At 34.8% G+C, this 113890-nt stretch overlaps 2 protein-coding genes across 10 annotated transcripts; one reads left to right on the forward strand and one right to left on the reverse strand.

The window, feature by feature from the left end:
- The first annotated feature begins 542 nt into the window (after positions 1–542).
- Positions 543–110283, forward strand: LOC106143531 (four and a half LIM domains protein 2). Of its 9 annotated transcripts, none has more exons than XM_013345645.2 (11): positions 543–859; positions 32467–32552; positions 60714–60861; positions 61048–61261; positions 61374–61477; positions 62214–62357; positions 82327–82527; positions 85905–86079; positions 106487–106656; positions 108342–108528; positions 109514–110283. In XM_013345645.2, the coding sequence occupies exons 1-11, from the start codon at positions 812–814 to the stop codon at positions 109669–109671; spliced, it is 1635 nt and encodes a 544-aa protein (XP_013201099.1). In that variant the 5' UTR covers positions 543–811; the 3' UTR covers positions 109672–110283. The 9 variants fall into 9 exon arrangements, with proteins under 9 accessions (XP_013201099.1, XP_060801292.1, XP_060801293.1 ...); XM_060945309.1 differs by lacking the exons at positions 543–859; positions 32467–32552 and adding exons at positions 37262–37564; positions 48983–49380; XM_060945310.1 differs by lacking the exons at positions 543–859; positions 32467–32552 and adding exons at positions 37262–37532; positions 48983–49380.
- A 1180-nt stretch (positions 110284–111463) lies between these two features.
- Positions 111464–113571, reverse strand: LOC106143534 (uracil phosphoribosyltransferase homolog). Its single transcript, XM_013345651.2, has 4 exons — positions 113377–113571; positions 112829–113021; positions 112443–112610; positions 111464–112183 (listed from the first exon to the last, which is right to left on the reverse strand). The coding sequence occupies exons 1-4, from the start codon at positions 113502–113504 to the stop codon at positions 112001–112003; spliced, it is 672 nt and encodes a 223-aa protein (XP_013201105.1). The 5' UTR covers positions 113505–113571; the 3' UTR covers positions 111464–112000.
- Between the last annotated feature and the right edge of the window lie 319 nt (positions 113572–113890).

Here is a 113890-nt window from a genome sequence, read left to right on the forward strand (position 1 = left end):
TGATAAAGAATATAACAAATGTATCCAAAAAGAAGACAATTATAGACAATGCTTCAGCATTAATTAACAAGATATTTAAATTAACCGTTGTTTAATTAAAGAAGAATATTGATACTAATACAGATATTATGTTTACAGAAGATAAATCCGAAATATCAACACGGTTACCGCGCGATGACGTCATCACACAGGAGTCACTCAAGATCCATATCCATCCATACTAAATATAGAAAGTAAATAACTTCAAATGAATCATGTGCGCCTCAGCTGTAATATGTAAACAGATGAATGGCAATGAAGACTTCATTCAACACTTAATTTGTGTAAGTAAAACTCGAGATGATTTTTATGGAGCAAGCTTTACAAAAAAAAAGGAGCAGAACAAATCGAGTACCAGTTTGAGCATTCCGCGTGCATTCAAAACATAACCTCCAAAATGTTAGGCTATTGTCCAGCGTGTAAAAAATGCAAGCGCGCTGCGTGTTGTCGGGCTCCGCTAACGGCCGCGGGAGCGAGTTTGAGCCAGTCTCAGTCCTACCGCGGGGCAGACTCCTCGCCTCGCCGTCCCCACTCGAGTTCACAAATACTCGATAACTTATCAGCAAAATAATTGCATGAAGTCATCGATTAAATTAAGTGGCCCGGCGAAACTCGCGTTGCGCACTGCAACGATTTACCTCCAAAATCTTGCAGCTTTGCTTATTTCGGATAAAAAGTTAACTTGTGTCAAAGTTTGACAGTGAACTCTACAAGTGTGTGAAAAGTTTGGTGCGATCCAATTGGTGGATTTTGTTTTGTTTAAGTGGTCAAGATGAACGGCACGCCGGCTAGGAGGCCGAAGAATGCGTTTTCTGAGACGGTGAGTGATTTCTATTACAGTCAAGTTCTAAACTTAAGTTGGGGGAAAAGAGACGGACTGAACGAAATGGGCGAGGAAACGAGAGGCAGTGGATTCCTGAGATAGCCGTTAAGTCCGTTTTGCGAGTGTTTTGATGTGTGCGTTGTAAATTGACCAATCATTACATCGTCAAATTGACTATTGTTGTTGATTGTTATTTATTTATCACTGTAGCCGAACTGTTTAAAAGTTTCTTACGTTCTATTTTCAAATTGGATCCATTTATTTTTTATTGGTCTAACACTTATTATTACCTGACTCTAGAAGTTAGTAACATTTTCTATGTAATAATTGGCGAACTTTAGTTCAACGAAAGTCCTTTTCCATTCTTGTGTAGCTTAAGCACTAGTAACTAGTTATTTTAACTTTGAAACAAATTTTATAGTAGAGACAAATTATTGTAAATTATATGGGCTTCGTATATAAAAACATTCGTCATGAATCACTGTCGCAAACTGGGTATAAAACTTTTTTAGTTTTTGACTTCATTTCAAACAAACTGACAGGCAACTAGACTTTACTAGGTACTCAACTTTACTTTATCATAAATGATAAGAGATTTCGGTATTGGTGCGAAGAAAAGGTCTTATTTAGTTTGACCCTGCAGATTTGACCCAGTTTAACCGGTTATAAAGTTTCTATGAGTTAAATGTGTAATTCTTATTCTTATTATAATTAAACGTACCTACGTAGGTATAAGGTTAACTTGAGTACCTATAGGAACTTTAGTAAAATATTCATACTAACGTAATTTTAAAACTAATTTTAAAAATGAAAAGGCTTTATAGTGGCATAGATATAGTTCTTTTGAGTAATGGGCAACCTTAAGACACATCTCGAAGACGTGCTAAACGTATCATAGAAGACAGATATGGGCTTAACTGACCTGACTGAAAATTTATCCGACGATGTTGACTTATCCTCAGGTTTTTTAGTTGAAGCGGTAAAAATGGTGTTTGCCATTTTTACCGCTTCAACTAAAAAACTAAAAAATCTGCTGATGTCGTTCTAACAGCCAAACACCAGATGAAACAATAATTCCAGTGATCGTTTTAGGTTCCCAGTACTTTAGAATATGACTCCATCTCCTTCCCATTGATATCGTAAAAGGCGACTAAGGGATATGCTTCCCGTGCAGACAGACAAATCAATATTTATCTACCCCGTACTATATTACCCGTATTTTTACGTATTGGGATTATCTTACGGGGTAGATAGAGCCGACAGTCTTTTAAAAGTCTTTTATAACCATGTTCAGCTGTAAGCTTTATGGTGGAAATTAGCATCAAATAGTAAAGGTTGCCAACCGGTCACCTAAGAGAAAAATCCCAAGTTTATTTGCCTTTGATTTTCCTGACCTCGACCTCACTTGATTTTTCATTCAGAACTATGAAATACTTTTTAAAGTAAGTATTACAATAAAGTATGTATGTATATGTTATTAAATACTCATATATTTCACTTAAAAAAAAAATTAAGAACGTTACCTATGATTCACTGCACGGTAACTTTTGTGACATATTTGAGTTTTGTACTTTCCGGCAGTCGAATGTCTTTATTTCTTTTCTCACACAGTGAACAGCAATTTTCCTTGCCCCTGTAAACGGAAGAAGAAGATAAACATATTTCCCATGTTCTTATTCAAAGTGATTTCAATTTAACTACAGAAAATGTCCAGGAAATGTTTTCAAATAGTGCAAAAATCTAATAAGAAATTGCAAATAAGTTCCAAGCTGGGTCAGGAAAATAGACAAAAGATAGGATAAAAGTATGACATAGTGAAAAAATTAAATAGTGAAACGCTTTAAAAATATATATATCAAAGAAAATTTTAGGCATTTAGTAGTAAATACAAGAAATACATATATAGCACACGACATTAAAATAAAGATATAATATAATAAATAAGTTTTCACACATCTAACAAACAAACACCCCATACGGAAGTTTGGCAACTTTCCCTAAGTGTGAAACCGGGGAAAATTTAAATAAAGTTGGGTCAGGTCTCAGGTCAAGTTAAAGATCCAGAGACTCTAGGATCGTGGACATAGGCAGAACCTTTACAGAGAGAGAACGCAACCGGGACTATCGCCCAGAATATAATGAACTGGGAATTATAAAACAAATAACTAATTACTGAAGTCATTTTGCTAAGTGTCGTATAAAGGGGCATTATTAAACAACTCCACTGTCTGTACTACCTATAATAAATCAATACATACATACATATCTTCACGTCTATACCCCTTGCGGGGTAGACAGAGCCAACAATCTTGAAAAGACTGAATGGCCACGTTCAGCTATATGGCTTAATGATAGAATTGAGAATCAAATAGTGACAGGTTGCTAGCTAGCCTAAAAAAGAATCCCAAGTTTGTAAGCCTATCCCTAAATCGCCTTTTACGACATCCATGAGACATTTATATAATAAAGTATTAAGCAAAAAACTTACGGAAAATCTCAACGACCTGACAAATAGACGTACAACAAACATAATTATGAGTGTCCTATTAAAATGTACCGATTTTTCTGCGTATGGAACCCTTAATTTACAAGTACGCACCCCAAATGGCGCTATTATAAAATTCACAATAAAAAAAATACTATGTTCATAGTGAATAGTATTTGTCCTGTTATTTATTACTGCAGTAACTTCATCCGACACAATTTGTGGCCGGACGCCATTTCCCAAAAACAATTTTGGATGCCCAGAGGCATATGTTTTTTTTACTTAGTAAGAAAGGTCAAGTTACCTGTTTTAAAACTATAAGTCAATGAACATTATCTTGCAATGTAAGTGTCATAAATAACAAAATAAAATTATGGGACTTATTTGGGAAATTTAATTATAAATATGGAACTTTTTTTTAACTCATTCGTATGAGTTAAAAAAATGCCCGTTTTAGTGCTTTTCCCCAGGAGGAAATAAATGTTCTTTTTTTGCATATAAGACTACAAAATTACTACCATTTAATACGTATTATCCATAATTATTACAATAACAACAGTTTAATTCTGTAACAATTGTAAACATTAACTTTTGTCCTGTGGTTTAACTTAATAATTAACTTAGTTACTTAGTTTTTGCGTACAAAATCCAGCTAAATTCAATGCAAAAACTGACTTCTATTTTACTAATTTTTACGTGGGTTCATAAAGATACATACAAATACATACATAAAATCACGCCTCTTTCATAAAGATCTTTATAAATAAGGGTCTATAACAAGTTATGATATTTTAAAACCTGTTTTAGGGCTTTGAAAACCGTTCATGTAGAATAAATAGTCAACGAAGCAACATGTCACGCTTACCTGACCTGACCGATAGGCTTTTTTTATTTATTTATTTTTCTTCGTAACCCATACGCCTAGGTTGATTCCTCTATATAAAGATGACTCGTTTTTTGTCGAAATTGATGAAGTGTGAATTGGAACGTTTGGCAGAGGTGTTAAGTGATGATAGAGTGCTCACATGATAAGTTCGCTAATTTAATTGACGATTTTTATACTATTCAGCTACTGAATAGGCGCCTATAATAGATCTTTGTATAGAAAGTGGTTACCGTATCCTATGGTACAAGAGTTTGTATGGTACCGAAGTAAAAATATTTGACAGTTTTGCTTTCTCAAAATGTGCCAGCTTCTTTTCTGCCAACCCTGTGAACCAAAACCTGTCACTATGTATTAACCTCAATTCCATCATACAGCTTAACGCAGCCGTCGAGTCTTGTGTCTACCGGCGCTGTCTAACCCGCAATTGATCTATATGTATGTAGTCCTTACAATTCGGGAATATCACGCGACTAGTGTCAAATGCACTGTTGTTTTTGCTTCTGACAATCGGGGGGCGTTCAATCGTTTCATTCTATATGTGAAGTGACCTTTAGTCCTTATTTATAGATCTGGTGACTAGGAGGCATTAAGGTATACGTGTATAAATAAATCTACCTTTATTGAGCATCCCTCCGTGAGCTGAGGCTTGAAGGACTATTTTATGCAGGGATGAAATTTATATCTGTCCACACTGATAAGGTTAAAGTGTTCGTTTGAACTGTCTGTTCTTTAAAACTCGCCATTTTAATTTGTAAAAGGTATTGTTCTTCCAATTCAAATACAGAAAAATGAATAAGATTTTTTTTAAAGCATTTAGAAAATAAATACTTAATATATTTTCTGTGAATGATAATTAAATTAAGTATTGCATAATTTTTGTTGCTAGCCCATCGCCTAAAAAAAGAATCACAAGTATGTAAGCCTATCCCTTAGTCGTCTTTTACGACATCCATGGGAAAGAAATGGAGTGGTCCTATTCTTTTTTGTATTGGTGCTGGGAACCACACGGCTATGCTGGGAATGGGAATGTCTTCCTGACAGCAGTCCACTTAGAAAACTAAGTTAATCTGCCAATCACAATTCACCTAACATACAATTAATCCAGATATGGAAATGAACTCCAAGCTAATAAACCAAGCAGGTCAATTTATAATAACAAACAATGCGAAATAATTAGTATGCAAGTCGCAAATGCCAAGTTGCCGACCAATTTGGAAGAAAATGTGTCACGCACTATGTTGAGATATGCTCAATGTAACCTTATGTATTTCTATTACACATTCTATACATTACTTAAAAAAATAATCGTTAGAAAAAGTATAACAGACGAACATATAGACTTTCGCATTTTTTAAATCATCTCACATTCTCTTTTTCTTTATCAGGGAGATTGATAGAACAGTGGCAATTTTAATTTGATGTTTTAATTTCTTTATATTAAGATCTACTTACTCATATACCGTTAGCAGCACCAAAAAAAAGCAAAATCATTGATCATTTTCATTTGAAAATCACGATGATAATGATAATTTTCAGGTGAAATTTCAAAGCATTCATCCCTTTCGCTTTGTAACTTAGACCCAAGTTTAAGATACCTTTAGAAAATGGCACTACAAATAAGTTAGATACTGTTTTGATTCGATTCGACGGCCTCTGTGGCACAGCGGTACGCTTGTCTGTGACACCGGTGGTCCCGGGTTCGAATCCCGGCCAGGGCATGATGAGAAAAGAACTTTTTCTGATTGGCCTGGGTCTTGGATGTTTAACTATACAAGTATTTATTATAAAAAATAGTATCGTTGAGTAAGTATCTCGTAACACAAGTCTCGAACTTACTTCGCGGCTAACTCAATCAGTGTAATTTATCTCATATATACATATTTATTTATTTATTTTGATCTGTTAACGTTTACTGAAATGCTAGTGAGCATACAAATAACTGTACTCCTGCACCCAAGGCTCGGTGCAACCATACGGAATGCAGTCAAAGGTCGCTGATTCACTTCCAGTGGCATTTACATAGAACGCTCTCCACGGCCACTTCATCGACACTCTCAAAATAGTTACATTAGCATAATACATGGTGATGCGACAAACTTATTAGATACACTCCTATTTATGGTTAAAAGTTTTTTTTTTCAAAAATACTTATTAATTAGAGTAGGTATGTAGGTACATATTGTATGGAAACGATAATTCTATCGAGTCGACGAATATCAAATCGCCTAGACTAGAAAGCCACCTTCAAGCTGGTAAATGATGGAATTGGGGTTCAGATATTGAAATAAAAATAAATACTTAACTACACAAGTAAGTATATGATACAATGAAAGAAAAATAGTTAAAACTAAGATTTTAACAGGAATATTACGGAAATTGTGTGCCGTGTGGTTTCCGGCACCATTAAAAAATAAATAATAGGACCACTCCATCTCTTTCCCATGGATTTCGTAAAAGGCGACTAAGGTATAGGTTTATAAACTTGGGATTCTTTTTTGAGGCGACAGACTAGCAACCTGTCACTATTTGAATCACAATTGTATCATTAAGCCAAACAGCTAAACGTGGCCTATTAGTCTTTTTAAGACTGTTGGCTCTGTCTACCCCGCAAGGGATAAAGGCGTGATTATATGTATGTATGTCCATCATACAGCTTATTATTATACAATTCTATCATTAAGCCAAATAGCTAAACGTGGCCAATCAGTCTTTTTAAGACTGTTGGCTCTCTCTACCCCGCAAGGGATATCCCACGCATATGGACGTGATTATATGTATGTATGTATATTAGGGAAAACAGACAAATCCGCGGGCACAAAGTGGTAACTAGTTGCATAATACTCCGTTCAATTTCATAATAAGTGATTCAACAAGGACCTTGCAATAAATCTGTATAGAGATTACAAAGCGGTCACATGCTGCGTAATGCATTTCATTATGCTTTTGATGGATACAAGGTCTGATGCGTTGGGATGTGATGTGAAATGAAATGTCAACACACATATTTACGGGTGCCGTGTGGTTCCCGGCATCAGTAGAAAAAAGAATGGGACCACTCCATCTCTTTCCCATGGATGTAGTAAAAAGCGACTAAGGGATAAAATATTAACATTTTTAAGATTAACGGAAAAATATTAAAATTTTTACCTTACTAAGCGTCCACTGTGTGTTTGTCCGTCTGTGTGTCAACAGGCTGTATTTCATACACCGTGATAGATAGAAAGCTGAATTTTTTACAAATTTTCTTCACTAATATTAAAAAATAATAATATTAGGGTGTTATTCCCAATTTTTTGCTCACTCTTTATGACGATAACAGGTAAACGCTTAAAATTTAGACAGAATATATACATACATGTATATCACCTTTTAAAAAAAATAATTAAAAAACAAAAAAGTAATTATTAAAGGTTCCCATACAACAAACAGAAACGTGAATATAAAAAAAATATTTAGTAACAAACGTGATGATGGTACGGAACCCTTCGTGCGTGAGTCCGACTCGCACTTAGCCGGTTTTTTGATATGTAGGCCCTGTTATCTGTTATATTCATTGGAAATCCGTACATCATGTCTAAAACTCCGCAAAAGTCTCTCTAACCACGGATCGAACCTAGAAATTAATACGAGGAGTTGCAGACACGAAGAATGTAGTAGTTATAATTAGATTTAAGTTATGTGACGTCAATAAGTGATACCTTGTATCCAATTTTGAAAATAAATCTATTCTATTCTAATGAAGACGTCATACAATCAGTTACATTACAGGCACTTCGATTGTGGTGATTGTGGTTGAGAATTGGTTAACTTGATATCTAGAAGGTGCCAACTGATCTTGTGGGACCACAAAATTACCGACTTGCTATAAAATAAATTGAGAAACACTTTATGCGATGTTTTAAAGGAAATCTAGCCTGCCTCTTCTCTCTTTTTGTCTGGAAACTCGATTCTAGGGATGCCTATCTATCTGTTCATGAAAGATAAAAGCATAAAATCTTCATGGGGGATCTATATAAGATCAACCAATATACAAGTAGCCAAATATGTAATTTTAAGAATTTCTGTGTATGTCTGTAGTCGCAACACGCTTAATGAAACTAAACAACTGGTATACAAAAATTTCTCCTCAACTCCTCTATGCGAGATGGACCGATAATCTAGTAAAGCCCGTGGTGAAACGTTGGATGCAGGACACCTTCAACAGAGCGACCTTGAAGTCATCGGGGGACGCCTATGTTCAGCAGTAGACGTCCTACGGCTGATATGATGATGTTACGAAGGGGCAATACAGGGGGTCAGCTTTTTTTTTTTTTGACAAATTACACCGATTGAGTTAGCCTCGAAGTAAGTTCGAAACTTGTGTTACGAGATACTAACTCAACGATACTGTATTTTATAACAAATACTTATATAGATAAACATCCAAGACCAAGGCCAATCAGAAAAAGTTCTTTTCTCATCATGCCCTGACCGGGATTCGAACCCGGGACCTCTGCTTTCAGTGAACTTTTAAGGCGAACATAGTCACCAGTTTTTTTTTTAAATAAAAAAAATCTAGTTCTCTTCAACAAGTTTCGGCAGTGACTGCTGGGCGTTTTTCATATTTATCTGTTATTAAAAATTAAATTTGAAATTTTAATTCGAAATGCATGCTTGATAATCTGTTATTATTGATAGTCTGTAATACCTTTTTAAGTGGAACAGTCAATAAGTAGACTGATATCGGCATAATAGCAGGCCGATACGAACTCTTATCGGTGGGTACAGCACCTACAAGTACTTTATGTAGGGTAATTGCAACGAGTAATCCATTACTTGCAGTATGTATAATGTGTAATTACGAGTATTATCAATCACAATTTCTAATATGGAATTAAAAATAACAAAGTGTTTTATCTGAACTAAAAATTGTAGAAAATTCGTCAGTTTCCCTTTCAGGTAAGAAGGGTATGTAAATGTAAAGGTCAGAAGGAAGTCGCTTCACCGTTTATCTCCTATCTCCCCACTAAGAGATTTAAGATGGTACTCGTAATGACATGAATTTCGTAGTGAAAGTATACAGCCAATCTACGTTATAGAAAAGCACGTACTGAGAGATTCTATTCGATATGAGATAAAGTTTTAACAGCGATTCATCTTCCAACCATGGCACAAATTCAACGGTGGCTGATTCATTATGCAAAATGCATTTCTTCACGTAACAGTACCCTCGCATCCATCAGCGTAATCGAGCAAAAGCGCATATGTATGAAGTATGGAGTGCTGCGATTTGTCGTAGGCACGCAGCGCCGACCGATAGCGTGACGTCAGCGCAGGGCTGCCTCGAGATATTACCGAGTTGCTGACGATTTCGATTCGGACTCAAATTATTTAAAACCAGTGTCCGAATTGGCGATTTTTAATTTTTTAACGAAATTTCAAGAGTTTTAGGCAGGCAGAAAAAATATAATATTCATTTCTCATTTCACGTGTTTTCTGAAAGACATTTCTATTTAAAAGTACTATAATTTTGTGTCAATGCTCCAATATGTTTCTTTTTGTGTCCTATTCAAAAAGTTAATCGTCACTAAAAAATGTGCGCCAAAGTAAACTGAGGCTACGTCAAAATGGAGAGGAAAATCTAGATAAGCTAGCCGCGAGCATTAAAACATTCTTGTAATAAATATTATAGTTTTCAGGAACAAATTGCAAAGTGAGCAGGGTGAAGCCCTTTATACCGGGGAGCTATAGGTGTCAGTGTAGATTTTTCCACCTGAATTAACATTCTCACCTTAGAGTCACAGCACAGATGAAAGAGTTGTACTAAGTTAAGACAGAAGGTCGTTTAAGTAGAGACTAAATAGATTAACCGACTTGGTATTACATGAATCTCACAACTTTTTACGGTAGAAAGAATGAGCTGCGAGACTTGGGTTTTTTTACAGGATGTTTTTGATGGCATATTAATTTCTCGTGTTAGCAGCCCTATGTTACAATCACATCAATCAACACACCGTGTGCGCGTTATGTTTACAGATTTGTTACGGTGCAAGCAAACTCTCATTCTAAACAATGCTGTGTCTCTTTCATCGCATTACTGAAAGACAGAGATGGATGCGGTTACATCGATAATGAAATCTGTTTGCTATACCTTCGTGTTTATTTCATCTTTTAACTCTACAAACAAAAAGATGGGTGTCAAAACTATAAACTGTCTTTGTGTGATTTGACTGTCTACAGAAATGCCATTATTGCATATCATTTAATCAGAAATTCCCTATAAAAAGGGAAATGAAATTTTACCGAATTTTTTTTTTCGAAGGTTTGCGATTCACGCACTTTTACGAGGATAAGTTTAACCTTCTCTCTTTCTTTCTCTTCTTCAGTTTCCATTTGAAACCCATGGAGCCCTGATAAGGCATATGCCTAATCAAAGTTTGTGAATAGCCCTTAGAACATTCTCAAAAGTTAATCAAAGATAAGAAATTTGTTTTGTCTTTAACAATGCTATAGGTACCTACACACAATGCAATATCACAGCAGGCAAAGAAACAAAAGCTTTTATTAAAAAGCATCTTATTTATACAAAGCAAAATATTTTCAGTACATTTTCCTCAATGTTTTAATTAGTATTTTAGTTACTATATGAATCACAACATAATTTATTATAGCACAATTCATAGAAATGACCGGAGATTCGTGTCGTGTATTACCTACAGGTCATAGGATGATATAATAGGGAAAATTCCTAATAATAACTGGATTTTGTGCCTTACAAAGAAGCCAGAATATCTTGATTGCGGAGTTTTATATCTAGATTAGAATTTATTATTATTATTATATCTAGATGCTACTAAGACACTAGCTCTAGAACACTAATTTCCAAATGCATTTTCAGCTAAGCTTAAATTATAAATGCAAGTCTGTATGTCTCTTCTGCTCTCTCTATCTCTCTCTTCCTGGCTTTTATTTAATTTATTAATTAAAACTTTTATTACTTAAAACTAGACTGCAGTCTGCAGTGGAACATACATACATACATATGGTCACATCTATATCCCTTGCGGGGTAAACAGAGCCAACAGTCTTGAAAAGACTGAATGGCCACGTTCAGCTATTTGGCTTAATGATAGAATTGAGATTCAAATAGTGACAGGTTGCTAGCCCATCGCCTAAAAGAGGAATCCCAAGTTTAAAAGCCTATACCTTAGTCGCCTTTTACGACATCCATGGGAAAGAGATGGAGTGGTCCTATTCTTTTTTGTAATGGTGCCGGGAGCCAAACGGCACCTTTGGACCAAACCTTTAGTTCTGGTTGCATCTTCCTCATTCTGGAGAGAAGCCCGGGGTTGACCGAAGATCTTGGATTGGATAAGTTAGGTTTTTACATGAAGCCGATCTGACCTCCGAAATATTTTGCAGGGCAACCTTACCCGTATAGTTTCGGTTTCCTCACGATAATTTCCCTCATCGTAAGAGCATCAGTTAGTATTCAAACTAATGCACATAACTTCGAAAATTACGTGGCCAAAGTGGGATTTGAACCTGTGCTTTTATACATCTACTATCGACGCTAATGTTTGTTACGCATTTACCGCTAAAACTGTGGACCGAAGTGAAACATCTTTATCTACATCTTTCCACTTGCCACGATACCTAAGCTAGCTTTGCTTTAAGTAAGTATTCAAATATTCAAAGTAATAAATAACACCTTTACTAGTGAAATGTAAAGTATAACAGTGTAACTTGCCTTTATTATAGCGAGTTCTTCAACACCTGCTCCTATTATATAAATACTGTCAAGGGAAGATTATAATGATATAAGTACTTACATTGTCGTCTAAGATATTTTCTATAAGTATTAGTCGTACGTCTGATAAATTATGATACCGGATAACTTGAGAATCACTGTTATTGAAATTCATACGAGTACAAACATTTAATATGAATCTTTATAATCGACTAAATGAGGTAAAGCAAAAAAATTACACTTTTTATAACTCCTAGAAGCAAAGAACGCTCGGTATTCTTAAACCTATAACGATTAAAATATAGGCAACAAAATTAACCTAATTCAGTAAAATAAAAAATTCAATATAAATTAAGCTCCGGCTACACCAGTATATTGCATACAATGTACATATAATTTCATAATTTTTCAACTTGCTTTATGGAGTACAGGTGGTTCTAATCTTAGAAATATGCCTATCCAAACAGCCGAATAGTCACCAATGTGGCCTTGACCATAGCCTACAAAAGCATACTAATAAGGTAAAGATAAATCAATATTGGACACCGGCCTTGTCGCCTACGCTTGTTTTTGTCACCGTGAAGTCATCCACACCAACACATGCTCATCAGGATCAACACTAAAATATTATAATTCTTTATATTCGTCATTAATAATATCGCGCGAGGCGAATTACAGTAGACCGCTTTCCAGTATGTAGTCTCTGCATACCCCTCCCGGAAAGAGGCGCGATTTTATGTACATACATACATACATATGGTCACGTCTATATCCCTTGCGGCGTAAACAGAGCCTACAGTCTTGAAAATACTGAATGACCACGTTCAGCTATTTGGCTTAATGATAGAATTGAGATTCAAATAGTGACAGGTTGCTAACCCATCGCCTAAAAAGGAATCCCAAGTTTGTAAGCATATTCCTTAGTCGCCTTTTACGACATCCATGGGAAAGAGATAGAGTGGTCCTATTCTTTTTGGTATTGGTGCCGGGAACCACACGGCACTGCCGGCGATTTTATGTATGTATACAAAATCTTTATAAGTATCATTACCGTCTTAAATCTCAAATCATATATCCTGGCGAAAGGTGAAGATTACCCTAAACCGAAGAGCCTGCGCGGAGAGAGTTATGAATTTGGATAAAGTGAAAAAGTATGCAGGGATCGTGGCAAGTGGAAAGTTGTATTTTCTGCATTACACTTCGTGAAAGAAGCATGAAGCGTGGCAGGTTTTTATACAAAGCTACGTCCTTCTGATGGCAAAGAAGCAGCTAAAAATCAGCTTGCACGAGATTTTATACCTCAGTTTATATCATTGGCTTCCCTTTGCACGGTTTTAAATTAAACGGCAAAGTATTTTCAATTGAAATTGCATTTTTCATTTACAATTTCATACAATTATATATTTCAAATCATTAAATACTTCAAGTGCTTGAAGCCTCGTGAAATAGTTAATTAAAGAATTGTCGACATCACATAAAAAGTTGTAAACTTTAAGTGGTGGTTTAAAAAAAAAAGAAGAAAATATGACCAAAATCTTATCTTACTTTAAATAATCGTAGCACGATAGAATTGATATAAAGAGATGTGACAGTAAGCTTAATTCCATGGAACATGAGCTTAAAAGCAAATAACTGAAAATGCAATACGTTGTCTCATACACAAACCAAAATCGTCTGAGTATGTATATTTTACAAAATGCAGATGCATTGATGACGTCATGTGTAAAGCTCTTCGCCGAATTATCTTTTGAGTTTTGATAACAATAAGCGTGGAACAAGGCATAAGCGATCTAAACGCAAAATATTAAAATGGGATAGAATTTAACACAAAAGAACAGCGTAGATCACGATTTTATATATTTCCCTCTCTTTTTAATAAAAAATTAAACATAATAATAATTCTGTTATATTATGTCTTTGATTTAGACTGAAATAAGAGATGCTAATACAACCCGAGTCGCTATTTATATCTACCGGGGAAGTCTCTGCCCATATAAAACTTCGTTGTTGGAAAAGACTTCCTACGCTCGTGTTGTTATGAATGAATATATACGAAATATGCATACACATATACATTATACAGGTGCAAAAAGATTAAATATTATAGAGGTACCAATAAAATTTTTTTTTGCGTGGCATTTAGAGCTTATAACTTGAGCCAGAATTCAATAAATCAGCCGTCGCTATTGAAAGTTTCAACTCGATTCAACACCAACCGACACTTGTTTGCAAATTAGTCTTTGTGTGTAAACACAAGTGATGTGATTACGTAATCCATTATAAGGTACGAACACCTCATGAAAAGTGTAAAATGTGTTATAATGTGTACCTTTTATAAATATGACAAAATCTACTCGTACGCAGTAATCTTTCACTAATTCACTCACTAAAAAAATAACCAAGATTTATTGGTTTGTATTATTTTCTGTAAATACAAACAACTTGACTACAACTCTTTCACTACTATTCTTTGATTTCTGTAAAGCTAAAAAGCTCTGTAGAGAGAAGTTAAACTGGTGACAAGATCCGAATTTTTAAAGACTTGTCTTTGCCAAATTACATGACGCACAAAGTATAGACGTCTTGTCATTGCAACTATATTAAATCGGCGGATGCATTTTATGTGTGTCCGACATAAACAGGCCAATAAAATGTTTTATGTGATATATTATTTATTATATAATTCCCATACAATATGCGCGCGCCTACGTCAATAACCTTTATGCGGCTAGATCATAAATAAATTATAGTTGTAGCTAATGTCTTATATTATATCACCGTTATAAGCAAGAGTAGTAATTGCTTTGGACAATACTTCATATAAAATTGACGTAGTTCTACAGTGCCTTTACAAAACCTTTTTAAAGACGTGAATTGCAAAGACTTCGAAAGCTCGCGGGCAAAGCCACAAAGAGGCGCGTGTATTGTTAAAGGACAATTCAGCAAGAAGCTGCTCGAGACTATTATATAGTTTTCAACCAATTAGCTCTGAAATTTAAAGTAACCAGTTTGCCTATAATTTCCTATACTGGTTCTTTATTGCGCTATGTATTGACTTTACTTTTTAGGATTCTGAACAAAAGAGTAATTATCGAACAATTAGTAATTAGTTTATCAGTAATACCCAAACGAATATCAAAGGTACCTATTAACAGTGGTCGTTAATTAAAGAAATATTGGCAAATCTTAAAATATTATTTAAAGTATGTGATGTAGCTAGTATTGATGACAAAAATAAAATTCATCAATTCTTAGGATTGATGTTCTTTAAAATAAGAAGAAATAACAAGTTACCCTAAAAATACGGTCTATTAAATTTTATTAAAATACTATATGTAACTAACCTTTTTTTAATGTTACTACCTCCCTTTTACCGATGCACTGTCGTATGCACCAACAAATTGAATAATATTCAAATTACCTATCACAAAATTTAATTTTTGATTGCTAGTATGTTCTTTCTTGAAACATACGATCTTATATTTTTCAAACGAAATGTCCAATCTAACTAGATAAACAATTTGTGATGAATGAAAAACTTAAAAATATTTTATTCTTCAAAATATTTCGTTGAGTTTACAGTAAAATAATTTATTTAAAGAGTTCTTTACCTACTTTCATCATAATGAAATAAATTTATATTCCCGTCAACTTTAGATCAAATTTCTTTTAGAATTTATCAAGCACCAACTAGATCTAAGTGCTTTAAGAAGTACTTGGCTATATCTACTTCCGCGCCAAAATCACGCACGTCAATATCAATCAGCTGTATTGATATTGATGATGAAGTGAGGAGACGGAGACAAAGACAATGCATTAGTTGAAGGAATCATTTGAAGTCGTCTAAGAATAAGTTGGGACCCTCTTTGTAGTTGAAACTAGCAGGAGTTCCCGAAAGTTGATAAGGCAAGGCAAGTTGGTAAGGTTGATAAGACATTGTCTTAACTACCCTATTCCTCTATTTATAAAGTAAATCCAAGACCTGAAACCAAGAGATGATGAGACATATGCCTTGTCAATGCCTTGCTCACTGGACTACTAACTAAACCACTACTAATTAGTAATTATTAAGTGACTAGAGGCCGCCCGCGACTTCGTCCGCGTGGAATCATTCCCGCGCGAACTCCGGGATAAAAAGCAAGATAAAAAAAGAATAGGACCATTCCATCTCTTTCCCATTGATGTCGTAGAAGGCGACTAAGGGATAGGCTTATAAACTTGGGATTCCTTTTTTGGCCATGGGCTAGCAACCTGTCACTATTTGAATCTCAATTCTATCATTGAGTTAAACAGCTGGGTGTGGCCTATTGATCTTTTCGGGACTGTTGGCTCTGTCTACTCCGCAAGGGATATGGACGTAATTAAATGTACATATGTATGTATTTTTACACAGATAATTAGAAAAAGTATATTTCAGTATTTTTAGCAATGCACGAGAAGTAAACATTTTTATGACACGAATAGATTAAAACAACAATTATAAACATAATTATTTACTAGGAAAAGAAGTCGGGTAATAACAATGGCGAAAAATCTATTCGTGTGTTTCCTTGGAGAAGACTTAAAAATACAAACGCTTAAAACAACTTCCCATCAATAAGCTGCGCTCAATGAAGCGCGTGATTCCTGAAGCAAACTGCAATTTATCATAACTTCTTATTTATTTATTATGAATAACAAACGACTATGTTATCAGAACATATTATAATTATTTCCATGCTTTAATAATGATAACCTAGCCCACAGCTTTATTTACACACAGAGATTACGCGGCAATAAAGACCAGGTAAGAAAAAAAACAATAAGAATATGTAGGCGGAGCCCTGCATTTTTGAATGCCGTCAGTCTTGGGTACACTTGATTCTTAATCTATCACCAAAAATTTCCCGATTTGATCAAGGAAAATAATGACAAATAAATTAAAACATTAGATATGTACGTAACGCTAGCACGCGACTTTATAATGGCCGTATAAATCGAAATAATTTAAGACTTCTTCAGAGTAGACTACTTGTTCGATTTATATGAAGAGGACTTATAGTACAAAGAATCTAATACGAATACGAGTAACTAAGTACTTGAAAAAGAGAATATAGCAAGGATTGAAGAAAATACGAGTCAGCACAGTTAACAACTGCATAAACAATGCATTTTAATTTCAGTATAGAAGAATTCCTAGGAAATCGGAGCATTATTCCATTGTGAGTCTGATATTTTAGCTTTAAATTACAAAGCTTTTGTTTCCTTTGTTGGAGTTGCTTTCTAATAAGTTATAATGAAAAAGCATTACATTGCCCCGAACATAAGAGTGAATTGATTTTAAATGTAAATATGTAAAAGTAAAGTGTATGGACTATATCTATAAATGAAATACTAGTATTTTGGTACTAGCAATATTTGGTACTGTAAAGTTACTCCAAATATACTCAGTAATTTTTTTTTAATGTTACAATTCTTCGCTACAATTGAATTTGAATCATCAAATTTAACTCATGAAAATAATTTATTCAGTTTTAAACAAATATGTACTTGCTTATATGGGTCTCACATTCAGAGTCACATCAGTCAAACACTGCCACCCTGGACCGCTTCCGACCCAAACATTTCCATCGCAGTAGCCGCGTTTTGGATTATTTCCTGCTTGGATGTCAAGTTTGAAAATTATGAAATATTTATAACTTCACTTTCTGTTTTAGTCGCGTAAAAAATAACATACATACATATATATGGTCACGTCTGTATCCCTTACGGGGAAGACAGAGCCAACAGACTTGAAAAGACTGAATGGCCACGTTCAGCTATTTGGCTTAATGATAGAATTAAGATTGAAATAGTGACAGGTTGCTAACCCATCGCCTAAAAAAGAATCCCAAGTTTGTAAGCCTATCCCTTAGTCACCTTTTACGACATCCATGGGAAAGAGATGGAGTGGTCCTATTCTTCGTAAAAATTAAATATAATAAAATATGAGCTTGCACTTTATAAATCAGGTCGCGGATTACCACTTAGTTGCGTTTTACTGCTAATTACCACCATTCCCTGGAAATCGAGGTCTGAACTCGCTGCACTGTTAATTTTGACGTCACTCACTAACAGAATTTGTGAATGCAAAATTAATGTTGAAAAATAACTTGTACAGTGACGGTGGTAGTTCTATATCCTTGTATAGTCTGCAGAAAATATAACAATCCTGAATGTGTGATATTTACGTGCTGCGTTAATTTCTGGAAATGTTCTAAATTCCGCCGCGTTCATATGATGGAAGTAGCTTGAGATTCAGATGATGGAAGTAAGCTTCCGATAGTGACAATTGCTAACTTCTTACTTATTAAATAAGAATACCTTTGACAACCCGTACGAGACGACAAGTAGCTGCCTGCTACAAATTTTACTTCGCTATCATACCAACATGGAAGCTAGCGCTTGATGAATGTACCTATTCCCTTAGTGGCCTTTTACGACATCAGTGAGAAAGAGATAGAGGGGTACTATTCTAAAGAAAAGTGCTGGGAACAATACACCGGAACAGTTCTTAGATTCATACATACATTCAGTCATGTCTTTATCCTTTACTGTGAAAACTTCAGGGGTAGACAAAACCTTGTCTCAAAAAGAGTAAAGGCCACGTTCGGCTCTACGGCTTAATGATGGAACAGACATATTTGTTTCGATGTATACAAAATAACCATAGGATTTTTATGTAGTTCTAAGCTCTCTAAACTCATCATTGGAAACAAATGATCCTATTCTATTAACTGGGAACCACATGACCGTGACATTTACTGTATGTCAACCTGTGTATTGGAAATAGCTTATCTCGGAAACCTCTGCGCTGGCCAGATTTTGACGGCGCGCTGCTAACGCAATTACCGCTCGTCGCAATACAATTATAACGGAACAGTGATTACGTATTACCCTTCCACAAATCTGTGATACTGATACGAAGCGATACTGTGATACTATGATAAACATACAATAAAATATATAATATAGAGCAATTTTCTTTCCCGGAGGGGTAGGCAGAGACTACCTCTTTCCACTTGCCACGATCTCTGCATACTTCCTTCGCTTCATCCACATTCATTACTCTGTTCTTGCAAGCTCGGCGGTTTCAGGGACTTTTGACCTGACCCTTTACCAAGACTTATTATTATGATCATCTTTATTTCGGAAAGTACTAAACTGATTAACTTGAAGCTTTCACAAGTAGCTTTGTTTTAACTCACCAAATATAAATAAATAATTATATAAGGGACAAATTACACTGATTGAGTTAGCCTCGAAGTAAGTTCGAGACTTGTGTGACGAGATACTAACTCAACGATACTATATTTTATAATAAATACTTATATAAAAAAATCCAAGACCCAGACCAATCAGACATAGTTCGTTCCTCATCATGTCCTGACCGGGATTCGAACCCGGGACCTCCGGTGCCACAGACAAGCGCACTACCGTTGCGCCACAGAGGCCGTCAATCAATCAAAGCAAAAAATTATTAAAGCTTTTTTCATTAAAATCATTTGTTATCAGGTATCAAGTATCATTTGAACGAACTCAAGGCATGAGAAAGCATATCCATTCATACTAATATATTATAAATGGAAAACCGTTTTTGTATGTTCGTTATTCATAACATAAAACCGATCGCTAAAAAAGTCTGCATAGGTACGTATAAAGTGAAGTATGGAGAAGAACATAGGTAAGATATAATCAGAGATCGGATATTCGGATGCATATTAACCTAAAGTTGAGGTGTTGGGTTAGTATGCACTTAATGTTCTAATTATGTGAAAGTTGTTCAGATTGATGGTATAAATAACCTCATAAGTTTTTGTACAGACTAAAAAATCACGCGGTATTATTCTGGAATCCCGGTAGGTAGGTAATTTTTTAATAAATATGATCATCCATCACTTATGTTTATAAAGGTGTTTATTATACCTAATATACTATAAGTTTCAATTTCTTGTTTAATAAAATTTCCAAAGATAGCAAGAAGCCGCCTCCATACTTTCTTAGCCAAAATATTAGTTTAGGTAAATATGCATCCGATTATCCGATCTCTAGTTATATGTAATACACTCCAAAGATACCGCAGGCGTCTTCTATTGATGTCTCTCTAGTAGCTCCCTCATTACTGAAGATGGTGGTCACTTTCTTCACCTTTTTTCTTTCTTCATCGATTCTGCCAGATGTAACCCTCACCACCTCGTTGAACCTAGACAGGGATGTAGCCCACTTAGTCAATACTCGTTTGCGAACTGGTATTGGAATGTGGTCTCCGGCACTGACTTTCCGCGTGCCGTATTTGGTAGCTCTGCGGTCGATTGACTAGACCACTTTTTATGTGTCAGTATACTAACTGCTGCACGAGGGTTTGCTAGCGCGAAATTTCTCTCATACATAAATACATACTATTATGTATGAGTATCACGTCTATATCCCTTGCAGGGTAGACAGAGCCAACAGTTTTGAAAAGACTGATAGGTCGGCTATTCGTTATATTTATGTATATTTCTCCCATACATTTTATAAAACATAATAAATAAAATTGGAACAGACTGATGTCTGTACTATACTACAAAAAAATCGAAACAAACTTGAACAATATTACAAAAAAAATCGATTGAGTGAATCTAAATTTGATCAATGGACGTTAAAAGTGTGATTTAGAAGTCTGCATGTATGTTTATATATGTTTGTTTGTAATCTTTATTGCATAGAAATTTACACAGTAACAAGAAAATAGTACATAGTTATAAAATAAAACAAATCACTTGCAATGGCGGACTTATCCCATGAAGGGATCTCTCCCAGATTATGAATTTTATTATGCGTTTTTCTGAGATGTGTTCAGCTTGAACCAGCTCTCTTGGTCAAAAACTCATACATACATACTAAAATCACGCCTCTTACCCGGAGGGGTAGGCAAAGACTACATCTTTCCACTTGCCACGATCCCTGCATACTTCTTTCGCTTCATCCACGTTCATAACTCTCATCAAGCAGGCTCGTCGGTTTCGGGTACTCGTGACCTGATCTTTTGCCAGAACGTCTCCAATAAAACTTAAAAACTCGTATAAATACAAATTTCTACCTCCACCCATCTGAGGAGGTAATAAAGGTGGGACCAGCTTTTTCGTTCTATGGCGGACGAAGTCGCGGGCACAAGTTAGTTGGTAAAGCTTGGTGACTCAGAGCCGTTGCTAAATTAAACTATTAAAAAAAATGTGCTTGTCTAGATAATCTCATACATTTTATATGTTCGCATGAAATTTTAAATCTTGCTCCACTGTTACAACGACATCTTTGTTCCAGATGGTTTCAGTATTCATGAAGATAGGTCACAATTTCCATTCGCGCGGTTAAATTGAAACTAGTGTTTTTTTACCGACGGGGATAGTGTATGAGTTTTGTTTATCAGCATCCTGTAAGTGCTGAAAAATAGCCGTTACAATTTTTCATGTGAAATATAAGCTAGAAATTTTAGGGTAATCTGGCAATCACACCTTTGTTACGCTAATTTAGTTATACTTTTTTTAAAAGTGAAATTGCCGCAAATATTTCTTTTCTAAATATTTTAGTTTTTCTGGCTTATTGATATATCTTTAAAATAATCTCATCAAAAAAATTTTACATTTATAAATTGTAAATATATTGTGATATAGTCATCTTCATGAAGTACCTATCTTCATGAAGATGACCAAACACAATGTGTAGATAGATAGATAGATAAAACTCTTTATTGCATCATAAGAGTATAGAAATACAAAATAGAGACAAAGATAGACAGAGAATAAGAGAAGTACTTTTAGACCGATGTAAGTTAAAAAACTCAGTATAATTATTATGTGAAATATCATCAAGTCTTTAGAATAACTTCTTACTGATTTTATTAAGGTACATAAAAGATTACATCGGCTTGTTTTTGACAAGCTTTATATTTAGTTACAAATTAATTTGTACAAAATTGACTATACAACAAGGGTGGCATCGACTCACCGAATCGCACCCCATTTGCCAGGGTACCATTAACATAGTCCAATCCATTAAGGGGTTAATGACCCGGCCTTGATTTAACAGGCGTGAAGGTAACTGTGGTTTCCGAAAGGTTACCAGTTTAGCACTGATCAATGAAGTTGCAATCGTCGTGCCGTGTGGTTCCCGGCCCTTTAGTTAAATCACTCCATCTCTTTCCCGCAGAAGTCGTACAAGTTCAGTTAGTGCAGCTTTTACCATGATCTTATTTGGGTTATGGTCTCCTGCATAAGTTGCGGAGGTCAGACGGAAGTCGCTTCCTGTAAAAACCTGACGAATCCAGGCTCATGGTCAAATAGCGCACCCCGGGACTTGTCTCCTGAGGGATAGGTCGTAATGCCCGGAAGAAGAAGATTGAAGATGCAATCATTGGACTCTGGCCTATCTCATCTTTGCGTGTTCTCACTAGCACCCTCCGCTGCTGAGCTGTGGGGACAGCTTCCCATTTCTTCCTCCACTTTGTCCGGGCTTTTTAACCTACAGTTTTAATTCCGTTAGCTCGCATAACACATTCAGCAACGTCAAGACGAGAATTCTTTGTCCTTCTTTCTAAGTCAGATACGCTACAGCCAGTACGGCTTTTTTTTTCAAATATAAAAAAGAAAAACAGTATTTACATAGCTATGATGACCGGATATATTCTAAGTTCAATTTCCACATGTATTAAAGCTAGTTTACTTAACATATCCCATTTTATTCTTCAGAAACATACGAATATTTTTAAAAGATATTATGTAAAAAATAATTGAATTTGATATTGATTAAAAATAATACGTATTTAAGTGTCAAAGGGCGAAGCTCGGGAACTTAGGACTCTGAAAAGGGCGCGCTTAGTTAAAAGTTGAGAGTCCATGAAGTTTGCCATTTGCCTGGCCTGGCTCTAATTGCAACAAATATAATATTACATCATTAAAACTCGGGAACCTGATTGATCTACTAGAAATTGAGTCACCTTTATATTTGTCCAAACCTTAGTGCTAAAGATAAAGACTTTGGTTTCACGATCACCCTTTCTAAAGTTTACCCCTTAAGCGGTATGACAAAGCCAGTAGGTATTCAAAAGACTCGAAGGTTAGGTTTTTAACGTTTGAATTAGAGGCTGATCTAATATGACCTCCCTTAATTGATTTTGGAATCTGCGCGGGAAGAGAAGATTTTCTTTACTGCCTGACACACACGGTAGCATACCTAATGTTACATGCTTGCTATGATTACAGAAGGTGCCTCTTAGACCATACAAACTGGTTAATGCTACTCAATGTCGTTGCATCATAATATTGCAATAACAAGCATAGCACAAATTAAACATCAATAACGCTTCAAGGGCTACCTGGAATATTTTATATTTTGCTTTTACAATTTTAAAGCGGATTACACGTGAAGCGAAGCGAGGTTAATTTATTTATGATTTAAAACGTAAAACTAATATTTTTCACTTTTTCAATAAATCGAGGTGATTTTACATACATACATATGTTCACGTCTATATCCCTTGCGGGGTAGACAGAGCCAACAGTCTTGAAAGGACTGAATGGCCACGTTCAGCTATTTGGCTTAATGATAGAATTGAGATTCAAATAGTGACAGGTTGCTAGCTCATCGCCTAAAAAAGAATCCCAAGTTTGTAAGCCTATCCCTTAGTCCCCTTTTACGACATCCATGGGAAAGAGATGGAGTGGTCCTATTCTTTTTTGTATTGGTGCCGGGAATCACACAGGTGATTTTATGTATGTATATATACCTAGGTCAAAGCAGGCGATAAACTGTTGTCCGCGGAATCACTCACCGTTTGCTGTCTTACGAATCTAGGATTATTATATCTCATAGGATTTTTTAAATTGTTTATTTAACTTTGTTTGCCTTATATTTTTCATAAATTACGTATTACGACATCCACACGGATATATTGGAGTGGTTTTTTTATTCTATGAGTTTATAATGTAACGTTATTAATATCTACATTTCATACAAGTTACCAAATTTAATAACACATGATGATTGTGATAATTAAACTCACATCGGGTTTGTTATAATTAAACGTTTTCATAATTGGTTAATTTATCCATAAATTGTGTTCGTAATTGCCAATTTTTGGTACGTACCTACATACATACAAAAATTTGTGTTATGTTTGTCGCAAATATTTGTACAAAGGTATTCAATCAAACGTACACGCACATGTTTCGTAAACAAATTAATTTCTATGAAATGTAACCTGAGCCACCCACCACCTTTAATACCCATATACTCTTCGTTTATCACGACGATGAGGACGTCGTGATCTCTCTGAACTGAAGTGGAGCCCAGGGTTGTCATGTGATCACATTCTTAGAGTGGGTAAGGCATCATTTCACACAAGGATTCTTCTGAAACACAAAGCGAAGGTTTAACTCCAATCACTTGGAAAAAATGCACTTTTTCTGATTTACGGTAATTTCTGACATTGTTCTTTTTGTGGGCGGCGCTCACGACGACGGTCGAAATATATAATTGTTTGTTTGTTTGTTTGTAAACACCTTACTGCACATAATAAAGAATATAACAAAATACAAAACAGTCGTTGGATTAGTAAGAATATGTATAATGGCGGCCTCTTCCCAATTGTGATATCTTCCTATCTATATATGTATTGACTTAACCCACCATAAACCATGGTTACACATGCAGTTGCGTAAATGTGGTAATCTCCATAACGTTCAGGAATAGTTCCAAAAGATTCCGTCACATATGCAGTGTTGACCGAGTATTACAGTCGGGGGCTAATTAAGCCGACTTCTTGTCCAACTGTCTATATAAATTAACCCTATATGTCAGATTTATTTGCCCCACACTGTACATACCTGTTCAACATGCCATTCGTCTGTGCGTGGCGAAAATCGCATCCAATTAGTTAATTAATGTTGGGCCCGGCCAGCTTACATGCCATTGAATATTCAAGTTCCATTTATTAACTATTTTCACGCGACTACCCAAAAAGAGTAGTGTTTTGTTTTCAAGGTTCAGTATGCTCACGATTTCTTTGTATCATTATTTACTTAACACATACATACATACATAAAATCATGCCTCTTTTCCGGAGGGGTAGGCAGAGACTACCTCTTTCCACTTGCCACGATCTCTGCATACTTCCTTCGCTTCATCCACATTCATAACTCTCTTCATGCAAGCTCGGCGGTTTCGGGTACTTAACACGTATTAATTAAATGAAGCAATACATTTGCATTCCTATTCGATTTATGATTTGGTAATATTTATTGATACATAATATTATATGTTTCGCCAACTCTGTCAGAAACACACCATTCTTTAAAAAAATACAATAATCATCGACCGAGGGATTTCCTTCGTTCTAAATTATACATCTCATATATTATGCCGTGTGGTTCCCGGCACTAATACAAAACAGAATAGGACCACTCCATCTCTTTCCCATGGATGTCGTAAAAGGCGACTAAGGGATAGGCTTACAAACTTGGGGTTCTTTTTTAGGCGATGGGCTAGCAACCTGTCACTATTTGAATTTCAATTCTATCATTAAGCCAAATAGCTGAACGTGGCCATTCAGTCTTTTCAAGACTGTTGGCTCTGTCTACCCCGCAAGGGATTTAGACGTGACCATATATGTATAATATGTATATATTATGCCAAGAACAATTATTGCTAACCCAGTGTACACTGCAATTACCGAGAAGCGCCGGGCGCCAGCGTATAGCCTAATGGTTGTGGTCAATGATATAAAGAACAGGAAATGCCATATATTGAGGATCTGTGGACTTTAAGCATCTTATTACGAGTAGAACTCTCCATAAAAACCAAAGAGATAGCAAGAGACAGAAGCTTACTTAAAACTCGTATTTATATGACTTGAACATCGATGTGCGAATGTTTGAGATATCCAAATAAGTACAAAACATTAATAACAATACATTTATGTAATTTTTATTTAATGTGTGTGTAGTGCCGTGTGGTTTCCGGCACCAATACAAAAAAGAATAGGACCACTCCATCTCTTTCCCATGGATGTCGTGAAAGGCGACTAAGGGAAAGGCTTACAAACTTGGGATTCTCTTTTAGGCGATGGGCTAGCAACCTGTCACTATTAGAATCTCAATTCTATCATTAAGCCAAATAGCTGAACGTGGCTATTCAGTCTTTTCAAGACTGTTGGCTTTGTCTACCCCACAAGGGATATAGACGTGACCATATGTATGTATGTTTATTTTCTTATATGTTTTGACTCATCCAGATTCTGTACATCATTGATATTGACCGTTGTAACAACACGTGCGCATACTGGATGTTTGTTTGTACCGTTAGCAAAATCCGCGATAGTCATGCAATGTGTACACCGGTTTATGTGCTGACCCTGCCGACGCTACTGTTTGACTTGATAATTTGACATTCCGATGCAAGTTTTATTATGTTGTTGTAGTTTATATAATACTAGCGACCCGCCCCGGCTTCGCACGGGTGCAAAATTATAAATGTTAATTATACATAAAAACCTGTTACAAAAAACCGCATCAAATCCGTTGCGTAATTTTAAAGATTTAAGCATACAGACAAACAGACTAAAATAGCGACTTTGTTTTATACTATGTAGTGAAGCTGAACGTGCCCTATCAGTCTACCCCGCAAGGGATATAGACGTAATTATATGTATGTATGCATGTCAGGAACCATATCAGGAAGTTAATTCCATAAACTCTTATTTGGAAAAAGCCATCGCATGTATAAGTATTAAAGGTTACAAGGGTAATAGCCCTGACCTTGTCTTATGGTCTTAACAGTGCGTGTCCCAATATAAAGAATGGAGCGTATATAAATAAAAAGTATGTTTATTATAACCCACACAAAGGTTCTCTGCTTAACCCAATGGTAGGTTGTTAGATAATGCTATTAGCATAAAGTCCGCTTATTGTGCTTTACAAATTGTAATTGTTACAATAAAGAATTAATAAATATATACATACACGTCTTTATTCTTTGCGGGGTCTGTTGTTAGTTAATGTTTCAAATTTTTTGTACTCGAATTACATATTTAATACACGAATCAAAAATAGTATTCCAAATTTTTCAGAAAGGAACACAATCTTAACTAGATATTTTAATTAATGTAATGGACTTCGTTGTGAGAAACGAACGAGATAGAAAGAGAGAGAGAGCTATATTCTTGTTTCGGAACGTGATTTATATATATATTTAATTTTTTATCTTACTTAAGTCTGTGGCTAAAGATAACAGCATTAAAATGGTCATGCGGTACCTACTTACTTATAAATAAAATAAAACAAATAAAATAAGCTTCGGGGTCAAAATCTGCCAGAAACCGTATGACTCATCGGTTCTGTAAACCGTCTCGGGCGGAGGTCGTGAAATTAAGAGTAAACAGAAAACATATGTTTTAATCCATGATAGTGATGACATCAAATAAAGAGTCATTCATTAGTGTGTAACTTTACAATGCGGCGTAAGTCACAAATACTCAATATTTAAAAAATATGTTTTTTTAAATAGATTGATAATAAAAATTAAATGTAAAGTTACATATACAAAATCTATTAAAACTAAACTAAATAATAAAACACATTTACCTAAATTAAACAAATTGGGCTCCAGTAGCATGATGCCAAGAATTCTTGCATTAACTAAAGACGTATATGCATTAATTGATTTAGGTATCAAACTACTATTACATATTGATGTAGTCTCTGTCTACCCCTCCGGAAAAGATGCGTGATTTTATGTATGTATGTATCAAACTCTTCTGAGTTATGTGATATTATTATGTAAAAATATCGGTATCATTACGGTAAGACAGGCGAAAACCTAACGCAAGAAGGATGAAGAAAACAAAAGAAACCCCATTCTAAAAATTTTTTATGTGCTGCAGTGCAGTTTGTTACCGCTTCTTCTGCATTGACGCTTTAGAAGCGGCAGTAAATTTAGTTTAAAGCAATTTATTTTAGAACTAGCTTCCCCCCGCGACTCCGTCCGCGCAGATGTCGGTCATCGCGTGGATGGTTTATTTCTCCATTTTGAGTAACTCTGACAATGACATCTTATAAATATCTATTGGACCCAATTACGGCTAGGCCTATAATAATTAAGGAGATCCCTCTATTGAGCTACTGCTGTTGAGTTCGCGTTCTGTAGTAAGTAGTCCGGTCAATTTAGATCAAAAAATAAGAATGAAGCTACATTAATTCCCATCAAGCTGAAAATGAGTATAATTGTTTAAAACACAATCAAAAGCATTATTTCAAAATTCCCTATGATTCTGGTTTAAGGAAAAAAATTACCCAAGGTCAAAGGTAAAAAAATGGGTTTTTCACGATTTTCTTCAAAACGGTAAGTTTTATCGGAAAATTACCTCAGACATAGATTGTAGATCATGTCAGTAATTTTAGCTTGAATTCAAAATATAAAATATACATAAGTATAATGAAACTCAGTCCCTTCATTTATACTGTAGTGAAACCTTGAGACAACATCTATCTCTCTGTTTAATTGTGAACGTGGCTAGGAGCGTATACCTGCTTAATCTCAGAATGCTCAACACATGAATTACCGTTAGTCTTTAATAATAGTAGTCCTTGCGGGATACCGTTGACGGCTATGGACACCACGGCCTCTCATGCCCTAGGAGTGCCGGCCGTTTAGGGCGCCATGCCGCCCTAAATAACATAATCCTCCGTGCTCTTGCCACCATCCATGTTCCAGCCGTTCTATCCAGCCAAGAGACCGGATATGACTGGTACCCTGTAGATTGGGGCGGCCTTTGGTGTGGGATGCTACTTGTGTCGACACACTTGCACCGTCTCATCTTCAGGTTACTAAATCTAAGGCCGGTTTTGCTTCAAATGAGGCAAAAAACCTCAAAAGGCGCAAATATGTAGGTATCGGTAATACCTATACTTTTGAACATTTTGGGGTAGAAACTCTGGGACCGGGGGGCCTATCCGCCCATCAGCTTTTCTGACAATTGTCGAAAAAGCTGATTGAGGTATCTCTTGACCGGAGGGCTGGAAATTATCTGGCTCAGAGAATCAGCATTGCCATTCAAATTGGCAATGCTGCCATCCTTCTGGGCACACTCCCGCATGTTGATACTATGCAGGAACTGTACAATTTATAAATTAAATTTTAGTTTGTAGTCATCTTTTTTCTTTCTTTTTATAAGTAGTTTTAGTTTTAATTTGATTTAATTGTAATCTCTATTATTGTCCTAAGATGATTTTCTTCACTTAGGGTTATTCTAATTTAAAAAAAAATACATGCGAATGTTAGTCTTGAATGCCACTGCGCAGTGAAAACATGTGTTTATTCTAACCTATCTCAGACTTTTTCAAGTTTAATAATAAAAATGTTAAAAAAACGCGCTAATAGTACACTACCTCAGAGGTGGCGTGGAAACGTGTGCATATTATGACGCTTGTAACTTTTTGCATCGTTATATCTAGGAAACGGTAGCTTTATTGAAAAAAAAATATTGATACCTTTTTTATAGATAACTTTATGATCTACAATTTATGTCTGAGGTAATTTTCCGATTTGAAAAATTTACCGTTTTGAAGAAAATCGCGAAACGCCCATTTTTTACCTTTGACCTTGGGTATTTTTTTTTCCTTAAGCCGAAATCACGGGGAATTTTGAAAAAATGCTTTTGATTGTGTTTTAAACAATTAAATTCATTTTCAGCTTGATGGGAATTAATGTAGCTTCGAATGTCTAGATTGACCGGACTAAAGTATTTTTTTCATAGTAATTAGTAGCGGCCCGTGTGTGCCGCAAACGGTTCAAGCTAATTCCGACTTTGGGCGCTATAAGTTACGGCGCTGAATCCACTGCGGGTAACGCAACGTGTGTTCGCGGTTCTACAGAACAACGTCTATGACTAAACTGAAAAATTAAGATTTTTTTTCTTCGTATTTTTTCAGGATAAAAAGTATCCTATTTTATGCCCAGGATAATCAGGTATAATTATACCAAGTTTCATCAAAATCGAACCGTTAGTTTTCACGTGATGCCTGAACATACAGACAGACAGACAAAAATTTTTTTAATCACATATTTGTGTTTGGTATCGATCCAGTAACACCCCCTGCTATTTATTTTTTCAATATTTTCAATGTACAGAATTGACCTTTCTACAGATTTATTATATGTATAGATAGATTTATTTTAAAATAAAATCGCTTTTCACTTGTACCACTCGACATAAGTCTATGCCCTATTTGGTGTTCAAGGCTTCTAAAATTGCGTAATATAATATTTCGAGAAATGATCTAGATGCGGATCATCGTCCACGACAACCTAATATACGCGAAATATGTTGTTATATACTTTCATACATATAATCACGTCTTTATCCCTTGCGGGGTAGACTGAGCCAACAGTCTTGAAAACACTGAAAGGCCACGTTCTGTCGTTTGGCTTAATGTTAGAATTGAGATTTAAATAGTGACAGGTTGCTAGCCCATCGCCTTAAAGAAGAATCTAACGTACCTTACCTTAGTCGCCTTTGGTGTTGTTATTTTAACAGCACATTTGACGAATAGATTTTGTCCGAGCTTCGGTAAAATCTATTCAAAACACAATAAATACTAAAACTCTTGGTTTACTGATTGGCTGACAGATATACATATGTACTTAAAGCGGAAATTCGGATGCTGAAATTATCATATGTATGAAATTACCATAGGTCGGTAAGTTTCTTAAGAAGTCTAGGAGTTAACTTTAAAGACATCTAGAAATTCATCACAAGTCATCAAGAACTAAAAAACTAAAATGCAACCTATTTTAGTAGCTTTCAGTCAGACCTTTCAGTCAATAGCAACAGGTACGCCATCTATTTTTTATTGAGACTATTCGTTACTTCTACTCGATAACAGATGGCAGGAGTGGTAGCACCAGCACAAAATGTTCAGCGCCATCTAGAGTACCGAATCAAACTAGAAGTTATGAATATTTATAGATGGCGTACTTGTGCCAAAAATAAAAGCAATTTCATGTCATTCGTCATTTTAGAACGTAAGAATATTATGTTAATTAAAAATGCTGTTTATTTTTCTGATAAGCGTTAAGTCCCAATTATATCGTGGTTAATCTAAAATCGAATTAGGTAATAACAACAGAACAATTCTTTAATTCTATTTTTGGAGTTTCTAAGAGCACTGGCCTCATAACAATGCGTATATTTGTAAAAAGGGCCAAAACGACCAATCTCGAACAAGGGTGTAACAATTTGCCAAGCCATTTACTCAGAGAACATTTTAGCTTTGTTTGCATGTCCATCCGTAAAACTCCACACCCTTATGGCAGCCCATAACCACCCACCATCCAAACCAATGTATCTTGACCCCTAGCTCTTTTGCCATCCACTGATTTAACTATTCAATACTTTTATAGTGAAGGCTCTATTTAATGTGGTTTTTAGAACTTGCTCAGCCATTGGCAGGTGACCACGATCGCGTCACCTTCGCAATTGAATCGTAATCGTAAATTCTGGCTAGTTGTGTCTAGCGACCCCAGCTGGGTACTACCCTACCCCCGTTTATAGGAACCGATTAATTTAGTTTCTACAAAACCGTTCCCTATCTCGCCCCGCTGTGTACAATTGAACTCCTTACTTGCAAGATGTGTTCTTTTTGAAATGAACTGTAAGCCTGACAAAGTTTCTGACACAATAAAACATTTCTTTGCAACCTGTTTGTCTTCAAAAATAGACGCTATGAAAACAAGACGAGAGTCAGTTGCTTCAGTTTACCGAAAAACAACCAAATTTCTCACATCGAATACATCTAATTTGTTAAAAAAGATGCCCAACACAAACAGGAAATATCATTTGCTCGCGAAAGTTATGGACGAGTACAAAAGGGATTCAAATACCAATAGTGATAATGAAGTTAAAACAAAGAGAGACGACGAATACGAAGAAGAAGATGATTTAGGCGAGAGAGAATTGGATTACTACTTAGGAATTAGAAAAAGAGAGAATTATTGGAGAGACCCATCAGGAAAAGAACAAATAATAAAAGATTATCTTATTAACCATTGTGGAGTTACTGAAAAAGATTATAATAGTAGATACAAAACTAAAAATGAGCTAAAGAACACCGATATTACGCAACGAAAATTGAAACAAGTGCCTTTTAAAATCCACAAGAAAAGAAAAAGCAATAATTTTAAAGATAACGAATCATGGCGTGAAAAAAGAGGAATATTTAAATTGTTTACTAAAAGGGATAGTGACTATTCTACATCGGACAGCTACAGCGAATGTGATTCTGACGATGGCAAAGATTCTCTGAATACTGTAGAAGCAAATACTGCGCGTTTCAATTACCTTAATATATGTGACGGTTTAGATGATATGTTGTTCATTGAGGTTCGTGTTACATCCACTTATAACCATAATGCTATTTTTATCATTGACTCACATTATTTTCTTTTGTCAACAGGGTGTTCGAATAAAGGAGGTCTCAGAAGGAAGACCTTGCGATAACTGCCCGGAACTGTGCCCAGGGTTTATTCCACATGCATGGAGGTAAGATCCGTTCCATATTTCATTGCTTTTTATTTTAATTTTGAAATGTTTAGGAAGCAGTTTGTCAATGCACCTTGATTACAGATCGACCTAGACATAGAAATATATTAAATAAAAGACACCTCACTCACACCACATTACATCTTTTTACCTTGTTGCATTCTCGTCGTCTAAATGCTAATGGGTAAGTAATTAGAGTCGCAAATAGCAAGAAAAGTGCTTAAAAACACATTACGATATGAAAGAAAATGCTGGCCTGGTTAAAATGTTACTTGTAAGTACATAAATATTTGTTAATAATCACATAACTCGTTTGTTATCGCTGAGACGGACGTGCCCCGCTTCGGGTCACCGATAACTTATTTATCAATTGCACTTTCATTCTCTTCACAAACATCGAAGTGATCAAACGTGATTAAAATTGCCGAACGAGAGGATAACACGATAGCCTTGTATGCTTGAAGCATAAGGTCATCGTCGTAAGCGCTTAAAGGCAAAACATTTTGTTTGCCACTGTCATTCGAGTGTTAACTCTGATCAGACGTTTGTTCAGCTACGGCGCAACCCATCACAACTATGTGTCTCTCATTGAAGCAATTAGAGTGGGAGGAAGTGTATCGTCGGGTGACGGGACATGAGATGGAACCAGTGATCACAGAGAGGAAAATCCAAAAATTCCCTTCTAGGGAGAGGAACTATGCAGTTCGGAGGCGTAGAACTAATAACAACAACATACGTTCGCACGTCAATTGTCCCAGTTGTGCCAGGATAGCTCAGGAAGAAAACAGATGACAGTGAAGTGAGAAGTGTCCCGGCTGAAATGAATGTGGACTTATACAATTAAAATAAGTGCTTGTATATAGTATTGGAATCATATTATTCTGCAATAATGTCGCTGTTTGGATTTGTATTAAAATATCGGCGAATAATGCATCACTGTGTCATTTATACGTGTCATCTTCAGTAATGTTATTGAATATCGTGTCGTGACCGTGACGCGACACTTGCGACAGCCATTTATATTGGCGTTAATTTTTTTTTTTTTTTATACAATATGATTTTCTTGGTTATATTTGTTTGTTGTATCAATGTTTTTAAATCGATATGTAAATTATTTCGAGGAGGATTGAGTGACAGTTCCATTCTATGTCTGTCATATGAATAATTCAAAAGAACTGAAGAACATGAAGAACTAAGCTTCAATTAATTTTATTTTCCTTCTATTGTACGAAGAGGTCATAGGTCGATGATGAGATACTTTGATGAATATGACGCAAGAAATATAAAAGGTACCTACCAAATAATTGTAATGTAGGCTATGATTATGATTATGACTTATTATGTATTTTTCCTGTCAAGCAATAAAGTATTCATTATGTAATGTAAGTATTCAGTATTTACATGTAAAACTTGTAAGTTTGACATGTTTTTACGCTAACATCTTTAGAAATTAAAAAGCTAATAAAAGGTTAAGTTTCTATAAAAAAATATAATTATTGTTTCATTGTCAAGGCAAAAAAAAGTTTCAAAGTATTCTTGCAAAAATACTTTCTAACTCACTAATAAACAGACTACATGTTAGTGATTAAAAGACCATTTATTATTTTTATAGTAACAGTGTTTTTACCAAAATTAAAAACACTATATTTTAATGAGAAACAAGTAAGGATTTTCTTTTCATTATATCTTTTGTGTGGGGCGTCGCTCCCGCCTGTCTTTAGCGGATTGCCAAGATGCTAACATATGTCTGTATTATGTATAGTATTTTTCAAATAATTGGACTATTAACATCTCCGATAAGTTAACTGATTTGGATTCGGTGAAATTTGTTTAAAGATTTATGAAAAACTCATTAAAAGTCTTTTACCATGCTTTTCCCATTGGATTCCCGATGCGAGGCCCTAAATAACAAAATAATTTCTTTAATTGGATGAGTACAGGTAAGTATGGTGAGGGGAAATTTATGGGTTCGTAAAAACGTCGAGGGAATTAGCCCACAAGTCAAAGATTTATTGATGTTGTATTGGTTAGTAATTATCACTTGGAATTGGCTATTTTGTTTGCGTAACACGTTCATTATGTATCTAAGTGAAGTTTATACTCCTGTCTCATAATAATATATTCTTATTATTTTAAATGTTAATTGTACTTTATATTCCCATTATAGTAATCTTTTTCCTGTTTATACAAGTTTTTGTAATTATTTTTATCATTTACCCTGGAATTTATACTCGACTTTTGGTGTTAGTTTCATATTAATGTGCATTTATGTCAATTACTTGTTTCTTAATCATTGAATGTTCCTGTCTTATATACTCAAAACCACATGCATACATGCAACATAATGATTAAGCAATTATTATCGATAAAACCCATTGTGGTCACTTTTCATATTTTGGCAGTTCAAAAGTTTAGAAGAACAAGATAGATACCTTTCATATGATCTGCTTCATACTATGTCTATCTTTATACATAAAAGAAGAGGCTGATTGTTTGACTTAATGATTGACTAACGAAGTCCAAACTGACAGACATTTGAAATTCGTCATGTGGTTTACGGGTACTTATAAGAGAAGAAAAAGAATTTCCTGAAATTTCCACGTTATCGTAAAGTCTAGTAGATGATCGTATTGCATGGATACTATTTAATGAAACCCAATTAGTTAATAGACTATTTTCAACCGTTTGATTAATCCATGGACATACAGCAGACCCAGTTTAATTACCTCTGAGTCTCGTTTACGTTGTATTTGGTCAAATCCTTATGATGACTGAAATATTCTTGGCTTAAATGCAATATTTTCACTCTTTTATGATACCCTTAATAATTGAACCAAAATTTTAAGGTGCCTACTGTAATTTTGATTTATATGTGGATTTATGTTCAGTACAATTTCAACTTTTCTCCGGCTAACATTAAGTAACATCGTCTTTTACACTTAATTTGAATTCAATTCCATAAAATTGTCTGAATCAAGCATCTGTCTCTGGAACAGGTCAAACCCGTATAATAAATATCTATATTATTCTTGACTGATTTCGACACTCTTATCGAGATAATGATATTCTTGTGTTTAAAAAAACTTTATACATATATTTTAAATCTTGCCACCAAATTTAGGTCATAGATGTATGCTAGAGCTAACAGCTACATGAGAATTAGTTTTATCAGCTGTCCGATGTAACTTATTTAGTTGTAAGTTCAAAAGTACAAGAGAAATCCCAAGTTGGGTTTGTGTAAGCAGGTAAGAAATTAACTGCATCAAATTTACAGAATCTAGAATATACCTACTATGTTCTATGATAACACAAATTAAGTAAGTATAGCAACAAATCAGTCGGCCAAACGATAACAACCGGATACAATTGCGTTGTTATCAAAACTACCTTTGCATTGATGTATTTATCATTGTTAGGTAAAGATATAATATGACTCACAAAGCCAATTGTCGTACCAATGCGTAGGTACGATGCTTCGTGCAATGTCCTTCGGTTTGTCAGCTTTGTTATTCTATTAAAGTTGCTAACGTAATTAGCTTTGATGAACAATGTTCTTTCAAACTAACATAAAACAACATACTGGCTCTTTACAATAAGATTATTTCTTTTTGTAGCCCTCGTAGTTGTATTAAAATTAGGTAAAGGTTAGGTTATGTTATGTTGATCTCTTTACTAATAATATTTACTCACAGCTGAGCACTCCAGCGCGTTGAAATGTCAATGAACTCTTACAGCGCCATCTGTCATCAAATAGTTAAACTATTTTTGTAGCGCCATCTAGAGGTGAGTATTAAACAAATATTGACGACACTCAAAAAAGGGATAGTAGATGTCACTATAATATCGGTACACTTTTTTGAAGTCAGTTGTTAAAAACTAGCGTACGGCTTCATATGGATTATTTATGGATATAAACCTACTTCAGAAACCTTTTATCCAACATTACAACCGGAACAAAATCCGTCCACAAATTTCTGAAATTAGCGCATACATTACATAAACAGAGAAAATAGGGTGACTTTATAACATGAATATCCATTTACCTACTACACAGCCGGTATTAGAAATTAGGCTGTCATGTTAGAATTATGATAAAAAAAACTATTTTCGATGTTGATAAGGTGATTATGGTAAGATACTGCAACCTAATTTATTTTGCTGATAATAAAATGAAGGTTATTTTCCTCTTACTTTTTTGTGCATGTTTGTCTAGTCTAGCCTGTTATCTGTGTAACTGTTAAATACAGAGATTGTGGTCAGAAAATTGAAAAAAATATATATATATACATATATCGACAAAAAAACAAAACAGACTCAATCTGGATAGGCGAAGGCTGTAGCTATTTAGTAGGTCTGAAGGTACCTTTATTCTTAGGTACCTACGTACCTACTACCATAACACGGAGAACCTTGTTCAAATGAATTGTTTATCTATGTACGTTTAGATACCTACTAGGTGTACCGTCATAATAGAAGGTAGGTATTGTGTATTTGTGTATGTATGATTATTATGATATCATTCCTCCCTTCCAAGATTACGTACAAAAGAACCATTTTATTAAGATATCACCTAATGAATGGCCAGTTTGAAAATGAAAAGACGAATAGGAACACGGGTGGGTCATTTTTCATTGGTCTCTTGCCGGTGACGGCTCAAATCCCTTGAACTTGATGCGAAACCGCGCGAAGGTAAACAAACCGCGTAACCCGTTGACGCGCATTTGTCATTTGGAAAGCGAACGCGTCGCTCGCTGGAGCGCTGAAGCCGCCGCGCGTGCCGCGATTGTTTTTATAAGAAACATTTAAAAACATTCTTAATTCAAATGTGATTTCAATTTTTCTGTGTGTATGGCCAGTGTTTTTTTTTAGTGTTGTTCATTGTGGTAAAACTTTCGTGATTTTTGTTTACATAAATGGCATTGTTGGTGTTCATGAAGGAAATGACAGCGAAATCAAAGCAGATAACAGCTGATACAAAGAGTACCTAACTAAATTATCTACCTACATACACGGTAGGTACCAGTACCACTTATGACTTTCTCAGGCAAAAAATATAGGTAGGTTAGGTCAAACAAACCTATCTAGATGGCAATACTTACCTTCGCGATTACTTTTTCGTGGTTGCATTCTCGTCTGCTAGTTTGAAATCTTAGATATTTGTTTAAAAAATGCTATAAAAAGATTTGGAAAGCTTTGCCTGGACAAGTGCCCATTTTGCCTGCCTGCTGCCTGACATTTTACGTAAATCTCCTAGATACGTAGGTAGGTTGGATTTATGTTGGTAAGTTGAAGCCGACTGCTAATGATTTCAGAAAATAAGTCAATGCCTACTACAGTCTTGTCGTTTAGTCGCCGAAGGGTACCTAGGTACCTACATCCACAGGAAGAGGTCCAATTTCATTCGAAAAAAAAATTACGTACAGATGTAACTCAACCTAAAAACAATAGTTACCTTCCTTAAAGTAGGTAGGTACCTATCAATTTTACCTAGGTTAACCCACACTTACAGTAATATAACCTTAGTTCTTTAAAAGTTTTTGTTCTAAACTTCATGAGCGCTATTATTGAATTTGGTACGAGGTATCTGATCTCCTAGGTATACCTACCTACCTACCTAACTTGAACTACGAGTATAACCGGATAAGTATCAAGTGATTTTGTTAGTAATCGTTGCTAGGCTAGGCTAGGTAGGTAGGTACAAGGTAGATTTAGTTTCTTCTACCTAGCTACCTTGTTTATAATTGTTAGCTTTGTTTTCAGTCATAAATCCCGAGAACATCGTCAGGCACATTTTTTTCTATCGTTTTTAATATAAAAACAAACAAGACGGCTTTTAGCGGCTACAATATCCGCAGCTGGATACTATCATGCCATCATTGTGCTAGACTAGCATTTGCCTCAGATTTTGTCTACCTATGTAGGTACCTAAATGTGTTTTACAATAAACAAGTGCGAGTCGGACTCGCACACAAATGTTTTTTTATTAACATTTCTACCTGTTTATTAAAATCGACCAATAAATTGCTTAAAAATTACGTTTGTTGTAGGTATGTGAGCTCATTGTAAAAATTATTTCATTGTTATTTAATTATTAATTTTGAAATGTAATATACCAATAATTTTTTTTTAAATTATAACACGTTTACTTCCCTGCAACAGAATAAACGCAGTGAAAATGAGAGCTTTAATTCTACTCATTAGCGCTCTCATTTCTACTGCGTCTATTCTGTTCAGTGCACAATTAAGTGACAGGATATGTGATAAGGGAATGTGCTGCTGTGAAAAAAGATATATAGATATAATCACAGGAATAGAAAAGGGAATGCTTAGTAAGTTTGGTGATGTGGAGAGGTCGAATGCTTTATCACAGCTTTATACAGGTTTATCAAGTAAACTAGCTGTTCCCGCGACTCCTTAACGCATGGAATAGTTATTTTCGGCATTATTAAAGCCCTCGAGGGTGAATAATTTTCCCCGTTTTTTTTTTCACAATTTCCATTATTTCTTCGCTCCTAATAGTTGAAGCGTGATGTTAAAGCTTTAAGCCTTCCTCGGTAAATGGTCTATTTAACACAAATATAATTTTTCAATTCGAACCAGTAGTTCCTGAGATTAGCGCTTCAAACAAACAAACAAACGCTTCGGCTTTATAATATTAGTATAGATATACAAGTGGAGCGGCAAAGGGAACGTTTGTAATGGGAAGGCCTAGACAAAGGCTAAAGATCGGTCAAAGGCATGTATGAAAAGAGTTGTGAATGTGGTTAAAGCGAAAGAAGTACAAGGCAGGGATCGTGGCGAATAGAGGGATCACTCTGTCATGACTGATTTAATAACAAATCTACATACATACATATGGTCACGTCTATATCCCTTGCGGGGTAGACAGAGCCAATAGTCTTGAAAAGCCTGAATGGTCACGTTCAGCTATTTGGCTTAATGATAGAATTGAGATTCAAATAGTGACAGGTTGCTAGACTATCGCCTAAAAAAGAATCCCAAGTTTATAAGCCTATCCCTTAGTCGACTTTGGATCCATGGGAAAGAGATGGACTGGTCCTATTCTTTTTTGTATTGGTGCCGGGAACCACACGGCATAACAAATCAAAATTATGTCATTTCATTGTGAAAAGCTGAGCTTTAGAGGCGTGTCCTGTCATCGTCAGTGTCACAATTTTCATTTTCATTAATTCAGATTAATATGACTATTCTTCGCTAGTATGTAAGGCAAGGGCGACCTCGCCCTGCGGCATAAAAAGGTTTTACGATTATTGTTAATTGTTTTATTTTCGGCATATTTCCTCAGATAAATGAAATATTGCACAATTTGTGTATACGTATGATGATATTAAGACTGCCTCTTGTGAATGATACATATAATGATCACGGCTGTATCTCTTACCAGAAGACAAAACTAACGATCTCGAAAAGACTGGAAAAGATTTAAAAAGTGACATGTCCTTTTTTCTTTTGAATTTTGGCTATAACTAAATGTATTTTTTACTAAAGGATTTGTCTAAATTGCTTATATTTATTTAAGTTACAGACTCATAAAACATACGATGAAAAAAGTACATTACATACTGACATATAAAAAGAAAACTTCACAATTACGTCATTCACAAATTAGGTACTCTTACGTAAGAACTTAGTTTATTGAAAAGCAATGGAGTAGTCTAGACTTAGAAAATGAATGGCGGTACAGATAAGGAAGTTCTATTTTTGTTTTTTAATACCTGTGACGTCATCGTTATATGTATATAATATATGACGATAGTAACCCGCCACTTATCGCTCACGTAGGCCCCTATAAAATGTGGGCTTCTTTCTCCGTTAAAACATTATCGTTAAAACTATGGAGTGCAGAGAAGTATAATTTCTTTAGTTCTTTCCCATCCATTAAATATAATAAAATAACTACTTACACTCAATAAACTTAAAGAAATTTATGACATTAAAACTAATTCAACTTTTTTTTCTGTCATCGCCTTCAATATTAACAGTCTTGATTGTAATAACTTTTATTCATAACATTAATCCTATGGAAACCGCTAGATTTCTTTATATGCATTTTTTATTTTCTTTATTGAAAGCAAAGAGTCGGAACAGGTCATGAGAATAGAATACAATAGATTTATTTTCAAAATTGGATAAAAGGTATCACTTATTGACGTCACATTACTTAAATCTAATTATAACTACTACCGCTTCCAAAGCGCATGTATAGAAGAACAAACTACACTGCAGCATTTTCACCGGACGTCAATTAACAAATATAGATCTCCTAAATCTAAATCGTCAACGAATGTACATTGTCTACATTAAAAAACATGAATGAATGTTTAACTAATGATTTCGATTAACTTGAACATGTGTTTCTGCAACTGAATTTTAAAGCTATAAAATTACAACTAACAAAAATATTTTCATAATATCAAGAAAAGACCAAAGGCACGTTTGTTTTGATTAATTTAGTTATAAAAACGCGAGTGCTAAGCAATCTGCACTGAATTCCAGAATAAATATTTTCATGACGCTCCTCACAGTTCATAATTAAACTCAGGGTTACATATTTAATTTAATTTTCCATACTTTATTATAAACTAGCGACCCGCCCCGGCTTCGCACGGGTGCAAAATTATAAATGTTATTATACATAAAAACCTTCCTCTTGCGTCACTCTACCTGTTACAAAAAACCGCATCAAAATCCGTTGCGTAATTTTAAAGATTTAAGCATACAGACAAACAGACTAAAATAGCGACTTTGTTTTATACTATGTAGTGATGCGAAAGTGTGTTTGCTTGTTCGTGTTTCACGTCAAAACTTGAACCGATCTTCCTTAAATTTGCATTCTTTATAGAGGAGGATACTTATGGGGTTTTTTTTTTTCGTTGCGGAAACGGCACAGAATAAATCCATGTGTGCCACTAAACTTAGTTCCTACTAATTCAGATAAATTTGTGCGTGCAGAACATGTTAACCTCAAAATAGTTTTGACTTTCGTATTTATGATATTTTGATTAAAACATTGATGAATTGAAAATTATAGGATGTAATTTTCTAAATTGATTACCAATTCTGTATCAGTCTTAACAAAAGACTTTATCTCCCCAGGAAGGGAGAAAGACGTATAAATAAATGTATTCCTGTACTTTATTCTTTTTTTTTCAAATTACATAAATTTTATGAAAACGCGCCATGGTTTCATGCTGACTGTACTTGAGCGATCCAATTGCAATTTGCAGTTGAATGGAAATGACTCGATTATTGACTTTACCATACAATTCTCCTATCACTTATACCTACTCATTTAGTCACGTGCACAAAGTTATTCGTAGACGTTGTTACTTAGTTAATTGTTCCATCCAGTGAATCATCTTATTTTGTAACACTATTTATTGTCTTCTTCCCTTTCATGGCGTTATGGTTACCTCCTCATCTCTTTGGCGAGCTTGGGATGCGCCTTCGCATAAATAAAGACTATTATTGTGTGATTGTGTGAAATATGTATAAGTATTTATAAGACGAGATTAACTGTCGTAGTTTTGATGCGATGTCGTTTTTTTTATACCTAGTGAAAATGAAAAAAAAATGAAAATGAACAATTTATTTGTACTTATTTAACTCCTTTACAGTATCTCATTTTGAATGGGATCTCCATTTAAGTATAAATACTTGTGTTTGGAGAACCCGCTCTTTTTATAATTATTGAATTTGATAAATCAAATTAGAACACATCTAAAAATATGAACTTAAAACTTTTTTTAGGTTTATTGTACTTATATATAATTGACCATTTGTTTTACATATGTGGCGCTATTTTATGTAAACGGTTGTTGGTCCTCCAAATAAATAAATAAACATAAAGCTGCTTCGCATTCAGTAGGTGTAGGAAAAAATACAAGTTTTGATCATTTATAGGCTTGTATTATACGCATACTAAAATTATTGATAACTGCGCAGGCTAATCTTCATATTATAATAATTAGTAGATAGTTGTACACTCTGGGTGCAGGATTGATTGATGAGGCAATCTGAAGTTCTGCATTATTATATTTCGTAAAAACAATCCCGATGATTACTTTTTCTGAACTGATCGCATTATAATTTAAACTTAATTAACTTTTTGGTTAAAAAAACAAAATATTCAGGTTGCTTTTTTAATACAATTTGACACTTGTATGATATTTAACTCTATACCTTCTATATTTTGTAGTTTAGTGCAGTTTCAATCTTTTCCAATTAAAATACTGAATACATTTTGCAGGCATTTACGAGTTTATTGACGCACATAATCCTGCGCAAGTCACAATCACAGTCGCTAAGTCGCACCAAAACAACACTGAGTCAGGTGACCACATGTGACTCATTCCTTGTACATGTAAGAAGCCAAAGAAATTGGGATAATAAATCTACATTGTTCTAAATTATATGTATGAAGTTCTAATGATAAAACTCTAGCCCTTTACATGATAGCCCTAGACATACACAATGCTTCTTTCTTGGAGGAGTAAGTAGAACTAACACATAATATGTCCGCTTGCCAGAGTCCGTAATATATAAGTCGAGCGAAAAATTAGGCGCTAATTCGTTTTGATCGGCGCGTATAAATTATTAATATTCTTAATTCCACATATTTTTTTTGTAATGTAGGTATAATTAAAAGTACATATATATTATTATCTACTTGCTATCTGAATTTAGTTAGGTGAGTTACCTTGTTTGTTAGCTTAGCACGAATTTCAAGTACTAAGTAACCTTGGTCTACTCTACGCAAACCGGTTTTAAATTATCTATTGTTACATGTTAATCGTAGTCAGCAATTGAAAAGTCGCCTAAAATACCTTTATTTTGAAGATATTTTTCACACGAGAATGCAAAAAAGACAAGTATGTATGCTTTTTAAGGGCCAATGTCAAATTCAAATCAATCCAATTAAGTTAATATTTCACAGTTGAATTAATAACGTATGAAAACGCGATTATTTTGATAAGCTCTTTTATCAATCATATTAGCTCTGACCGCGTAGTTAAAAAAAATAGTTAAGACACTTTCTCTTGTTGTCTTTTACATAGTATACTTCATTCATGTATGTCATAGTATTGTTGCGACCAACGACCCACTAACACGATGTATTGTAAGATGCCTTACATCACATAACTTGGCATGTCCTGAATTGTCTGAAAACTTAACCAATAACTAACATAGGTATGGATGCATAAAGCATTTGTGTAACTTATTTCGCTCTTATTATGAGTATTTATTGTTTTTTTTTTTTAATTTTTCTCGCATTATACGGCAAATTAATGCAAAATTTTTCGACGGTCTGCCTAATTTTAATTATAAGTTACAACGCAGCCGTCTATCTTGCAAAGAGATTTTTTTTAAAACAATAAACAAGTAGTTTTGTAGCCAGAACTATATTCTCCAATGGGGAGATAGCTGAGCAAATGAATAGTTATTTCTTTAAACTTAATTCTCTTTTCTAGTCTAATTATTTCCATTTCCAAATGACATATGTATATATAGTTATAGGTTAAGACAAAAATCACCATCAAAAAGTCATCATGACGTGTTTATTGTCGCACAAGAATGCATCCCATCGGAACTATTTTGATCCAAAGCGTTTCCTCTAAGTTTCAAGGAATTTCGATCGTTTGAAACACTCTATCAACATTTGCTTCAACTGTTGTAATTTATTTCGTTCGCGGCAAAAATTTCCGAGATGACAAATAGTCGTGTTCACTATCAATCAACTGAGTCGCGTAAGAAAAGAGAATATTTTCAGCCATTACGAAGTTAATGACCCCATTTATTAAAATAAAAGTGTTCGTTATTTAAAAAAAAGTCAAGATCTGTTGACATTTATATGTTACCTTTGTAGTTATTAATTTCCGTTACTATTGTGCTTTTGTTCGACATTTTACGAAAAGAAACTAATAGCAACTATTTACTGTTAAAATCCGTCTTTTTTACTGCATCACAAGGTTTATATTATTAGATGAGGGGTGATAGGTGTGGCCTCAAGGCGACTAAGGGATTGGTTTATATACTAGGGATTCTATAAGACGATGTGCTAGTAACCTGTCACTATTTGAATATCAATTCTATCATTAAGCCAACGTAGCTTTAACGTGGCCTTTTGACGACTGTTGGCTCTGCCTACCCCGCGAGGATAAACTGATTGTAACGGAAAGGGGGTTATCATATCGAGTACACTGTACGTGGTTATTTGTGTGTGTGTTTTTAAAGTAAGCAGAGAGTTCCTTTATCTCTGTCACCTATCACTATCGTTATCTATGTATAATGGCCTTCAAGTATTTTATGACTAATGGCCCTGTCTCCCCTGTAAAAGATAAAGACGTGTGCTATATGTGTATCGATGGCTACTATAAGTAGATGGGTTGCAACACTTGTGTCTAGAACGTGTTAATTTAGGTACAGTCAGGGTCGTAAACACGTCCACAGATTAGCGATTAATTCGCATGTTACGAAATGACGTGAGTGAAAATGAGGCGACGTGTGAAACATCGCGCTGAAAGATGAAGAAGGTGTTCAATATGTTATATTACCACAGAATAATATTAAATAGAATATTTTTGAAAAAAGTGCCTTGTGGTTCCCGGCGCCAAATAGAAAAAAAGAATAGGACCACTCCATCACTCTCCCATGGATGTCGTAAAAGGCGACTAAGGAGTAGGCTTATAAATTTGAAATTCTTCTTTTAGGCGATGGGCTAGCAACCCGTCACTATTAGAATGCCAATTCTATCTTAAAGCCAAATAGCTGAACGTGGCCTATCAGTCTTTACAAGACTGTTAGCTCTGTCTACCCCGCAAGGGATATAGACGTGATAATATGTATGATGTATGTATGTAGAATATTTTTGAAGAATGGAAAAAATATCATGACACGGGGTAACCTGTTACATTAAGGGGAACTGGATTTTGCAACAATGATCCAATTTGAGTAGACGGACGTATCTTGATCAAATTAAGGATGCCTGGCAAAGGGTCAGGTCAAGAGTACCCGAAACCTCCGACCTTGCATGAAAAGAGTTATGAATGTGTATGAAGCGAAGGAAGTGTGCAGAGATCGTGACAAGTGAAAAGATGTAGTCTCTGCGTACCCCTCCGGGAAAGAGGCGTGATTTTATGTATGTATGTGTCCAATTTGAGTCGGTTACCTTGTAAATGTTGTTAAGGACAGACGAGAGTAGCTTCTTGTTAAAATCTGACATGCCCAATGCAGAGAGGGGATAATGTAAACGGGACTTTCACCAAGAGAAATAAAAGAAGAAAATTTATAAATTTCAAAGATTCAGTTAAAAACCGGTGTACAAATTTTATCTAATATAGCTGAGCATTAATACACTCTTAAATTGCAACAAAATCTGACAGACAGGTTTAACTTAGATATCATCACTCATCTTTTTATTTGGAGGTTAATTTATCGATGCTAATTTGTAATATTATTCTAATAAAACTTAGTATCAATACGTACGAAAATAAATTACACATAATCCTGTTTATTGTTCCTTATCAGTGTATCAGTTCCACGGTTTCCTGCAAAGTCCTATACGGCATTTTCTAGTAATAAAATAAATTACTCATACGCCGCGTTATCCTATGCTAGGTTTGGATTTAAGTAAGTGCAAATGCAATTATATAGGTATAATTGCATTTAATATCTACAAAGAAATTTACACTTCAAAAGTAGTTTTGTCCGTACGCATCTAAAATATAATAAAATACTTTACATAGCTTATAAACCTCTATATAACTTTAAATATGTAGTTTATAAACCTCCTCCTTTTATTAAACCTCGTTGTTAATAAAATTAACTAAATATTTTTTAACCACTCACTACGAATAACACAAAAATACTTATTTCGATAAGACTTATGTATGTAGGTAGGTACTAATTAATTACACCTTATTAAGCTCACTTAACTTTATACTGAAACGCAACTATACAGAGATTATAATCTTGATGTTTATCCAAATTCCTAATTTATAATTATAATTGCATTGCAAGTCCATATATGTATTTATAATCAAATATTTATTACATTTCCAACCCGCAATATAAATCGTATATACATGTATACATGTATTCTTGCAACGGCCAGTCCAAATACAGAAGCAGTCTTATCTATACGAGGAATAATTTAGGTTAGTCATGCCCAACTTTGCATAGCATGTGTCTATATTTAGACATTATTAAACGAAGTTAATTATTTCACATAGAAATAAAGTTACATTCTATTTAAGTACGACTTAAATATAATGATACTTTATTTCTAGCGCACTTGTGCAAAAAATTTAAATAGAGTAAATAAAAGTTTATTTCTTTTTTTTATTGAAACATCACCAGGCTTGGGAGTATAAGATATAATTTTTTGTTTTAAAACAGAGACTTCATATTTCCACTTGCCACGATTTATCCACATTCGTCAAAGTTTGACCAATTGTTTCTCCTGAACATCCTCGATTTAATCAAGGATTTACTCACTGACTGTTTCTTACAACAAAGAAAACAAGACAAATTTAAATATCACGATCACGCTTACCTTTTCAACCTGAGCACGTAGGTAATGCATTGAATTAGGAATACTGACATACAAGGCGCCCACGTTCATCTTCTTTGATCTCATTATGTATAACAAGCATAACGAGTTATAACGTAAATAAATATACAAGTTAATATAATATGTCCATGTACGGTACTAATCCTTTTCAGAGTTATGTACAGTGGGCCACAGAAACTTTACCTCCTTCAATAGGTATGTACCTACTTCTACGATTGGACACTTTTCTGTAATGGTCTCTGTACGTTAATTTGAATGAAAATTACAATCAATACTATCATTGTAACGTAAAACTATACGTATTCGAGGAAAATAAATATTTTTTATTTATTTGCTTTTGCCCGCAACTTCGTCCACGTGTTTCTTTATTTAACTTCTTCTTCAGAGTTAAATCTATATGTTTTCCAAATTGCATCAAAATCAAATCAGTAGGTTAGGCGTGAAAACCTAACAGATAGAGTTACTTAGCGCTTTTAAATTAGTACAGATTAAATTTTGCACAAAATCAGTATGACATGTCATCATGTTCTTTGTTTTATTTTTTTGGCATTAAAAAAGTGTCAAATTCTAAAATAAAAACTTATTACATTCTTAAGAAGTTTGAATTGACGCTGACATAATATTTGTAAGTAGTCAAGCCTCAACTATGTATATGGCTGCATGTTGACGCATACTCGAAAATAAAACAAACAAATGATTAGATAAAACAAAAGCAGTCACCACACTCTTTTAAATGCGATAAGCGTTCTACAATCCAATCAGAGCATAACATATCTAGCATACAGAAGAACTCTTCTATAGGTCCAGCTTATCTTACTGGCCGAAAATAATGTGAATACACGAAAACTACCACTTGTTTTTTGTTTTTTTTTTTAGTTTTCTTAGTTCTATTTAATTAACATTATTTTTGTCAATGGATCGATTAGCAAGCAAGCATTGCATATTTAATAAATACTTACTGGCCTTCATACGGCACCATGTAAGTAAGTACATACATGCATATAGTCATGTCTATATCCCTTGCGGGGTAGACAGAGCCAGCAGTCCTGAAAAGACTGATAGGCCACGTTTAGCTACTTGGCTTGATGATAGAAATGAGATTCAAATAGTGACAAGTTGCTAGCACATCGCCTAAGAGAAGAATCTCAGAGCACTTAGAAATACGAGTACCTATTTACTTCTTGGAACAAACATACAGAAAGCAGAAAAAAAGAAATGTAATTTATAATGACATCACGATATATATAAGTAAATAGAATAAGCAAACATAGTTAGCTCCTTTTCCTTGTTTGTATTAGGTACTTTGCGACTATACGTTGCGTTGTCAGTAAGTCACTCGGCTGTTTGTGTAAAAAAGAAAATAAGTAACTGCTTATTATTACTATGTTTGCTCATCATAAAAAAAAGCTGTTTAATCCACATCTTTTTATTTTTGATTTGTGTAAAGACAATGGCCAACTGATTGTTTAAATGAGGACTTCCTATGCAGGACAGGACTGGCCCGTGGCGGCCATGTTTCCTGCATTTGTTGATATTAGGACAGCCACTTGATACTATTAGAAATACAACATTGTGTGATTGTCGATAAATAAGGTATTTTACACAATAACTATTGTCATTCCTAAATATCCTTCACCGTGAATTCATCTGACTTTCTTTTGTTGGCATTTTTTCTGTTCATGTTTTAATTTTAAATTATGTATTTTATTAAAATTCGGGACTGGCTAAAAACCTAAAAGATTTACGTTTTATTAAAATTCCTTCATGAACACTTACTAGCCTTGAATTTGAGATATTATCTTGTCTATACTTAATAACTAAATTAAATTCCATTTAGGGATATAGGTACCTATCTATACAATAACGCCTAAAAGTATTTTTAAATTATTAACAAGTGATTAAAAAATAACATTGACAAAACGAACAATTATTTGAAAAAAAAAGTGTTCACAACATATTATTTGACGTTACGTCCTGGCACCGCGGAGTTTAGCCAAGGCTAGTGATGTGCATTAGTTCAAATATTAGCATAAACAAAAACAGTTAAATGCCGCCGACTGAGACGGAGACACGTGACGGCATGCTGTGCCTGTCACGCCACGAGAACTGCCCCTGGGGCGAAGCCCTGAAAACCGCCAAACTCAATTGGACTGGACTTCAGTACACCTGTCTGAAGATTTTTCACCTTTACTGCAAGGTGTTTGACAAGGAAGATGTTATGGAAATGGTCATTCGGTAAGTTATTAATTAGTTAAATTTCCAAGAAATTCGTGGTGGAACTAATTCTTAAAAGTGACAGGTTCGATTATGAAATTTTGCAAAAAAATTGATTTGCAACTGAATGTAACGCCGCTTTTCTGTAAGCGGCGATAAAATTTACAATAACGTTATCATGCCAAAATTATAGTTGTAGAATCAAAGGTTCTTCAAAGCTCCGGGTCTGCCCAAAAATCATGAAAATGAATTCTATGAATGTCAACGCTTGCCTACCAGCAAACCACTTTGATAATGCTAATCGTTAATCCTATTTTCCCCTTATTCCTATGAGTTTGCAGGAAGAGTAACTGTTTCTTGCTCTATCGGAAACGACACAATCACTTACTATAAGTATATGAGTAGATGTCGTACAGCGGACAAAAATTACATCAATGTTTGCTAGAAGAATGAGATATTTGGTAAACAAACATTAGGTGAGCATTGTCACATGCCTAACATACTTGTATACTTTTGTGATTGAAAATGAACTCTTTTGAATTTATTTATCTTAACAACTTAATTTACAAAGTAAATGCACTAGACCATGGTGCAAAATTTTACACATTTGTGTGTGTCTAATTAAAACATAAATTACGACCTTCTAGGCAAGTCTGGCCGTGGATCATAAAGCTGATGATATTCTTGGCAAGGCGTGCATTCAAGTCATTGGAGATTGACAAATGAGGTCGTCTGGACAATTGACGGTGTATCAATTCCGTCTATCAAAAGATCAAAAGGAGATCCTATTATAACCGAACACCTAAGGCATCACCTTTTGCGTATCAGCTAGTCTAAGTACAGTGTATATATAATAGATTAGTTAGATTGATTAATATCAATAGATTGTTTATTGATTTTTTTCAATTTAATTAAATTTCGTTAATAATTAAGTATCTAACTATAATAGATTTTTATTGATTTCTTTAAGGCCTCAGAATTGCCCAAATCTTGCAGGTTACCTGTCCGCGATCATGAATTATGTCTTCAACAGAGCAATACTTTTGTGTAGTCATATTTTCCGGATAGGTACTTTTCATCTGAATCGAGTGTTCATCCAAACGATGGTTTATGGTTTGAAATAATATTTATTACTCATCGAATGGTTTGGCGAGCAGTCAGCCTTTGAACTGCGTCATTATGAGGTCGCTGTTAACGTAAATCTATATTTTATTGCACTTTTGTGGACTTTGGGAGATTGTGTTTAAAATTTTATGGTTTGTGTAGATCCGAGAAAAGTTTTGCGTGTTGTAAAACAAGCTTGTCTCGTGTCTTGAACGATATCAGCACGCGCTGATTCATTAATTTAGAATCTTAAACCTTAGTTAATTCATTAGACTTTTCTATTTAAAAAGAGTAGAGTAGAGTAAAGTAGTACTTACTTACATGTTTATGCACATAAAGAATTATTATGTTCTAGAGGCCGCCCGCGATTTCGTACGCGTGAAATCAATTCCGCGAGAACTCCGGGATAAAAAGTAGCCTATATATTATTTTGAGTCTTCATCTACCTACATGCCAAATTTCATCGTAATCGGTTCAGTAGTTTTTGCATGAAAGAGTAATAAACATCCATACTGACATCCTGACAAACTCACAACCTTTCGCATTTATAATATTAGTAGGATATAGGAGTTAGAAGAAAACTAGCCTTAACTTTAACCAAGAGTCCTCGAATCTTTTAAATCAATTGAAGGTAAAGGTTTTATGCGTTCATTTGCGTTCTCAGACTAACAATTTTCTTGAAAGTTTTCTCAACCCGTTACCATTTTAATATCATGTTTCTGTCTCCTTGGGCTGACCTTAGTCCGTCCATCGCTAATGGAAGGTGTCCCACCAAGCCCTCAGTCATTTACTTTGTAAACAGGGTCGCCAGATTATAAAAGAAAATCGGGCTATTTCCGTCTGTGTTTATTGTTTTAGGGTGTCTGCTTTTGTTGTCATTTACTTGTTCATGTATGCATAAATTAAATAATTATTAAGGTCATCACACGCACAGATTAAGAAGCTAAGGTCATGAGCATAGATGAAGTAATTACGGGACCTTTCGTAGACTAAGTCAATTCGCTTCTCAAGGCGAATGGTTTTTCGCTTATACAGTGATTACGAGAACGCAATATAATTTATTAGAGCATACGTACATATACGTCACGTCTATATCCCTCGCGGGGTAGACAGAGACAATAGTCTTGAAGAGACTGAAAGGCCACGTTCGGCTGTAGAATTGCGATTCAAATACCTAGTGACAGGTTGCTAACCCATCGCCTAAACGAAGAAACCCAAATTTAAAAGCTTATCCCTTAGTAGCTATTTACGACATTCATGGGAAAGAGATGGAGTGGCCCAATTCTTTTTCTATTCGTGCTGGGAACCATACGGCACTAAGTTAATTCACTTCTCAAGTTGATTTTTTTTTCGCTAATAAAGTGATTACGAGGAGAATACAATATACATATACTTACGGATCAATTTATTTGTAAGGGGTAAAATTTGCATTACTTTTTGTTTAAAAGCTTAATAAAGGTTGGAATAATAATTAATTTTTTTTTTATTTATCCACAGTGTTAACATCTACGTCAGTATAAAATATTTTGTATTAATCACATAATAGTTAATTAAAAAAACCAAAAGTAGGAACCACGTACGTAAACCATTTAAAAAAAAAGGTAGAAGGTTACTATCCATCTATTCCCGTGGATGTCGTAGGAGTTGAAGGCGACATAAAAAAATACTCACTCTTTTAAGCTCAGAAGCTGAAATTTTTTTTTAAATAAGAAAGAGAAAGTTAACATGAATGAGTTGAATACAAACGTTCCAAAACTGGTGGTGATCCACTAAAGCGAAGGGCGGGCGTGGAAAACTGTTTAATGAGGATATTTTTAAACCAACGCAAAATAATGAGTGTATCGTTATGACGTTAACCTAAACAATAAACCACAATGCAAGTCTGATCCAAACATTCTGGAATAATCTTGTAAATGAGCTGACATACACTGCTGTTTCTCCAGTGCTAAATGTGAATGCTGACTAACGTTATGCTCCTACGGGGTACTCTTGAATAAACGTCAAGCACGCCTCGCAATTTATGACACATCAGCAAATCAAAAAAAGGTAAATAAGGTTATTCATGTCAAGAATAAAACGGATAAAAGCGCGCGAAGATTCTACATCTCTGATTGGAACATGGATGAACAAATTGGACATAATGAAATCAATGTATCTTTATTATCAATTCATAATTACTATGGCCTAAGAGTATGACAGCATACGGGAATGCAAATAAGTAGTGAAATTTCGATAAATTTAACAATCGAAGCTGAAATTTTAAAGTTTGTAATAAACTCCTATGTAGGTAATTAGAGTTTTAGATTTGTGGTTGACTGAACGTAGTAGTATTGGGTTACGTTCCAATATCTGGACAAATAAAACTATCAAATTACTTGAATTGAATAGTTCAGAGGGATATTTAGATCATGGCCACTAAGTAAGACCTTTTCAATAAACAACTGATTTGCCAGCTCATAACTGTAAGTACAACAGCAAGTGGTTGATACATTCCTTTTGACAGCATACTGTTAAACCAACATTTTTAGGACAGTATTTTCACTCTAACGATCTTAGAGAATAAAGGCTCTGCAGACAAAACTAACTATCGTTTTGATTTCAAATTTTCCCCACGAAATATAAATCTTTAACACAATAAATACTTATAGCGACTGCTATCTTAAAGTCCTCTTTTTTTATACCAATTCATTACTTCATTGCAGATTTTAACACACGGTTAGTGACATCAGTCTGACAGCAGACGCTTTGTTTATTTTAACGATACCATTTGTTGCATTGTCTATTACGTCAATATTTGTGTTTTAAATTAGAATTGCTGTGGTTTCTAGTAGTTTTACACTGTCTAAAGTAAAAAAGATTTTGACTGACATCGTTCGGCTGTCGAAAATTGATATTTTAAAAATTCATGTCATTGCTACAATAATTGCGACTAGTAGTCTCGGTCATAAAGTTATGTTTACAGTTACACAAGACTATTAGGAATCCAGATTTCACCTTAGAATAAAACTGATATGAAATTTTAACTCTCGCAATAAATAAACTCGGAAACTTCTTCAATTTTTCCTTCTCCAAACGAAGTGAAGTAATTTCACCAAATTTAATTTTAATTCAACATTTCCAAGTACTTAGGTCGTAGAACGACCAGGCAATGTTTATAAATACTATGATGAGATTAATATTGAAAGTCAAGCTGCCCATAACCGTAGAATGACATAGATGGGCACTGGCATATGTTTGGAATGCCGCCAAATAGTTTGGCAAACACGATAAGTATGTTATGACCACTGAATGATTTTAGTTTTATGATATTTTAAACCTTAGTTCTGGAATAAATGTTGTAAGCCATAATCGAAATTTGGTTTAAAAAGATTATTTATTCCTTTAGTACTTGTTTGATTGAGATTATGAGTTCGTTTTGTAAATAAATTGTCTTGATATTCTGTGGTTGGTTACCGATTTTGATGATACGGTTATTGGTAAAATCGTTGCGCTAATAAGTGGGTAATCAAAATAACAAGGAAAATAAAACAAAAAATCAATTAGATACATTAGTACATTTGTACCTTCCTACACATGATGTTTACTTTGCAACATTATATCTACGAGTATTTACCTGTGGATTTTCTGTTCAAAAGTCAAACACTATAATCTTCAAGAAAAACATGAAGTTTGACAACATTTACACTCATTATAATGATTCTTTAATTAATTAATCGTATCTAAAGCGTAATTTGGGAGGAAACGAGCCGGGTAATCGACGAACAAGCGGGGCCAAAGAAAACACGATAAATCTATTCTTAAATTAACAATCGTCATTCATCCCACAGTCGTTAATGTCAACTTTAACGTCGCGAAATAAATCTTTGATAAACGAATCGTCATTGAGAATGCGGAATTAATAGATCCGAGTATTGGCGTTGGCAAAATTCTTTGAAAACAACACATTTCCGTTGGAATCTTAAAAGCCTTAGTAACATCTACTGTCAAGAGTATTTGGACTTAAGGTCCGAAGGCAACAGTAGGTACGTAGTGTGTCAAGGCAATTTGACCAAGTGGCAGGAAGCTTCAAATTGGTGTCCTTTGACCATAGAATTATATATGGCCCAGACAATCCGATAGCAAATGATGCAAGTGGATCTCTGAACACGCTGAATATGAATAAGAATGAAAAAAATAACAGAATAAACATACATAAATACATATAATCACGTCTATATCTCTTGCGGAGTAGACTCTGTCTAGCAGTCTTGAAAAGACTGATAGTAGTTTGGCTTAATGATAGAATTGAGATTCAAATAGTGACGAGAGCGGTTGCTAGCTTATTGCCTAAAAGAATAATCCTTAGTCGCCTTTTACGACATTCATAGGAAAGAGATGGAGCTTTTTTCTGTTGGTTTCGGGAACCACACGATAGAATAAACATAGAGGTTGAAATGTGATTTAAAGGAAGGCAGAGAACAAAATTAAATACTTCTAGATTGGAAAGAAGAGTCCTGTCCTGACCGTAAGTAGGTCAAGCATAATAAAGTCCCGCTTCTTCAAGCTAATTTCATACCACGACACTGCACAAGCTTTTATTACAAGTGATAAATCACACAAAAATATTTTTATGACAATAGCAAGGTAACGATGACGATATAGTTTAGTACACGATAATGAAAACAAGCAAAACAGGAACACAGAATGAGTCAATACATCTCAGAAAAAACTAGGCGTCTAAAATTGGTTCCTAATAATTAGAATCTTCACACTGTTTAAATATTAAGTAAATAGTGCATTCAACAAATCCAGCGCTCATTCAATTATTTTACTCTTAGTCATCTCACTGGCTTTGATATCTTCTTAAATATATAATCCTAGTCCTATTTACTTACAACTGACGATTAGTTCTTCCGCTTTTAGTTCGAATTACACAGGCATCCCTTCCATGTATTCATTGATTTCAAAATGTAGTAATTTACGTGCGCATAAAAAATCTTTTGGTCACGATATATGTCATTGATAATCTCAAAAAAATTGTGCCACAGAAACGCTGGTCCAGCTTGATATTTTATGAAATTTTTGTCCGGTATCATTTCAGTGTTATCTTCTAAAATTAAGTGCAAAACCTTGTCGTTGGAGTTGAATGGAGCGTTCTTGTTGCATCTCAACTTTCTGCATTTTTTAAAATTGTTTGTAGGTACTAAGTAATACCAAAACCATGATTTAGAAAGAGCTAAAGTGTAATCTATATTGGTGTTGGTCTTGACCGTCATTGGTTCTGGTAATTAAATAAATTATCGTAGCAAGTACACGTGTAGGAGCACTTGGCTATACAACACCATAAAAGAAATTTTCTGTTAATGCCAAGTCAATCGATTTTGCACACACTGGTGTGAGAGTTTTCTCAAGGCCTTGCCTTTGACGTGATATGTCTACAAAGAAGAGGAATAATTTTAATTCAAAAAAACTTTTATTTAAGCGAATTGTAAGTATGGTTTTACCTTTCGTGACGTCTTAACTGTTGCGGGCGCTAAATTGTAATTTTCCATTTTGCGATTCAAATCATTGTCCAAACTGATCTAACTCACTTTTATTATTCTTCAAACAGATCTTTCCTAACGCCACAAGATAATGATCTTGCTTCTCATAATCAGTGATACTATTTAAATCATCTCTCAGGACATTGACCCTTGCGTCGTCACTGTGGTCAACGCATACCAATTAAGCGCATTGAGATGCCATGGGAACGGCTATTGTCAAGTTTAGCTGTTTAGTTGTTTACTTATCACGACACGTATCAACGTTGTTGGTTTGGTTAATATCTGCTAAAAATGTCATTTATTACTACCGAAATTAGCTTCCAAGGGTTGATTGTTTTTGATTATTTCCAGTGAAATTTATTCGGTGACACTTGAAGCTGTCCTCCTGTGAGTTGAAAAAGATAAGCAAAAAAAAATGCCCCATCTTCCAACATCTAATTTTTCAGCTTCAATGAATGTCACATTTTTTTGGTCCATGGTCGGTAGGTACTTTATCAATGAAATCTTGTTTAGACCTAAATTACATTCTGCAGATAACATAACATGTATGTTTTGATCAGTTCATCTCAGTTTTATTTACACCAAACACTACAACTATACAGTAAACGGGGAACATATTCACCATCTATATTTTTAACACGTCAAAAGATGGTATCACACGTAAGTACCTGAACTGCTAAATATAGGATTATCTGACGTATCTAGCTGTAGAAGTGATGGCATGACGAAATAATATACCTTCTACTCCTTATTATCTATATGCCCATACAGGAATTATTCCCTTGGTGAAAACCAGCCAAGTGTGTGTCGAGTCACGCAAAAAGTATGGTTGACCCTTTACAAACTTTGAACCTTATTGTGATTTGTTACTAATTCTAATTTCCTAACGTTTTTGGGCCAGTCTCGATTCTATGCTTTTAGTTTCTTTTAAGACGAATTGTATTGAATATAATTACGAGTCCGACCCCACTTACCTTCATTAGGTACTTAAATTGTATCTGATTTCTAAGATTCTAATATAAAATTAATTAATTGAAAAAATTTCTTGATTAAGTTTTCAGGATAATAAGTTTATTCGATAATATTGATGATGATTATAAAAAAGATATATGGAACCGTCCGTCCATGCGCGACTTAGCAGCTGGTATTTCATAAATACTTAATAAACATCTCTTTTGAGAATGAGATCCTTCAACCAGCAACCAAAATAAAACTCAGTCATCACGCCTATTGTTAACAACGAGAGATTAATTCGTTAGTCATTAACACATAAAACGAGTTATAAAGGCAATCTCAGACAAGCAGACAACCGGTTATTTTAGTACAAGTGTAATATCTTACTGCTCTTGTGAACTTGTAATAGCCTCATTACCCACTTTGTTTTGACACAAGTGACTCATTCCGCTGCTGGTTCACATCTTTCAGTCCATTCGAAGTTGATAGATGTACCACGGATGAATATGTCAATCAATGATATTCACGGTCCGCGGAGAGTTAAGGATCATTCAAAAGCAGCGTGAGACAGTGGACAGTTGACAGTTGGCAAAGAATAGGCTATTACACTCTTTTTTGAAAACTGTATTAAATCAATCCTGAGACTGTGTTATACCTATAGAATTTTTATTAAAATTTTTTGAAGCCGAAAAGTGCTCTAAAAACTATTTATTATTTATGATTTTGTATTTTCGCGCGAAAACGCCATCCGCCATGCTGTTTTGACTCGTGACGTCATACTTTTAGTAAACAATACGGCTCTACGTAAGACTAAAGTAAAAAGATTTTTGTAATAATGAATTACAATACATATTGTTGGTGTCTTGTTCCTGAATGCAAGAATACAAGTATAAAAACACCAGAAAAATTGTGGATTCCACTGCCAAGTGATATTAAAATGAGAAACACTTGGTTGAAATTAGCAAGAAGAGATCCAAAATTTCGCCACCATCAACGTATTAATCCTCGGTAGATTTATATTGTCTGCTTTCACAAAACCGTCTTCCATGATTCTATTAAATTATTAAAGAGTAAAAACCCAAAAACGTGATAGAAATTTTAAAATTTCAAAATAAACAGAGCCTGACATCATCAATATGTTTTCGATTCGATATTTGTTTACTAAAAGTATGACGTCACGTCAGTACCCAACATGGCGGATAGCGTTTTCGACTTTTGAAGAACATATTAAAAAAGAGGATTTTTTAAATTGAATTATAAAATCCATATTGCACTTTTATGAATAATGATCGATGTTTTTCTTTTATTTTTTACAAAATCTATAAGATACGTGCATTTTTATATTTTTTTTTACATGGTGTAAAATAGCCTATTATTAATATACATATTGTCGAATGTCGAAGGCAAATACGATTTAAAAATCTTTACAATAATAACTAAACTTCTCTATGTCTAATTTATGAAATAATTAATTTATCTCATTACATAAGCGTGTCCTGTGACTGTGACCAATTGATTTTGAAGAAATCCTGACTAAGTTGACACAAATTATGTGGAAGTGCGTTTGTTCTTGTAAAGTTGATAAATATTTCAGCTAATAAGCTGTTTATTTTCCTTAAAACACAAGGAAAATTGTTCACATTTTATGCAAATAAATTACGATAGGTGCTTGTATGTAAATTAGCTGTCATTCGAAGTTTTGCTCTCCCGGGAATTTTCAAAGGCGATGTCTTTGTTTAGATCATAAAAATACCATGTGAAGTTCATACATAATAAATCAAAGGGGTCCTTCATGACTTTGGTCCCTCAAACATCCTCTGCGTCAAGAAATTACAAATTCTTCTCCAGTCAAACTACTATATCAGATCGGGGACGTCCTAGGGACGGTCAGATTCAGATCCAGTGCCCTATACTGACGAGTTTACATACATACATACATACATATGATCACGTCTATATCCCTTGCGGGGTAGACAGAGCCAACAGTCTTGAAAAGACTGAATGGCCACGTTCAGCTATTTGGCTTAATGATAGAACCGAGATTCAAATAGTGACAGGTTGCTAGCCCATCGCCTAAAAGAGGAATCCTAAGTTTATAAGCCTATCCCTTAGTCGCCTTTTACGACATCCATGGGAAAGAGATGGAGTGGTCCTATTCTTTTTTGTAATAGTGCCGGGAACCACACGGCTGACGAGTTTACATTCCATATAAAGATGAAGCAGAACAACTAAGTCAGGATAGTGGCTTATGGAATCATATATTCACTGCCTTATATGCTAGAGAAATGATTGAATATATGTAAATTATACCATCATCTAAATAACGCGCTAAGTGAGGACTTATGCAGTGTAACGAAGCTTGACGCACGTGCCGCTGGCTGCTCCGGCGCATTGAAATGCTAACGCGATGACGAGACGGCAGATTAAAGGATGAGCGCGGACAATATCCGATTGTCTTGGTTTTGTTTGTTTATATTAAGGTTTTTTTTGTTCTCCGAAGGTTTACTTTAGGACCCTTGATTTAAATTAAATTTAAAGATTTGTACCTACTAGAAATTATTATTATTTATTTATTTCACTTGCCAAGTTCACCTGAATATACGAGTAATAATAATATCACCATCCCTAGAAATAATCGTGTGATTAATGTCAAAGTTCCTCTCAGTTGTTTCGTCTATGCGTTAATAAGAATGCGTGTGAAACAAAAAATAAATCTTTAAATACTTAAATATAATAATAGTATTAAAACTTTTCCCGCAGGGTATTGTTAAAACGGAATATTTTTTAATAGGTAGATAGTAACATAGAAAATTTGATACTAAATCGATCAAAATAATAGTTCGATACCTGTCTTGCTCCCAAGATATTGTCGTCAGGACCCGTCCCCCTCTCCAGGTATTTTTAGCATCGTTTGCACTTTGCATGCCACCATATGAACACTTATGCTATTTACGGCGACTCACCACTTATAGTTTAAAGGTCAAGGTTTTGGATGTCTTGCTATGTCTCCGAATAACTTAGGGATGATAAACGAAAGGTCCATGACATGGAACACAATTGGAAATGTTCGTTTGCAATAATAGAAATAAAATAAATGTGTTTTTTGTATTCGGCCTGCAAGCTTAGTTTAATTTTCAGTTATTCGCGACAAGTTGAGTGTTAAAAAGACTTAAGTGTGTCAGAAAAATTAAAGATTAATTTAAAAATGTTTCATTTGCAATCCAACTTAAAACGAAACTACGTTTTATCTAACAATTTGTAATAACTATAAGCCCTGTAACGAAACGTCTTCGTGGCTCATGCTTCCTTGCTTTCTGAGACGTGGAATAAAGTTTTTCTGTGTACTCGTATATACGTAAAAAAAAACAAAATCAGTATTTTATTCAGAAAATAAACCTTCGCAGGCACTTTTTCACGTACATTTCAATAAATGAAATCTAAGTTATACCTAATATATTAGTACTTGTCAAAAACCTTACAAGCTAAAAACTACCTAAGCACTTAACTCCCTTGACTTAACGGAATGCTCCTCAAAACGGACACAGAATCCCTTTCAAGAACAGAACATTACGCTCCTCAAAATGGGCAACCTCCCCAAAAGGAGAAGATGCACCTGCTAAAGAAACTCTTCACGTATTGGTCGCCTTAAGTGGCGCTATAAGGATCCTTCTTCTTCCTACACTACGTTGCGGATAGGATTAAAACAATTTGTCATGGCATATGCTTGCGATTTACTTTGGTTACCAGCTAATATTACCGTTGTATTCTTTACAGAAAAACATGCAAGTCGTGCGGCTGCGACCGTCTGCAGCACTCTGTGTACCACGAGGAGCTGGGCTCTGTGCGGGACCGGCTCGGCCTCCGGGACTCCAGGGTCAACCACAATGGATACGACAGCCCCCCTGGACTCACTGCCAAGCAGGTGAAAAATACAACTATAGCTGAAGTGTTGTTTACATGCATAGATGTTTTTGAGAAAGCGTGGGGCACAAGAAGTAATTTTAAAATTCCTTCTAGAACAGGATGTGCATAAATTTACACCTCATTTGGATTTTCTTACTCTCTCTACGTGCTTATAATAGGTAATTAATAAGAAACTTTTTTTCAGACGGAACTTTATTGGGCAGCGTTGAACGAACGGGCACCTACTGTAGGTGGCGCCACTGGACCAGCGGCATGGCGAGCGTGGCGAACTAGAGCCTTGGCATCACAACTACCGAAACAAGATCTCTCATTAGCACACTGCAGGCATATAGATGAACAGCATAAAAAACAATTTGAAGATTTCGTGGCTGCCCGCAACGAAATCGCGCTTGATATCGGTAAGTCATTGTAGTGCCATCTGGTATGGAATAGATTCATTAATTTAAAAAAAGTACTCAACGGAATAGCGAAATTCAATATATAATACCTATATTTTTAATTATTTTTCAGGTGTCGCATATCAACACCACACATCATCAACAGAGTGTATGGGATGCAATAAAGCTATTCGTACTGGAAGTATCGCCATTCAGGCACCAAGGATTGGAGAAGAGGTAATTTAATTTGATTTAGTGTCGTCTAAGCATAAATTTACAACTAAAATTAAGCTATTTGATCATAGATGGCGTAATTATCGTTCAATTCTGTAGTTTGTTTCACGATAGCGCTGATAGTAATATTTTAGTTCAACTATTGCACAAAAGAGGCCGCTGTAATCTATTTTTAATTTTACTTTTCAATAATAGATGCCGTTGTAGTTATGGTTCAGCTACTATATAACAGATGGCACTATAATAAATTAAATTAAAATCTTAGATGTCAATGTAATTAATGTATAGTTCACCTACTATACAACAGATGGCGTTACTTTAAAATAACAGAAACATTTTTGATGAACATCACACCCGCCGACCATTACTGGATAGCACTGAAAAGATCAGTATGTGTTAACGATTCTTAAATTAAAAAAAACTTAATATGGATAATGAAATTAGCCCCAAAGTAAGTTCGAAAATTGTGTTATAAACACTGACATACCTAGAGTAGGTAGGTGCCTGTATGTAAGTACGGTACGTACTGAAGTCGCTACAAATTTTACCGCGTGTTTTTATGCTAGGTAACCAGGTACTAAACAGGCTACTTACTCTTTTCTTACCCAGTGCTCCATGATCAAAGCTGGGTAAGGTCAGATTCCTTTGTTTACAGTTTTATTACCTGACCGACAATTGAAATTTTTGAAACGCTACCTATGTTAAAGTATATTTACAAGCTAACTATGATTTACACCAGGCGGCTTACCACCCCGCCTGCTTCGCTTGCTCGGAGTGCGATGAGTTCCTGGTGGAGCTCGCATACTGCGCTATCGACGGCCGCTTGTACTGCGTCAGACATTACGCTGAGAAGCTGAAACCGCGTTGCAACGCTTGCGATGAGGTTAGTGAAATACTTTTTATGTTAAAATTCAACGGATGACGTAAAAGGCGACTAAGGAAAAGGCTTATGAATTTAGGATTCTTTTTTTAGGCGATGGGCTAGCAACCTGTTGTTGATTTGATTCTCAATTATATCATAAAGCCGAACAGCTGAACGTGGCCTTTCAGTATTTTCAAGACTATTCGCTCTGTCTACCCCGCAAGGGATATAGACGTGATTATATGAAACAGCTGAACGTGACCTAATCAGTCGTTCCAAGACTGTTGACTCTTTTACCTGAAATGTCCCTTAATAATGAATAACAATTTTGAATTTGAATTTTGAACTTGAAATACCAAAATTGTTTCCTGTTTTGTAAAATACAATCGATGAAGAAATATTAAGTCATTAATCAAACAAAACGTTCAGCTTGATTAACCAATTTGATATGAAATGAAATATTTAAGTTGTCAATTTGAGATTGTTTGGCAGAAATTGTGTCATTATTTACCACCTAAAATTATACCGCTTGTTGTTTTTTGGAACTTCACCAAATTGAACCCCTAATGCATTATTTATTTTAATTAATGCAGGATTACTAATCTAAGCGTTAAGTATAGCTCAGGTAGGTATATGTAAACAAACTATTAAATTAACAGTACCTTTTATTTTATTAACAACTTTCTTATTGTTTTTTTTTTATTTCAATTTTAATTTTATACGAAAACTGCAATACCTATAAAGGCACAAGAATTTAAATTTGGCTCTCCTACATCTTTTTAAAATAATATATCTTTATATATGAATACATAAACTAAGTATTGATGTATTGATGTGTGAATAAGTACCTATGTCATAATAAAGGTCTGATAGTTACTCGGAACTGGCACAATCTGCGTGTTTTCGGAAGTTACCTACGAAGCTTTCGTTTTATCATGTTTTTTTGTCATCCGAGTACCACATAGTCCACATGACCTATAAGCATGTAAGACGCACGTACCGGCCGGTATATCGAGCAAAACGAAATGGTCTTGTTTCGCAGCTGCTATTACTGGCTCGCCCGCTCATCTGTCAGCTTGACATTTGCCAGCACACCTAATCAGCTATTACACTGGAGTGCAGAGATTCGCAGACAGATTAATTTGTGAAAACTTAGGGTGCCGTGTGGTTCCCGGCACCAATACAAAAAAGAATAGGACCACTCCATCTCTTTCCCATGGATGTCGTAAAAGGCGACTAAGGGGTAGGCTTATAAACTTGGGATTCTGCTTTTAGGCGATGGGCTAGCAACCTGTGACTATTTGAATCTCAATTCTATCATTAAGCCAAATAGCTGAACGTAACCTATCAGTCTTTTCAAAATTGTTGGCTCTGTCTACCCCGCAAAGGATATAGACGTGATTATATGTATGTATGTATAACTTAGGGTAACGGAGGTCAGACGGGAGTCGCGTCGTGTATTTAACAGAATATCCCACTCGTCTCCCCTCCATCGTGGTATGGTGGAGGCTGGAGGCAACTCCTTTTTTTCATTGCGACTGGCAGTTTGGTTTCCAGCAGAGTAAAAAAGCATGGGGTACCATAAAAACAATTTAAATTAAAAATATATAAGTAATACGGTTTATAAATGTGTTTTCTTGGATTTCTTCAAGAGCGTCTGAGTAACGGCGACCAGACTAAGTGGTGTAAATGACTAGAAATCGCTAAAACTTTTTATGTAAAAGAACACTTACATGCTTTTTTTATAGAGTAGCTACTAGCTTCTGCCCGCGGCTTCACTTGCTACTTATGTCATTTTCCGTACTCCGCAATTATAATTTTGCATTCAATTGCATTCAAAACAAATTTTTATGAAGATCATTTCAGTAGTTTAATTGCGAAAAGTTAACGACCAAACAAATTTACTTGTTTATTACCTCTGTGATGTTAAGAGAGAAATAAAGATCATTTGTCCAAGATCATACACCGGTCATAAATACATCAACAATATTGCTGTCCTACGTCTAAAATTACCAGTTGCAACGAACAGAAAGTGTGTCATATAATACATAGGTGGATGTCTGTATGTCAGTGATATTAATGTTCGGCATCTGCTGCGCCCATTCATCCCAAATGGACGGTGAAAATGTACCTGCGACCCTTGTTGTGTAAGGGTTACCAGCTCCAATAGTCTATTCAGTGGTCCCAAGTTCAAACTTCATCGTGGGTTGGAACTAGTTACATTTGAGGACATTTGTGTGTAGATCTGTTGCATTCATAATATCTGAACATTGAAGAGGGTTTTCTCAATGTCATTCATTTATTTTTGCTTAGCTAGCTAGCTCACAAGAATTAAGTTTTACAAAAAGGCTACCTATGAATATTTTATGGTACCTACGAAAACAGTACTCGCCTTTTCTTGCATTGTGGCGTATTATATGAATAAGGGCCGTTGAGTGTCTTCCTATTCCTATCTCAACCGATTTTATTTAATCTTCATCTTTAGTCTCTAAGACTAGTATGCACAAGTTTCGTTACGAAATCCTACTCCTACGGTTTCATAGATCTCTCATTTCACGCCTACGAATAATTGGCGCTAAGCACAACCTAAACACGCGCCTAAAATTAGTTCTACCAGAATTGGTTAATGAAATAATATGCTCGGTATGTGGTTACGAAAATAAACCGTTAACTGTACAGATTGTTTCACACCTTACTTTGGTCAGTTGATATAAGCACATCGGGATATTTGCCCGCCTTTTTTATCGGAATCATTTTAAAAGAGACTATTGACGTTCGATATTTTAAAGGAATGAAGTTTTTACGGCCAGTGTTTTAGCGATAAAAGTTGGTGTTTTTTTTTTTATTTATGCCAGCATGTAAGTACAAAATTTCCAGTGCGATGAACGACTTGAACGAATGCGTAATGGCAAGTGCACTGATTATAAGTTAAAACCATTCCGATGTAGCCTGAAGTGGTGGCCTATATTTTGTAGCCGTACGAATTATTGCGAATTACCACATTGCATTAGTTGCGTTGCTGAATATCAAATTGAATGAGAGTGGTGCTTATTTTATTCCGTTTCGTATCGATTTATTGAATGGAGCAGATTGATGGGCTTGTATTTTTTTGATTTCCTCATTTTACTTCTTCACATTTAGAATAAATTTTATCACAAAATGCTTACCGAAATTCGTAATTCATGCATAGGTAATAATGTTTTGTATCTATTCGATCTTAAATTCATAACCTGATTTGACATTTTCTGAAGGTTGATTGGCAGATATTGCTTTTAGCATTAAGTTCACATGTAGTAGCTTTTGGTTTCATTAAATAAACAAATAATATTATAAGTTTCGCAGCTTAAATTATATAACGAATGCTAGACAACTTCATGTCGAAATGTCCATCGAACCTGTTGATCAAAAAATCAGCGTTAGTTCCTCATCGATCCTCTAAATAGCTATCGATCTCTTTGAAGTCCGTCGTCTCGTCGTCTTGTTTATAGTCACCAGTTCGATGTAATAAATATAATTGACGCACACACACGACAAGGAACATCTCTTAACCGGATAGCGTTCGCCAACTGTGAACTCAATACTCTTTCGACAGCTACCGAGGACGTGTCTCCTTCAGCTGCCTAATCTCCAGCGAAATTAAAAAGTAAAAAGTCAAATTTTGATTCGGGAGTGCCGCGTTCGAATTTTGAATTCCGCGAGCGTTGCGCGGTAAAGTGAATTTGTGTGCGTTGGAAGACGCGGGTGGGAAAACATACCGTGAGTGAAGTTTTAAAAAGAAGCCTTTATTTTTTTTTTCCTTATTAATCTGTAATCATCAATTATACATAAAACCCTTCCTTCACTATGTGACTGACAGACAGACAAACTATCGCCGAAACTACTGGTCGTGGGTAATGAAAACGTAAAATTTGCGTTTTCCTATTGTTTTTTTTAGAAAGCCTAGGGGAATTTACAACATTTCCGCGGGAAACAGAAAAAAAAAATTAAAGTCCGCCGCTGCGGTTAAAGGCACGTAATAGCGGTCAAATAAAATTACATGTTTTTTGGCGAAGTGCGATCTATTTATGATTAGAAGGCAAATAAATACCTATGGCTAGAATATATTCTGGTTAAATCATGATACGTCAATCAAACTTATCATTTGACACCCGATGACGAAGAACTGCAATTAGTCACTGGACGGCTATCTCATTTTTCTGATTGTAATAAATTGTGTAACCCGAGCGATGAAGACCTAGATGGTACTTGAAGCAAATTCTTCAGCTTGCTTCTTAAAAGTGCTAACTAGTATAACAAAAAATATGGGAATGTAACAGATAAAAAAAGACGGAATGTTGCTTTTTGGCGTGTTGTAAACGTTAAAAAATTGTCTAAAAACGTTAAGAAACCGTACAGATTATTGTACGTTACCTACTAATATCTACTAAATGAATGACACTAATAATAATTGTCCCAATGTCATTATTTTAAGGGATAGGCTAATAAACTTGTTTATTCTTTAAGGTTATGGGCTAGCAACGTGTCACTATTTGAATCTCAATTCCATCTTTGAGCCATACAGCTGAGCGTGGCTTTTCAGTCTTTGTGAGACTTGGTTCTGTCTACCCCGAAAGGAATAAAGACAAATATGTGTGTATCATTATTTTTTTAAAACATAATTTAATGTTGCTACTCGACGCTAGATGGCGGCGCGCGTTTTATCCTATCCTATACCCTGAGAAGTATTAGCCAAATTTTCTTAGCTATCATTCCCACTTAGCTCTTTGGAACCGCTGTAATTCATCAATTCAATTCAATCATTAACCCAAACAGCTAAACGTGGCCTATCAGTCTACAACAGTCACTGTTCGGTATGTCTACCCCGCAAGGCATAAGACTGATATGTATGTAATTTTAGTCAGTAATTTTAGAAAATTTATATTTGTTAGTCTTAATTTTTAATCTAATTAAGTAATACCAAGAAATATAAAGTTTTATTTTACGTTAGGTATTCAACTCCTTAAGTATAATTCATTTTTTATATAACCGCATCCCGCTCTTAAACATTGCGTAATATTTTGTTATTCAAATAAATAATTTGAAACATAAAGAAACAAAACAAATTAAAATTGCCCGCAATATCCCGCCACTAACAGTTTAGTGGCTGCCTGTAAAACTGCCTACTGACATGAGTTTTATTGCTTTGACTAACAACAATGATGTTTAGTCAGATATTATTACACGACCGCCTAAAAAGGAGTGTAAAAATTGTTGCGATAACATGGGCATTTATACAATACAATACAATATAAAACAAATTATCTTTATTGCTCATAAAAAAATATATGTAGTAGAAACATACACATTTATTTTATTTTACTTAGAGATTTTTGAAGGGTTGAGGGCGTTGTCTAGGTATGAACATTGATTCGGGGGACCTTCTTGTTATTGTATAGAAAATATAATGCAATAGAAAGGTTAGCGAGAAAATTACTGGAATTTCACTATGTAATGTTGGTGCTGAATGAAATCGATCAACTCTTCAAAGAAAAATGGAGCGAAAATATCATATCAGATTCACGCATATTGCGCAGAAATAATTGTTTTTAATTTTAGACTTATTGTTAATTTTACAATCTTAAAATAACCATAGCTTGTCATTTAACCAACAGCATGGGGTCAGGCTGTGACCATCAGTACCAGAAGACCTACGTACCATCACTACTTAAAGCACTATCATCTATTATTCCATAAACTGGCCTACAAAGTTGCTTCCTATCCTACAGGATTTGACCGCCGACCTACAGACATAGAAAACCTCGACTGCTAGACCAAAGTAGCCTGTAATATTTTGCCAATAATAATTTTACCAGCTTTTGCCTACAATTTGTCCGCAGTACAGCAGCAGACGTTGTGTAATTTTTCGCAATCAAAGTATCTCATGTTCTTCCTTAAGGTCTATTCTATCCCTGTATCAAATTTCATCAAAATCAGTTCAGCGATTTAGGCGGGAAAGCGTAATTAGGGATTATATTTTATTCAGACGGCAAAAATTGGCAGCCGTCACCAACTCATAGAAACGTGTGGCTTCCACAAATTGTCACATTCTACTCGCCTGTCATTTTATATATTTCCTTGACAGAAAAGTATATCTATATACAAGTATATGTACATATACATATATGTAGTGAGATGGATATTTCTCGAACCGTACCCAATTTTCTTTTTGCTCTGTTGTTTAACACTGTATCACACCTCCTTGTTTTCCCGGTTACATCTTCCTAAAGGAGAAAACAGAACCAATTGCCGCTATATGCTCTATGAGAGAAACCGCATGCGCATGAGCAAGATTCCTTACAATGCCATGACTCCCCTGGTCAACCTAAGACTTCGATTAGTTCAAACTAATTAATTGATTCGTATTACTTATATTGTTTTTTAGTAATCATGGCATGGCAATTGCAATAGGGTACCGGACAACTTTTCAGATTGTGTTTAAAAATAATCTTTATTTATTTATATATCCATAAAAAATATTATTTTAAATAAATAAATCTTTTGGAGTATTAAAAAACGTCAAAAACGTAATTTATTTAAAATTGCCGCGAAAACAGCACTTTACGTCAATTCAGATCGCGTGACGTCATATGTTTGGAAAACAAGCCTTATTACAAGTGATCAGTGCTTGGATAATTTAAGTATTTTCTCGCAGATCTAGAAACATGCAAAACCCATAATAATGTAACCTTTAAAATCATAAAAAAAAACATATGTGAAAATAACTTTGTAAGCAATGAAACTAGTTTTAGGTTATGTTTTCGTTTGTTATTTTTTCAATCATTTCTGTTGTTAAGATAAACAAAAAGAGGTTGAAATACTTACACAAATGTTTTCACATTGCGAAATTCAGCAAAATAAAAGTCGGTATTAGTGGCAAAGAAACTGCCGACCATGAAAATATCAATCTTTTGAGAGATTTCTATTGTCGGCTTTAATTAACCTTGTTCCATGATAAAAGCTTGATATAGGCGGCTTCAAGCACTTGCGACAACTTCTGTTATGAGTAAAGTCCTTCAATTCTTAACTAATTACAATTAAATATTTTTAGAAAAATGCTAATAAATCGTAGAATAACTCGGAATAACATACAAAGCAGTGTTGTTTACTTATCACTTCTGAGGTATGACGTCACCCACTGTGATTGGTGTTTGGGTTCTTACGCTTAACTTTATTTTAAAACACAACTTAGATTTTTTTTCGATTACTGTCCGGTACCCTATTGACTTAAATTGATGCTCCACTGTAGTTAGTTCCGCTGTTTGTTCAACACTTCACTAAAAATGTTAAAATAAAGATACTGAAGCGAATGATCAGAAGATAAATGTATTTTTAGATTCTGTCAATAAGTGATCCCGTAATGAAGTTGAGAAAGACTCCAAGCACCGGTCTGCCCTCCGTGACCTTGCAGGGGAACCTAACCCAGCATAGATCATGACACGATCTTTACTTCGGTCTAGATGCCAATGCATTTGCATTCAATCAAAATCTTACTTACGCATTAAACCAAAATCTGACTTATCCATTCAATCAAAATCTGACTTATTCAATTCAGGGTCGTCGATTCCACTTATTACTCTCCAGTGGACGCAACCGGTGCTAATGGCACAAGATGATGAAAGATCGTTCTATGTTTTGCGCTCCGCCACATAAACATAGCTTTTCTCAATTCCATCGAGATGGCGCTTCAGTACAGTCGTGCGAATAACAAACTGTTGTAAAGAAAATGGAACTATTAAAACTACCGCCAACGCGACTCGAGAAAATATGACGGTGCTATGCAAGAGCGAGCCAGCGGTTTCATTCATGAAAAATACTATTTTTTGTGTAGGAGTTTTTCTAGTAGTGTTGATAATATTTTTTTTTCGAGTTCGTTCACACTTGTTTCAAGGCAATGTGTTACAAAACTTGTTGAGCTTGTTTATGTTATATCGTATTTTTATGACATACATTTTATCTAGACTAAATTTGTATGGTAAAGTTTAGAAATAAAAATATAGTCAGACCTACCACCTATAAAATTGACCAGTGCTGAAATCAAACCAGGGTTTTCTGAAGTTATAAACCAAATTAACTAGGTATCTTATTATTATAATTTAATTTAACGACTGTGATAAGCATTGAAAAATAAATGGCTCATATCATAATTATGTAAGATCAAATGTCAACCTAATTAATATACTGTGTATGAAATTTTAACGCCTATTATGAATTTTCATTAGAGGCGTAAAAATGTCACAGATGTCGATCAGAATCGTAAATTAGAGATTTACAGCGTACTTACATGAACTATTATCATTAGCATTAGTGAAAACTGAACATTTATTTTTCAATACAGATATATAATAGATTATATTAATTGCCAGAGTTTAGGCAACAAAGTAACAGTTCTTTTTCGGAGTAATTACACTCTCGGTGTAGTACTCGTCTTCTCGGTTCTGGTGGCAAGAGTATCAATTTACACACAACACGTGCATCCAGTAAAGCCTCTTCAGGGCACAAAGTAACAATCTTACTGGTTGTCCACCATCCGCTGATCAGTTTCAGCACACCGTCGTCCTTGCGCACGGCCCGAGCGCGTCATCGGTGTTGGGTTACGCACGCCGCCCGCCGTACGCGCCATAACTTTCTACGACCTTGCCTTATTTTTGTACATTTACGGATTTATACCATCTTACACGGAATATCCGTAAAGGCACAACACGGTTTTTATTGAGTCGTGAGCTTGATAGCAGTTCAAGGTCGGTTTTAACTTTTCAGTAAGCTTCTTTAGCGGATTCTGACGTCATTATAATATCTGTATGCTACATAAAGTTCCCTTAGTTATTTTAGTTTGCATTTACTCGTATAGGGACGGTCACCTTTCGAACTTATTATTATTATTTAAGGTAAATTCATAAATTGTTTTACGAAGTCGGGACAGTACCTATGTTAATTTCTACCAATTCGTTCTGTCACTTGCCATCTCACTAGAGACACCTTTTCTGCTCATGCAATGTTGCAAATAAAACTGTAAATTAGCTTCCAAATGACTGTAGAAAACTGTAAGCCTCCGTCGAAATTGTACCAAGGCTTTGATGTCCAGACAAGACGCGGATGTCCAGTTTAAATGACTTTCTCTCCTGAGCTTTTTTTAGGAAAAAATAGTACAAAACTGTATATAGTTTGCTATAATTTTACTGTTGAATGAGAACTGTGAAGTTATCGAAAAAACTTTATATTAATCTGTTGTGTTGCTGAGTGGTTGGCTTGGCTAAACTTACTCTCGTTTCTTTGATGATATCATTCATCCCCTTTTCGCATTTTCGTTTATTACAGCCAAGTTCAGCAAAATCAATTAATTCTTAACATTTACAGGAAATTTAAAATTTAATAACTTTTTGATTTAGTATAATTTACATTGTCTATACACTTTAGCGAGATATTAAGTGTAACGAAAAATACTACGCATACTCATTCTAAGCATGCCTACATGATGGTAAGCGTTTACCGGTACCTACCGCACCTATAGGTACATGTACCTTCCTAGTAAGGTACTCCAGTAAAAGTTTAGTAACGTAGGCAGAGTTCACACGGTGCACGCTGGCGTCACGCACACGTCACGTCCCCAATTAGAACTCTTGTAAACATTCAGATTGGTCGGCAACGCTTTTCATTACAGATACGAGTGGGATAATGGAATGATTGGAATCTTTTTGTATCACGTTTCAATAATTTATAAACGTTACTTCATACAATTTACTAATGTATTTGATTGACTGATTTTTCATTAATAATATTTCGCTTTGCCTCAAATTTGCAATGATTTCGATTAAAATCGTTGGCATACACGTCAATGATGTTTGCATAACGGGACCCACTTGAATTTAGAAACCATATTGACTCAATTTATTTTTACACATCCTAAAAATACGAATAGTTAAGATACCTAGCTGACAGTGACAAATGACAGTCATAATTTAAATGCAAAGATAAACTGGCTTATTCTTTCAATCTTTCAAATCGAAAGAAATTAACATTCAGAAAATAAATTTATAAATAACTAGCGACCCGCCCCGGCTTTGCACGGATATCATTTTAAGATATACCTTCCTCAGAAAACCCTCTTGCCAACATTTCAAACAGGAACAAACCCGCCTACAACTTTCCGAGATTAACACATATACATACAGACAGAGAAAATATGGGGAACTTAATGATGTGTAGTTATGCCAGATGCGAATTGAAAAGATTATGCTAATGACTTTTTTGCGAATCCACATTCATTTATGCTTTTTGTCAAATTTATTATATTTTGACAAACATTTAATATATGAAATTATATATAAGGAACATGTCAACGTACGACGGAAAGATACCATTGGAACTTGCCATTTCTAAGCCAAAGAACTTACTCATAGAATAGAGATATCAATCAATATATAAATCATGTTTATTGTTCCACCCGTTAACTGACACGGTACCCTTGGCCGGCATCAGGTGAGACATAAACATAATGGTGTCTGGCCACATCGCCAAACCCTAGTCTAAATGTGGACACTAATCTTTGGCAACGATAACAATTTAATTTCAGTTGTTACAAATCTTGTACCAGCGTCGCATCGCTGCGCCCCAACTCCCTGCAACCCTCAATCAAAATACCTCCATCCAATTCCATTCCTTTTAGGTAAAGTGGATATTGTGACGCGAAATGGGACTTTTGTTGTCTGTCGTCATCTCCTATGCTGGAGTGCGCGAGGCTATTGAAACGATTCGACACATTCTGAGCGGCGTCCTCCCGGACACCGACCCCGAATTCCAAGACCTAGTCGATTACTACACCAGGCTCCTCCAGAAGTCGGCCAACCCGTCGTCGAGCAACGATTGGACCAAGAATTGCGGTCAAGGATACCTCACTTTGACAGAAGATAAAAATGGAAAGCTAAAAGCGGCCGCCGTCAAGTACTATGACGGTCAGCCGGACTCCACAGCTATATTATTCTCCACGAAAATATCGAGCTTTGGTCAGGAATCCGTCGAGGATAATATCTCGCAGGCAAACGGTGACTACAGGTCCGAAAGGTACATACAGACAAAGACGAAAACAATCATACCAAACACGTTAGAATCGTTCAGTGTTGGAACCAGAAACAGATCACCTACGCCTTCCGAAAATATTTCAGATCCCAATCGTTTTTCGGCAAACTCTTTCGAGCGTGACGTCGGTGAAGCCGATGAGAGTACCGAAGCCGATGAGAAACTGACCTGGCATTACCGCCCTTTGAGCCCCACCCCACAAACGCAAACACTGCCCGAAATACATTTCCAATCAACCGATGAGGACCAGCGAGGAGTTTACAGCGAAGACTTTTTAAGGTTAATATTCATTGATATAGGCCAGCACGGTTCATCATTACGAGCACGTCCGATTAGTAGAGACATAGTCCCCCGTCCCTCATCAGTGGCCTTCATGTACCATCACCACCAATGCACGAGTAGAAAGCTAACTCCGTTGTCGGATTCATTGCTTCACCTGTACAATATTGACTCATATATTGTAAATTTGTTTAAGATCACTTGATGGAATTAAGTTCCGACCGTTGCAACGAAATGACCCGAGTGGGCGGCGCAGGAGTTTCAAAAAGCGTCACTCGTCGTCGTCGAACTCGTCCAAAGAGTCGCGAGCTTCACGCGAGGAGGAACTAAAGATGTTCACATCTCTCGAAGAAACAGAATTCGAGCGCATGGGTACAAGTGATCAGTTCGCGGGTTATGGAAGCACTCCTAATTTAGCGGCGCGTTCTTATTCCAGAAGTCGTTCGAGAGAAAATTCCAAGGAGCGAAGACAAGAGACGTGGAGTGTGGATGCGTCTGCCGACAATGCTGCCGACGACGACGGGTCCGAGTTAAAGCCTAGACTGAAAGACTTGCCGAAACTCGACTCTTTCGAGGAAGAAGATACGAAAGCGAAAAAGGTAACGGATGAGCAGGATGTAGAAGAAGAATTAGACGATTTCTGGGGTAGCTCCGACTAGTGAACTTAAGGAGATTAGTGCCGCTTGGACTTTAACTTGAGCACGTACGCTGAAATGGAAGCTTCGAAATGAGCATGACTGATTGTGAGAACTAAATTATGATTAAACTATGATTCCCTGTTTGCGTTTGGTTTTATTTTGAATCCCCGGCGAGATATGCCCTTGTAGACAGGGTTACTTTTGTAGCTTTAATCAGTTTGGCTTTATTAGATACGACTTGAGACCAATGTAACACTTATATCAGCCAAACATTGAAACACAAATTTTGAGACGCCGAGCACAAACGTATTGTCATTTGTAGAACTATGCACACAATAATATCAAGTAGTTGCTTTGTTATATTAATAAGGAATACCTAGTCATTTAAAAACACTGTTTTTGATGACGAATATGCTGTAATGTATCGGATTTATGAACTTATTGTACGATCAGTTGCACAATGCATCCAAAAATATCTGGTCTCCGCATAGCCTCGACCCAGATGTGTCGGGCGCCGGCGTCGGTTTGCGGCGACCTTTATTTAATGCCGCCCAAAGGGACTATTTACTTATGGGGATTAAACAGTGCTAATAATTTACATATTTTGGAGACAAGAATTATTCTTATAAGTTTCTCTTTCATCACAGCGTAATCCCAGTGGCCTTCTCAGATGTTGGATTAAAATTCCGAAGGTCTGCTAAAGAGAACAAGTCATTCTTTATTTTAATTGTTATACATGGTGTTTCACAACCTTCCCCCTAACATGTCAAACTTAAATGTTGACACTCTGTATAAGATAAACCGATATTATAATCACTTATTAGGCAAGAAATAAAACTTGAAAAGAAAATTTGGCACGATAAACTCGAATTATCGTAAAGTTGAAAGAAACTTAATTATGAGTAATACCACAATAAGTAATAAAAATACTGAAGAGCTTTTTATAGCAGTAAAATAAGCGGGTATAATGTTACCAGCAACAATACAAGATAACATTACCACGACCCGGCTCTCAGTTCCAACCGCAACATAGGATTTTGTTACATCACAGTAGCATTTTTATTCAAGGAAATAAGTACAGCAAATTTTAAAAGTGCCGTGTGGTTCCCGGCACCAATACAAAAAAGAATAGGACCACTCCATCTCTTTCCCATGGATGTCGTAAAGGGCGACTAAGGGATAGGCTTACAAACTTGGGATTTTTTTCTAGGCGATGGGCTAGCAACCTGTCACTCTTTGAATCTCAATTCTATCATTAGGCCAAATAGCTGAATATGGCCATTCAGTCTTTCCAAGACAACAGTCTTAAACCAACAGTTCTGTCTACCCCGCAAGGGATATAGACGTGACCATATGTATGTATGTATGTAAATTTTAAAAGACCAAGATAGAATAGTTCTTTTAGGACATGACCCATCCAGTTTATCGCAGCTTTGCAGCTTTGCGACTATGGGGCTTACGACTGGGATTATACCGATCGATTCAGAGATCATGAAATTCACAAGGGGATTTAAATTACAGCAAATTACTTAAAAAACACAATACAGTCAAAAGCCAGAATGACGATGTCATCATTAAATATTACATAGATCCAAAACATTACGTCTTTATCCCTTACGGCGTTGACAGAGACAACAGTCTTTAAGAGACTGAAAGTCCACGTTTAGCTGTAGAGTGAAATGATGAAATTGAGATTCAAATAGTGACAGGTTGCTAGCCCATCGCCTTACGTATTACAAATAATCACATTTTAATCATCTATAAAACTTTGGTCTGCTATAAATTATTTCATAAATGACAAACGCTTTGCCAAGAAAATTCCTCAGTTAATACAAGACTACGAGTAAGCCTGTGACAATAGACCGTTTATTTTGGTAATTTTATGAGATTTCGCTTAGTAAATAGAAAAATATTGCGAGCAATGATCTCACGCAAGGTCACTAAGGAATATTTCTGTATAATTTTTTTTTCAAAACAGACAACAGAAAAAAAAAACTTATAAAGATCTCAGATTAAGAACTTCCCTTACCGGCTTATCAAACAAAATTTAAGTTGAAAGAAGCAACAAGTAAAGTTTAGGTTCATTCTTTCGATGAAAACTAATATTGATATCTTAATTAAAAATACCACTTACATATTTACGTCAGTATTTCCATTAATGGAGTACATACGAGTATATTAATATGAAACCAACATTTCAAAAAAGAACCTCGTATTTATAACCATCAAATGTTACTATCACTCGGTTCTCTAAAATTAGAACCAAAACTGCCGTGCCAAAGTAACACAATTGGAAATCGTTAAAGTGAACTTGTTTTAAGCATTGAATATACATACATATAATCACGTCTATATCCCTTGCTGGGTAGACAGAGCCAAACACAATCTTGAAAAGACTGATAGGCCTCGTTCAGCTGTTTGGCGTAATGACAGAATTGAGATTCAAAAATACTTAGTTATCCCTTTGTCGCCCTTGGAAGGAAGGGTCATCTTCTTTTTTCTATTAGTGCCGGGAACCACACGACATACTGAGCATACCTACCTAAAGACAATTAGTATTGATTTAACTTACATGCTAGCGTAGCGAAGTAAAACATATGTACTTAGTATGTGTCAACTGCTGGTCGTAGCGAAGTAAAACATATGTACTTAGTGTGTGTCAACTGCTTCTCTGTCAGATTGTTAATTTAGGCGGTGGGCTCCAACCTGTCACAATTTGAATTTCAATTCCATCAAAAAGCCGTATTTACATGTTGCCATTGGTCTTGTCAAGATTGTTGGCTCTGTCTATTAGGGGGTAACAGACGTGGCTATATGTATGTAAAGTTTTTGTAAGTATTGTACTCCAAATTTGATAACAAAAGTTTATTGTGGTGTTTTGCAAAGAAAATATGTCAGTCATAGCTGAGTTTCTCTTTCATGACTTTGTGTGCTTTATTTGGACTAATTAGTCGTCGGTTTTACACTGCACACGAGATAGATAATAGTAATAGATTTATCATAATCGACAGTTACTTAAAATATACTTTCTCTTACGGTCTTACTAATAATTTATCTACAAAATTGATTATATTTATGAGGTGAACTTCCTGAAAATAATACCTTGATATTTTTATGTAATTATTATTACTTAACTATTTTTAATATTAAGAGAGAAAGAGCTCAACACAAAAGAATAAATTGAAAAATATAAACAGGTAAACAAAATGACACTATCTCCTGGAGGGGTAGGTAGATAAAGTTTTCTACTTGCCACGAACACAGCGAATTCTTTTTTCTTTAAAAATATAGACAGTCAAATAATGCAAGCACACAGATTATGCTCCAGAGATAGCTCGAAACTTGGGTGAAAAACTATTTTTGATTGATACAGATGCAGGTTATCAAAACTGAGAACCTATCTTTAGGAATTCACGTCATTCATTGACGCTCATTGGCTTTTATTCTTGAATCAAATTAATTGCAAATTGAGTCTTTCCATTTGCCAAGATCGCAGCAAACTTCTTTTACTTCATTTACATCAACCACCAGCTCGTCAGTTCAGTATATCTACTCTTGACTTTTTAACAGATCGTCCCCTATTTGGCAAAGGTACGTTTGTTTCCGCCGTAACGTTTTTCATTCACTCTCTCCTTGTTCAACCGCTATCTTAGTATCTCGTCATGACCAAACCACCTTACATTTCCTTTATATGCCTGCTACTACTTAAATCACTTCGTATATTTGCTTATGTCTACAAAAAATAATTGAATTTCACTAACGAATGAACGTCCCCGATTCGATAAAGGTACATTTGTTTCAGTCTTAACGTTTTCATTCAAACTCTTCTTGTTCAATCGCTCTCTTAGTCTCTCCTCGAGATTATACTAGGTATCTAATCTAAATAAGACATTCCATTATAATCTTGTTACTACTTATTACTACACTTTGTATATTTGCTTATAAAATTAAAAAAAGACTAGAATCATACATGAAAACAATCCATATATCCGGAAGCCATTATGCTGTCAATAGCATCACCATGAGCCCACGTCCAGGTGTGCCTCGCAGCGGATCATTTAAAAATAACCCAATGAATGGATGCCCAAGACCTTGCACGAGGTCCGAAGACATCGACCGGCTGCCGACGTCTGCGCATGAAGGCTGCCGCTAAATGTTAGATAAATATACAAAGAGAATAGCTTAAATATTGGAGATTGGACGCGGCTTTCTCGCTCTTCCTAGTTACTTCTATGGTTTCCGGCAGAGTGAGATAGGAAATTTCATCAATTACCATCACACCGAAGGTCAAACTTGTATCACATATTTTGCAAATATAGAAGGAGCGCCGTCTGTCAGGCCATACTGCTCTCTAATAAGATTATACTCAAGCACAGTCCATGATTTTCCCCAAAATAATTTAATTTTGCTTTTTGTTATTTTTTGAAAATTTATCGAGAAGGTAACATAATTTCTTTCTACGCCCAGTAGATTTGGTAATTTATTCAGTAACAGAAGAAAATGTTAAAAAATTATATAGCATGTCTATTGCACTGTCTCTAACCCACCACAATCTCAGCGGTGAGAACTTTTTAATAAAACGAAAATCAACTCTCATGCGCATGGAATGGAATGGACGCGTTTACTTCCATATCGGGATGTGAATCAGGCATAATGATGCTTTCAATGCGGACCGGTACGGCCATTTGCGGAACTTGTGCTAGCCTCAAGGTGCGCCTGCGCATACGCAAACTCTCGCGGAGACGTGAATACTATCAGTTTGTAAAATTTGTTTTGCATGATCTTTGACATCAATAATTTGTGTCGTCGTATAAGTAGGTACTTGGTTTTTGGAGTCGCATAGTTTTACCTAAGTTACCCACTTCTCCGATTAACTGAGCATCGGTATATAGTGAAGTGGTTAAGGTAAACGACCCAAAATAGCATCACCGTTCCAAGGTCCTGATATGGAGAAGTTCAAATCCTATCATTTTCAATTGACTCTTTTACAAAATATCGTGAGTAAAACCTGCACATTCAGGTAACTGGATGTGTAACCCTGATTTTAACTAGGTAAGGTTTCCTCAAAGCTCGCGGAGGACATACGGGAGATTTCCTTGTAAAAACTTGAAACACTTGTTTTTTGATTTTGAAGGCGAAGTCCATTACTCGCTCCAGGATCAGGGTATTAGGCGGGACACGGGGTCCTCTCCAGAGAGGTGAGGATGCAATCAAAACAAACGCCAGGAGGACGATAACTAGGTTGTATTAGTTTTTTTTTTAATTTATTTATACTTTATTCGACTTAATGCCATAAGGCATTTTCTACCAGGATTTTAGGATTGTTTTAGTTTTATTTCCATTCGAAAATAATAAGAACGACAACAAATAATACACATTAATAAATCCTTAAATAAAATAAGTAGCAAGTCGAAAGGGTGACAAATCAGCGATCTTATTGCACTGTAAGAGTGAAGACTGTTGGCTCTGTCCACCCCGCAAGGGATAAAGCCGTGATTATATGTATGTGTGTATGTAAGAATACAAAAGCGCTGATTTTCAGTTATCACCCTGTGCGAAAAGTGCGGTTTTTTGTGTGTCAGGATACATGCTTGAATATCAGAGCGCTGATATTTGTTTCATTTTACATACATACATATAATCACGTCTACATCCCTTGCGGGGTAGACAGAGCCGACAGTCATAAAAAGACTGATTCAGCTGACACATTCAGCTGTTTGGCTTAATGATAGAATTGAGATTCAAATAGTGACAGGTTGCTAGCCTGTCACCTAAAAGAAGAATCCCAAGTTAATAAGCCTATCCCTTAGTCGCCTTTTACGACGTCCACGAGAAAGAGATGGAGTGGTACTATTCTTTTTTCTATTGGTGCCGAGAACACAACAATTTTATAATAAGTGTGGATCAGTGGATCATGACCCATTTGTGGATGCAGGTTTCATCCACAAATGGGTCATAGAGCGTAGTCAGAGGCGAGTTTCTAAGACCCATTTCTGTAGATTTTACTTACAGTTCAAGCTGAATTTTACTTGTTAAGTAGCCGTTTAAACTTCGTAAATCACTTTGTATGAGCACACCTGTATCATATTACCAAATATGTGAGTGATTCACTAAAATTAATTAATACAATATTTTAGTTTGTTCGGAAACAAGTTATGGAAATTGTGGAATATTTTCTTGAAGAGTTTTAATAATATCATATTTATTAGCTACTAGCTAGGGCTTCGCTCTCTGAATTTCGGAATTAATATGACAAATCAGATTGCTTTATCTGTATTTAAGTTTCAGTTCAGTCCGTCAAACCCGGCTTGAATTGAAAGTTATCATTATTCTGCGTTTAAATATGACAACTAGACTATAAATTAATTTTGCTGTCCAGCTACAGTTTTTTGTTTTTCAAGCACTTATAGTCTCTCGTCTCGGGTTTTCAAAGTTTTGAAATGATGAAAGAGGCAAAAAAATCTCAAGAAATTTCTTTATTAAGAAAGTAAAAAATAATACAAAATGCCAAATTACATCTTGGACTTTCGCAATTGCCCCGTCTGTTTTAATTAAAATGAGCAAAAAAGTCTGGAATCCAAATTGAATGATCAAATTAAACACTTTGATGTTATTAAGTCATCTTTGACGAAGTCACAATCCATTGAGTTTTAATTTAGGTAGACGCGTAATCTAACAGTGTTCCAGATTAAACACAATCTATTTTTACTCCTTTGTTCAGCTGATATAGCGATCGTGATCTTGAATTTGGCGATGTGACGAGTCTGTCGTCTTTAATTTGTAATTTTAATTATCTGTAAATCTCTCACTTGACATTGTAAATCTGAATAAAGACATTTTAGGTTATTGTTGTTCATTTGATCCATCTAAATAGGGCACAATTATTATGCATGTTTCTTAAAATAACAGTACTTGAATCTGCCAGAAGGTACCGCAAAATTTCATTTCATTGAGGCCGAACGTAAATCAGATGGATTGTTCAGCAATAAACGCTGAAAGTCGGCCAAGCGATAAGGCAACGGTTAAGTTCGATTTTGTAGTACCGCAAGCTGGCCTATATCATATTCTTGAGAGCGCCCGCTTTCCTGTAAGATCGGGGCGGGAAACGCGGTTTCTCGGGTCGGTACGCTCCGAAAGCAAACGCCCGCGCACCTGCCCTCTCCGTCACTCTTCCAAATTTAAATCCCAATCCCCCCACCGTCTCGCGCGGTGCGTCGCTAAGCATTCTGGAATAATTCCTGTGATTCGGCAACCGTTCCTCGCCATTCGAATTCAGGTCGCGACCGCGTCCGGAGATATCGCTTCCCTCGCTTCGGAAATTCCTTAACCATGGCCGACGTCGACGTACAAGTCCAATTCACTACAACCGAAAGGAAAACCAGGAAGGTCAAGAAGACCTCGAAGCGTAGGGAGTCTAAGGATGGAGACGTTACGGTTACGGAAATCGAGCAGACCAACACGACAACTTCCAACGATGATGGGTATGTGTAGTGGTGGCCAAGCGTGAGTGCGGTGTGTCGCCGGTGTGTCTGTGTCAAGTGTCGATTACCGATCGAGTTCGACCTCCTTCAGTGACATGTACCGCGTAAACACGATGTTGGCTAGGCGTACGATTTTGGCCACCCTCACATACCCGACTTAAATTAAGGTATCTATTTTTCTTGTGTTGATCAAGGTTATCATTTAATGGTGTTGAAATTTTAAGATTACACGCATGAAGAATAAGACGCAATTGTAACTATTTATGACCCAAGTTAACAGCATTGTATGATATTAATTAGGTATACTTGCAAAATCCAAACGAACTATACTATACAATCAATAATACCAAATTTGTAAAGTTTCACATCAAACAGCTTATTTCTATCATCATTTACAATATATCTAAGCTTAACATCCTCAAATTTAACATCAAACACCCAATTCTGATCATCGTTCTCACCCGTGACATTTGTCCACAGCTCATTTTCAGTGGCGAATACACCAAGGCGATGAACAAGGACTGGCACAGCGGCCACTTCTGCTGCTGGCAGTGCGACGAGTCGCTGACCGGCCAGCGCTACGTGCTGAGGGATGAGCACCCCTACTGCATCAAGTGCTACGAGAGCGTCTTCGCCAACGGCTGCGAAGAATGCAACAAGACCATCGGCATCGACTCTAAGGTAAAAAATGTCATCAAATTGTTAATTCTCTTTATTCCAGAGTAGCGGCCCACCATGGCTTCGCTCTTGGTTTATTCATGGCCTATAGTACCCGTATTAAATGTACATTTTAACGGTAAAAGATATTTCGAGTGAAAGTGTTTCCGATGATAGCCCTCACAAACAAACAATCAGGGTTACAAACTTTATCTTTATATAATATCAATCAATCAATACGGACAAGGCCAAGTTTTGTACTATGAAAATAATATCTAAAAGTCTGGAAGATTACTTTCTTTAACAGTTATAAAGACTTGACAATCTTGATTACTTAGATATGTGTAAATATTCCTAAAATAAGAATATTTAAAATATGAGCAATTTAACTTTGCCCTTTCAGCTTATCATGATATTTATTTTATTGTCTTATAATTTATTCTTAATTTGGCATAATACGAATATGTTTTGTTTAAATTTATATTTTAATTAGTTTTGTTATTATAATTAGATTCATTTAGGTATTTACCAAGAAGTATTAAACTGAAAGATTTGTCTTGTTCAAGTAAACGTAAGTAACGTTTATTGAGTAAGGACTTTAGTACATATACATATATTCATCACTCGAAAAGGATTAAGCCAGTTATCCAACGTTGACTAATTATATCTATTGGTTATTATAGTCTATTTGTCAACATTAATTTGTTTGAAATTTAAAAGAAGTACCTTTTTGATTGAAGGATTGTGTATCACATACCATCTTTTTCACGGTGGTTAAATATTTCGCAGCATACTTGAAGATATTCCAAGAAATATTAATTTCTTCTCATTTATATTTGTATGTCGTAAATTTATGTATATTAATTTGATCTGAAGGTGATACTGCCATTAAAAGTTTATAATGTTTTTCAATTATGCCTCCATAAAATTCAAAATATCTATCAGAAGACTTATGTTTGTTATTTAAACATAAGTCTTTTTTTACCAACACTGTTATATTACTATTGACTTATTCCTTGACATCTTTAAGTGTTATAAAAGCATTAGGATCCGTGGCATTCGTAGCTTTGTTACAGAGATCAAATTTAGTAGTGTCACTCCAGTCGGCCCAGATTCCTACCTCTGCACACGGCTCTCGCGGCGCCCGTGCCAAACCAACACAACGTTATACGTGGCTATACAACGCAAACTCTTCATACATCTCGACCAAATGACTTTTCCCGACTGAGCAAACAGCTGTATACAGTAATCAGTCTTATGTTCACTCTTCTATATTGTTTGCATTGACGAATTAATTGGTCGTTAATTTGCTTTGATCAGTGTATTAATTTGTTACTTTGTAACTGTACAACTTAACTTTGTAACTGTGTGTTTATACGTGGTCTTTGATTTGAGAAGCTTGAAACCACTTGACCTATCTCTTAGTGGTATTGATGTTAACCCACAACAGACGATTTGATGAGAATCTTTAAACTTATGCAATATCAATGTTTTGGCATCTTCTCGATAATCAAGCAATTAAGCGATAATAGTAATTTTATATGATATGTTAAGGTATTTTATAAATTCCTTGACATAAATTGTTTTATGACAGTATCAATGTTAACATAAACATACATAAATCACGCCTCTTTTACGGAGGGGTAGGCAGAAATTTCAGTTTTCTACTTGCCACGATCCCTGCATACTTCTATTGCTTCATCGACATTCATAACTCTCTTCATGTAAGCTCGTCGGATTCAGGTACTTTTGACTAATTGACATACATACATACATACATACATATGATCACGTCTATATCCCTTGCGGGGTAGACAGAGCCAACAGTCTTGAAAAGACTGAATGGCCACGTTCAGCTATTTGGCTTAATGATAGAACCGAGATTCAAATAGTGACAGGTTGCTAGCCCATCGCCTAAAAGAGGAATCCTAAGTTAATAAGCCTATCCCTTAGTCGCCTTTTACGACATCCATGGGAAAGAGATGGAGTGGTCCTATTCTTTTTTGTAATAGTGCCGGGAACCACACGGCATATTGACTCTTGCCAGAAAGTCTCCGATTTGATTGTTTTCCAAATCCACTAGACCCATTTACACTCTTTACACAACTGTTTTTTTTATTACAAAAACTATCAAACTTTTCTCTTAAAATTTTGCTAATTAGAATGCCTTTACGATGTTTACAGGTGATTTTTAAAATAACCGTGTTATTATAACTGAGGCATTAGCGTCATGTTCGCTAAAATAAACATTAGCTGTATAACATTGTGCTAGAAACGTTTGTAGACGGAATTTTAACAAATTGTGAGCATTATTCCAAAGCACAGCAGCCGGTTGGAGCTATTTCTGAGATGGTTACAGCGAACTAATGTTCCGACTGTAACCTTGAATGGGTGGATCCGTCAGCCGATTCTTGTGAGATTTATGTGATTCAAGACCCACTAAGTATTTCGTAATCGGCCAAAATAAACATTCATATTTTATTGACATTACGACATTCTGTTTTGAACTTCTTGTAGCTAGCTGACTTGCGCTTGGACCAAAATAGTTTGAAATGAGGGGAGATTTATTTTCAAACTTGATCTATTAAATACTTTTGAAATACCTAGCGTCACAAGAGAAGTTCAATATATTCATTGATATTTCATCAAATTCAAACTAACGAATTAGTAATGAAAATCTTACAAAGTTAGGTACATTTATCATTTCATGGAACTGAAGGATATTTCGGACATTATTTGGTCACTGAACTTCTCGATTTTCAGATGCAATAGATTATGTCGAATGTTTATCCTAAATCGTAAATAACGATGATTCACATTCTTAAATAGATTCAAGCCGGTTACGTAGTCAACAAGGCGTATGCAAAACACCAAGTTCGTATGAACGTAAGATAACTAAGAATAATAAATTAATGTCAGGATGCCTGCCCAATGTGCCTGGGCCTAATAAGTAAGACTTAGATTGCTATATTTGCTTGTCAATGGTTGTAATAACTGCCCATGTGTGTTATAGAAACCTCTTAATTCAGATACTCGGAATTATCTCATCGTGGATATTTCCATGTAACACACCGTTTCTTATTTGTACTCTATAATTTTTTTTGCTTTTTTACCTAATGGTGGGGTCAAAGACTTGCTGCCTAGGCATTAGAAGCACATAATTAGATTGAGTTACAAGTCGGCCATTGTCATGGTCTGGTCAATATTAACAGGACTTTAAAAGACAATAACAAACGTTCCTGAGTGGACAATAAACCAGACAGAATGTCAAGAGAAACTTAGTAAAACTGACCGCGATCTCCTTAGCATAGCAGCGGAGAGACACGTACAGAAAAGAGAGAGGAATAGCAGAAGTGAAACTGCTACAGAAAACATTTTCTTAATCATACTATCGTTTTCAGGATCTGTCGTACAAGGACAAGCACTGGCACGAGGCCTGCTTCCTCTGCGCCAAGTGCCGCGTGTCTCTCGTGGACAAGCAGTTCGGCTCCAAGCTGGACAAGATCTACTGCGGCAACTGCTATGACGCCCAGTTCGCCAGCCGCTGCGATGGCTGCGGAGAGGTGTTCCGTGCTGGTAAGTCTTTTACATCTCTTTTTCTACTGGAGTTTTCATTTATTTTTGCTCCTTTGGGTGTGGGTTGGGATTTGACTGTCCTTTTAGTTAAATCAAACGTTATTAGAATAATTATGGGCTACTGCCACAGCCTTATCGAAGGCTGATCATTTTGTGTGTCATCAAAGTAATACTTGGCAGAAGAAAAGCAATAAAAGAAAGGACCCTAGAACGACTAAATAACTTTTAGATAAAAAACTTTGATTCGGTTGGGTTTTCTCAGTATAATAACGACATCCACGGAATAACTTTCAAGTGGTTTAGTTAACCTTTCCGTAAACCATGCGACAGATAAGTTAATTAATAAATTAATAATATCTCTGAATTACTTATTTAAATAAACGTAAGACTTAAAAAATTATACGAGTACTCCTATAGATAGTAGGTAAGTAGAAACAAATGATGATATCAAACGGTGGAAGGCATTTTATTTCATTTTTGAGAGAGGATAAACCATGCCTGTTTGACTGACACGGCGAACTGACATGAAGATTATCCGTGATGGTTTTTTTAATCTTCAAATTACGTAATATTGGTTTGAGTACATGATAAAAGGCGTAGTATTAAAACATCTTTACATAATCAACACTCTGAGTATCTTCCGTCCATAATTAGTTATTTATTTATTTTCGATGAAAAATTGTAATTCCCGCTACACAACTTTGCAAAACACTACAATGTAGGTATTTCGTTCATTTAATAATCGTTTCTATAACCTAATGAAACTATAAATAAAAGAAATCATAAAATATGACATAGAATGAAATTATTCTTCAATTCACAGCAAACCATTTGTGAGTTACGTGGAATATGCTGACTAGCTGTTATAGTTAAATGGCTGACATATCCAGCTAAGTGATATAGCAATCAATCTCATCTAAATATGGAGGGCATAAATCGTAGATAACGTATCCATATAGTTACGTTATTACTTGAGATCAGATGGTCTGGCTTCACACTTCTTGTGACATACAAGCAACCACAATTTCGTGTGACGACATTATTGTAGGGTTCCGTAGCTAAATTGTAAATAACTGACCTCGTAAATTAACGTCGCGGTGGGGGTAAATGATATAGAAGTGGTTAAATAGGCATTTGTTTGTGAAATGTTAGCAAGAAGCTAATATATGTATATAGTGAAAGCTAAGCATACTTAGTAAAAAATCTTTCGCAAGTATTGTCTAAAATTATTTAAGTCAAAAGTACAAAAGGATACATTTACATTTTGTGATTTGATTCATACATACATACATAGTGATATCACATATTTATCCCTACGGGGTAAATACTCGTAGAAGACATACAGCCCACGTTCAGCTGGATGGCTTAACAATGGTGAATGGAATAGTGGCTAGTTGAATATACTTATAAAAATGTTGTGGACATTCCCTACGACCGTATGTCACCGATCACTATAACGTAAGTTGTAAGCAGATACTGGCTGTAAAAGGCGCGACGGCCACCCTCTCTATAAGGAGCATTAAGGTGATTCGGCTACTTGTGTATAAAAAAACAGGCTATCCTCAATACCACAGCCTCGGCGCTTGCGCTTTCATGTTCCATAGACAATTTTGACATTTAATCCAATATGGCGGCTGCTGAAACGTCATCGTTTTCGCTTGCTCTTTACCATATTTGAATAAGTAGACAACAAATTATTTTTACCTACTATGGCACGGTGATTAACCTTTTGGCCCGTAATTAAGTTATTACTTGTTCGGTTGTGGTAATCATTATTATCTTAAATTTTTTATAATTTTTTAACGCGTTATAGTTATTAAGTAAGGTATTTTCTATTTTCTTATATTTTACGAGTATTAGGTGGAAATAAATAGTTTAAATTAAGTCCTTTAGAAGAAAGAAACCTTATGTATTCAATATATATATTATGTAAACATTTATATATATATATATATATATACATGCTTTCAACGCCACTTGACATGTACAAAACTCCAAATCAGCAACAAGAGAATTACTGGAATAACTCCAAAACACTCATGAACCTTACCAGAAAGACCAATTACACCACAAATTTCGCGAATGTTAAACGAAGTACGCATAATGAAGAATTATGTTTATTGGAAATGACATATTTATTAACTCCAAGTTGTCTTCTAAACCCTAATTTAAGGCAAATAATAATAATTTCTTTCATAAACATGTAATTAATAAATTCGTTGTAAATTTTCACAAATGCCATTTCATTACAAAACACTCTTCAAAGAGACAATTACCATGGAGCTAGGAATTATAAGACGCTTTTCATCTGCCTGTTCTCCTCTTCGTTTTTTATTTATTGTTTTATTTTCTTATATAATATTATTTAACACCATCCTAGGAATTTTTACAAAAGTTAAATTTACATTGTAAAGCATATTTAATTTTTTCGAAATCTATCCTCAATTTTTTTCTAGTCACTCAATCAATAGTATTTTATGAAATGCCAAAAAAAAACAAACTTGGCTTACAATATTCCTGGTAAATTAACAGTGTCACATCCAGTTATAAAGTATCTCAAGTCACACTTGCTAGGTCTCTAATTGGTATCGGAAACTAATGTGCGCGGGTAGAGTACATGATTGTTTCGGGGAGGAAGGGAAAGGGGGCGTGGGGGGTAAGTTAAGTGATTGGGGTGCGACCAAATAAAGTCGGGACTAATTTAATTGCGTATGTGAACGTCTCATCAATGGCTTTGATTATTTTTTGGGGAAAGTTATACTAGAGATTTGGATACAGAGATTATCACGTCTTTATTCCTTACGGGGTAAACAAAACCAGTAGTCGCTCAAGACTCAGCGTTGATGACAGATCGCTTGCCTATTATCAGAGCAAAAATAAAGCAGTTGGAATTTTCTTATCGGTAAAAAACCTGATCATGTGAGTTTTGGTTTTTTACTGATCCGGTAGCATTTTCGGATATTCCCACACCATCAAAAAGTAGTTTAAAAGAAGCGATTGTTATAAATTTTACATACAAAACACATAACATTATAAATTTTAAACAATAGTTGCTATATTACCTTCAATTGTCCAAAATGGCTATTCAATGACTCCCACACGGGTCTAAAAGTGAAGATGACATGGTGTGTACACGGAAGTATTGGAAACACTTTGCGTTTTTTACTACGACAAAATGACAAAAGCTTTGACTTTTGTTATGTTGAGGTTCCATGTATTGTAAATGCAAACGTATATAATACGTAAATACACACGTATAATCACGTCTATATCCCTTGAGTAAAAGTCTTGAAAAGACTGAAAGGCCACGTTCAGCTGTATGGCTTAACGATGGAATTGATATTCAAATATAGATAGGTTACTACCCCATCGCCAACTAGAAGAAACTCAAGTTTTTGTCTTTCCCTTAGTCGCCTTTTACGTTATTCTAGAGACAGATATTTAATAGTCGTATTCTTAAGTGGCGGGAACCACCGGAAGAAACTTAAAGCAAAAGAACTAAAAGCACGATAACGTTATCTCATGACGTAAGTTAAAAGACCGAAGGAATAAAAGACTTCATTCGCTTCACTCGCTCTGTCAATAAATTTAAAAAAAATGATTAAGACATTAACAGATAAGTAATTTGTGTATTAGCTTTCCGTTACTAATGTTAAGAACGGTGAGTCATAAGCGTGGGTCGGCCGATTGATTTAGTTGTGCCGATTGATTTTGTTGTCTTATTTTATTACTACGATCTTCTGTATTTTACTATAATCAATAGCCAGAATGGCCTTGGAATTTCCTTATAAAACATTAAGTTTATGAGTCATAGTTCGACGGAATGATGCTTACTTACATATATATATATACATATTATATACGGGACGAAATACACTGATTGAGTTAGCCTCGAAGTAAGTTCTAGACTTGTGTAACGAGATAGTTAGTATCTCGTTACACAAGTCTAGAACAATACTATATTTTATAATAAATACTTATATAGATAAACATCCAAGACCCAGGCCAATCAGAAAAAGTTCTTTTCTCATCATGCCCTGGCCGGGATTCGAACCCGGGACCTCCGATGTCGCAGACAAGAGTACTACCGCTGCGCCACAGAGGCCGTCGTATTTTTACTTACTTATTTTAAAGACTAGGTTCGCCCATGGCTCCGGCCGCGGGCACTGTTGTTCTAGAATCGTATTTATTATTGAGATGAGTACCCGTGCCCTATGTCCATCTCAGTCAGATTCTTATGTATTTGGTAAAATATATAAAGATAAAAAGGACCAGGTAACAAACAAACACACGAGCCCATTGATTATATTGGTATGGATTTATTAAAGTATGGTTATTTTCTCGTAACAAAATTGACTTACAAATTCCCCCTGTCGTTTTGCACGATTTGAATGGCAAAGTGTACTTATTCACGTTAAAGTTTATTTATATCATCGGAAAAACAGTAACAAACAAATATTTTCCTAAAAAGATCTTATTCGCATGTCAACATTTTGCGTTCAAAGTTCTAAATCAAGTTGTTCATAAAATGTACATATTTTATGAACAACTTGATTTTATTCCAAAGTAATTTTTTTTTAACTTGGATCAAGCAATAAAAGACATCACCTTTTTAATATTGTCACGTCAATTCATTTCGGAATTTGATTTCGTTATGTATGTACTTACATGCGGTGATTAATAATAGTATTTTTTTAATTGAAGCTAAAAATCTCTCATTCATCTTTGTAACTTTAATATTGAAAAATTATAAAAACTTACGACAAAATAATATGAAATAAATTAATCTGAATCAAAAAAATTGCCCCCAATATATAGTTTCATTATCTTAATCTGTCAATCTAAATATTGTGATTGACGCTCTAACATAAAATATTAAAAAAAAAAAATATTTCATCGTGATGAATATCAATTATTACATTAACACATTATTTCCGTACAATTGATGCAACAAAAACATTGGTCTGAATCGTGCTTGTTAAAAGCTTCCGACATAACATCTGTAATAAGCAAACACAAACAAAAACACATTTAACAATAACCATCGTAGATCCGGGAAGTCAGTTTTGTTTCACACAAACATATCTTTCACACTTATTTTTATTATATCATCATTTTTTAGCTTGTCCCGCCCGGGAATTGAACTGAGGACCTAATGATTAAAGCTACGAATTTTACGAGGGTTGACAGTTCAATTAAATTATTGTTTATATAATTCAGTTTTTCTTTGTGAAAAAGAAATTGAATGATAATATTTCAAAATGACAGCAATTTTTATTGTCAAATTCAATGCCTTCTCTCTCTCTCTCTTATATTTGCGTATTGCCGATGGCACTTTTAGGCTTTTCTCCTTCCACTTTATCCGGTTTGCTGCGCACAGCAGCAGCACATATTATGTGTGCCAATGGTATCAAAACTGAAACAAAGCAGGTTGAAGGCAGGTTAGGTCTTGCCCCTTCTACCTGCATCTGGCGAAAGCAGCATGGACCTACTATGGCAACCATTCTCTTTTTTAATAATTTTAATTAATTAATTAAATTAAATTTTTTAATTAAAATTATTTATTTACTTACTATTACCAAACCTACCGCTGAAAAATGTTCTACCTATACATCAAATATTACAGTTTTTTCTTTTTCTATGATTCCAAAGTATTCCAAAGTAGACCGTCGTAGCGTAGCAAATGTTATGTAATTTGGCGTAGCAGTCGTAGCATTGTCGTAGCTAGACTGCTCGAAAATTTCTCCCGTACTTTGGTAATTGATATCCTTCATGTGCTTTAAGGTGCCTTTAATTTTGCACAATGAAGTCAAAGATGAGCTATGTTGCTATGTAAAGTGTTCTTAGTCAATATTTTAATACTGACTTGATTTACTTAATGAGTAGTCCATCGAGGTCTCAGAGTTTAGAAAATACTTCGTAGATAATATTTTATTTTATATAGTTGAAGATAACATTCTAAGTTCATGGAAATATTGCTTAGTATGTTATTCCTTTACTTAAGTATTTTCTTATTAATCTTTATTGATATCTCATTTGTATTTGACGACTCATATCACCAATTCACATCATCGCTAATGAGTAAATTGCACAAAAACATTACAATACAAAAACAAACCTACTAAAACCACAACGTGGGTTACACAGCCGAAATTAACTGACACTGCAAAGTTAAATGAAACCTTATGCTTCTACCTATAAGGTTCATTACAATATTTTTACTACTACATATAATGTTGTGAAGTGTGTCTGGGCGTCGGTAAGCCACGGTGCTCGTTTATTATATTAATATTCATTGTACTGCTATACGTGCGATTTAATTAGCCCATTGAAATGATGTATCGAGGCAAATAAATATTCATGCAAGCTCGATTCGGTTCTTTTAAACGGGATTCAAAACCGTTCGCAAGAATTACTGATTATAAATGCCGCCTCTTTTCTTTGAGCAAATTCTTTTTGAAAAATGTGTAAGATATAATAGATACAAATAATAGATATACATGAAATCACGCCTCTTTCCCGGAAGGGTAGGCAGTGACTATATCTTTTCACTTTTGTTTTCCAGACACAACTGTTTTAAGCACACACTTAAATCAATTTAAGTCTCAAGACCTCGATTACACCCAGAAATAAAAAAAGGGTAGCAAATATTTTATTTTGTTGACTTTTAAAATCATCATAATATTCATTCAGCTTAAAAAAAAACTTCTTTCCATTCGGCGTTACGTCAACCATTTTTTGTCAATATAGCATTTAAGAGTAGATACATATGTATATATCTCCTCTTCACGTGCCTGCAAAGCCACATAAGGGCCCTTATAGACGCCCGCATCGTTTGCCGGAACTGACGTTTTAACGAAGTTTTTAGGTTTTCCCGGAATTCGTGTCACACTGACCTTTTGTTTATTTTCATACATGCTGAATTCATCCATCATTTAGAGTTAAACAATAAAACCTTGTGTTGCTGTACAGGGAGGGTTTATCTTCTTATGATGAGAAAAAAATATGGCGTCGTTGAACTTATAGTATGGGAATTTTAACCGTGAATCAATTTCAAAATATGTGAGCGATCGTGTATTACAAATTCTGAAATCGAACCAAGATCCGGTTACGGTTAGTACCTACATAAAGAAAGACTTTTGTTCCTCAAAATCAAGGAACATAGTATACCTATTTTATCATGTAACAGCACATCTTGTATCATATGTTAAGGCCAAGATGTTTACTGCGTACCCGTTCTATCGAGATTGCTAGAAAGGTTACGGTGGATGTTAAACAAATTGCAATGTATGTAGGTAGCAATGTCATGTGCATAGGGTTGCTCACTGCGTCCGTAGAAATAAGTATTGCACATAAATTTAATTTTGCATAGAGAAATTTAAATCTACTTAGATTACATATTTATTATATTTAGATTAAATATTTACTCATTATAAAAAACACTTCCTACAATTATTTAAAAGCACATGTTTTATTGTTAAATGAAAACTTAAACTTAATTCCGATTAAAATTTAATTTATTAAAATTTTACTCCACCGACATGAGTTAGCACTTAAATTTATTAAGGAGAAGAAAGTTTTTCAAATAACAAATGTAGTTAATAACAAAAATTAGGTTAAAACACTGCTATAGCTTTACACTTTATTTTCAGACATTTATTTCATTAGACAATCACTAGGTAAGATTCCTGTGCTATAATTTGATAGTAGCTTGCTGAAAAGTAATTTTAATTATAATGAAGAATTTAGAATATTACATTACGCACATTATGATTTCCTGGGGAAAATACTACCGTAGGTATAGTACATTTTTTGATTGAAGATATGGCAACCCTACCAATGCAATGCGAGATGACGGATTGCCTACTTATTTCTACGGTGCATCTCAAGAACATCACTGACATTAATTTAGAGTACTTATTTATGATTAAAATTTATGTACTTAGAATGCTTCTTGGAAATTGTCATCTTCTATAAACGGTTTGGTTAATTATGATGCTTATCCGCCAAAAAATGCGTATTCCAAGCTCCAAGGTACGATCCTAATCAGGCCATGTACCACAGATTTTTCAGAGTAACGTAATTACGTGCATTAGTTTGATTGCTACCCAATTCTCGGTAAAGCATCGTACGCGATAAAATGAGATTAAGACTACTGAATGTAAAATCATGCACACAACAATGTGTTGGGTTCCGGTAAAAGTTGTAGAAGTCAGAGCCCGAGCTTCTCCAGATGAATGTGAGATTGTATCATATACAGTATGATTTGAGAAGTTATATGAGTTCATATAACAGTTTGTCCACGGAGAATGTGAAATTGGGGTGATTGGAAAAGAACCAGTGCATATCAAACAAAACAAAAGATTCCCAAGAGGTCTGCCTGTTATCAGGACGGGAATATGTTTTTCGCAAAATTTTTAAACTCTTGTGTAAAATTTACAGAAGTAACATGCGAAACATATAAAATACTTGTCGCTTAAGAACATGCTGTTTTTGGAATTTAGGAAACAACGGATGGAGAAAGACGAGTCAAATTACCTGACCGACCTTAAAATTGACCTTTTTGTTCTAGATACAATCTGACCACTTTGACCTAAAATAATTCAATCTTTTTTAATTACCTACCTACTTACATATTTTATATTATCGTAAAATCTAAATTAATTTAAGTGTTCCATGAAATCAAAACTTCAGACTTAACTTGATGTCAAGTAAAATTAAGCAATTCTCAATTTGTAACACAAAATTAATTTAATTGCTTAATTAAACTTAAAGATCAAAACGTAGTTAACTTTATCCCTCAGTCATTAAGTTACTTGACATTCGACATGGTTTGTGTATTCAATTAATTAATATTGATTCCGACTCATTCAATAGACGTAGACAATAATAAATCGAGTTAATGCGGTATTCATGAGGAGAACAAATTTACGTACTTAATGTAGGTACATTACGACGAAGACATACGTGATGATAATTAAAAATAAAACACGTATTCACATGACTCTTTTTTTTTAATGTGTTATTTTTAGTATATTTGTGGGTTACAAAGGCAATCGATCTTTAAAATCTTGGTGTCACATTTATAATTTTATCCCATTCATATGATCTTTGACAAATACTTGAATAATTTGGACATATGGAAAAACTTACTTTAAAAAATGAAGAAATGCATGCATTGCCTCGTATTTCTTATTAAAAGGTCCATCCTGTCATCGATCTCTTCAATTAATGTCAAAAGACAATTATTTCCTCATTCTCCTAACAAGATGTATCTCTTAGCAGAATTCGAAACATTTCTTATCGCATCCGATCAATTAAGTTCAATCTGCAGCCTACACCGTGCCTACACAAACATTTCCCTCCACAAGTGGCAAAGGCAGCAGTCTGATCCGGCCCGCCGCGAAGCCTGCACGCCGAAACGTCAAAACTCGCGCCTTTTTTTACTTTTTTTAATTCGGCAAAGGAATCACGATGTCCGCGGACGTGTTGAGTGACGATTTGAAGTCACGGTTACATTTGACCACGAAAACAGTGGGCCAGGACAGGATACGAAGGGCCCGGGAAAATAATGAGGATGTAGCAATATTGTCTATGTTCCTACCAAATGCCACGGCTGAAAGGGAAAACAAGAAGTTCTGTTGTGCTTTACGAGATCAGTGCTTGCTTGGAGACCCGAGGAAAACTGTTGCAGGTTTATTTTTAATCTTTAATTTAAAATATACATACTCCCTATGTACTTTGGACATATTTTTTTCAATACTTTTGTACTTATACATATTTTGGAAGTGTGATTTTATAAAAGCTCTATCTGAAACTTTACATATCTCAAAGTTTTAAATATTTTACCCAAATGTTTTAAATATTAGTTGTTATCGTAAGTCAAACGTTATTTAGATAATATATTTACCCTAAATATGGCTAATTTTGTAAATATCAATTTGTATTTATCTCATCCTTCCTATAATAACTAACCAGTTATTATTAGATCTACGTAAACTAAATCTAATAGGGTATCTTTAAAGGTCAGACGTATCGGACTTGAACTTTACGTCAATGTCAAGGTGCGATGCGTTATGAGTTTATCAACAAATTCAATTAAAAATATAAATATGGCACTTCAACTTTTAACTACATATAAACAAAATTTTACTTTAACATTTAGGAATCTGAAAACATTCCTTTTATTTTAAAGCATAAAAGCCTGTTTGTATTTATTTATTTAGTGAATAGGTAACATTCACTACCATCTGCGTGGAGCTTTACAATAATTTTATAATTTGAAAACTGATGACCCGTAAGGGATTAAAGTCATGATTATCTGGAGACAGAGTAGAAAATAATGACATGTTCTTAGCCGATGTGATGTTCAATACTCTGAATAGAGGTTGATAAGTTTGCAAACCTTGTCCGTGATATATGAATATTAATGAAGGGTTCGTCGTTAGAAAGGAAGATACTTATTAAATTTTAAATTTGCATGAAATGAAATGAAAAAATGGGGTTAATAAATTTGCATGAAATTTAAAACCAGATATTTAAGTAAATTAAACATTTAAATAATAAACTGTATCATCAATATTAGCTTAAGCCTATACATACTTACCTACTAAACTTATATAATCGTATACCTAATCAAAAATGCGCAGTTTCCGATCGACTTAGCGTCCCCAACTAAGAAGTTCTCTAATTTCACCGCTTATAATAAATTCATTCATTTAATGGAATGAACAGTAGGTTATCGTTCGTTCAATTAATCACAGGTCACGGAATTTTTTGTTCTTTTTGTTAGCAAGGCAAATGTGTCACTTTGGTCACTAAGTATACATATAGGCTACAGTTTGTTTGGAACAAATGGAAAGATTGGTTTAGTTAGGTGTCTCTTTAGTAAGCAAAGCAATTGTGACTTTTATTTTTAATCAATTAAAAATATATTTAATGACACAATAAAATGGGTTATTTTCAAAAAAAGCCGCAATTTTTATCGAAGTGTAGGTAATTTAAATTTTCCATAAAACTTTCTAGCGATCATGGTATTTCTTTTCTTTACTCTCCCATATGTTATAGTTTTCTTTTGGCTATATTAATACGTTTAAAACGATTACCGTCAACATAACATTTAAATTTCTAACTCAAAATTTAAATTGTTAAAATTTTTTACTGTGTAACTTATTATTCAACGACTATATTCAATAAAATTCAACAGTATCCTGCGATTTCCATTAGAATAATGAATACAAATGGAGATTACTTGCGTCACTGTCGGCCCTGCCAGGGAAACGATTTCGGGAAGAAATCCCTTTTGTCACCCTATTCCAGATTTTCATTTGGCTTTGTTATTAATGGCGTAGTTTATGTGCGGGTCACAAACAAATCGTTAAAACAACCAAGCATCAACATGAGCGATGTTTATATTGTAACTGGTGCTTACAATAGTTTCATTGCTAACCGGTGCTCTGATCAATGATGAGCAACCTTAGATATACTTATAGCGAAATTATACTACATGAAGATTTATTGTTTACGGTGTTATTATTATTTAAAAATAATTATTGTATAAAAAACAAACCAGATTGTCTGACTGATGTTTGTAGCTGAATCTCTTTATAAAGATAAAAATGTTGAATTTATAAGATAAAAAGTCCGCAAACTACAAGAAGAAAATTGCATTGGAAATCTTTTTATGAAAAAGAATTCCTTTACCCTTGTCCTTTCTCTATAATTAGCTTCTGTTACCGGTTCAAATATTTATAGCTTCTGAAACATCAAAGATCCTACGGCCGTAAAAAGTTAACGTTCATCCTGAATATGAGTTATTTTTACATCTTTATGGTGAGTAGTTAGAATTGTAGAACATTTTAGATAAGTAACGACATAAAAATTCAGTACTTAATCTGATTTAAATTGGTAGAGTAAATTATATTTTTTAGGTTTGTCTTTGTGCCATGAATCATCAAAATCGGTCCAGTAGCTTTAAGTTCTTTTCCATTCTACAGATTTCATGAAACTGGTTCAGTTGTATTACTGTTGAGATTGCAAGTTGCAAACAAACAAACATTTATTCGCATTTTCGACATAAAATGACAAAATTAATTTAAAAACGCAATTGCTCTCTTCACTCGTAGGGTTAACCGTTCGGAAACGCAGTCTTTTAGCGTATAATTCCGTAATATCCGCTAAATGGCGAAAATGTCGGAAAGCGGCGCCTCCCGTCTGCGCCGCCACATTACCTTTTCCGCATGGAAAAAAAAGAAATGCCATATATAAATTAAAGTTCAAGCGTCGTTAACGCTGCAAATGACTTTTCTTTAGTATTTAATGAAAGATTTTCTGTTTACGTAAGTACGGATAAAGTGTTTGATGCTAAACTCAGTCGTGTCGTTTCCGGAAGAAGATATTATAACCAATCCATACTAATACATCAAACTAAAAAAATACCATCAAACAAAATAAATAAAAGATGCCGATTAGATTAGGACTGTCAAATACGAAATTAATTAAAATTGATAATAAGTAAGTTAACTTTATCGGAGTTCGTTTGCCAAGTTATATATGTATGTATGTATTTAATTTCACAATTAAATAAATTAGTTATCTGTAACACATTTTCAGTAAACACGCCTACGTCAATTGACTAAAATTACACCCGGTAACCACTTGTGTAACCACCATTTACTTCGGAGTCACTAGTTTGATATTTTGCAATGAAAAATTAACTGATCAATGAATTTTCTTAATTAAGTAAGTTTATTAATTTGGGCGCTCTCTTACCCCTAAACGAAAAGTGATGAAAGATGCTGTATACATTTTCAAATGTGTTAAGAGTCTGTTTGCTTGTTATTCTTTTCGAAAAAAAAAAACAGCTTGACGTATTTTGATGAAATTTAATATCAATACGTGGGTACCTAATCCAAGTTCAATTATTTTTTATTGTGAATGCCAAGGAAAGCGAAGTGTGTGAAAAAGTTTTTATAAAATTTACAGTACAGTTTTATATTTTAAGTAAAATCTAATCTTGATTCATACTATCTACTAATATCTTCAAATCTTTAACTTTCACTTTCTGTCAAATCTCCCAATCGTGAGTAGGTGGTACCAAATCGATAAGTTTTTGATCTTCTTTAATTTAATAAGGGAAAGTTTCACTGTGCATCATTAATTTTAAAATACAATTAATCATAACTAATCCAAGTATCACAATAAAAGTCTACCAGAAAGTGTCGACTTTCTATTATCATTAAAAACTTCGCCCACGTGGTTTGTCACGACATGGACAAAACTATAATGTTGTATAGCGCAACAGCTTGTATGAAGAGATTTATGAATGACGGTGAAGCAAAAGTATGCAGAGATCGTGGCAAGTGGAGAGATAACATGACATATGACATAAACGTTAAAGATATAGTCTCTGCCTACCCCTCCGGGAAAAACGGCGTGATTTGATGTATGTAAGATGCGCATTCTCCGTCATTGTTATTTTTCAAAGAGTTCACTTAAAATATAAAAAAATAAAAAGTGCTAAAAAAATTAAGTTTTAGAACAGTTAAGAAACCACCTATGATACTGTAACTTTCGCAATTATAAATATCTAAACCTAATTTCTAGGTATAAAATCTTGACACCAATCATTCGTGTTATACTATCAAGAACACCAAGAGAATAAAAATTAAATAACTCAATAACCATAAAATTATTCAACGTTTTTACGATATCATTAACATGTCGATTTAAAATCATGTGCTGTAAACATTCTGAAATATAAAAAATTAAAAAAATAATAAAACTTTAAACAAATGTGTGGAAACATGTTATTTGTAAGTAAACTTCACTTTCATATTGCAACCTCGTAAAAAGTCAGAGTTGAAGGAATTATTGTATTGGTCTTTTTAGGGTAAGAATGACTCATAATCTTACATGGGATAGACCAATCATCATTTTTATCCATCCAATATTCTCTTTTATTATTGCATGATCTCAGATGTACCTGGATTAGACCACATCTTTGCTTCTGACCCCGGTGACCTCATACTTTTTCCATCTACTTATGTGTCTCATAGATAAATGACTGGGTAAAATTTTATTTTTATTTTGGAAAGATCTTATTTTTTTATATCATGTATCATAACACGACCAAGAAATATGAATATTATGCGTAATATCCCAGACGAAAGACAAACTCAAAAAGTCAGCAGCGCACTTTTTCCTTTATTTGGAAATCACAAACTCTTAAAAAAACTTTCTTTTAAAAATCTTATTTTTTTATATCATGTATCATAACACGACCAAGAAATATGTATATTATGCGTAACATCGTCGACGAAATACAAATTCAAAAAGTCAGCAGCGCACTTGTTCCTTTATTTGAAAATCACAAACTCGGAAATGAAACTTTCGTCGTGTTGTGTCCTTAATCTAGAGTTAAGGTCTGCTGTGATGGTCTGTCTGTCTGTATATGGGCGGAGAACATATGGCTGGCCAGTCCAGCGGCCGTTAGCCTTGGCCTTGACCACCCTTATCTCATGTGATTGGTCCTTTAACCTCTCGGATTTATCCGCGGTAAGATTAATTGGCATTAGGATTCGTATGTCTGCGATGTGTCACGACTTAATTCGAATATAAAAAATATATATAGAAAAAGGAAAGAAATGACATCATTTGGTAAAGGTATGTTAGTTATGCCTGTGACTAAATAAGTATTCGTATTAGATTTTTTAACTAATACTTACCTGACAAAAAGTGTTTAACGGAGTATAATGTCCATTAATTTACATAAACAATAATCGTATCGTAAATGAAAAGTAGACAAAATTAAACGTCGTAAAAAAAAATATCCATTTTAATTGTAACTTTCGTTCAATATCCAAGTAGGTATGTAAATAATGTTATCTAAACTCAATTGCGTGTTTTTTGCAAAGCATTGCATTCGGATTTCACCTTATCTTAACCGCACGTGTGTCCACATAAAACCAGGTGTACCAACACGTGCTTGATAACGCTTCCCGTAAAATACATGAGCCAAAATGACATTACCAATATTTTTACAAGAACTAGCCAAGCCAGTAGCGTGATAGCGTCTCATTTAAAAAAAAATACAATTTTCTTTTGAGACGAATTCCATAAAATACCTAACCGCATCGCATCTACCTCGAAATATATGATTTGAATTTGGAATTTGTTTTAAAGATTATGGCAAAGACTATCTTAACTCGCGTAGTAAAATAGCTTAAGGTAATTTTAGTACTAGCTAGGTACCTACTGAACATTTTATGCTTTCATGCGGGACTGGTAGCATAGATTAAGCGAATTATTTGCCTTTTTAAATATGTATTATTTATTCAATATTATAGCCATCAATGAAGGTGGCAATACTTTGATTGTAATTAATTCAAGACTGGTTATTTATAAAAACATTGACACAGCACAACCATAACGCGTTCTTAAGATCGCACACATTTTATTCTATTCAAATACACGGTGCCTTGTTTAAATTGCATTAGTCATGTAATGGCACACTCTGTCGCCGTGGCCAAACAAATCTTCACCATTGAACACGGGATACGGTTATACAAAAACCGTAATAATTCTAATTACAACGAAGTAAAGTTGAAATTTGAACGGTTAGCCGTGCCAAATGAACATGGAGCTGATAATTTTGTCTGTGCCCAACCTTGATCTTCTTACATCATTGCTAATATTGTAAAAAAATCTTCTTAAAACCGATACATAAACGGAGGAAACGTATCTTTGCTTGCTGCTTTGTTTCAAATCTTTTTAAATACATAGGTAGTTTTGTCATTTTATTATTTTCGGCCAGTGATTCTTTATAACTTCAAATGGAAACATATTATTTTATGGTTTACGTTGATATATATCAACGTAAACCATAAAATAATATATTTATAATTATATGTATATAATTTGAATATTCAAAGTCTTTAAATTCGTTAAATGAATGTGTGACAGAGCACATAATTATTGGAGATACAACAAATGCCTCTTTTTCCTTATAATATTTTTTACCGTGTAAATTCTACAACTTAATTTATTTTCTTTGGTGTGAAGTCTAAAACTTGAGGCGTACGGTTTCGCAGCTTTCGAAACGAAAGCTCTAACAATTTATTCCAGACGATTGCTGATAGTTCGTGGCTGCGAACAATAAAAGTTAAATGTCTTCCCACTTCACCGTGATTATTCCAATCGGTTTCGCTTTAAACTTTTCTAATAGTCGATCTTTCTAGTACCTAAAGCTATTTTCGTTTAAATTTGATTGACTAGTGACAAACTCCTACCTACCTACTTCAAAAGAAAATATATAAAAAAAGAGTGATAAATATCAGAAATAAAAATTACTTTCACATTAATTAATAATCAAAGTTTCACCCCCATCGATTTAAACTACTTTCCTGATCTGACCTTTCACGTCTTTAGTTTTCTATGATATTAGTGAAATAATTTATCATCAGATACAAAAAAGGTATTCTCTTTTGCGGTTGGAAACTGCCTTACATCAACAACCCTTAGTTGGAATTTTGGAGGCTACAATTTTTAGCCTATCTTGAAGTTGTCTTACTTCTTCACAGCCAAAATAATAATTCAGCCCCTTTAACTTAACTTTTTAACAATAATTTTCCTCATTTTGTCTATAAACCGACCGATCGTCTGAGAACATCGTATGCAATCATAAAGCCCACGACACACGACCTACGCGGTGACATCACCGGCCTTCGGCTGCCGGTTCATAATCGCTTGTGCACACTGCCTCTGTTTATGTCCGTGACACGTGAATTTGTAACAAGTGCAACGTGCTAACTTGGTGTATTTCTCACAAATTTGACGTTAACTGGCTGTAAGCCATAGTAAAAGAACATAAAAGTATAAAAGATATGACTCTGTTATAAACATTCATAATTAAATCACGTCTTTCTTTATGGGGCAAATAAAGCCAACAGACTCGAAAGGATTTTAAGAATGTTCATCTAGATGGCTTTTAAATTGAAAGATGAGATTCAGATAGCGATTTTCCTATGTCTATGTATTTTTTATCATGATTGTTTTACTCAATTAGAAAACGTAAAAAATACACACAACGATATACCTACTCCTATCCAAGATCGTAAATTATCGTAGTATTTTAATATAATATTACTTACAATTTTATCCATAAGGATAGATTCATCGATTCTTGACTCTCAGATTGCCATGACTATTTAAAACACCTTTTAGTAAAATTAATTTCTAATAACCCTCCATCTCTAATGTCGGTGTAAAACTTGCCCCCATCTTGTTAAACCAAGATCCTGTTATAAAGATACATTTATTAATGAATTAGTTATTAATATATTGAAATTTCTCAAAGCAGCTATGCAAATTACTTTCCCATTGGCCTAGAAAGTCCTGTAAGCAGGTTTAATTTTTTTTACTAACCATGAGCCTCCCACGCCGTTTTGGAGATTTGGAACACTTAGTCATGTAATTACTGCTAGCTGTTATTAGAAGATTATTTCTATATTCTCAATTTGAAAAAAAAAAATACAAAAATAGCATTATATTTTACTTATGTACATATTTCACAATTTAATACAATTTCAATTATTTAAGCAAATGAATTTCACTTGCTAAGTAATTTACCGTGTTCCTGTGAACGATACGTTCTTAATTAAATATTCGTAATGGAATAATTACAGTCGCTACAATCATTTTATCGTTCGGAAACGTAGAACCTCGTTAAAGGGAGCACAATGTATAAAGATAAAGAACAATGTCTTTGTAATTTTTAAAGACGTTATGTCTATTTTAACGGTTATTTTACGTTTAATGGGGATTTAATACGCTTTGATGAAACTGCAATGCAGTTTTAAATAACGCCAATTTAAAAAAATACAATGTGCTAGTATTTCTCATATAAAACTAGTTTATCTAATTTTACACGTTGAAAATTAAAAAGACAATTTAGCACTTAGTTACTTAAATGACATGGACATCGAAAAAGACCTCGGCGACTTCACGTGGGCTCGAATTCCTTCTCACATTACTTACTTATCAACAAACCAGTTAGTGTGGGTGGTTTAACACCTAAACGTACATACAGTCCTAAATGTATCGCAATCGAAACTGTTACTTGGACGCAATTAAAACATCCTTTCACCAGACGAACAATGGTAGAAAGCAATGTAACCGTGTGAGTTATACTCCTACAGACGACGAAAAGTCCAATTAAATCAAGTGTTAAAAAAATGTTTTAAGTTTTTGAGTTTTTTTTCTCATATACAGCTATAAGTAGTTTGCGATCAGGAAAACGCAATGAAAAAAGAAAATGCAACCCTGTAGAAGAAATATCGACAATGTTAATTGACAGTTGGCTTAAACTAATTACAGCACCTTGTTTGTGAAAAGTGTCAAACCCCTCTTGGAACGAGTAATATTTAGGCATGCAAAGACGCATGCAAACGTCAATAAAACATAGCAAAGGTATTCAAGCCGCGTTGATTAAAATCTTTCACTCGCCTCGTTCATATAGTCACGCGACTTAACAGCGGTACACAATGGCAAAGTCAAAGATAGGTATCTAACTTATAGAAGCAAATGCATATCTATTATATTTTATCAATACTAGGGCACTTTCAAATAGTAAGTAAAAATGTAATATGTGCTTTAACAGGGGCAGGTTTAAGACTGGGTCACTTTATGATTACTGTGCCTGTGACTGACTACAGAACTCGCCCAATGTATAGATCGGCCTTTAACATAAAGTCGCATATCCCCAAGTTTTTCCATCAAACTCTGACGAAATTTCGGTGATAGACAATTGTCCTTATGGGAATAGACAAAACGTACATTTTCGCTGAATCGCCACTGTATGGACAAATGTTTTCGCGCCAAAACTTGTAATGATGTTGTAGATTTGTATCAGACGGCTGTTCGCAATTTGTTGGATTTGAAGGGCATTATCAATTTTCTGAAGTTTTTATGTTAATTCCTTCCGTGTTTCTAAAAATAAATACGATATAGGTATATTCCTGTCTCTTTCCTTTTCTATATGACATGTCATGTATGATTAAGAATATGAGCTGTTATAACCAAAAATTATATTATACATATTTTACTTTATAACCAATTGACTCAAACCTCCCATCCCACGGCAACGATTAAATAAGCATCGAATTTTCAATTAAACAAATCGGAAAATCGATTAGTTCGATGAACCTTGGTTGCTACTGCAAGCCATAGGTACGGGTACCCCGTAAGAGCCCAATGTCAAATGCAACCAAGGTCGGTAATCATTCGGATCCGCCATTGTACACGCAATCGATGCAATTTACGACGTCATAAACAGCCGAAACAATACTATCTTGCACGAATGCTTTATCGATTCAGCAATCGGGAACCATCGATATTCGCGATGCCGCTGATTGATGGCTTTCAACGCTTTTAATATACTGATACTTAGTACAAAATATAGGACTTAGCGTCAATTTTAACTAGAACTTTTCAAAATACAAATGAGCAATAAAACATTATATAATTACTTTCCAATGGTAATAAGTAATATGAGAGTAATAGATCGTCGACCAGGGACGCCGAATGATTTAATTCCTTGTAACAACTAAGGAAGTTTTCACAAAGTTCGTAGGTTGTTAGTGCTTCTGCCAAGACATTAAATGTGTCACTTAAATCTTCGCATGCCTCTTAAGAAAATATCATATAGATCAGGCAGATTATTATGTTTCTTTTGATGTGTTTTCTAATAAAAATAAAATTTTTGCCGATACATTGACCCTAAATTTAATAATAGTAAACTACGGAGCAATCTTTAACATAACATTTATTGTTATTGCCCCCAAACATGGATTTTCGAGCTATTTATATTCACAAATAGCTTTATTGGAATATTTTAATTACAAAGCACCTACCAAAAAGGAATTATTACATTTATAATCGTTCGTAATTAAAAACCAAACAAAAATGGTATGAAATAAAAACATACCATTTAAGTTTTGCCAGAAACTTGTTTGAAAACAAAATCATAAATCACTATCTTTTTTAAGTTTAACGTTAAAGTCTACTTCAATTTTCCATTAGTTCCTTGATGGTAGTTATACCTACATACATACATACATACATACATATGGTCACGTCTATATCCCTTGCGGGGTAGACAAAGCCAACAGTCTCGAATGGCCACGTTCAGCTATTTGGCTTAATGATAAAATTGAGATTCTAATAGTGACAGGTTGCTAGCCCATCGCCTAAAAAAGAATCCCAAGTTTATAAGCCTATCCCTTAGTCGCCTTTTACGACATTCATGGGAAAGAGATGGAGTGGTCCTATTCTTTTTTGTATTGGTGCCGGAAACCACATGGTAGTTACTTGAGTTCGCAATAGTAATCAAGCGTTAATTTGCTTGCAGGAACCAAGAAGATGGAATACAAGACGCGGCAGTGGCACGAGAAGTGTTTCTGCTGCGTGGTCTGCAAGAACCCCATCGGCACCAAGAGCTTCATCCCGCGTGAGCAGGAGATCTACTGCGCTGGATGCTACGAGGACAAGTTCGCTACCCGCTGCGTTAAATGCAACAAGGTATATATGATTACTAAAGATTAAGAGATCCATATTTGTAATTTAAGAGATCTATATTTGTAATTTAAGAGATCTATATTTGTAATTTAAGAGATCTATATTTGTTAATTGATGTCCGATGAAAATGCTGCAGTGTAGTTTGTTCCGCCGCTTCGTCTACACATGCGCTTTGGAAGCGGTAGTAGTTATAATTAGATTTAAGTTATGTGACGTCAATAAGTGATACCTTGTATCCAATTTTGAAAATAAATCTATTCTATTCTATTCTAAAGTTTTTAGCCGGTCAAGAATACAAAAAACTCTTCAAAGTCATGCGCGGCGGCTAAGCAGTTCGGGCGCGGGCCCGCGTTTCAATTTGATGTGACCAGTTCGAAGAGTTTCTTGTAATAGAACTCAGAACGACTGCTATGAAAACAATTTCGTTACGCTACAGCGTCAAATGCAACAATTTTAAGATTCTTAATGATCTAAGCCAGGTTAGAATGTCCTAAAGGTCCGACGATACCAAATGCAACGCAGTTTGAAAGCGGGTCCGCACCAAGTTGTAACACAAGAAACTCTTCCAACACGTCACATCAAATTCTAATGTAATTCTGTACGAAACATACAAGCATTAAAAGACATGTAATCTTGACGGGGTTCTCCCTCCAGTACCCTCGTGTTGTTTAGTGATTTTTTTTCCAATTCCCTAAAGCATCGCGTGATTTAATGGACGATCCCTTAAAGAAGGAATGTTTAACTTCCATCTTTTACATTATGCATCTGAGATTGATTGGTATATAGAAAGTTAACTTTATGTGATTAATGGCCGACTTAATCTTTAATGAAGATTGTTTATCTTTTAAAAATGCATATCGTGTAGGTAATTGCTTTCAAATTTCAATCTAGTTGGCACATTTAGCAGGACATAGGTTACCGGTTGAGCGTTAGGTACCTATTTAGCAAAATGTATGCAATTTCTCATATTGTACCGAGGTATAATTTCGCGTGCACCGTAAATGGGTCGTTACGATCGATATCAACATTTTTCTGAACTTCTAAATTAATCCCTATGTTGCCGCTTGTTCGTAACTTTTATTTTTCGGTAACAAATTGCTTAACTTTCTCAATTTCTTTGTTTATCAACCGTTTTTTTTAACAACGACGAGATAATGAAAATTGAACTTCGATGTTACAGTATTTAGCGAATATTGTTGGTAAAATCCTGATGTACCTAACCATCATTGCGTAGTTACTCCCGTCACAGAAAATCTGCCATTGAGAACTAATATATGTAGGTCTTTGAAAAGCTATAGGTGTACTTTCAAAAAGTTTTCACTGTGACTTTTCATTTACGCTAAAATTTTCATACAAACGTCATATCATTTAAAACCTTCGATCTGTGCTTTGGATGAAGTATTTTCAATAAGTGGATACTCTAATAAGTTTGGATATAATACAATCATGCCTGTTTCCCGAAGGTAGTAGTAGATAGTAGATATAGTAGTAGATATGTATTATTTAGTTTAAATAATCTTAAATCGCTCCACCGCTCCGGATGGTACCTGGTTCAAAGGATATCCTTAGCCATCCAAAGAGGAAACGCAGCTAGTGTGATGGGTACCTTTGAGCCGTGTACGATTCGGGGGTTCGATTTTTGACTGACAAATAAATAAAACAAAAAAAAATCTTAAATCTATTTCCAGATCATCACGCAAGGCGGCGTGACCTATAAGAACGAGCCGTGGCACCGCGAGTGCTTCACGTGCACCAACTGCAACACGTCCCTGGCCGGCCAGCGATTCACTTCCCGCGACGAGAAGCCGTACTGCGCAGAGTGCTTCGGGGAGCTGTTTGCGAAGCGATGCACTTCTTGCTCCAAGCCCATCACTGGTCAGTTCTTGAGAATCGTTTTTGACTATCTTTTAATGCTTGATTCTTTGTCGAAGAGGTTAAATGCCTCATTTGTTGATAGATCATTTTGGTCAACATAAATCTATACTAATATTATAAAGCTGAAGAGTTTGTTTGTTTGAACGCGCTAATCTCAGGAACTACTTGTTCGAATTAAAAAGTTATTTTTGTGTTGAATAGACAATTTATCTAGGAAGGCTTTAGGCTATGTAACATCACTCTGCAACTATGAGGAGCGAAGAAATAATGGAAAATGTGAAAAAAAAACGGGGGAAATTATTCATTCTTGAGGGCTTCAATGATGCCCAAAATAACTATTCCACGCGGACGAAGTCGTGGGCACAGCTAGTAATATCTATTAATTTTACACTTTTGTTAGAAATGATGGGCAAAATCTCTTGCATTCAACGCAAGTGGAAATATTCTTAATTATAACGGTATTATTTGGAAATGCTCCCAGTTTGCCTGTCTCTGTCTGGGACAGAATTTAATGACACATAAGAAATTTGGTACTACCGCAGTGTTAAATTTAAACTAATAATGAGTCGGGATCATCTTGAGAATGTTCTAAACGCTTAATGCAGCTATTTTGGAGCTCTTCCAAAGCCAATACCAACAAGATTAGACTGTCACCCAGCAATTTGTTTGTGGTTATGAGAAGAACAAAGCATTAGTAAGATCACTCGTCGTGTCATCCTCTTTGTTAAAGGTTCCTAATAATTGAAGATCTTTTTAATCTGGCAATTATGAAAAATCTTTCTAATGTTTCAACTACAGGTAACGCATATCAAGAGATGCTTCTTTTTGGGAAATTATCAAAAAACCTATTATTATTTTTGAATTATTTAAATAATGACCTACTCGCACTTGTTCACCTAAATCCCTTAGTTCACTAATGGAAGGAACTAGTTGAATATTGTATTTGTCGAATTCACCATTTTATTTTATATTGTTTATCTTACAGGCATCGGCGGCACTCGTTTCATCTCCTTCGAAGACCGCCACTGGCACAATGACTGCTTCATCTGCGCACAATGCAAAACCTCGCTGGTGGGCAAAGGTTTTATCACCGACGGCCAAGATATCATCTGCCCGGAGTGCGCCAAACAGAAGCTAATGTAAATACTCGCCTTGTATAACGCTTCTCGGGTGTGTCCTGTCCAATCCGAACTATGCACATTTTCTTACAACTCACAATCGATATTGAAAACGATTTAAAAAATAACTGTCAGTTCGAAAATGGAACGATTTGAATTTTTTTTTTCGTAAAGATTCAAAACGAGAACATTACTATCTATTTCAAAAATAACTGAGTAAACAAATTGTAAAAAAAAAAATTAAAACGGAATGAATTTAATTGTAAATATTTGGTATGACAATGAAATTGTATTCCTTCTGTGACGTACAATTTCTCGTATTGAAAGATTGTGAATTGTTGCCATCCGGCTCAGCACGTTTATTCTTCCACTAATAAACATTGTGACTGACCAGATTTTTGTGCATACAGCGATAACATCGTTCTACCCGTAGTCGCTAACGCCAGAGATTGGTGCACGTCTAAAAGACAGGACCCCGCGAGCGATCAGCTGTTCGACCTTGTCGACAAAGTAAACCTGCGCAAGGTCCATCAGTAGTCTTGTTTCTGGAAGCGTTGTTAATGGTATTTTTATAAAAAAAAAACTTTATAAAAATCACAAAAAAATAACGTGGATGCACAAAATATGTATTACTTAAGTATTTTGCTTTTCTACTGAACTATTTAAGATGTTTATATATTTTGACTTTAGTTCGATATTTTGTCACTAATATCTCGTGATTTCATCCACAAATCTTATTTATTTAATAATTGTTATGCTAATATTGCCATATAATTTTGCTTTGGCTGTTGTATTAGTCCTTTAGGTATATTGTCAATTTACCTAGTGCGATTCACACGATGCCTTAATAACATATCTAAGTCAATTTCAAGGGTATATACTTTGTGTTGTTATGTATTATGACATTAATTTTACTTAATCTACATTTTCTGGTGCTACCAGAGATGTTTTATTGCTAGAAATTTTTCCAATACGGAAATTATTTTAAGTGCTTATCATTGTTTAAAATTGCATAACATAGTTATAAGAAATTATATTGACAGAGTAATGTATGTTTAAGTATTTATTTTTACGGTAAAATACACTTGAAACATCGGCGGTGTGATAATTTTGCCGAAAAATAACACGAATTTCATAGCCAGTGTTGCCATATGCACCGCAGATGGTTCACTTCCTAACCATAATTTAAGTGACGCGAAAAGTCGTAGTTTTTACTAATGAAAAAAAATAATATAAAATATTTTTGTTCTCGAATAGGAGTCACTCGTGTTAAAAATAATGTAATTGAATGTTATCATATTTTTACATGATTATAATAATATTTTAGCATGTAGTGTCGTAATATAAGGAAACATCTGTGTTTGTGATCGCGAGAGCGAACGACCATTTCAAGATTGGGGAGCACTTTTAAAGGGTAACTTGTTAAGGGTTAAATTATTCGAATGTTGATTATTAATTTATAATGTGTACACTTTTAAAATGCTTAATTGTGTGATCTGATTAATTATTTGTATCTATCTACCCATAGATTGTATAAACTATGAAACTGAATAAATGAATAAAAGTAAGATAATTGTTTGATTTTAATATTAATTACCTCCATTGTATTATATACAAAAAGCAGATTTTGAGACAAGTATTTTACAGAGCATAATTTTTGTAAAATAGGTGTTATGTATGAATTGAATGTGGCCGCCTGTGGCTGTTCTGTAGGTATATGCATAAAAATGTGCAATAAGAAATAAAAATGATTGCTAATTTTCAACAATATATTTATGCAATCAATATAATAAAGTTTTTCTATAAGCATATTAAATTTGAATCATTAATACATTTGTCTAAAGTACCTGTACACTTTCGTAGTTGTAAGATTTCATATTTCATCAACATATAATTACTCAAGATTTCAAATATAAATTAAATTTAAGTACTATCACTATTTTTCGTTACATTGTCACAGGCAAATCATCTCAGACCTCTTTTATACTTATAAACTAAAATATTTTAAATAATTTATCTTACAAATCAATTAGGACTCGAGTTTTGACTTAAAATTAATTGTATAAAAGAGCCTGGGTCTCCAAAATATCTATCTAAATATAAATGAAAGAGGACACTGACTAACTAACATATCAATGCAGTTCAAAATGCAAGGGGTGCACTAAGAGAGAATTTCCAGAAATTCCTGCAGGCACTGAGCTTTGACTGCATTTTTCATCTTCTTCCTCAAAGAACACTTAAAGCTAGATGGCCTTGACATGTGCGAAACACTTTACAGTAAACTTACTAAAACTCCCAGGCTGTTCATATATATGTATGTATCCTAATATTTAAAATTCGAACTCATCCTCATATCAGTCAGTGCCGAAGTACTTCTGTCCAAAGTGGTTCGGAGCGACGGGATGTAGTTCCGAAGTGAGTATCTTCATCTTTGGCACATAGTCCACCACCGCTTGCACAGCCGCTGGAGTACAAAACAGGTTGGAGAGAATGATGCGTTCTTCTTTGACACCATGTTGGGTGAGGACATTGACAGCCTGAAAAGGAAACTAGATTTAAAAACCTTTCAAGTTCATTAGCAAGTGTATTCAAAATTAATTTGTATCAATTCTTTTGTTCCGTATACTTCCACAGTACCAGAATAAGATTATACCTATTTACTTTTTTAATTCATGTGGCAACCAAAAAATAGAACACTCAGAAATTCTATAAATTCAAATGTTACAACTTTTTAGCCACATTACTTTTTAATATGTCTATCTACATTCACAGAATTTACAGAATGGCCGCACTAACCTGTTTGACAGTGTTGCCAGTGGACATGATAGGGTACATCAATAGCACCTGCCTGCGTGCTATATCTTCAGGGAACTTGGCATACACTACATGTGCCTCATGTGTGTCTGTGTCACTCTCCACTAGGATCTTACCAATTCGGATGGAGCGGCAGCAGTCTCGGAGGCCCTAGAATATAATACCACTTTATAAAATATCTATTTGTATGGATATATATTTTGTGGGCTATGAGGTTTGCTAAAGGTTCACTCTATGTTAGAGTGATCTTTGGGGTATGCATGAAATTTACTGATTATAATTATTTACTATTTATTTATTATTATTTACTGATTATGAAGTAATTTTTAATATCATAAGTTTTAAGAGACAGAGTGCAGGTTTCAGACCTGTTCCATGGCTTCCCCAGACCGGACAATGGACACGCCACAATTTCCGGCTCCATATTTGAGACCCTTGTACAGAGCTCCGGTGGGGGTGACAACCTCGCAGTCTGTGAATGGTAGCTTGTTCAAACTCTCTTCAATTACAAGTCTGATCAGCCGATCGGCATAGAACTTGAAATCGCTCCTTGTTGTATTTCTGAAATAGTGTAGTTTATTTTGATTTTAAGTCCTATATTTGATTTTAAGTTGCCACTACACAAATTTGCTGACCTTTTAGTACTTGTTGGTTTAAGGGAATGCATCCAAATCGATTGGGTGTTTTAAAAGATAGCTTAGAAACAGGCAAAGACAGAAGACGACTTGTCTGATTCTTTCAAGAACAGTGATGTAGATAAATAGGTAAGATTTATGGAAGTGACTAAGGAAGAAGCATTAGTTTTACTATCACCTGATCGGGAATAACACTAAAATTGGCAGAGATTCGACAAAATGTTGAAGTATTACTAAATATAGCTCAAAATATATAAAAGCGTGACCAAGAATAACCTCACTTGTCTCGGAGTATAGTTTGTAGCTCTTTTATATTATCGTTTGATGGCAACAGCATAAGACTGTCTCCGAATTGTTCCTTCACATCATTCATGTCCCATGGCCTGATGTCTGTATCGATAATATCCATTTTTAATTGAAAATAAAAACTGGAATTTAATGCTGCTCAACGAAATGCAAACAACTAGCGATATCAATAGTTGTCAATGTCAAATTTTAGTTTTGACATTAGACAGCTGATTATCTTTCGTTTAGAAATAGGAAAAAATCTCCATATCATTATATTCGCTATTATTTAGCGACTACCTCAAATTCGAATATGTAAATAATGCATGTCAACCTACAAAAATTCACTGTTAATTCGCCTTTATTACCGCGTTAGAGTTCCATGACAATTGATTGAGTGTGCTTACACATTAACTAAATAGTAAAAAGCAAAGTCGCTTCTCGCGTCTATCCCTGTCTTTATACATAAAATCTATGCCTTCAGACATAGGTGTTTAAAACTGTACATCT

This window comes from Amyelois transitella, chromosome 7 (genome assembly GCF_032362555.1).
Source record: "Amyelois transitella isolate CPQ chromosome 7, ilAmyTran1.1, whole genome shotgun sequence".
Taxonomy (NCBI): Eukaryota; Metazoa; Arthropoda; class Insecta; order Lepidoptera; family Pyralidae; genus Amyelois; species Amyelois transitella.

Bases quoted from the DNA above. Each gene is read 5' to 3' on its own strand.
- LOC106143531 (XM_060945312.1), top strand. From the start codon at position 73,063: ATGGGACTTTTGTTGTCTGTCGTCATCTCCTATGCTGGAGTGCGCGAG. The intron at 82,528-85,904 runs GTAAAAAATGTC...TATCGTTTTCAG, and splicing joins CCATCGGCATCGACTCTAAG to GATCTGTCGTACAAGGACAA. The intron at 86,080-106,486 runs GTAAGTCTTTTA...ATTTGCTTGCAG, and splicing joins CGGAGAGGTGTTCCGTGCTG to GAACCAAGAAGATGGAATAC.
- LOC106143534 (XM_013345651.2), bottom strand. From the start codon at position 113,504: ATGGATATTATCGATACAGACATCAGGCCATGGGACATGAATGATGTG. The intron at 113,022-113,376 runs GTGAGGTTATTC...ACACTATTTCAG, and splicing joins CAAACTATACTCCGAGACAA to AAATACAACAAGGAGCGATT. The intron at 112,611-112,828 runs GTCTGAAACCTG...ATTATATTCTAG, and splicing joins CTGGGGAAGCCATGGAACAG to GGCCTCCGAGACTGCTGCCG.